This window comes from Solanum lycopersicum, chromosome 6, assembly GCF_036512215.1.
Source record: "Solanum lycopersicum chromosome 6, SLM_r2.1".
Classification (NCBI taxonomy): Eukaryota; Viridiplantae; Streptophyta; class Magnoliopsida; order Solanales; family Solanaceae; genus Solanum; species Solanum lycopersicum.
In genome coordinates, this window is record NC_090805.1 from 52,004,025 (window position 1) to 52,147,854 (window position 143,830).

The 143,830-nt window shown below is 36.1% G+C and overlaps 12 protein-coding genes across 26 annotated transcripts; 4 read left to right on the top strand and 8 right to left on the bottom strand.

Annotated features, from left to right (window-relative positions):
* The first annotated feature begins 4,046 nt into the window (after nt 1–4,046).
* Nucleotides 4,047–22,531, top strand: LOC101246936 (uncharacterized). 4 transcript variants are annotated; one of them, XR_011221551.1, is made up of 27 exons: nt 4,047–4,378; nt 4,473–4,683; nt 4,781–4,905; nt 8,728–8,850; nt 8,975–9,118; nt 9,242–9,915; nt 10,667–10,788; nt 10,884–10,975; nt 13,039–13,261; nt 13,512–13,575; nt 14,538–14,686; nt 14,800–14,870; nt 14,947–15,120; nt 15,209–15,280; nt 15,811–15,912; nt 15,993–16,082; nt 16,492–16,567; nt 16,649–16,745; nt 16,904–16,973; nt 17,068–17,247; nt 17,394–17,516; nt 17,603–17,686; nt 17,932–18,116; nt 18,251–18,389; nt 18,563–18,622; nt 19,091–19,234; nt 22,153–22,531. XR_011221551.1 is itself a non-coding variant. In XM_010324724.4 (27 exons), exons 1-26 carry the CDS (start codon nt 4,292–4,294, stop codon nt 19,250–19,252), a joined length of 3,660 nt encoding a protein of 1,219 aa, XP_010323026.1. In that variant the 5' UTR covers nt 4,047–4,291; the 3' UTR covers nt 19,253–19,263; nt 22,153–22,531. The 4 variants fall into 4 exon arrangements, 3 of the variants coding, with proteins under 3 accessions (XP_010323026.1, XP_004242314.1, XP_010323025.1); XM_010324724.4 differs by having other exon boundaries at nt 19,130–19,263; XM_004242266.5 differs by having other exon boundaries at nt 19,130–19,234.
* A 119-nt stretch (nt 22,532–22,650) lies between these two features.
* Nucleotides 22,651–23,814, top strand: LOC101246641 (universal stress protein PHOS34). Its single transcript, XM_004242265.5, has 4 exons — nt 22,651–23,079; nt 23,146–23,240; nt 23,338–23,459; nt 23,565–23,814. The coding sequence occupies exons 1-4, from the start codon at nt 22,911–22,913 to the stop codon at nt 23,650–23,652; spliced, it is 474 nt and encodes a 157-aa protein (XP_004242313.1). The 5' UTR covers nt 22,651–22,910; the 3' UTR covers nt 23,653–23,814.
* Nucleotides 23,815–24,181: 367 nt separating this feature from the next.
* Nucleotides 24,182–27,256, bottom strand: LOC101246355 (outer envelope pore protein 16-4, chloroplastic). Of its 2 annotated transcripts, none has more exons than XM_004242264.5 (6): nt 27,073–27,256; nt 26,945–26,996; nt 26,816–26,847; nt 26,703–26,736; nt 25,636–25,703; nt 24,182–24,694 (listed from the first exon to the last, which is right to left on the bottom strand). In XM_004242264.5, the coding sequence occupies exons 1-6, from the start codon at nt 27,142–27,144 to the stop codon at nt 24,566–24,568; spliced, it is 387 nt and encodes a 128-aa protein (XP_004242312.1). In that variant the 5' UTR covers nt 27,145–27,256; the 3' UTR covers nt 24,182–24,565. The 2 variants fall into 2 exon arrangements, with proteins under 2 accessions (XP_004242312.1, XP_069154981.1); XM_069298880.1 differs by having other exon boundaries at nt 24,182–24,663; nt 27,073–27,243.
* Nucleotides 27,257–32,618: 5,362 nt separating this feature from the next.
* LOC101246066 (O-methyltransferase 1, chloroplastic) lies at nt 32,619–41,609 on the top strand. Of its 6 annotated transcripts, none has more exons than XM_069298882.1 (7): nt 32,619–33,441; nt 33,558–33,709; nt 33,772–33,892; nt 39,813–39,937; nt 40,780–40,908; nt 41,002–41,175; nt 41,265–41,609. In XM_069298882.1, the coding sequence occupies exons 1-7, from the start codon at nt 33,276–33,278 to the stop codon at nt 41,334–41,336; spliced, it is 939 nt and encodes a 312-aa protein (XP_069154983.1). In that variant the 5' UTR covers nt 32,619–33,275; the 3' UTR covers nt 41,337–41,609. The 6 variants fall into 6 exon arrangements, with proteins under 6 accessions (XP_069154983.1, XP_004242311.1, XP_010323020.1 ...); XM_004242263.5 differs by having other exon boundaries at nt 33,194–33,441; nt 40,780–40,920; XM_010324718.4 differs by having other exon boundaries at nt 33,202–33,441; nt 39,771–39,937; nt 40,780–40,920.
* A 129-nt stretch (nt 41,610–41,738) lies between these two features.
* LOC101245771 (pentatricopeptide repeat-containing protein) lies at nt 41,739–44,607 on the bottom strand. The gene has a single exon (XM_004242262.5). The coding sequence runs from the start codon at nt 44,350–44,352 to the stop codon at nt 42,055–42,057; it is 2,298 nt and encodes a 765-aa protein (XP_004242310.1). The 5' UTR covers nt 44,353–44,607; the 3' UTR covers nt 41,739–42,054.
* Nucleotides 44,608–51,526: 6,919 nt separating this feature from the next.
* LOC101244387 (uncharacterized) lies at nt 51,527–60,711 on the top strand. 2 transcript variants are annotated; one of them, XM_004242257.5, is made up of 13 exons: nt 51,527–52,073; nt 52,700–52,837; nt 52,912–52,993; nt 55,689–55,765; nt 55,925–56,031; nt 56,928–57,066; nt 57,320–57,436; nt 57,540–57,631; nt 58,007–58,073; nt 58,174–58,252; nt 58,347–58,438; nt 59,309–59,452; nt 60,251–60,711. In XM_004242257.5, exons 1-13 carry the CDS (start codon nt 51,870–51,872, stop codon nt 60,389–60,391), a joined length of 1,479 nt encoding a protein of 492 aa, XP_004242305.1. In that variant the 5' UTR covers nt 51,527–51,869; the 3' UTR covers nt 60,392–60,711. The 2 variants fall into 2 exon arrangements, 1 of the variants encoding a protein (XP_004242305.1); XR_003247297.2 differs by having other exon boundaries at nt 51,567–52,073; nt 58,347–58,409.
* A 551-nt stretch (nt 60,712–61,262) lies between these two features.
* LOC101245470 (uncharacterized) lies at nt 61,263–62,325 on the bottom strand. Its single transcript, XM_010324716.4, has one exon. The coding sequence runs from the start codon at nt 62,053–62,055 to the stop codon at nt 61,459–61,461; it is 597 nt and encodes a 198-aa protein (XP_010323018.1). The 5' UTR covers nt 62,056–62,325; the 3' UTR covers nt 61,263–61,458.
* Nucleotides 62,326–62,513: 188 nt separating this feature from the next.
* LOC101245177 (uncharacterized protein) lies at nt 62,514–65,441 on the bottom strand. 3 transcript variants are annotated; one of them, NM_001346566.1, is made up of 8 exons: nt 65,242–65,441; nt 65,091–65,159; nt 64,916–65,017; nt 64,727–64,826; nt 64,556–64,647; nt 64,363–64,443; nt 63,233–63,301; nt 62,514–62,922 (listed from the first exon to the last, which is right to left on the bottom strand). In NM_001346566.1, the coding sequence occupies exons 1-8, from the start codon at nt 65,344–65,346 to the stop codon at nt 62,785–62,787; spliced, it is 756 nt and encodes a 251-aa protein (NP_001333495.1). In that variant the 5' UTR covers nt 65,347–65,441; the 3' UTR covers nt 62,514–62,784. The 3 variants fall into 3 exon arrangements, with proteins under 3 accessions (NP_001333495.1, XP_069154769.1, XP_010323017.1); XM_069298668.1 differs by having other exon boundaries at nt 62,516–62,922; nt 64,751–64,826; XM_010324715.4 differs by lacking the exon at nt 63,233–63,301 and having other exon boundaries at nt 62,516–62,922; nt 65,242–65,440.
* Nucleotides 65,442–66,145: 704 nt separating this feature from the next.
* Nucleotides 66,146–67,840, bottom strand: LOC101244677 (pectinesterase 4-like). The gene has a single exon (XM_004242258.3). It carries the CDS (start codon nt 67,838–67,840, stop codon nt 66,146–66,148), a length of 1,695 nt encoding a protein of 564 aa, XP_004242306.1.
* Nucleotides 67,841–69,138: 1,298 nt separating this feature from the next.
* LOC101244090 (uncharacterized) lies at nt 69,139–80,934 on the bottom strand. 3 transcript variants are annotated; one of them, XM_019214337.3, is made up of 3 exons: nt 80,702–80,934; nt 74,851–74,925; nt 69,139–69,522 (listed from the first exon to the last, which is right to left on the bottom strand). In XM_019214337.3, the coding sequence occupies exons 1-3, from the start codon at nt 80,852–80,854 to the stop codon at nt 69,268–69,270; spliced, it is 483 nt and encodes a 160-aa protein (XP_019069882.1). In that variant the 5' UTR covers nt 80,855–80,934; the 3' UTR covers nt 69,139–69,267. The 3 variants fall into 3 exon arrangements, with proteins under 3 accessions (XP_019069882.1, XP_004242304.1, XP_069154984.1); XM_004242256.5 differs by having other exon boundaries at nt 69,340–69,713; nt 80,702–80,923; XM_069298883.1 differs by lacking the exon at nt 69,139–69,522 and adding an exon at nt 74,247–74,473 and having other exon boundaries at nt 80,702–80,932.
* Nucleotides 80,935–121,527: 40,593 nt separating this feature from the next.
* On the bottom strand, nt 121,528–127,178 carry LOC138349420 (uncharacterized). Its single transcript, XM_069299763.1, has 6 exons — nt 126,522–127,178; nt 126,362–126,436; nt 125,765–126,260; nt 124,506–125,561; nt 122,308–124,448; nt 121,528–122,133 (listed from the first exon to the last, which is right to left on the bottom strand). Exons 1-6 carry the CDS (start codon nt 127,176–127,178, stop codon nt 121,528–121,530), a joined length of 5,031 nt encoding a protein of 1,676 aa, XP_069155864.1.
* Nucleotides 127,179–136,731: 9,553 nt separating this feature from the next.
* LOC101258077 (uncharacterized) lies at nt 136,732–141,499 on the bottom strand. The gene is made up of 2 exons (XM_004242476.1): nt 140,896–141,499; nt 136,732–140,492 (listed from the first exon to the last, which is right to left on the bottom strand). Exons 1-2 carry the CDS (start codon nt 141,497–141,499, stop codon nt 136,732–136,734), a joined length of 4,365 nt encoding a protein of 1,454 aa, XP_004242524.1.
* Between the last annotated feature and the right edge of the window lie 2,331 nt (nt 141,500–143,830).

Here is a 143,830-nt window from a genome sequence, read left to right on the forward strand (position 1 = left end):
ATAATGTAAATTTAAAACGAGATAACTTAAATGGCCTTCATAATATAAATAAAATTTATCCATAAAACCTAATTTTATATGCATGTGAATCGAACAAATTTTGAATAGTAAAAGAATGTTATAAAGCACGGTGCTATTTTACAAACAACTACAACATTAATTATTATTTTAAGATCAACTATTTTTAGTTATACATGTGATGGATCTTTTAAAACATTTTGATGAAGATGACCGGTAGCTGATTTTTTATTTTATTTTTTAATTATTTTTATTAATAATAATCATTATATTATATTATTAGAATAGTACTATATGTGATTTTTGCATCTGAGGTATATTGTGGTCGTAAGTTTTCCTTGTTAAGTCTTATTTTTGAGTAACGAATAGTGAATATAATATAGAGAATAATAGGAGAAATATGTTACTGAGCATCTCCAATGCTATCCTCTATTTTACTCTCTTACTTTCCAAATATAAAGCTCTTTATTTTTTTCAGACAACCAACTTCAAATCGATTCTCTATTTTATTCTCTAAAAAGAATTTTTTTTTCTCTCTTCAAAATTATATTATTATTTTTATTTTCTTATGTTATAATATAAATTCCTTATTTCTTTTCCCAACAATTACTTATATAATTAATTTTCATGTGATATAACATTTCATTTTTTCATCTTGAATTGGTGCATTAAGATCATGTTCACCTCAATTATTACGTTGTGCAGTATAATACATGTATTAATTATTCATGTAGCAATTCATTTCCTCAAAAACGTGACAGTCTTATAATAATTGCAAAACATAATGTTGTACGTTGTGCAGTATAATACATGTATTAATTATTCATGTAGCAATTCATTTCCTCAATTATTACGTTGTGCAGTATGATGTTGTATTTAAATTATCATATTACGTATTTTATTTTTTAATTAAAGTTTTCATCTTATCATTTTAATTGTGTTTATCCTTTATAGTGAAAATTAATAATAAAATCAAATTATATCAGGGATGATAATTAGAAAAAAATTAAAATACTATTAATTTGAAATGAAAATACTATATACTAAATAATATATTTTTAAAAATATTATATTACATTTAAAAAGAAGCATGAATATTAGATATTTAATTAGTGGATTATATATAAAATAATACGATAATTAAAAAGTAATAGAAATAATATTAAAATAGTCAAAAAATAAATTAGAGTGTCAATAGTTTCTCTAAATGTGGAAAACTAATATTCACCTCTCTATATGTCACGACCGTGGAGCACCCCCTATAAGTAACACGGCGTACTTGACCTCTTGGAGGTCTTATACAAGCCCATATTTATCATTCATGGCATCGACATAGTAAATTTAGTGGAAAATTTAAAATTTTTCATAGCACCTCATATGCTTAAAACTTTACTTCATATATATAAAAAATATAAGTCATAATACATATATAGACTCTAAGTCTCTTTGTCATCTTAGACTCAACACCATTAGAATCCGTTAGGGACACGATCCTTAAAATATAATACAAAACTATACATTACTAAATAGACTTTATAACAAGTACACATGAGGACATCCTTGGACTTAAGGATTCCTTTCCTTGAGCTTAGGAAAACACCTATCAAGCTCCTCAATCATAGACCTCCTTTAAGCATTCCATTACCTACACTTTGTTTAAAAAGTAGAGAAGAATGGGATTAGCATAAGAATGTAGTAAGTATGGCAACCATGCATTTAAAAAGGGACATTTTCTTTGAAATCATACTTCATGACATTTTGTGTAAATCATTATAAAACCTTTATCAATAGCATATATATCATTTTTATACTTCATAGAAACACAATCAAAGGCCAAACATCATAGAAAAGCACATATAGAATTTAAATCCATTTTGAGGTCGCTTTACAGTGAACTCATTCCTCTTTATAGTGAACTCTTCCTTTTAATTCATTAGTCTCCCAAGTAATCCTTTAGGGATACTTGGTGCAATGTATCACCTTAGGACCACAAAGGAAATCACACATACCATCTACACAAGACAACACATACCATGATAGAAGTGTAATACCATATAGACATAGTTAAGTCAAGACCTTAATCATATAGTCAACAAGATCAACATCATGCATAAAGACTCATATTATGCACATCTTCATAACAAGTAGACAAATACTACAATGTCATGCACAGGGAATATATACATAGTGACATGCATTAGAACACCTTCCTAAAACTTCCTAAGGAGCTACTTGTGCAATGTCTAGATGGGTTCATTACTTTCACCTATCCTAAGTAACTTTCCTTAAGTCATTCTATTTAGTGTCCTAGTCATTAACTTTCATTGTCCATTTTACTTTAGGAAAACTATAGCCTTAACCGACATAGACCATGTGATGCTAAACATGGAATCCGATGTCATAGTACTCCACACTGATAAAGGGTGGTCTATCGGCCAAAGTAGAACCCATCATAAACATAGCTTTTTAGGTGGATCTACTAGCTAGTATACTATGGTGGCAACATAATTATGGAACTTGGAGGTACATGTGAAGACCCTCTTTATGCCAAGATTAGGCATTGTAGTTATTCACTTATGGAAACCCTTTTTATGCCCATTGAGGCATTGTGGTTATCCACCTCATAAGATTTATAGTGACTTACCTTCCTACCATGGGAAGGGACACACACTCATATTCAAGTTCACTCGGTGCTAAGCTAAGTTCCCTTTATTAAAAACCTTTATTATGTTTTTACTTTATAAATCATAGAATTAGGAGAGTTCATCGTGTGTGTGTGTATACATATATGTGAGCAAACCTTTCACATAACACATTAAGTCACACAAGTTCATATATCAATGCATGAGTCTATAGGCATAACTATATGAGCAATCCTTTTATATAAACCCACTAAGACACTATGCACATTCATACTTCATCCTTTCATACACATCGTATTCATAACATGTTCATATATTCATCCTTCATATACATAGAAACCAAGCAAATGAACTATCCTATCAAGATACACATGTGCAATGTATAGACAAGGTCACATACCCTTGCTCATACTAGTACACCTATCAAGTTAACCTAGCAAAGAATACATAACATACTTCACATACATATACTCTATATGCATAGTATTAGACATCAGTGAATATGAGAACTACCTTTCATTTAGACACAATGACCTATACTGTTTGTAACATGCATGTAAGTGAATATATGTGTACATTGGTCAACATGATCACATAACGGCCATCAACAACATATTGGGGCAACCACCCTCTTAGAGCATAGTATACCTTCAAGCATAAACCACACGACACATAATTGCATAGGAGACAAGCTAACTTCATATTAAACTTAAGACTCCTAACTTGTGCTATTCATGCATTTACATAGGGGTACATAGGTAAGGGGTTAACCATTTTTACTCATCAATGACAACACCTATACTTCACCCTAACATGGATACACATGCTTACACAATAGCCATACAACCTAAATCACAACTAGAATATGAAAGTAGGCATAAGCTTCATATAGTATCATCATAAGCACATACTCACATATTCATCAATTTGCCTTCATGGCCATGGTCAACACATACATATATACAATAAAGTAAACACCGTCACCATAAGTGGACCATACCACAAAATGCCATACAAGGCTACATCCACTTCAATACTGTACGGAAAGTAGAAGAGATAAGTATTCTTACCAATTTCTCACCCTTTGATCATTATTGATCAATACACCTTGTTCATCAACAATGCATATATAGGTAAGTAGATAATAAATTTTATAGCAAAATACTTGTAAAAATAAAATTATATTCATTTTTTTAGTTTATTCACGCATTTTAAAAAAGTGCACTATACTCTTCATGCCAGATGAATAAAAAATAATATACCATTTCAAAATTATTTAAAAATAATAAAATATTTATAATAATTTAAAAGTTTTTTTAAAAATTCGAAGTATCACTTTATGTCTTTTCTCGAATAAAACCAAATCCATGAATCATCATGATTGATGATGAGGTTGAGAGTTGACGCGGCCTTTGCCCACCCGAAGCGTATAAAACCACCATTCACCCGAACTTGATGAACCCTCTTTGCCGCATCACTCCCCACCTTCTCCTATAAATAAATTCAGCATCCGGCGGAGCTTCATAACTGATACCCCGCAATCATTAACCTTCTCCCCCTTCTCTCTCATCCTCCCTTCTCTCTACACATCCATTTTCTGTAATTCTCTTTGGATCTGATTTACGGGGAACATGGTCGAAACCAGACGAGGCTCCTCTTCTTCCAAACGACCTCTCTCTTCTCCTTCCTCTCCTCTCCCTAATGGCAAGCGCTCCAAGGTTCGGATTTGATGATATCTGTTGATGCATCCATACCACATGTTTGCATGTAGCTGCAATTTTTTTTTTTTGATTTATTTGATCGGCTTTGTAGGCTGTGGAGGCGTTGTCATCAACTAATGATACCATAGGGCAGAAAACACAGGGTGCTGTGAATGAATCAGGACAGGAATCTGCTGAGCAAGAGGTACGATCGGCTGATCTGTCTGGTGCTAGTGTTTTGAAGTCATCGGATGCTTCTCTGCCACTAAAATCACCGGAAAATCAAGTGAAAGGCGAGCCTTTGGTATCACCCATCACTTTAGGTGCGCTTTTATCCTTGCATGTTCTTTGACTTTATCAAAAGTCGGATCTTTTTGCGTAATTTGTTTGGTTAATTGAGGCTTTCTGAACTTCTTCTAGGTCATTCGGTGATTAATGCTGAGAAGGTAAAGTTGAATGGATCGACATTGAATAGGGGTAAGAAGCGGCAGCTGAAATCTAATGTTGGGGCTGCATGGGGAAAGCTTATTTCCCAGTGCTCTCAAGTAGGTTTCTCTTCTTACACTTTCCATGATAATCTTTGAGCCTTTTTTCTGGGAAAAGTAGCATGAGAACAAGAAGTGAAGATAAAATTTTTGAAAATATGTAGCCTTTTTGGTCAAATTTGATACCTAAATGATCTCTGCTTGCACTGACACAGCCACTCTCCCACCATGGAACAAGGGAGGAAAATTTAAGAGAGGAAAAAGAATTTAAATACTTAATCTGTGCAGAGCTATTATAAATACAAAACATTTAAATTTGCATCCATTCCCGCTTGGATTTCATAGTTCTCAATGTTTTTTAAGTGTTTAATAGTGTGAATACAGTTACCCAGTATGTTATGTTTGTTTTTTTAAGAAAAGAACATGGAAAACTTATATCCAACATTGGTTGCATGCAACTGTAATAAGGTTTTTTGCGAACATATCTCTCTAACAAGTTCGTAACTCTTTGTTACAATGAAATTAGACCAGAATAACCGCTCAATCACAATCTGTAGTGAAAAGGGACAGTACCCAGGGGAGTATATAAAGGTTTCTTCTTGTGTGCTGTGGTCCCTGGGCCAGTTTGCACAGGTCGACTAATTCTAGGGGTACCTGCTGCCTCCTACCAGCACAAGTGTTGGGTAACTCTGTCCACAAAAGCTTGGACACATAGGAAGGACTCACCTAGGCCTCATGATTCTCAACCCACTTCATTGACCACGATGACACACCCAGGGGTGTGTCTATAGACGTCATTCTCAGACTCTGTTGACGAAATCCCAATTATACATCAAATCAGCCTCAATGGTACATCATATGCAATGGTTAATTACACCTTTGATTTAGGAGTTCGAACCAAACACAACTATAATTGAAATCAGCCACCTCACTTAATGGTGCCCTTGGAGGCAATTCATCAACTGGAAACTCCAGTCTCGGTGAATCGGTGAAGATAAACTGTTGGGATGTAGCGTCTTTCAGTTGAAAGGTAAAAAGGCAAAAATGGTCCCTGATGGTCCAAAGACAAAGCATACAGGATTGGGCACTGCTGCGCTTTTTGAGCCTCCATCTAATTTTGGTCTCAGGAGAAAGGACCTCAATCATCTAAATTATTCAGGGGCATAATAGGCTAGAGGAGGAAGAAGTGAACTATGGAAATGGAGTGACATAGTTCTTTCTTGCCTACTTATATTTTATATTTTTATTTTTTGTGTAATGTTGATGTCTTAGTTATTTAATCTGCTGGAGTTTCTACATAAAATATTTGTGGAATTAGCCTTGTCGTCTTCAAGTCCAACGAGCCAAACTGAAAAATTCAGACTTCTGTCGGGTATTCAGTCTCACCATTTCAAGTTTGACCTGTATGGAGAAAATTATGGCTTCTCGTTTCTGCTATCCACATTCTTAATGCTCAGCTAGTGCGATATTGACTTTGTATATCAACCGTCCTTCACCGTTGTTCATATTGAATTTAGATATGTATTCCAAGTCCATTTTGAGCTTTATTGGTAAGATCTCTGTGTTTACACACCTAAATCCATAAAATTTCTTTACCTAGGAGTTTGGAGAATTTAAAGGTTAAATGAAGAAGTTAAGAGTCAATTAACTTGATTTTTCTTTAAACTATACATCTTAGTTTTTGTTAGATGTCTATTCAATTGGAGATATCCTCTTACCGTGGTCTTATTCCACTGTCAAGTGTGCTTATGTTGGAGCTATAATTGGTGATCTACTGGACGCCTGGAGATGTGTTTGTACACTAGTACCTTGAGGACTTTTATTTCATCAAAAAAAAACTATTACCCTGAGAATCTTTTGAGCAATTACTATAAAATAAACTGTTCCCATGATTAAGATGAGCTAGATATTGCACTCATAAATTAGTCATCTTGCATATGCCTCCATCAAATAGTGTGCACTCTGTAAACATTGTTTACCCTGGTATTCTATGAAATTTATAGTAAAAGGAAAATCCGCCGACTTTAAACATCGTGAGGGTTCAAGTCCCTCTATCCCTCTGAGGCTGCTCAATATACCTATGCAAGAGACGGAAGACGGACTTGGGATCTCCAGGGTGTTGCTCTCATGCCTCAACTTCCATTTCCTTGGGACTACAGAAAACCTTACAAAAAGAAATGACTTTCTATAAATGACCTTGCAAATGCACAAAAAAGAAATGAGGGATCAGAAACTATATCTGAAGCACACAATCCTTCTCTATTCCATTAAAAGCTCTCCTATTTTTCTCTTTCCACACTGTACACTGAAGTGCCAAGTGCTAGTGGAGCAACTTCCCACGCCTTGTGTCTTCTCCTCTGCCTTTTAAGCGTCCAACTAAGCAATACTTCTTTGATCATGCCCTGTATCACTCATTGAAGAACAAACCAACATAGTATTTTCCACAACAATCAAGTCACTATCGACAATGTAGAAGAAGACAAATCACGTCTTCACTCGAGCTCTTAAGACATGAAGTACCTATTAACACATGTAATCCTCCTCTTTCTCAGGTTCTCAATTGTCAAAATCACCCCCTTCGTAGCTATCAGGTGAAGAAACAAACCCTTCTTGGAACCCCAGAAAAGTGTGCTCCTCCATGCCCAACAGATTGTAGAATTTCGCAGAAAACACACCAGTTTTCCATGCTCCCTTTTCCATACCTCATTGAGTATAATATTTTCTGACGAGTACGGACATTAATGCGTTGAGAATTTTTTTTGTGAATAACGAAGTTTGTAGTGATAAAAAGCATTGACCTTTTTTTGTGCGTACCTCGATTTGCAGGCTTTTACATGTTAACTTATGTCATTATATGGTGGTGTATTCCTTAGCCTGTGCTTACATCATATGGACGCTGCAAGGATCATTTTTATCTTTGCACCAAGGTCTATGTATAGAGAATTCCCTTTAATGATAAACAAAGCTCTATAGAATATATATAGTGGATTGCTTTGTTATAAATAGAAACAGACCCCTACAACAAGATGGTATTGGGAACAGGAAAGGACAGTCTGGAATCTGGAAAAGCCTTGGTACAAAAGATTATAATTTTGAAGCAATCTAATGAAATCTATCATCTTATGTATTTCATGTACAGTCTGGAAACCGAAAATGTAACAAATAAAGTCTATATTTCATCTCCTCTCCAGTGGTAGTTTTGCCTTCAATTTTTTAAGAATAAAATATTTTTTATATAGGAGGCCTATATGTTATTTTAGATAAGAAGATCTGTAACCTTCACAAAATCATAAATATGTGAAGGGCGATGTTGTCATGTGTTATGGATGTTTGGATTTAAAATAAAATAAATTATCAAGAAAATGGTTGGGTGGTATTGGATGCATGTTGAAGGATGTTGACGTTGGACTGACGATGACTTAGATTTGGTGTCCATGCTTCCTATGTCTCAATTCAACTTAATTCCTGGGCACAACCGTAAAACTGCCCCCAATTCAATTGGTTGTGGTTAAAATTAAGGTGGCACTTAGATTGGAATATTTTTCCCCAAGGGAAGTGTTTGGTTTGATGAATAATCGTATTTGTGAGAAAATAATCCAAAAAGTTATTCAGGAGATCACAAAAATATATTTTTGAGTTGCTTTTTTTAAAATTTTGGTTCAGAAGCTGTCTATTCTGTAAAACAATTCAACCATAAATTTTTCTACCACTTTTTTTGAGAAACAAACCAGAGAACTTCCCAATACCGAGATTTGCCAATAGGAAACGAACAGTCTATCAAATAAATAATAGTGCACATAAATGTGAACTGTTTATTTTTACTTGCTTAATTGTTTACCTTCTATAATTAACTCACTAGTTGACTTTCATTTGTTTTTGCAGAATCCTCACGTTGTCATGCATCATCCCACATATTCTGTTGGTCAAGGTCGTCAATGTGACTTGTGGATAGGAGACCCTTCTGTTAGCAAATCTTTATGTAATCTGAAGCACATTGAGCAAGAGGTGAACTTAACATTTCTTGATGCTCTTTTGCTGTTGTTTGAAGTAGTATAACTAAATTTCCTTTCTCTCCCACTTGTGACGTAAACCCACACTATTCATTCTGTTTATGTTTCTATATGTCTAGAAAGGAGGTTTCATTACTCTACTTGAAATTACTGGCAAGAAAGGTGATGTGCAAGTCAATGGCAAGGTCTACCCGAAAAATTCTACTGTGCCTCTCAATGATGGTGATGAGATGGTTTTTGGCTCGTCGGGTGATCATGCTTATGTATCCTTTTCTCCGATGTATTTTCTTCTGTTTGTAGAGATTTTATATACATGTAAAAAGTGTGCATTCCATATCAATGTTAGTAATGGAAGAATCAATGGTTTCCTTTACTTGCTCTTTTAGATATTTGAAAAAATCACCAACGACAACAAATCTTGTTTGCCACGGCAAGTCAGCATACTTGAGGCTCATAGTGGATCAGTCAAGGGACTACACATTGAGGCAAGGTCAGGGGACCCTTCCACAGTAGCGGTGGCATCAACCCTCGCATCTTTGTCAAATTTTCAGAAAGAGTCTTCCCTTCTCTCGCCGTCATCTCAAAATGGTAAGGATTTGCAACAAAGTTCGGAATTGCCAAGACTACCAGCTGCAGATGGAGTGTCAGACAAACATGATTTAGATGCTGAAATGAAGGATGCTTCTAACCTTAGCAATTTGCCTGGTGTTTCACTGTGTGAGAAGACTGGTGTTATATCTCCTGACAGTGGAAATGAGAAGTTGAATCTTGATAATGGTGCACTTGATTCAGTCGATGCGGAGATAGGGAAGATCTCTGGGGTAGCTCAGGAATTGCGACCTCTACTGCGAGTACTTGCCGGATCTTCTGAGTTCGATTTAAGTGGTAGCATTTCCAAAATTCTTGAAGATCGGAGGGGAATACGGGAATTACTCAGAGATCTTGACCCGCCAATTTTGACATCAACCAGGCGCCAAGCTTTTAAAGATGCATTACAACAAGGAATACTTGATTCAAAAAGTATTGAGGTCTCGTTTGAAAATTTTCCGTACTATTTGAGGTGAGCACGTTGATCTCAAGCAATAAATAATCTTCTGTCATTCTTTTTGTTGTTCTCCAAATATTTGATGCACTTTTTTGGTGCTTTTCCTTTCAATTGTTTCGGTAACTTCAAGTGTTGTTATGAGGGTGACTGGAGTTGATCTTTCACCAGTCAGAAAAAGTATGAATGGAGTTTTTCATATTGCTAATAATAAGAAAAAGTATGAATGGAGTTCTGATTTTACTAATTCTGTATTATTATTTATCAGTTGGAGTTATGTATTTATCATTTTTCTTTCCTAGTTATGATTGATATGCATATGATTGTCTCTCTTTAGATATGCAATTTCCTAGATAATATGTGCATGCTATTACTGTTTCCTCATATTGCATCATAGGTAAACAAATAAAAAGAGAATCCAAGCTTAGTTTGTTTATCTTGGGATTTTACTCTTTTTTTGAACTTCATTACACTTTAGACTAACTTCTTTTTATTCTTAATGTTCTTGTATGTTGAACTTGGTGTAGTGTTCATCGTTGCTATAGAGCACTCATATCTTCTATGAACTCCGTTACTTTGTGTTGCAGCCTGTAATTTTTCATTTTTGAGTCCTGGATTTGTCTTTTGAGTTTTTCAGTAGTACCTGTGTGTCGTTTTTCTCCTTTTTTTTTTATATGTTGCTGGTGTCTAGTGCTAGATGCAGGATGTCCCAAATGTACTGGTGGAATTTATTTTACTGAGTTCTCTCTTTTTTCATGATCCATGACAGTGAAACCACGAAGAATGTTCTGATTTCTTCCACTTACGTTCATTTGAAGTGTCACAAATTCATAAAATATGCACCTGATCTCCCCACGTTGTGCCCTAGGATTTTGTTATCAGGTCCAGCAGGTAGTATTTGTATTTTGGATGTTTTACAGTAATCACTATTCGATATGTTCAATTTAGTCAATAATATTATATTTTTGATCGGTGCTTGCTCACAGGTTCAGAAATCTATCAGGAGACATTGGCCAAGGCTCTTGCAAAATACTTTGGTGTCAGGCTACTGATAGTTGATTCTCTTTTACTGCCTGGTGTAAGCCTTATATTTACCTAACTTGTATTGCTGTTTTTGTATGCTCTTTTTCATGAAACACAATAAATTTATTGAAAGCTGTAAGGGACATCTGCGCCAAGCTAATTGATCCTCACAAGAGAAAAGATAGGAACAAATTAGTATCTATCTTGTAGGTCAAGAACATCATGAATCTTCACTCAGTTGCAATGCTATAAGCTCAGTTGATTGTGTTTATATAACATCGGCATTGCCATTGTTTCACCCCCTTGGTTCTAGCGTTCAACAGATTGTTGTGTCACCATAAATGCTTGTGGATGACTGTTACTTATATATATATATATATATATATATATTTCTACCATGTATAATTATTTTTCTCTTATTTGATCGTTGTAGAAATAACATGGTTTGTTACTGTTCCTTTTATACATCTTGGTTAAAAAAAATAGTGTTCCTTTTATACATCTTGATAAAAAAATTTAGCTTTCCTTTTATGCATATATTGTGCTGCTGATTTCAACAGTATACCCAAGTATAGTCCTACAATTGGGGTTTGCGGGGGTGATGCGTATGCAACCTTACCTATACCCTGTGAAGTTGGAGAGATTGTTTTGGATAGACCCTCAGCTCAAGGAAAGCATATAAAAAACAAGTGTCTAAAGCAAATATAGTAGCGAAGAGCCATGCTGAAAACAATGGAAGAGAGAATTGTAGCAGCAGCAAATAATATAATAACTACAAATAATACAATAACTACAAGTAATACTAAGATTGAAGAATAAGATAGTAAGAAAGTACTAATAACAACATTGGGAAGGAACCTAGACAACACCCAATTACCTATTAACCTTCAACCCAATCCTCGTCCTCCATATCTTTCTATCTAGTGTCATGTCCTTGGTAAGCAGTAAGTGTGCCATGTCATAATCTAATCACCTCTCCCCAAGACTTCTTCGGCCATCCTCTACCTCTCCTAATACCCACTATAGCCACCCTCTCTTACCTGGGAATCTCTTCATCTTCTCTTCACATGCTCGAACCATCCCAGTTTTACCTCCCTCATCTTATCCATCATGGAGGTCACTCCCACCTTATTCGGGATCCTATCTCTCATGGTATATCCACACATCAATCCTGACATTCTCATTTCCGCTACTCTCAACTTCTGAATGTGCGAGTTCTTGACCGGCCAACACTCCTCCCCATACAATATAGCTGATCTTACCACCATATTATAAATCTTGATTTTAAGACTTGGTGGTACATGCTTATCACACAAGACATCAGACGTGAGCATTCACCCCGCACCAATACGATGTTTAGCATCATAGCAATCTCCCCATTTTCTTGATTATTGATTCTTTCTTGGAGATTACTTGTGTAGCAATCCCTACTTCCACATCTGCCACATGATTTATGTCGTTGAACTTGTACTCCAAATACTCTGTTTTAGTCCTGCTCGACCTCAGCCCTTTAGACTCCCGGGTTTGTCTCCAAACCTCCAAATTTGCTGCTGATTTCAAAATACATATATTTTTACTACTGCTTAAAACTAATGGTCGTCTGCCCGTTTTCTTGTTTCTTGATCTTACTAACTGGGGAATGTGCAGGACGGCTTATAATCAGAAAATCCGCATATAACTATTTGTTATGAAAACGTTGCATGAGTTCATTGTCTCTACTATTGAAAATTTTCTCATCCCCTACTAATTGAGTTCATTGTTCAGGTTTTTCAAATGAATGAAGTTCTGATATCTTATGAATAAATTTTCAACATGTATGATATCTTATTAATAATTGATCCTCCATTTATTACTTTTTCTAGCCGTAGAAGCAGAATATTGATGTTTTATGTGAGGGAAATAACTAAAAAGTCACAGTTAGTATAACTTGAAAGTCAATTTCACTTGAAGAATGTTTACTTTTTTCACTTGTCCTGCAGTCGAACTAGTTGAGTATATATTGGGGTGTTAAGTGAAACTGAGAAGGGTGGACACTAAACTATGTATATTTTTTTCTGTTTGGGAGGCAGTTTCAATCACTGAATCCTGCAATTCATGATTTTCTCGAACATCATGCAGGGGTCAATTGCCAAAGACATTGACTCTGTGAAGGAAAGTTCAAAGCCTGAGAGAGCAAGTGTCTTTGCTAAACGTGCTGCCCAGGTGGCTGCACTACACCTTAATAAGAAGCCAGCTTCAAGTGTTGAGGCTGATATAACTGGTGGTTCTACAGTAAGTTCTCATGCTCAGCCTAAGCAGGAGGCATCTACTGCATCATCCAAAAACTACACTTTTAAGAAAGGTAATTGGGTGTGTTGGTGTTCACCGTGAGTGTATATTTCGAAGATCCCCCCCCCCCTCCCTCCCTCCCCGTGTCTGTGTCTGTATGGTAGAGTTACCACTTATGTTTGTTATGTATATGTTGGATTATGAATCTCCAACCCTTCTTTCCTTTCAAAAGAACAAGAAAATAAAAGAGAATTGGGGTTGAAGTCTTTGATTCGTAGTTGTAGTTCTGTCTATCCTGAATGTGAGATTTCTAATTTTGACAGGTGACAGAGTGAAGTATGTTGGTCCGTTACAGTCAGGCTTTTCTCCCTTGCAAGCACCTTTGAGGTACCCCATTGAAAATTTGATTCCTAACAGTGATGTCTTGTTCAAATCGTCATGGAAAAAAGAACATTCATATCTATAGTTAACTTTCTATAAGTTCTAAAATTAATACTGCTAGTATCTAATAATAAGTATTTTGTTAAAATTTATTGATTAATAATGTCATGTGTTCAAACCATACTGCAGGCAAAAGCCTGGTGTTTAAGTAGACAAGGGTAAATGGGCATGAGTTTCCAATCGTGTGCGTTCGGACCTCAGGGATTTCTTGGTTAAAAGATAATAATTTTTGGAAGTTCATTTCAAATATTTATTTATCTTAGAATGAAAGTAATTTTGCATTACATCACAATAATGTCAAATACTTCAGGAATTTTAAGTGGAATATTGTCTTAATATATGTTTTAATATATATTCATTCAAACCTCTTAAGAAATAGTAAATCATTCCAAACCTTTTATATTTCCCATCTGACTAGTTTGTTTTCTTTACAAATTTTAAAAATAAGATTGACTATAGACTTTATTCTGAATGATCGAGTAACTCCGGATATAAAGTGGTCCTTCATGGAAGAAGTTGAAATAATTCATGACTTTATTTTATTATTTAGATATGTTTAAATTTTGACTGTTATTTAACGCTATGGTCTTACTGTGTTGTCTAGATGCTATAGTTTTCAACTTCTCATGAACTCTGAGAAGATGATGCAAATTTGTATTCATTCAGATGAAGAGTCGAAAATACAAATATAATGTTCTGATTTCAAATGGTTGAAAGTTTTACTATGTTTCTCAATCAAAGCAATCATATGGTATGGAATGGCTTGTATAAGGCAGTTAGGAATTGCTTGTGTAGGTTGACTTGTTTAGTAGAAGTCTTGTTATTCTTTATCAAGTAAAAGTGGATGTGTGTATTGTAATTTGACTCTTTTCTTTATTTTGCAAATCATGGCATGTACGTGATCACAGGGGTCCAACATATGGTTACAGGGGCAAAGTGGTTCTTGCATTTGAAGATAATGAGTCCTCTAAGATTGGGATCAGGTTTGATAGATCAATTCCAGAGGGCAATGATCTTGGTGGTCGCTGCGAGGAAGATCATGGGTTTTTTTGTGCTGGTAGTTTTCTGCTACACTTGTTCATTTTAAAGAGCTTCATCTATGTGTTGACCACCATTATGAAATAAATAAGCATGTCTTCTTGCTGAAACTTGACCTTTTTTCTTGCAAAGCCGACTTTCTACGCCTTGATAGCTCAAACAGTGATGATATTGATAAACTGGCCATTGATGAACTTTTTGAGGTAATTTTCATGTCAATATTGGTTTTCTCCTTTTGGAATGAGTTTTCCTTTAATCTACTCTTTTTCATATTTGTAGGTTGCTTCAAAAGAAAGTAAAATTAGTGCATTAGTTTTATTTGTCAAAGACATTGAGAAGTCTATGGTGGGAAATCCTGAGGCCTATGCTGCTTTCAAGATTAAGCTTGAACATTTACCTGAGAATGTTATTGTCATAGCTTCCCATACCCAAACAGACAGCCGAAAGGAGAAAGTATGTAAGGGCATAGTTATCTTTTTGTTTTCTGTTGGAATCCAATTCTGACTCGTAAAACTGACAGCATTCCATATATGCTTTGCAGTCACATCCCGGGGGACTACTGTTTACAAAGTTTGGAAGTAACCAGACAGCATTGCTTGACCTTGCTTTTCCAGTATGTGAATCTGTTTATCTCTTTTATTTGTCCTTTTTGCTTTCTAATGCAAGGAGGTGTCTGGCTTATAGTAATAAAATATATGCTTTACCTTCATATTAAAGGTTCCTGCTAGGTGTGTCTGTCAACTTTTTCCCCCTTTTCTATCTTGCGTCTTCTTCTATCATGTTGATGGTGGTGGAGAGCTGGGTTGTAATTGGGGAGGCCTTAAGATGACATCTATGTACTCTGAAGACGCATTGCACTATTTTAACTTGGGTTTCCTTTGTTATGTTGTTTTCCTGTGCAACACTCTGTAAATCAAGATTATTTACACTAATGTATTTGACTTACAGTACAAAACCTGTTTTTCCATCATATGATCTATAGTTAGGATTTAGGAGTTATGGATACCAGGTCTCTTGTTTATTAGAATTGGGCATCTCCTTGAAGCTTCATGGCTATTTACTTAATTATGGATTGCATTCTAGAAACATGTTCACTTGTAAAAGAACTGATAGCCAAGCATTGTGATGTCTCTGCTTTTCCAGGATAGTTTTGGTAGGTTGCATGATAGAAGCAAAGAAACTCCTAAAACGATGAAGCAGCTCACCCGTCTTTTCCCCAACAAAGTTACCATACAACTACCTCAGGTAAAATCTTAGTTCTTGTATACTCTTGCCAAATGTTAATACTGTTATTGAAGCATTCAATATGTGTCTCATTGTGGCAGGATGAAGCATTATTATCTGACTGGAAACAACAGCTGGAACGGGATATTGGAACTTTGAAATCTCAGTCAAACATTGTCAGCATTCGCAATGTGAGAGCTCCTTTCGCCCCATCTTAAGGCACCTTTCTTTGCCGAGGGAAAATACCTTTTTGTCTTCTCCTTTCATTGCTTTGGGGCTGTATATTATCTAGGACTATTTATAGATGATTTGTCCCCTATATTCAAATTTTACGCGGTGTTCTCTGAAGTTCTAATGGACACTGTAATTAGTAGAACCATGTAACATTTCTCTAGCACGCTGCATGCCCAATTTTCATTTTCTTGCTGTTTTCTTCTTATAGGCTTATCTCCTTTCAAAAGAGTGTACGTTAGTTGTTGAATGTTTTCATCTTTCTATCTGTTGGACATTCACTTAAAAAGGAGATGTGTATTGTAGTGATTTTATAATTGCATCCTCAATTGACCGACTGATTGAATTATTCTAACTTTTGTGTCTCAGGTTTTGAACCGTATAGGAATTGATTGCCCTGACCTCGAAACTTTATGCATAAAAGATCAAGCGTTAACAAGTGAGAGTATGTATTCCTTGAAGTTGGGATGTTTATGTTTGAAAACATGATAATAATATGTTCTCATGTTCTCATTGTGTGTGATAGGTGTGGAAAAGATAATAGGCTGGGCCTTGAGCCATCACTTTATGCACAAAACTGAATCGCCAGTAGAAGAGGTCAAGCTGGTTATCTCCAGTGCAAGGTCAAATTAAATTTTACTGTCTAATTCATGATGTTGGAAGATGTGCACTATTTAGTCATCTTGTTTTCCACTTTGGGTCACTGAAGGGGTCTTCATAATTTTTTGGGGGTTGGCAGAAGGAGGCATAATACTGATGTGTCTATTACTTGATCTGACAGCATTTCTTATGGGGTCAATATTTTCCAAGGGATCCACAATGAAACTAAGAGTCTAAAAAAATCTTTAAAGGTGAAGTATCTATTTTTGGCAAACTTAATTTTGTCAAAAGGTTGCCATTTGTTCTGAACTTCTTGAAGCAAAATACTGATGTTTGAGTTTTCAGGATGTGGTTACTGAAAATGACTTTGAAAAGAGACTACTTGCGGACGTAATTCCGCCTAGCGATATTGGTGTTACTTTTTGTGACATTGGAGCACTGGAAAATGTCAAGGATACTTTGAAAGAATTGGTGATGCTGCCACTTCAAAGACCTGAATTGTTTTGTAAAGGACAGCTGACCAAGGTGAAAAGATTTTCTTGTTAAAATCTACATGGATCTATATTTTGCATTGGAATTCTTCATTCTTTGTCTTGACATAGGGTGTAGGGTTCGTTGCAACTTTTTCATCATTTATGCACTTCTATTTCTGAAGAAGCTATCATCTACAGCCTTGCAAGGGAATACTGCTTTTTGGCCCCCCTGGTACTGGTAAAACAATGCTTGCAAAAGCTGTTGCAACTGAGGCTGGTGCAAACTTTATTAATATATCAATGTCAAGCATTACTTCAAAGGTACCACCTATATATTTGCTTGTGTATTCCCATTTTGTCTTTTAAAGCCCTTGCTTTAATGGCTTACAACTTTTTGTTGATTGTAGTGGTTCGGTGAAGGAGAGAAGTATGTCAAAGCAGTCTTCTCATTAGCTAGTAAAATAGCGCCTAGTGTCGTTTTTGTTGACGAGGTTGGTAAAATATACATTATATTTATCATCTCGAACTTGTTATATTGATGTTATAGTTAAAGTATCTTACATATTTTGCCTTTTGTGTATAAGTGGGCACTCCTCTTTTAATTTGATCATGTTGTTCTTTAGCTTATATGTTATGTAAATGTAAATGCATCCTCTTTACTGCAAGTCATCTTCTGTTCAATTGAAAAGATTATTGTGTTTACCCTCCGCTTTCTTCCATTTCGCTGGTCTATTAGGTGGATAGCATGCTAGGGAGACGAGAAAATCCTGGTGAGCATGAAGCAATGCGGAAAATGAAGAATGAATTCATGGTGAATTGGGATGGCTTGCGTACAAAGGACAAGGAGCGAGTTCTTGTACTTGCTGCAACTAATAGACCATTCGACCTTGATGAAGCAGTTATTAGGAGACTTCCACGGAGGCAAGTAATAATCGTTCAGTGAATCATTTTTTCTGATTAATCCGCAAATGGAAGGGGGGCTAAAGAAAAAGAGAAAATTTATGTTTTACTAGTTTATGTGGAGTCGTAATGTTAAGTGCTCTCCATTGATGCAGGTTGATGGTAAACTTGCCAGATGCTCCGAACAGGGAGAAAATTTTGAGAGTGATATTGGCCAAGGAAGAGTTAACGCCAAATGTTGATCTGGAAGCTATAGCAAATATGACTGAAGGGTATTCCGGAAGTGATTTAAAGGTCTGGTAGATGATCCTGTTGTTCTATATTAACTGACTTTGTAATGTGTTAGAAGTTTTAACACGCCAATGACTGGTCCCCCCCCCCCCCCCCCCACACACACACACACACGCACACACCATTTTCTATGATTTCACAGTTCATGCTATCAACTCTTATATTTCCATCCACAGAATTTATGTGTCACAGCTGCTCATTGCCCAATTAGAGAAATATTGGAGAAAGAGAAAAAGGTCAGTTGACTGAGTTCACTCTAGTGGCTTTGTATAATTCTGGTAACCTTCCAATACATGGTTGAATTTGTGACTTTGATCGACATGTGAACGTGCTCTTCTAACTTCTCTCCACTAGCTATTTTCAAGAGTCCTTCGGAAATTACAAGTTACTTCCTCCATTCCATATTAAGTTAATTTTTGAGGCATTTTTCATTTTTCAAATTAACTTAATTGTTTAGTTTTAAGACTACTTTTAGAGTATTCTTCCAATTTTACCCTTCATTAGTTCGTATTGGAATTAGTGATTAATTAATATTTATTTATTTTAATCATAAATTTGACAATAATTAATAAGGGTAAAAATGGAATACTAGGTTTAATTTATGTCTTAATCTACTTTTCTTAAAGGGCGTGAAAGACCTCAAAAATTAACTTAATATGGAATGGAGGGAGTATCATCTTGTCTGACATACAGCCATTTGCTAGTCAAGTAACTGGAATGTAATTTAACTTGTATTATATCAGGAAAAAGCATTGGCAGTTTCAGATAGCAGGCCAGTCCCTGCATTGCATAGTAGTGTGGACGTTCGCCCCCTTAACAAGGATGATTTTAAATATGCACATGAACAGGTGTGTCGGCTTTTCTGATTATTAACATGGTACTTTATGCTTTCTTCCAACTGTCTTAAGCCATCTTGTTTGAATTAGTCAATGTTTTTTTCCTGAAAAGTTAATTAACTAACGAGTAAATTGTTTTCTCTCAACTTCTCCATATTTCCTATTGTAGCCTTTTGCCAATTGTCAATGTCTTATAGATATTATTAGGATTTACTAATAGCTACTATATATATACAACCTAGTGATACATTCAAAAAAATTAGTTAACATTAACTATACCTAGGGGTTTTATAGCAAATCTCTCCTCTCACGTTCCCCTTCTCTCTCTCTCTCTCTCTCTCTCTACAATTTATTGTGTGAATCTTTCTTCTTCTCCCTCTGTTGCTATATTAATACGAAATCCCATTAAAGTTCTACCTGATTTTTTTATCTATACATGTGGTTCTTGGTCTAAAATATTTTCTGGGTGGCTGCTGGCTGTTGATTCATTTTCTTATTGGATTAATGCTGGTATATCGAAATTATGATCTGTGGGTTCTTGTTTGTTGTTCAGTCTTCTCTTCTTCTTAGATTGATAAACTGATACACCTATCATTAAACTGTATGTTCTTCGATTGATACAACCAATTGTATCCATGCATAAAAAAAATTATATCTGTATGATGTGTATTAAAAAAAAAAGCTGATATCACTATCCTCAGAATAAACTGTATCTGTATATTTGTGTGTGAGATTGGAGGAGAGAGGAGAGAGGCGAGCGAGATTGGGAGAGAGAGGAGATTGTGTATCTCAGTTTCAATTAAGATATAGGTTGTATCCCTCTCTATCTCTCTCATTCTTGCTTTGCCTCTCTCCTCTCTAATATTTTTGCTATGAATTGTTACTAGGCAAACTATAGCTACTTTTCATAATTATGGTCCAAACTATAGTTATTTATGATTTTATTAAGCGCCAGATGGTTTCATAATATATATATTTGTTGGCGAACACTGGCAAAGGTTGAGGGACTTGTGATTTATGTCACAGGTTCAAGCCTTGCATCATTTGAGTGAAGTTTGGTATTTAGTGGAGTAGGGTAGAGGGGTGAGTCCATCATCCTTGATTTTCAGAGGCTGCGGTTTGTCCAAGGGTAGGCCCTTGAAGAATTTCTGGGTCATAAAAGAATTTTCTTGGTGAGGGCCTGAGGGGTGCAGATTGATAGTCATGTGTCAAATCTTGTCTATCTGTCACAATTCATTATATGCTGCCGATGAAGTAGTTTGAGAAGAACTTTTTGTGACTGAACAGAAATTTTGGAGATCACTATTTGATGAAATAGCTTGTTTCAAACTGGTGACTTGTATGTAAAAGTTGAAAAAATAAAAAAAATCAGTAGCTTCTCAAATTGATACATCTGTTGTTTCCTAGTCATCTTCTTTTCTCTTTAAACATAAGCAGAGTATGACAAATCTAGCAAATGAGGTCTAGCACACATCATCCTAAGACAACACAAGGAGATAACACTCATTTCTCAACCAACGATGTGGGACACTCTTAACATGTCCGCGCACCCAGGGCTGAACTTGCGACATGGTAGCCTAACACTAGATATGCGTCTAATGTGTCCCCATGTTAAGAAAATGGATCTAGGCCTAACTCATCTACAAAAGTTAGCTCATGAGTTGAGGATTTGTCCAAAACCTTGGAGAAAAACAAGAGCTATTCTTCCAATCAATGTTGGATCATTATCTAAAAGTATGGGACTTCGACTAAGATATATAATGCAGGTGAGTTTAAGTTGAACGTCCAATTATTTTGGCACCTTAACATCTTTGTGATAATCCAGGAGGCACTGATAATAAGAATCCACAGAGATTATATTAGTGGGTCGAGAAGTTAGGTTCATGCTGCTCATGTACCAGTTGTTAGACGATTGTTCATAGTGCAATGCCTCGTCTAGGCAAGTTGTAGACGATTGTTCATAGTGCAATGCCTCGTCTAGGGCGAGTCTAAAGCCATCACTTCTATAATGCTAAGCTCCTATGTTTTATCGTCATAGTTGCTGTGCTTGAATGGTACATTGTTGATGACCTCTCCTCCTACAGAAGATATCTTCATATCTGGATAATGATGAAATGGCATGTATTCTCTATTTTGATTTTGTTTTTAATGACTGCTATGATGTAGAAAATTCCATTTGTCTTCCTTGGCCTTAACCTATCCCTCTACTATCTTCTGCATTCTTAAAATGCATGTTCATGGAGTTTCCTTGGCTTTTATATAGGCATCTTGTTGCAAACTGGCATGTATTCTCTATTTTGATTTTGCTTTTAATGACTGCTATGATGTGGAAAATTCCATTTGTCTTCCTTGGCCTTGGCCTATCCCTCTACTATCTTCTGCATTCTTAAAATGCATGTTCTTGAAGTTTCCTCAGCTTTTATATAGGCATCTTGTTGCAAACTAGTCAATTTTGTTTAGCTCATGGGATTGTTCCTACAACCTATGTTGCTTGGACTCTTCAAAAATGTTGATGGGTGCGTGTCGGATCATCCAAAAAGTAGTGCATTTTTGGAGGATCTGATTCGGGTGCGGCAACAATTTTGGAGAGTCTGAGCAACTTAGCCTTCAACTGAGGCTCTGCCTCTGTAGTTTAAATAAAAAATCACGATTATCTGGTCATATGGCCTCCTGCACAGTGGTAAGGGTTTCTTCTTATCAAGCATAAATATCAGTATTTTTCGCTTTCCACGCTCTTCATTTCCATTAGATGCCCAGCCACATGGTTTGTTGTTACAGTTTAGCTTTGTTCGGAAGATTAATGGTTGTGTATCGAATGATGGGAATGAAAATGTTTCAAGTATTAGTAGCTCGTCTGTTTTAAGCACATTGAATAGCATGCATTCATGAAGGAGAGCTCATGCAAGCATTGTTGCATGTTAAAAATGCAGGTATGTGCTAGTGTATCTTCAGAATCGGCAAACATGAATGAGTTACTCCAGTGGAATGAATTGTATGGAGAAGGTGGATCAAGGAAGAAGAAATCTCTCAGTTACTTCATGTAGAGACATGTGAAGTGTATAGTGTTGCTTTATTTATTTACCCAAGTTGGTAGGGACGGGTCCTGCATGCATGGAAATCCATTTCAGGTTCCCTGGAGTCCAAACCCCCAACCGCGGAAAACTGTGTATCATAGTTAGTTAATAGTTATGAAATATCTATCTATCCGAAGCTTGTCTTCCAATTTTCACCTTATTGGATCTCCTCTGTATATACAATTTGATTTATTTAATAAATAAACATCCCCATGCTCTTTTTTGTTTTCCATTATTATTAAGATTCCTCTGTTGAATGTTGTGAAATTTATTCCACCGTAGCATTGCATTCCAACTTTTTTTTTTTTTAAAAAAATATATATTATTTATAAATAAATGAGCTCTAGAGTCTGAGGGCCTGCCCATTTAAGTTTGGGTCGGCTGTCACCACAAAAAGAGTTTGGTGGCACACCTCAACCCATCTATCATATGTTGTGTTTAATCATAGTCTTGATTACCTACCTAAAACAGAACAGTGTGAGTGAACAAATATAATAGGACATAAAGGTAATTGATTGATTGTTGAACAAGTAGAGACGGAAAATACAAATTTGTACAACTAGAACCTTCTGGCTGCTAATAAGACAGACTAGTAGATCCAAAGTGTAATCGTAATGGGGGAAAAACCGGTGATGGTGGTGGGGCTGGATGACAGCGAATACAGTTTTTATGCATTAGAGTGGACTTTGGAACACTTGTTTAGATCTTCACCGCCTCCTTTCAAACTCCTTATCGTTCACGCCAAACCTACTGCTACTTCTGCCATCGGCCTCGCTGGTCCTGGTATGTATGTATGTATATATTGTATGCAATCAGGTCAGCTGCTGAGAAAATGAATTGAATTTGCAGGGGGTGCCGATGTTTTGCCCTATGTGGAGGCTGATTTGAGGAAGATCTCTTCAAGGATAGCCGAAAAAGCTAAGAAGATTTGTTCTGCTAAATCGGTATTCAAATTTGTTCGATACATATATATTCTTTTCCATTCTTGAAGAAATACTAAGTGATTAGCGATCTTATCACTTGTAAGTTGTTTGTTTTCAGGTAAACGATGTTGTAGTTGAGATTGCGGAAGGTGATGCTAGGAGTGTCTTGTGTGATGCAGTGGAGAAGCATCATGCCTCTATGTTAGTTGTTGGTAGTCATGGTTATGGAGTTCTGAAGAGGTAGATCTCTATCTTGGGAATCAATATTACTGTAACCCATTCCATTTTTATTTAAAATAATATTCCAAAGGTCTTGAAATCTTGCACTCTCCTTTTTTCCTGCAGGGCTGTTTTGGGCAGTGTAAGTGACTACTGTGCTCACCACACTCACTGCAGTGTGATGATTGTGAAGCGCCCAAAGATCAAGGCTTGAGATTTGGTTGATGCTGTGTATTTATATAATTCCAATAATAAATAGAGTAGATTTGGAAATTGGAGTAGCTAGCAATTTTCACAAGTCTACGCACAAAATTTGTAACAAAACATAATAGCTTGGGGCCGTCTCAAAAGAAAATTAGTAAATCAGAAACAAAAAGCTCCTATCAGTAGTTTTATTTGTTGATTTTTTTTAGCGGATGGATGGATGGATCATATCCATCTTTGTCCTTGTCATAAGCCAAATAGAAAAACCTTTCAAAGAAACAAAATTACTTTGCGAAATTGATGATTCAATAACAATTGGAGTACTAGTATATTTCAATGTTTAAAAATGCAGATTAGTAGTGTTATTTTTAAGGGATTTCGAGAATATGTTATTGGCCTCGAAATCTAATTTGAGAGCCTCTTCATTCCAAGTTTTCTACTTTGCTTCCTTCCTTTTCACTTCTCTGTTAACTACTTTTACTCTTCATGCGCATACAACATATTTTTAAGTTTATCACAACACTAGAGAACAAAGACGATTGTTAGTCTCATGTCCAGAAATTGAGATTAGGAGTAAAAAGTTTTTAAAAGAGATTCCACAATATCTAGAATTTACTCCCAACAACGCAACTGTAGTTCAACCAACCAACCAACCTATAATCAACACCAAGCAACTGTGCACTAGAGAAAACGCTTCGTAATTCATATGTTAGGTTTATTTCCCCCAACAGATAAACTAATGGCCAACAAATCAACATCATAAATCTTGTATCAACTTCAATTTACTGAGTTATGTCTCCCATTCGGTGAAGCATACTGCTATCCCACGCTCCTTAGTCAACATGAAATTATTAGCAGTTTGGAGTGTCCAATTCCCTACTGCAGACTATTTTAGTTCCTTCTCAACAAATCAAAGCCAAAGTTTATCGGGAGTCCTCAGCAACATGACATAAGAGACACACGAGACCTGTTGCTCCAGCAACCTGCTTCCAGTTTCGGGTACCTGCACCAAAAGCAGCCCCTGCTACAACACCAGCAGTCAAAACATTAACCTGCAAAAGTCAATGGGATCTTATAACTTTTGTGGATAGTAATAAGTTAATAACCGTGGCTTACAACAACACAAACTCAAGTAGTAATAAAGTGAAAAAGGTACTAGGAGAAAAGCTTATAAACATTGTGTCATCCAAGCAAATGTAGATTTTTTATTGGATCAGTGTATGTTAATAAGTCTTTAGTTAGCACTCCCAGAAGAATATGCTATTTTCATGATTTCTGTTTATAGTAAATGTTGATTTCATGTGGCAAACAAGGTTTATGTCTGCTGTTCATACATTGGCTGGCTGCAAAACATTACCTTCAATTGGTCACGTATATAGAAAAAAGTTCAGAGATCATAATATCTTGCACACCCATATAAAGTACTAAGATATCACTTTATTGTATCAGTTGACCACAGTACTTCACAGACATCCAAATGAGCTCAGGTTGTTCCTGATGACTGTCCAATGCATTTCCTGAAATTATTGCTATTACATTTGGACACATCTACGAATTTCAGCAAATTATTACTTAACATGTTGTCATATTGGCTTCCTAACGAGAAGAAACAGTAACTAATAACTGTAGTCTCTCAAAATCTGTACTACACATTAAAAAAAGAATTAAAAGGAAATTATTCTAATTTCATATATATTGCATGAAACTATAATCTGACAATGGAGGAGAACATATATTCCTACTTACCCATCAAAATGCATAAGACCTCGTGGTGCTAATTAATTATGCCTACCAACTGTTTAGCCCCAAGCCCCCAACAAACAACTTGATATGGTAAATAACAAATATGCAAAAAGTATTGGAAGCAACGTTTGGATATACATATTCTTAGTTAAACAATAGCGTGTTTTACATGTTTAGACAAAAGCGGGTCAATAAAGGAGGGTCCAAATTAATGTTTGAGATTTGAGAGGGCACGTGTTAACAAACTGACCCAATCATTTCGTCTTCTATATCTCTGAAACCCACACCGAGTGGAAGAAAATATAGCAGCAAACAATCCTAAAAAAGAAGAATGAATGCTCATCAGATCATAATGACATATCTATACAACCATGACATTATACAAGAGAAAAATTAGTGAAAAGAGCAAAAATAAGTAAACAATAAGGGTTGGTGAAAAAACTAGGAAAAAAAAATAGTTGGAGACAACCAAGTCTGACTATGAGCATTTGATATGCCTTTGCAATAGAACAAGCTTAATTTTACATAACATCATAACAATAAGCATAAAGAAACTGAGATAGTACGTTCTAAACAGACTTTTATGAAAGTAGCCTAGTGTTGCATAGTCTTTGATTGTAATCCTGTTCATTATCTTAATTACATTTCTTATTAAGCTGTTTTGTACCATCACACAGGTACAGATAACTAGCAATTTGATTTTTAACATTGCCACTTCTTGGTTATATAAACTAGCTTATTTCTCCACGGTTTATTAGGTTATGGTTCACATTGTGTGGTGCGTTCAGATATGGATGCTATTATGATACATCATAAATACAGCTTTTAATTTTAACCACTGGTCAATGATTAAATTGACTCCAACCTAAGTTGCACAGACTCTTCACTTTCATTGCCGCACCGTGTAGGATTCTCTAAAAATACACTACTTTTGGAAAATCAACAACACCGGCTAACATTTTTGAAGAGTTCGAGCAAGATAGGCTCCAAGTAACAAATAATTGACTTAATATCACACATCGGAATGTGGTCCACCAAAAGCACAATGCTATACAGATTGGTCTATATAGCAGTGTAATAGCATGTTACTTGTATAGCATGCCATTTACCATCTTATTTTAGTAGTATGATTAATCAGTTGTAGCAGATTATTTGATAGATCATCATTCATGCTTAGTATAAACCCTACTGCAATTGACACCACTGTTCTTTACATGTATATAACTTAAATCTAGATTAATATAGAGGAGACAAGTTAAGGAATAGGGAAAATACTTGGTTAAGTCAAAATTAGATTGGGAAAGTTAATGTGATTACCCCACTGAAAGCCAAGCCGACCAACTGACTTAGCCTGCACACAAAACAATCGAATTAAAACAAAGAGAAAAGAAAAAAAAGACATTGGAAAGGGATTGCAATGAGCAACTTACAATAAAAGAAGCTCTATTAATGCCAGAAAGACCTGTTCGCATATCATCAGAATAATAAATAGATACAAAATTTTGATCTTTCTATCAACAGTTGCGAACTCTACGCAAAAAAATAAATAAAACTAGTACCTAATTTATTGGCGTCGTAAGGACCAGAACAGGAGCCCCAGATTAAGCCAGCCTACAGTAATAACAAGTTTAAGAACATTTGGGTTTCATAGAGAGAAGACTGAAGAGGAGTATGAGGAAAAGATTACGGTGCCCATTCGAATAACGGAATCGACGGCGATGGAAGAACATGGGATGTCGTCGGCGATATCCACCTCCATCTCCCTTTCAGCCTTGAGGTGACCTTCATGTAACACTAACACCAATCTGCTGGGCCTTTTAGAGGCCTCTTTACTATAAACGGAAATTTAGGAAATAAGATTGGAAAATTTCATATATATAGCAAACTTATTAGATTAAATAACATTATATGGGTATAATTTATTTAATTACTTTATATGAGTATAGTTTAGTTATTTTAGGTATCTATAATTTTATATATAATTTTTTTTAATTTATACAATTATATTTTAAAAAGTGGTTTATAACTGAAGCGTTAAATATGCTAACAATAAATTTAGATAATGCCACAATTTTAGGGAAACGTCCCTTTTTTTAAGCTAAACGTTCAAATTCAAAAAAAAAATTCTGTATATATATATATATGAACTTACCTTTTTTGTATATTTATATATGTACATGAATATATTAGTTAAACGTGACATTATATACAAGTTTCTAAATGACTTTTTATATACTCCAATAATATATAAAGTTAATATATACTAACTTCAATAATTTGTATATAACTACTACAATATACAAATTATAATCGCATATGATATTTTCCCATCTATATAATTAAATCCAATTACTTTGTGTACATATGTATATAAAAAAAATAATGAGCCTTTAATATACAATTCCCTACTACCAGCTATTAAAACAGACATGTACATATCAATTTTTGTATATGTATATAAACTTAATATATACTAACTTCAATAATTTGTATATAACTAATAAAATATACAAATTCTAATCATATATAAAAAAAATCCATCTGTATAACTAAGTCCAATTACTTTTTTGTATATATATACAAAAAACAAAAATAACATAAATATGCAATATACTATATACAATTACTAAACATGAAATTATACTATATACAATACTTAAGTAATATTTTTTGTATATTGACATCTAATTAACCAAAAAATTGTATTTAACTTTGTGTTTTAATACAGTATCTCATGAATATTATGTTCTTTAGATCCGACAACTTCAGAAGCATTTTCCTCTGATTCAATGTTTACAGCTTTCCTCTTTCTTCTTCCTTGTACTATTTTAATGCCTCTAGCTTTGGCATTGTTAATAATTTGTTGAACTGTCGTAGGGTCGTTTTTTTCCTTTGATCTAAGCTCTTCCATTGTTTGTTCTTGTATAACTTGATTTGATTTTCCCAATGACCCTACATCAAACCCAAAATCTTGAGTTAATCCCATTGAAAACGATGGTAAAATGTCAACAATATTGACATGCAAAGGAATACCTCTGGTAATCCTCAAAGATGAAGATGATTCATTCATTGTGTGACCAATTTTAGATCTATCAAGAACAAAAAATCGATTATTTCATCAAAATATATGAAAAAAATAATAAACAGAACACATATACAAATTTTGAATAAGTAAAAAAAAAAGAAGAGGTAAAAAACTAAAATTAAAGAGTACTTACGAAATTGACTTCAACTTCGGGAGGGAGTAATCTAATTTTGGACAACAATTTGAATTTCAAACCGGATAGCTGGAGTATTAAATGTAGGAGAAAAATTTGGAATGTGAAAAGGAGAGAGAAAATTGTTGTGTATAATTATATACAAAATTAGAAAATAATGTTTTTATACCATTGGTTATATAATAGGTTGTGGACCCTATTAAATATAGCAAACAAAAATAAACTATAACTATATAAGGTAAATAAATTAAACTATACCCCTATAATATAATTAGCTATGAATGTTTGCCATCCCATGTAATTTTCCCAAATAACATCAGTTTGAGGCCTAATCTGAATATTTTATACGAAAAATTATATGAATAAATATATCTTTAAAAATAATTACTGATTTTAGCGATATTTTTTATTTATTATCATTTGTAGTAATATTGTGATAAATCTGTAATATGTATTAAAAATGAATTATGTATGCAATATATTTTGAGTTATAATTGTTTTTTGAATATATTGTGTTTGTTTGGTAAAAAAATTTCACATTGTATTATAAGTGTATTAAAATGTGTGATAAATGTATTATTCATCATTAAAACTTATATTATATTTGAATAATAAATTTATCTTTGTAATATGTATTAAACTTGTATTATGAGTGAATTAAAAGTGGTCAAGTGAAAAAAAATGTTATTGCTATAAATGGTAAATATTTTTTTATTATAATATATTTATGTAAGTTTCTCAATATTAAATTGTTATAATATTTCCAATTTAGGTTGTGATTTTTATGATTGAATTATGACTTTTTTAGTAAGCTGCAATTTATTTTAAAGGTTTGTAATTTTTCCATGAGTTATAAAGTTGTGACTTCTTTTTCAATAAGTTGTGACTTTTTCAAAGGGTTATAACTTCTCGAAAAGGCTATTACATTTCAGAGAAGATACAAAAATACATTTGTTCATAATACCATTTGTTGATTATAAATAGAGAGACTTCTACTATTTTTCAATCACAATTTTTTTTAATATTCTACTTTTTTTTTCTTTCATTTTAAATTTTTTTGTGTGATTTATTAACGTTGAGTGAGTTCAAAGTTTAGCGAAATATGACTACCATTATTCTAAAAGGTAAATCGTTCTATTCTAAGATTGTATATTCCATGACCTCAAGTACTTGAGGAAAATAATTATGATGATATATAATTATTTGTTTTTACTTAATATATACATTAGTACGTAATGCTCCAATATATGAAGTTAACATGATGTAATCTAAATTCATTTCTCGTGATGCATATATATATACTTTTGAATAATTTTTTCCAAAATTATTAGACTTTTTAAGAGTTAGATAATTGTCACGATTTGTGTTTCTGATGCTCAAGACAAAGAATGTGTTTATTTATAAAAAAAAATCATATATTTATATAAAAGATAACCCTAGGCCTGCCTACGTGACACCACCACAAGCAAGAATTTCCTTTTAAATTTATTTATTTTCAAAACTAGCCATCGTCTTTCATGAAAAGATGTGACTTTTATGACAAGTTAGGACTTTTATGAAAAACTGTGACTTTAATAAAGAGTTGTGACTTTTATCAAAAGTTGTGACTTTTATGAAAAATTGTGACTTCAATTAATAGTTGTGACTTTTATGAAAAGTTGTAGCTTCTATAAAAAGTTGCGATCGAATGAAAAGTTGTGACTTTTCTAAAAGATTGTGAACTTTCTGAAGGGTCGCAACTTTTCCAAATAGTTGTAACCTTTCTGGTGAGGCACAATAAATAGTTGTTTACAGTTGCCTTTGTTTTCTATCTTCTCATTTTAAAATAACAAAAAGTCTGATGTTCTTCTTCTACTTTCGCAAAATTAAATATTTGTGTACTATGCTCCTATTGAGTGACTTACTGACACCACATATTGTTTTTGTATCAATATGTTGGTGAATAAAATTGTTCTATCATGAGAGGATGTAATTCTTTGAACTTATGATTTTTTAGGGGAATAGTTTTCTTAAATGGACATTGTGCATTCAGTTTATTTGATTTTTCCTTTCTATTTCATTATATTTTTACATATTCTGGTATATTCTTTTAAACTCATTAATTTATGCTTATGATACTAATTATTGTTTTTGAGTACATGTTTTAAACTCTGTTTTTATGTTTGTGCAAAGTTATTGTCTCTGATTATATTGAACATATATGCATATAGTATGTATATTCATTATAAAGAAAACAATTCTTGTACTCAGTTTAAAGAATTTATGTTTTGACATTTTATATCAAATTTTATGACGTAAAATTGCTATATATAAGCTTGCATATTGTCTATTTTTACATAGATATGAAATTTATCACTTATCAATTGAAGCAATTCATTATGCAAGTTCAAAAATAATAATTGCTTTCATGTTGAAGCATATTTTTTTCCTCTAAATATGTCAACGATTTTGAAATTTTCTCCTAAGACATATATCACAATTGTATAATTTATGCAACTTAAATATTTCTTTATATTGGTAAATGTCTTATATATATATATATATATATATATATATATATATATATATATATATATTCTTATTTTCTTCATTATTTTTGTTTTAATGTTGATTAAAGATTTCATAATTTATTATTTCGTGTATAATCATTCATTAGAGGTTCCCGACTTTTGGTGCTCGGCTTTAACTTATGGGCAATTTGACACTTAGACACAAACTTTGCTATGTCCCTTTTTAAACCGCTCCCCCCGTGATTATGACAAATAATCAAATTCATGTTGAATATTGCTAATATTTTTTAAGAACCTATTTTCCCATTACTTTTAATGTATGGATATTGGTAAAATAATTAATTGCAAATTAAATATAATTTTTATTTTTAATCGCACGAAGCGCGGACAAATTACCTAGTTGTATATAATGACAAACTATTAATTCAAATTAATTGTTTTAACTACAGTTTGATTTAATTGTGCCCATAGCAAACATGTTGTTAGTCGCCTCTCTCCCTTAAACTCTCGCTCGTCACTCTCCCTCTCTCGCTCGTCACTCTCCCTCTCTCGCTCGCCACTCTCCCCCTCACCTCTCTCGCTTTATACAAACAGAAATGTATAAATTGCATTTTTGTTTGTATAACGCGAGAAAAAATTGTATATATACATGCAAATATATATATCTTCGTCTTATACACTTACAATTATACAATACAAATATTTTTCTATCCCATTTTCTTTTGTCTTTCTCTCTTTGTCGCTTAATAAAAACACAAATTATACAAAATATAATGTATAATTTATGTTTGTGTAAAGCGAGGCAGAGAACGCTTTGATATTCTAAACATTGTATTTCGATTCAATTGTATATAAATTCAAATTTTATACAAATATACAAATACATAAAATTGAATTGAGAGGATGAAACGATTTATACAAATGAGTGACTGACGACAATTTATACAAATGGTCTGCTAGCGAAATTATACAAATCTAAAGAGGAGCCAACGAATTATACAATTATTTCTTCAGCCACTGCCTTTTGTATATGTGTATAGCGAAAATAGCATAGCAAAGTTTTGTTATGGAGTATAATTATGCAAACTATAGTTAAAACATACAAATGTGATTTTGTGTTTGCTATATATGAAGTTGTTCATTATTTATCAATTCTAATTATGTGATTTAGATTGTCAGGAAATTTGCTTCAAAATAGTTATTACTATATAAACATTTCCATTTTGTTTTACTTATTTAGGGGAAATGCATAAATACCCTTAATCTATGCTCGAAATCTCAAAGACAAATCTATATTATATTAAAGTCCTATCATCCCCTAAACTTAGTTTATAAATAATTTTCTACTCCTTTTCGATTTACGTAGCACTAACTTGAAAAAAATGTCAACACACGCTTGACCTACAAGATAGTGTACATGTACACACGTGCGTGTAATCCACATGGCATTATTTAGCTAATATTGCATATATATATATATATATATATATATATAAATTTATTACGGTACTTCCACTTCTCTTACAACTAAACCCCTCTTTCACTTTTCTTCCACATCTGTCCAAACCTACATTTAATCCCACATCATAAGTTATAACCCTTTGATCTCTACGGAAATCAAAAGGGTTTTAACCTAATAACGGTTCTAGTAAGGATCTACTTTTTTATTTCTTTAGTTTGTTAGGTTCAAATTTTAGTTTGAAATTTGCTAAGCTTAGTTTGCTGTCATATTTTGTTCATCTCGTTAAACATCGTCTTCAAATGTTAGTATCTTCTTCGATTTGGATATTGCCAAGTTCAATTGTGGTATTTTTTAGACGTTTAAGAAGAAAAAATAATATTTTTAATCTTATTTTATGAATCAAAATAAAATAATATGAATTATGTACAAAAAGGTATGGAACTTTTTTCTAATAAATATTCTTATATTTTTAGAATTGAAGAAGGGATAATTGACCTTAAGGTTAACATTCATTTACATTGATTATTAATAAAACTCATGAAATATTACTTTAAATTAATACAATATCTATAAAATGTTATTTATAGAGTTGTTGTTGATCTCTATTTCATTTAAACTTTATAACTTTTAGGGAATGGCTTTATAATTGGTTCAATTGAAAAACCAAAAGAAAAAAAAAACACTACGGATTCATTGTAGAATGGAAGTGTTTCGAGGCAGAGTTCATTTTTTCCCCTTTTCAACACAGAGCACATATTTCAGCATTAGAGCTCGAGCAAGCTTCAAGGTTCAACAAGAAAATGACCCTTTTTTCCAGGCCGCCATTGAACGAGCTTCACTTCGTTTCCGGGAGTCTCAATCTCCAGGCAAATCCATTCTTCAATTTTCTTAGCTTTGATGGCGGGTTGTTGAAATTGAAAAGAATCACTGCAGCAAATTCGATTGAGTTGCTAGGTTCAAGACTTAATTTTTGCTTTTGCAGATCCTCTCCTTATTGACCCTTATGTCGCCTGCCTTCTTCCTTGTAATAGTCTCGAAGACATGGATCAACAGCTGCACCCATACTGTCTTGCAACTAAGTTTATTGATGACAAGTTGCTTGAAACAATGCAGTCTACTGATGGACTGAAACAGGTATAAAACCAATATTAACAAGGATCTAATTAATTGGTTTTGACCACACACACATGCTGCAGGTTGTTTTGTTAACAGATGGACTGGATACGCGACCTTACAGGCTCAACTGGCCAAAATCAACTTTAGTATTTGACATATGCCCCGACAAAGTATTTAGAGGAGCACTTCAGAAGCTTCAAGGTTTTTTTTTTAACATCCTTCTCACAAAAACTTTTTGTGTGTGTTATTTCTTTCAACTTACACCATGCTCCTTCTGATTTTTCTCTATTTATGAGATATGATTTTACTGTTCTATATTAACTATATATGTTCATATTCGGTGCAATTGCTGATCATGCGATTATTCCAGCTACAGAATTTATTCTTCACTCTTTCTTATTGGGGCGGGGGTTGTTGTTTAGGTAGAATCTGGGAAACAATAGCTTTTAGTCAAATCAAACAGACAATGGTTTCCTCCCTTTTTCATTCAAAGCAACCATCTTTTGGTGGCCTAAGGATGTTTTCAAAGTCTTAAAATTGTGTTTGCAGTTGCAAATACCCTAATAAATGATCATGAAGCTCTAATTTATTCTGTTCTTTCCTCCAGCTGAATGCATTAAGAGATCCTTTTTTTTTAAAAAAAAAAAATGGTATTGTTATATTCCTCAATGCTGGAGACCTCCAAAAAAGAGACACAAAGGAGCAAAAGTAATTAAAAAGAGCTAAAAGATCAATTATCTGGTCTACTTCTATATATTCCTCTTTACACAAAAAATATAAGGATACAATACAGTTACCATTAACTATTCATATGAAATTAAATCTATCCTCAAAACATCTCCTATTTCTTTCATTTCCAAACTGTCCACCATATGCATGCTGGGATGACTCTGCACCAATTCTTTTGGTTCTTGTTTCCCCCCTCTTCTGATCCAGCAACTAAGTAAATCAGCAGATCCCTTTCTTTTTTCCCATTTTTGTAGAAACTATGTCCTTATGTTGGATGTGTGCTTCCATCTTTTTCCCATTCTTTCCAGCTCTTGTATCTGAACTAAACGGTTCTTTCCTGTCACTTAAACCTAATACCTTCTGTATAGGAAATAAAAGGTACCTTAAAGGAGCTTTTGTATATCTGTTACAAGGGAGAAGACTCAGGAGTTATTTTACCTTGCAAATTCAACAGTCTTGGCACTAGTCAAACCATAACACCCTGTAGTAACTTCCTTGGTTTCTCCTACAAAGTCTCAACCTAGTCTTGTAAAAATGAAATTTCAGATCTTGTAAAAGAATTTCTTTCTTTTTGATGAAAAGACTCAAATATGCCATCAAACTTTCAAAGTTTTAGCTAATACATGCTATAGGTGTTAAAGAAAAGGCCCATTCATGCCTTCTTTTCAACTTTGATTTTGCAAAACCATTGTTTACATCCCAAACAACTTTTAACACTTTCCAATTTGAGTTTTTGCATCAAATGAACTCTTTTTGCTTCTTCTTCCTTAAGAACACCAAGAACACATAAAGAATATTAACAATTCTTAAATTTCAAACTTCTTTGATTCTTCACGAAATCACCTCCAATTTCAAGAGTAGTTTTCCACCGAGGTAGATACCAAAACTCGATATTTTTTGAGCGCGAATTCAATGACTCAGCATGATTGAGACCTGATGAAAATTAAGTGAATTGTCCTTCAATATTAGAGGAAGAAAGATCACAACTACATGCCAAATTTGAGGCGCATGAAGTTTATAAATGCTTGAAGTTATGTGCCATTGGTAAAGCCCCTGGACATGATGGTTACACTATGGGTTTTTTCATCAAATGTTGGGAAATTCTTATACAGGACATCACGGATGCCTTCCATAATTTCTATGAGTAGGAAATATTTGAGAAGTGTTTCAATGCCACATATATTGCCTTGATCCCAAAGAAGAAAGGAGCAAAGGAACTTAAAGACTTAGACCAATAAGCTTGATAGGCAGTTTCTCTAAGTTGTTGTCTAAAGTCTTAACAGAATGAATCAAAAGCGTGATGTACAAGCTGGTAGACTCCCAACAGATGAATTTCATCAAAGGAGGACAAATAATAGATGCAAATAGAAAATGAAGCAATAGACTCTAGAGTGGATCAAAACAAACCAGGCATATGCAAATTGGACAATGAGAAAGCTTATGATCATGTACTGGGGTTCCTTCTCAATATACTCAGGAAAAGGGATTTGGAGAAAAGTGGATTAGATGGATATATATTGGGATTTTTGCATTTGAATAGTAAAGTTTTTTATCCTCATTAATGGTGTTCCTGAAGGTTTTTTTGTAGCTAAAGTGAACTCAGACAAGGGGATCCCCATCATTTTTATTTTTTGCCATGGAGGGACTTAATAACATGATCAAGACAGCTAAAACAAATAGGTGGATGACATGATTTTAAGTGTCTACAAACAATGAGAGGAGTTTGGAGGGAATCTCCAATATGCAGATGACACTTTGATTTTTTGTGATGCAGATGAGGAACAACTAAGGTACCTCAGGATCATTCGGGTGCTTTTGAAGGTATGTCAGGTCTTCACATCAACTAGGAAAGAACCATTTATATCCTATAAACTTGGTCTCTAATATGGAGCTTTTGGGCGCTAGAAGGCGAGGTGGGAGCACTACCTGCTATCTATCTGGGGATGCCATTGGGAGCAAAATCACAGTCCAAGAAAATCTGGTTGGTCAGAGGGAGAGCACAATATTTATCGGGGGGGGGGGGGGGGAGGCAAGCTCACTTTGATAAATGCATTTTTAGATGGCTTTTCCTACGTACATGCTAAATTTCTTCCCCATGCCTGCAGGATTAGCACAAAGATTGGATAAACTAAGAAGGAATTTTTTCGGGCAGAGAAACAAGAAAAGAAAGGGATACCATCCGATAAAATGGAAAGTTCTGATCAGGGAAAAAAACAAGGATGATTAGGCATCAACAATTTGAAGAACCAAATTAAGGCTCTAAAACTGAAAAGGTTGTGGAGATATGCTCATGAACCACACTCATTGTGGAGCAAGGTGATTAAACTGAAGTATGGAGAGATGGATTCGTGGGTCACCAAGGAAGCAACCAATCTCTATGGTGTTACTGTTTGGAGATTAATTAGGAACTGGTGGCCTTTCTTAAAAAATCATAGTACTATAACCTAAGTTGCTAGGATATGAGAGTCGGATTCGGCAAAATCCAAATTTTAAGATTCAGGGGTGCAAATCCGAGTATAGATATGAGTGCGGGGATACGGCTATAATTTTTCAATATTGTAAAAATATAGTTATAAAGATATTATAAATTTGAGAGATATGTTGTGATAAACTTATTATTTTTAGCGTACCTCTAAAAATAATTATATCAATAACAATATATCTAGTTTAATAAAATAAGTGGGATATATATATAAGTGAATTATACCATACATACCAACTACTAAACAACTACATAAGGTATCGCTAAAAATATTTGTTAGAGAAGAGAGAAAATATAATAAATATAATTTATTTATAAAAAGTGACACTTATTTCGAGAAACCCTTCATCTTCGAGAGTTCCTTTTCAAGAAAAATTGAAAAGACTCTGTATTTTCTTCAAGAAAGATAAAAAAGACTCTGTATTTCCTTGTACTTTTTCAAGAAAACTTCCTTTTTTCTCTATATTTTTATAATGAAGCTTGAGAAAGTAAAGACTCTGTATTTTGAGAAACCCTTCATCTCTGGGAGTTCTATTTTGAGAAAAATTGAGAAAACTCTGTACTTCTTCAAGAATGAAAAAGACTTTGGATTTTCTCTTTACTTTCTCAAGCTTCATCATAAAAATCGCTCCGCCTACTCTCTAAAGACGTCGCCGGAAACTGATCTTTTTTTCCAAATATTTTCTCGGCTTTGGTCAAAGTGTCCAGATCAGATTGACTGAATCCGACACGCACCCGTGCCCGCACCAGTGTCGCGTCGAGACGAGACAGGTTCGCCTGCAAATATGAAGAGTCCGTGCAACATAGACTATAAAAATAGTACACAATGGTATCAAGACACGATTATGGAAAGATAAATGGCTTGGTAATTAGAATTTGTCAGAGATCTCCCCAACATCTTCAACTTAGCACTACATAAAGATAGAATAGTGGCTGAAATGTGGTCTCCCCAAGGTTGGGATCTATCTCGCAGAAGGACTTTAAATGTCTGGGAAGTTTGTAGATTATTGAGTTCTTTAAAAGGTTGGAATCATTTCAATGTTCGAAGGAAGGAGGGGACTGTGTACGGTGGACAGAGCACAACAAAGGAAGATACAAAGTGAGCTCAGGTTACCAGGTCATAAACAGGGCTCCTCTAACCCTCAATTGGCCTTGGAGACTGTTAAGATATGATACATCGGCTTCACTCAACCCCAAAAGCTAACTCATGAGGGGAGGATTGCCAAGTACATATAAGGAGACCATCAGTCCATTTCCCAACCAATGTGGGACTTATACCCACTTTAACACCCCCCTTCACGCCCAAGCTCGACTGGAACATAGATCGAGATCCCAAACGGGGATGGACCTGGCTCTGATACCATGTTAAGATATGGCACCTGGAACTAACTCACCCCCAAAAGTTAGCTCATGAGGGGAGGATTGCCCAAGTCCATATAAGGAGACCATTGGTCCATTCCCCAACCAATGTAAGACTTTTACCCACTCTAACAGGGACAAATCTGGAAAACCAAACCTCCTCTTAAGGTGACATGTTTTACTTGGCTACTAGCAAAATAGGTAGTACTAACATATGAGAATTTAAGGAAAAGAAACAACATTCTGGTGACATGTTGTTGTTATGTGGGGAAGCAACTAAGATAGTTAGGCATTTGTTCTTACATTGCAAAATCACTGATCAACTAACATTTGATGTTCGTTTTTTTGGAATATTTTTTTAATACAGGTGAATTTTTTATATCTATAGATGATTTTAAAATTTTATTATTTTTTTAAAAAAAAAGAAATTTGAGATGTAGCTGAAATTTGAGATGATTGCGTGAAGAATTGAAGATGTTGAAAATTTGGGAGTTGTTTGTGTTCTTGGGTTTCTTAGGGAAGAAGAAACAAAAAGAGAGTACATTTGATCCAAAAACTTCAATTGAAAGTGTTAAACGTTATTTGGGGTGTAAAAAGTGGTTTTGCAAATCCAAAGTTAAAAAATTGATCTTTTGAAAGTTCGGTGACATATTTGAGCCTTTTTCCTTTTATTGTGAATCCATATAGCCATGTTATGTAGTTCATAGAAGATACTAGTACCACTATTTACTATCTTTGTCTGCCATATTATTTATATTTACGTTCTAGTTGGAAATCAATTAATAATTATTATTAAAAAAGAAATTTATCAATCAATCAATTATTTCTCATTTCCAAACTAGTTGAGGCACTGGATATGTTGTTGAAACCACGTGAGGCTTCTTCTAGTTCTTGTTACAAGTAAATGGAATATAATGAGCGGGATAGTGATAACCAAAATGTCCTTTTTTTTGGGGATAAAGAAGTGATAAGCTAAATGTCTTTTTTGGGATATACTAATAAGCAAATATTAATTTTTGGGTGAGTGGGGAGGGAATAAAGAAGTGATATTATGATAAGCAAATATTATGATGTTGAGGTAGTACTTCCTTTTTTGGTTCTTTCTACCAGACATACTATTATATTTGTTAATATATCTCGCTGAGTTGGTGATGAGTTTTTTTAATCTCAAAATTGTTTTTATGAACCATATCATCAGTTGGCATCCCTCGAATTTGCCAGCTATCTGTACAATCTTCTCTTTACACCAAAAATAGGAAGGATCATTCGATATTCTCAATGCGGACTCACTATTTTGAAAGAATCATCTATGTCTTCCATTCCTCAGGCATCAAAAGAGACATAGTTAGCTATGTTATTTCCGAGCTTAGTGAATTCTTGATTAGACTTGCATGCTTTTTTCAATGGCATCTACAACTTTTATTATGGTTGTGTTTGACGAATAATGTTTTTCTTCCTAGATTTTCCTTCTACCATTTTGTCTTTATTCCTATGTGTTGGTTTGATGAGCACATGAAGCATATCCTTATGGTACCACTGTGGATGACATAGATGCTGGGGCTAAGATTCCAAGAGGATGCATGTCTTTTCATGTCCCATCAGAGTCTTTTGACGTAGAAAATACACTGTGCAGCAAAGGATTCAGCGGTACAAGACCAAGTATTTGGGCTTTTCAGGTGAATATATGGTTTCTGATATTTCTTTTGACCTTCTATGAAGTAAGAATTCATTTATGGCACTTAGAGTGTTAGAGTTTTTATCCCTGCTGGCTCTTCATCCATACAAGCTCAAACAAAAGAGAGGATTTTTACTCAACTCTCATCCACCAGAAAAGACAATAACTAGAAAAGAAAACACAGAGCTTGGGCTGCATGTCACAGAGACTAAATTTTTGGCATGTCAGTGAGCATCTTTCTTGAGTACGGCTGTTTATGCTTCCATCTTTGTGCTCCAGATTGTAGCGAACTTCTCGTTAGTTGTGAAACTTGTGTCCGTCTTTGATTCGATTTGTCTTGGCTACTGGCTTCACTGACATATAATCACAATATGTATATTTCCCACTCATCAGCGTGGTAGTTCACATTCCTAAATTGTCGCTGCTATTGGCAGCATCATGACTGATCATCTTGCACTTCTAGAAGGTCACCTTGTGTTCGAAGTACCACTTTTATTCTCATTTGGGTTTGAACTTGCTACTCCCCATTCCCAATTTATATGACTCGGTTCGTTTTTATTCAATCCCAAAAAGAATTATAATTTTATATTGAGTAACAATTTACTTTAAACTGTTCATTTTACCCTTAGTGAAATGATTGTTTAGCCATGCAAACATCTATTACTTATTTTAGGCCACAAGTTTCAAAAGTTTGTCTTTCTTTCTTAAAACTCTGTGCCAAGTCCAACCACACCATATAAAATGGGACGGAGGAAGTATATGTATTATGGTCAATAGCGTACAATTGATGTTGGAATTCATGTGTATAGAGTATCTTATCAGTAAATAGGACCTCATTTGTAGGGATTGCCTGTTGTGAACTTGGAAAGTTTTAAAGATATCTTGTCTACTGTCAGTAATTTAGCCATGAAGGGATGTCTTTTTTTGGGAGAACTTCCTGTCTGGCTGGCTGAAATGGATGTTGGAGACCAGGTTGGTGATCTTGTAAGTTGAGCAGACAGTTTCTTTGTTCAATTAAAGCATTAGAGAATCGTCACGACAATCTAATTCTTGGTTTGTGTTCAGTCTGCCATAAAGAAGTGGCTTGACGATCTCTTCATGAGCTATGGTTTTCGGGTTAAGATGATTGAATATGATGAAGTTGCACGAAACCTCAGGCAAGATTCTGCAAAAAGAGTGTCAGAAGTCAGCACAAGCATACTTTTTGTTGCAGAGCATCTACGTTTCTCTGATGATCAGGTAGATTTACTATACCTGTATAGGTTTGTGCTAATGTATACTCATTCTCTTGAGATCCCTAGTATCTAAACATATTGGTATCCGAACAGATGGAAACCTGGAGGACAGAATTTCAGAGAATAGAGGAAGAAGGGGATGAAGAAGGCTTTGAGGAGCTTTAGGGAAGTTATAAAAGTATATGTTTCCTTCTACTAAAACTGGCTGTATTTTGAATTAACCCTGCAAACTGCAAGCAGTATATTACCTGTAGAGATTCAACTTGCTATGCCTACATAGGACTTTGGCGCATAAGATATGCAAGAGTGAGGCGCAATCTGCATAAAGGAAGTTATATATACATGCTTCATACCTTCCATGTACACCTTAGACCATTTTCAGAAATTGGTGTATGAACTATTAGCATTCGTGGCAATGTAACAGCAAATTTCTTTGTGCATTCTCCGTGTGACAACCATCGGATATGGAAGCTACATATTAGTTGACAATGACTTGGAGCCTCTTAGTTCCAGTAAGTCAATAGTTTTGTATCTTGCTAGCCCAGAAAAATGATACAAACACACAAGTAAAGAGTATCAGTAGCCAGTAGAAGAAGGAAGAATATCCAGAATTTTTATCCCTCGATTGGGAAAATGAGAAGCTACTACACACGAGAAATCTATGACCCGCCTATGACCGGAGACTAAACAGTACATTGAAATAATATCTATAAATTGGAAGGTCCTTTTGAGAAATCCGAGCTTGATCAGCTATCACAGAGCATATAAACTACCTACAAGTAGTTGAGACAGATGCAAAAATTTCCTGCCACTAACAAGCGGGGGCATCTTTCACTTTAGCTGTCTGTCAAAATTTGAAGCAGCCTGTTACTTATTCAAAACTTCACCCCCAGCTAAAGCCAGGATCCTTAGTTACCTGCCTTTCCAACATAGCAGCTCTAATTTCCTCTGTATCATCCCATCTCCCTAACGATGTATACATATTTGCTAGAAGTACATAAGGGGCGGAATTCTGAGGATTAAGACGGATTAGCTCCTCTGCTGCCCGCCTTGCTAAAGTTACATTTCCGTGGAGCCTACAAGAACTAAGCAAAACCTCCCAGACAACAGAGTCATCTTTGCATGACATCTTATCAATGAGTTCTTGTATTTCACTGAACCGGGCAGCGCGACCCAAACAATCAATCATGCAAGTGTAATGATCAGCAAGTGGCATCAACCCATATTGTTGCTGCATTGAATTGAATATCTTAAGCCCCAGATTGACAAGCCCAGAGTGACTACAAGCAGTTAGAGCGGCAATAAAAGTTATAACATCAGGAATTCCTCCTGAACAGATCATGTCTTCATACAAGAAAATAGCTTCATCTCCACAACCATTTTGTGCATAGCCATGTATCATTTCGTTCCATGTAATTATATTCTTATAGGGCATCATGTCAAAATGTACCCTGGCCTCATCTACATCGCCACATTTGGAATACATGTCAATCAGAGTACTTCCGACTACAACATCATTACCATACCCATCTTTAATTATCAGCCCATGAAGTTGTCTCCCTTGCGATAATGAGGATAGCTTTGTACAGCAACTCAGTGTAGTAGCAAATGAGAACTCATTAGGTAACATCCCCATCTGTAGCATTCGCTTAAAGAAAGTAAAAGCTTCTTTATCCAATGAATTATAGGATAAACCAGTAATTAGAGAATTCCAACACACTATATCTGCTTGAGTGAGCCCATCAAAAATACGTACAGCCGCTTCTACTCTACCACATTTTAGGTACATACCAATAAGACCACTAGCTATATATATGTCTCCAGGAAACACACACTTCAATGAAGTAGCATGGACCTGCACCCCACTTTCTAGAAACCCAATCTCAGAACATGAACTAAGTATGATAGCCAAAGTGGTCCGATCAGGTCGCAGATTTTGAAATTGCATTTCTCTGAAAAGCTTTAGTGCCTTGAGATGCTCCTCATTCTGTGAATAGCCTGAAAGAATAGCATTCCATGAAATCAAGCTAGGGCAAGCCATGCTCTCAAATATCAAGCGGCCATTTTCAACATCCCCTGATTTAACATAAGCCGCGAGCATATTTATGTAAGTAACATCATCTGGTTCAACACCCATACCCCGCATCCTTTCCATGTACTCCTTCGCTCTTTCTTTATCATGATTCTGTCCAAACCCACTTATCATAACATTCCAAGAAACAGTACTAGTTTCAGAAAGGTTTCCAAACAATACTACAGCACTTTCCATGTCACCATTTTTTGCATACATGTCAAGCAAGGAGTTACACACGTGAAGGTCTCCTTGAAATCCAAGTTTAATGGTGAAACAATGGACTTGCTTCCCATGCGTATTAGGTAGATCACTATCAGTCTCACCATTCCAACCAAAATTCAAACCCCTGCGTTTAGCACAACCTCTCAGTACACTAGACAATGTAACAGAGTCAATCCTAATTCCACTCCTCTGGATTAACCTAAACATTTCAAATGCCTCTTCCACTTGGTGATTGTCTACCAATCCACACATCATTGCCGTGAAGGAAACCTCATTAGGCTCATCCAACTCCCTAAAGGCTATCAATGCATCCCTAGGGCAGCTACATTTTACATACAAGCTCAACAAAGCATTCCCAACATACACATTCTTGTGAAGCCCATACTTGACAGCAGAAGCATGAGACACCCTGCCGTACTCCAATTCAGCTAACCCGCCACAGGCGCTTAAAACGCTGGCGAATGTGATATGGGTCGGCGAGAAACCATGTGCGTTCATTTGAGAATAAACCTTCAAGGCCTTTGTTTCATGATGGTTTCGAGCAAATGCACTGATGAGAGTGTTCCATGATACAGTGTTTCTTTCAGGCATATTCGAAAATAGCTCATGGGCATTGTCAAGCTGACCTTGCTTACAATAAGCAGTCAAGAGGGAGTGCCAAGAATATACATTTGGTTCAAGCATTTGATCGAACAGGTGTCGTGCGGTGTGAATATGGCCAGATTTGGAATACAATTCTATGAGACGGTTTAGGAGGAATGTATCAGCAGAAAGGCCAATTCGTAGTATATGGGCATGAAGAAGTTTGCCTGCACTGTAAGCTTTGGTGTCAATGGAGGTTTGTAAGAGATTCACCAAGTAGGCAGTGTTGATCCTGGCATGCATTTTTATTTTATTTTGGGTAATAAAACAAAGTAGATGAGCAGAACTTTTTTTCCCTTTTTTCTTTTCTACTACTACTTCAGAAATGACTCGTCAAAAATATATATGGTGAACAAAACCATATACTATTCCCATTTACTTGTGAATTATTTTGAAATTGTTATAAAATTAAGCTCATGACAATATAAATATAAAGAGATGAAGACAAGAGAAGTAAAATGGAAGATAAGACTTTTTTCTTATTCAATTGTATTCAAGTCTCATATGTACAATAGTGAATGAACAACCCTATTTATAGAGTGAAAAATCACTCCAAAGGTCACCATATTAAGTATCATAATAAATAGATACATTCTTATCCAAAAAGGTTCATGTAACCTAGTGATTATGAATGGTTGTTCATGTACCAACCTTATGGACTATCCACTTATTCAATGAATTTATAACGCTCCCCCTTGGATGTCCATAGATAATGTGCCTCGTTAAAACCTTACTAGGAAAAACCCTGTGGGAAAAAATTCTAGTGAAAGAAAAAGAGTACACATATCTTTTGATACGCACCATTTGTTGCCTCATTAAAAACCTTGCCAGGAAAATCCAGTGGAAAAAACCTCGATCAAGGGAAAAAGAGTGCAACGCGTATTGTACTCCCCCTGATTAAAACATCACTTAATTTCTTGTGATGATATCTCCAATCTTCGTACATTGTGGTTGGTATATTCTTTTTTTTTTAAAAAAAAAAGAAGAACCACACATTTCTTGAATATGGTGTGTCATTTATCTCAACCATACGCACTTTTGACTTGCTTCATGGAGGACTTTTATTTCTGCAGAGCAACATTTGCTTCATTGATCCCTAGAATATTATTGTGCCTCCACATGCAAACACATAGCGTGATTGAGATAGAACTTTATGCAGATCAGATAAATATTCTGCATCTGCGTAACCTATCAATTTTGTCTTGGATTCCTCGGGATAGAATAAACCCATAATTATGGTCCTTCGAGGATATTCAATCATGTGCTCAACACCATTTCAATGTCCTTTTATCGGGGAGAAACTGAATCTTGCCAGTAAATTTACTGCAAAACAAATATCTGGTCAAATATTGTTAGTAAGATGCACTAGTGCCCTGATTGCACCAAGATAGAGTTTCATCACCAAGAAACTCTTCATCCTTCTTTTGAGATCAAACTGAATCATCATTTATGTCAAGTGATCTCATAATCATTGGGGTACTCAATGAATGCGATATATCCACATAAAATTGCATCAAAATTTTTCAGTGTATGTGCACTGCTAGACAAATATTTTATTTGTCAAATTAACAATCTGTAGGTCTAGACAAAATTTTGTCTTACCAAGACCTTTTCATAAAAATACAAGGAAAATTAGGGTCATTCTTTTGTACCCTTTTTCTTCCTTGACTATTTCAATCCATATAAGGATTCTTGAAGCTTTATTGGGAAATTTTCTTTCAAACTCTTATATGCTTCAGACACCTCGATTGCATTCAAGTTTTCATATGTTGCCAGATCAAAACAAACCTCATTTCATCCACCAAAGGAGAAAACATCTCCACTAATGTCAGGATTTTTGCGATAAACCTTTATGCCCCAAGGCACAAACCGTATTTGATATCTTACGGTTATACTATCGCATAATAATTTATTTGTACCCCACTGACATTATACCTTGATTTATGGACTACCAGTCCAAAATGTCACTTTTCTAAGTGAAACAAAATATACTTGAATTGTGCATTTTACTTGGCCAACCATTTATCTATTCACACTATATGACAGATTTGAATTCAAGATCCTCATCACAATTTATATCATTGAGTGCTACCTCATATCAAAGATACCATTGACGGTTATTTGATATCGATTCCAACAAGACATAACTTATCGAGATCTCTTCATTTTTCATTATTTCAGGTACCTGAACCTTTTTCAAGATTTTATGAAGTGTTATGTCAATGTGCTCTTTTATAGCACTTGCCTCATTATCATGACCATATTGATCATTTGCTCCTTCCTTCTTCAAGGAATTTTATATTTGGAATCGATTGGTCTATTACGCTTCCAGCGTATCATAGACTCTGTCCTTCAAGGACTTCACATTGGAGCATTTGCAGCTGAATTATATCATAGGGTCAGTGCATTCATCTGGCAACTGATTTGCAACATTATGCAACTGAATTATCCCTTGAACTTTAAGTTCACATATTTATTTTAACGAGGATCTAGATAATTCATAATTAACCTCACACATAATTTTCAGCTGTCAATCATCTCTCCTCCTAATGTTAGAAAATCTAACATTCATTCCAACCTTATTTGGAAGTTCATCTTTGTGCGTGGTGGAGCAATTAAAATCATAATCGCACATTCAACATTTTAGATGAAAATTATATGGTTCCTGACCCTGAACCAATTTTAATGGGGAAACCTTGTTGGTTTGATGCATACATGTGTTGATACATGTTAAACAAAATTATCTCATACCAAATCTTATTTGGGAGTTTTGTTCTCATAACCATGATTTAGCTATAATAGGAGGCATACAATTTCTGCTAAATCAACCAGCATTATCAATATAATTTCATAATTTGGAACTATGCTATTAATTTTAACAATTCGAGCAAACAACCTTACAAAAACCAATTTGTAAGTTGACAACAAAATACATGTGACCATCGCATAGATGCATTAATCATATAGTTGCAAATGATCCACATGACAGGTGAACAGGCCCATATTCACCCTTTTATATGTTCCAAATTTTTTTTTAGGGGATTACAGTCCCGACCTTAGCTGGTACAATGATCATTTTATCAAGAGAACAAGCAACACAAGAGAATTCTTGAAGAATCTTTATTTCTTCATCATATAAATCACCTGAATTCGCAATCACGTTTGCATTACATTTAATCGGAATGGTCAACCAGTCATGCCAACTGATCTTTATTTTAGTACACTTATAATTTACTTTTACATGTGATTTCATCAGCATGTACATGTTTGTATGGAACAAACAGGAGGAAAAGTGGGGTAATCTTTTACATAAACATTATAACCCTCTTCGGTTGTAGTAATTTATAGTCTCAATATTTATTTTCATTCATCCGAAACTTAAAAAGTTTCTTTTGAGACTTACTACAACCCCAATATTATTCCTCTGATAATAGCACAACTCGTTAGAGCTTGCAATTAATTTTGTGTACTATGACATATTGCATGACACCATCCCTATGGTGAGCATCTCCTTCAAGGAGGAAATTATATTATTATTGTCATGGTCAAAATCATTACGAGCAAGACGTCTTTCTTGCTTTACTTTTGTTGTACCATAGGTACACAACCAATGACAAATTTGTATTGCCACCATATAATGACCACAACCCTTATAGGCAAGAACTATTTCTTTCTTTTGCCCTTTCGATAGTTTATATCATAGTGACGTATAAAACGTACAATACAATTAGCCATTTCTACCAAATAAAATTTATTTCCTCTCAAATCTCCCGTAGAGATGAGAAGTGACATGTATCATTTTTTTTCTCAAACCTTCTATAGAGGTGAGTTGTGACATATATCTAACCCATAATGATTTTATCACATCTGGACCCATTCTCTTATAGAATGGTCGAGCATTCACGATACTCATTACAAGTCACATTCTCTTCAAGGATTGGACTAATTATTTATATGTACTTTATAAATTTGCATTATAAGCACATTGTCATGGCTTTAAAATTCATCATATTTCCATGACACACCTCAACATCACTTTGAAAGATTAAGTGTACCATCACTTTATCTTCTTGTATCATGATAGAAGATTTATAAATTTGTCAAATTATTGGGTTGACAACATTCACAAGTCTAATGACCTTTCATACCATTTTGATAATAAAAATTGCCTTCACATTTTGAAGGACTATTTGGAGAAGCCATAGTGTTCTTCCTTTTATAATTACCATAATGATGACTATTATAATTCCGTCCCTTCATGTCCTTTTTCATATCGCTAATCATTTGTCATCTTTCAGACTAATTATTTACTGCTACCACATTCATACGATAGAATGGAGCAAGTCAGCATCGGATTTCAAAGTTATCATATGTTGCTACCACATTCTTTTCAAGGAATGGAGCAAGTTCAATATGACAAATTTCAAGGCTTTTCATAAAAACCTTAGTCATCATTGTTTCATCACTATGGTGCATTGACTCAAACTCAATGTCTTATCCATACAAGGCGTGTTAGGCCAAATTCTAAAAGACTTGAACTCAATCCTTATCATCATGGTGCATCAAAACTCAGATTTGATGTCTTATCCTCTTGGTGCGATAGATTTTAAATCTATCGTCTTATCCTCAAATATTTTTCATTATAGTGCATCCGGACTTTAACCTGATGTCTTACCCTTTTGGTGCGATGAAACTTGAATCCATCGTCTTACCCTTAACCAACGGTATAATAGACCAAAGTACAATATGACTCACCCTTTGAGTCTTTCAAAACAATCAAAATAATATTTAAACTCATGCTATTAAAATTTTATACCTTTTTCTATTTAAGAAATTTTGTATAGCATGTCATATTCAACCAATAGTAGTATATGTCTTCGGTTCCTGATAATTGTTAGTGACTGAACACTATTTTATTCTAAATCATAAAATATTTTAGAAAATACATACCTGATTTTATGCATACAATACTTTGATCTTCATAACGAGATCAACCAAAATATGAGCTAAAGAAAAACAAGAACTCACTCTCAATTAGATAGAGACTCGTGCTGATAACGTGTTATAAAATCAAGCTCATGACAATATAAATATAAAGAGATGAAGACAAGAGAAGTAAAATGGAAGATAAGACTTTCTTCTTATTCAAGTGTATTCAAGTCTCATATGTATATCTTACAATAGTGAATGAACAACCCTATTTATAGAGTGAGAAATCACTCCAAAGGTCACCATATTAAGTATCATAATAAATAGATACATTCTTATCTAAAAAGGTTCATGTAACCTAGTGAATATGAATAGTTGTTCATGTACCGACCTTATGGACTATCCACTTATTCAATGAATTTATAACAGAAATGAATTTTTATTTTTATTTGTTACTTTTTGAATTTTGAGTATCAAAAAAATATAAATTATTTTTTGAAAAAATGACAGAAATTTTAACTTCTAAGTTTTCTTATAATCATTATTTCTTATTAGTTTTATAAATTTGCAAATCTTTCATTTTTGTGCATTAAATTAATGCATCAGATTAATGTATCTCGCACATCAAATTGGTGTATCATGTATAAAATGTAATCTATCTTATTCAACTATTAATGTATGTTGCGCATTAGGCGAATTGAGTGTTTTTCAAAAAATATATTTAGTTGAGATCAATAAACATATTCTCTCCTTTGAAAAGAGATATTCCAATAACATTATATGAAGACAATGCCTTGTGTGCTCAACTAAGAGGAGGATACATTAAAGAAGACTGAGCAAAATATATTTCATCAAAGTTTTTTTTATTCATGATATTCAAAATAAGAATGTAACGATGTTTAACACTTCGTATTCACCAAGGCATTATGAACTTCAACCTTTGAGAAGTCGAGATATAAGATTGCAATGCATTATCATCAAGTTGTTAAGTGATTTTTTAATTATATGGGTTTAATGCGCGCTGCACTAGTTGATATTTTGTCCCACTGGATTATCCTGGTAAGGTTTTTAATAAGATAGCAATCAATGCGTATTACAACTTACAAAATGTGTAAACTCTTTTTCTATCACTAAAATTTTTCTCATTAAATTTTAACAAGACACATTATCTGTTTAGACATAAACATCCAAGAATTTAGTGTTGTAAATTATGTAACGACGGATGCCCATGAACCATAATTTATACGTAGTTATTATATGCAACTAATGAGGCCAACACACTATATTATATTTGTATGACCAAGTAATTTGATATTATGATGAGGCTTATAAATTGCCTATTAGTTACTCATCTTAATTATGAGAAAAACATCAAATGTAAAAGACAAAGTTACTTGTACTATTTGGTGTATCTCTCTTTCTCTCCTCTCTTTTTGTCATTTTACGATATCTCTAACTCAAACACTAAATTTTATATTAAATTTGGTGTTTTATATTAAAAGAAAATCTTTCTCTCTCTTTTCATTATTATATTATTGTTTCTTATTTCATTTATATTTTCTTATTTCATAAAACAAATTTTTATCTAAAACATTTACTATATATGATTCATATTATTTCCTTTTATAATTATTTTATATAAAATTATTTTGTACCATAATTTTTTTTAAATAATATAAATTGCTAGCAAATATTATACATTATACATAATAATTGATAATACAAATAAAAGTGAAATTATTGATGAAAGACAATTAAATAAACATTACATAATAATTCATAATACAAATAAAAGTGAAATTATTAATGAAATACAATTAAATAAACATTATGAAAAAATTATTTTAAATTATACATAAATATTCAATTTGTACATAAATATTCATTGCGGCGCTTACGTAAATGCTCTATTAATGCTTTACGTAATTCAAAACGAGCATTTTAGGTCCTTTTCCGTATAATTTGTAGTAAAATTAATATAAATTTGATTTTCTTGAAAGTCATAAATAGAAAAATTAATTTATAAAAAAACTAAATTTTATATCTAAAAGTATCACATAAATAATTAAATATATAAGAGATTTAATTAAAACATACAGTTTAATTAAAAGTTTATATAATGAAATTATATTATAATATTTAAAAGATTATTTGGTGTGATGAATAATGTGACCCTATTCACACATCAAATTTAATGTTAAAATTGATATGGGTTGGAGAGTCAAAAACACCAAATATAAAATCTAATGTAAAATTTAGTGTTGGATTGGAGACAATCTTATATTAACACGCATACTTTATTTATAACAGCGTTCAAATAAAATTTCGATTTGATTCCAATAAAATCTCTTTATGCTAAGATCGCTAAGAGAATGTAAAGAAAGATTTGAAAAGTTTGGAAAAAAAACTTTTATATTACTTGGAAGATTGTTTACAATTTTTCTTTGATGATTTATAAATGAGTAACAATGATTTACAAATGAGTAACACCTCTATTTATATTATATACTATCTAAAGACTAAAATGTAATTTATAATTAAATATTTTGATTCTTTTCTAGAGTATTATACTTTTTAGGACTACTCAAAATTTTCTTAGAAAATATCTAGTCTAAAACTCTCCAAAATTTATCTAAAGTTGTTTACAAACTTCTCCAAATTCTAGACTTTATGCAAAATCTTGTGTCACTTGACTATGCTACGTGAACATTTTTAACCACAATCTATTGATTTTGAAAGAAAAAAATAAGTAACACGTCGGAAGTTGCACTTGCACGAAAATCAGTCGACGGTGGAATAGTCAACTAACTTCGGCTGAGACAGCGTGAGGGATGTCGTCGCTTACGGTGGTCACCGATTCCGGCGAACGAGCTCCGCTTCTTTGTATTTCTTCGCCAGAATTGTCGCACTCGCACCCTAGGGATGGAGAAATAGTCTCTTCGTCCTCGGACGAGATTGCCGTATCAAAACCTACGCTCAGTGATCCCAAACAACGTTTAGTCTCTCTCGATGTCTTTAGAGGCCTTACCATCGCTGTATGCTTCCTCTGAATTTTCTCTTTCCGATGGCGATGGACTGAGCCGGCCATTTCTAAAGTTCTATTTTATTTTTCGTAGTTTAACCCTCTATGATGATTGATGAAACCCCTTATCACAGCTTTTCCTGCAAAGCACTATGTCAAAATTATTGGAAGAGAAGAAAACACACCCTTATACTGTTTTGTGATTTTGCCTGAATTGTGCTTATTTGCACAAACACCACCTAATCAACCTAATCGAATGTTAGAAATTCAATTCTGCAATTTCAATCTTTTCTTTGTAGCTGAAAATATTATACTCTAACTCTTCACCTTTCTCTTCACTAGTGCCTTTTATTTCAAAGTCAAAAGTAATACGGATGAAAGGTGCAATGCTAATGGAAAATGCATTTTTTTGTGGTTATCTTGCAGGAGGGTAGTGTTATAACTTAAAGAAAGACGGGGAATTGAAAATTTCTAACGTTTCTGTTTCTGATTCTAGCATCTATTGTAGACTTGTCCTTTCTTTTAATCCTCTTTGTTAAATGATGTGTCTTGAGCGATTTCATGTGCTTTTTTTTTTTTTTACTTAGTTTAATCTCCTTCCTTCTCACCTTAGTTTTCTTTATGTGGTTTGTTTGACAGTTAATGATTTTGGTTGATGATGCTGGAAAGGCTTTCCCGTCCATAAACCACTCTCCATGGTTCGGAGTGACCCTTGCTGACTTTGTGATGCCATTTTTCCTATTTATCGTTGGTGTTTCTGCAAGTTTAGTATTCAAGGTACCAATTCATAATGCTCTTTGTTAGGTAATCCAATTTTTTTCAATTTCAACAGTGATCTATTGTTGATGCAGAAAGTTTCCTGCAAGCCACAAGCTACAAAAAAAGTCTTACTGAGGACAGTTAAGCTCTTTATTTTGGGAGTAGTCCTTCAAGGTATGCCATTTTCTAAGCGACTCACATCCCAAGAGAGAGACTAAAAGAGGAAAAGAAAAAGAAGATCTTAGCCCTCAATTATTATTTGCCAAAATGTTTTGTGTACATAGAAGAGAAATGACTATGTTCTACTTATGCTCTGCGTTCATTTTCTACTTATCAACAACAACATACCCAGTATAATCTCTCAAGCGAGGTCAAGGGAGAGTAGCCCTACTAGAGAGTAGAGAGGTTGTTTCCACCCTCGGCTCCAGGAAAGGCAGATCAAAAAAGAAATAAAAGAAGTGAAGAATTCATTGAAAATACTATAGAAAGCATGACATGCATTCTTGAAAAAATAGCAGCTACAATAAAATAGTGTGACAATCGATGTACAAGAGATAGTAGATAGTAACAGAATTGAAGGACAAGAAACTACAAGAGAAATACTACGACCTCTAGTATGGAAGGATAAACAAGACAACACTCTATTATTTACTAACTTTCTTCCCTAATCTGTGTCTTCTACAACCTCTTATCTAAGGTCATGTCTTCGATATGCTGCAACTGCATCATGTCCTGTCTAACTACCTCTCTTCAATACATTTTTGGCCTATCGCCTACCTCTAGCTCTCCTGAAGCTATCCATAACCAACCTCTCACACCTCCGCATTGAGGCATTCATGCATATGCTCTTTTACATGCCCTGACCATCTCAGTTAAACTTCATTTGTGTGATGAAATGCCAGATCCGATGTAATCAATATGTAAGTCAACATGTAGAGCAAATCATGGACTGCTGGTATTGAAGAAGTAAAGATTAATTATGCAAGGATAAGAAAATATCTATCTATATATATATAACTGACTTAAGTGAGATCTAACTGACTTAATGACCTAACTGACTAATATCCTCATAGTTCACTGTATTTACAAGTATGCCATTGTCTTCATATATATATATATATATATATATATAAAACCGACTTAAGTGAGATCTAACTGAATGACCTAACTGACTAATATCCTCATAGTTCACTGTATTTACAAGTATGCCATTGTCTTCCACATTATCATTTCAGCATCTCTTCAAGCTAGTTGGTGGGAAAACATTCAAAACACCTAGCTTTGATAATCGATGATAATGTTGAACTCCTCCAAGTCCCTTTGTCAAGAAATCTCTTCTTGCTCAGTTGTTGGAACATACTATGGATGAACTAGATCCTGCAGCACTTCTCCCTTATCAAATGACAATCTTTATGTGTTTTGTTCTTTCATGAAACACAAGATTCTTTGCTATCTGCATTGCTGCCTTACTGTCTGTGAGCAACTGAATTGGCGTAGGAACGCTAACTCCAGATACTTGAATAATACCAATAGCCAGATAAATTCTGATACTATTAATACCATGCTTCTATAGTCGGATTCTACTGAGCTTTTTGCCACTGTGTTATGCTTCTTTGACTTCCATTATATTAAAGATCCAGCTGCCTCCAAATATGACTTCTTTGGAGTCTGCATGGACTAACTCAAGGTCTAAATACTATGGGCTATATCCAGCCTAGAACTGTACGACAACCTGTCTGCCTTGTCTTCTCAATGTGAATAAAGAATATCATATTGACTTAGAAAAAGACCAACTAATAAGGGCATTAGTGGAATTCAGATTCCATAGCCTTAATGCTTGCTTAAGACCATAACGAGATTTGAGGAGCCTACAACCCTTATTATGGCTGTCAAGTCCAGGTGGAAACAATATGTAAACCTCCTCCTCTCCTCTTGCAAAGAGAGCACTGTAAACATCCCTTTGATATAGACTCCAGATAGGCATAGTAGTGAAGGCAATGACAGCCGTAGCTGTCACCATCTTAACAACAAGAGGAAAAGTCTCCAAATAGTCCAACCCCTTTTGTTGGCTATACCCTTTCACCACAAGCCTTGCGTTGAATCTTTCCACCTCATCAATAGACTTATATTTGATCTAATATACCCATTTACAATCAATGGAAATCTTTCCTCTGGACGCATCAACCACCTCCCAAGTCTTATTCTAAACCAAAGCATCTATCTTAGACTGCATGGCAACTGGGAGAAATAAATGAGAAAAAATATTAGGATTGAAAATAATCATACGAGTTTTGAGATTTGAGATTGAAGTCATTGTTGTGAAAGACTGAAACCAAGCTTATGTTGTGGTATTGCTTGGGCAAAAGCATTGATGAGTATGATGATGTGGATGGAAAATTGTGCAAAAACTATTAAGTATAATGAACTTAACCATGAAAGAGGGTGGTGGTGGGTGCACACTGTACACCTATCAACCATGGTGGGCTTATTCGAACTAGGGTCCTCTTTTTGGATGGCATTGAGTATCCATATATTATTGACTATCAAGGCCATATATTATTGATTGTCGAAGATTTATTAGTAAATGGAACTTTTTGCTGACTTCGTCAAAATTAAGATTATGATTTAATGTGTACTGCTTTGAAAAAACATAAGGATGAAATTTGCTGAGAGGTAACACCTGGAGGAAAAAGGGATCAGTTGCTTCTGTCCTGCTTGAACTGAAAATTTGACATCATGAGCTTCTGTTATTATTAGCTTTTTAGATATTCTGGCAAAGTAAAAAGCCTCCCTTACATAAACTGTTCCATCAACTGCATGTAAACTCACATATGTTACAGTTACAAGTCACTGAATCACTCATTCGTAGGTGGGTATTTCCACGGCCGCAACAACCTGAGTTATGGAGTTGATATTGCTAAAATTAGATGGATGGGAGTGTTACAGGTACTTTGTGTGACAATGGCTTGTGTTTCTTAATTGATTATTCCTGAAGTTGTATTCCCTGGCGCTCTTCTATACTCTTAGGTAGATCAAAACCTTTAATGTTAGTTGTATTTAAGTTTCTATACATCCTACCGTTACTCTATTTGCTTTCTGTTGTAGAGGATTTCCATCGGTTATTTATTTGCTTCAATCCTGGAAATTTGGTTTGCCAATGATTATCCTGTTGATTCATCAAAGGCATTTATCAGGAGATACTTCTTCCAAGCGTAAGTATACCTTTTGAGATTCTGGATCATCTGGTGTTAGGTTCATTCATGGTTTATTTTAATCCTTCTGTTGGTGATTCACATGGTTGAAGTGTTCATTCATGGTTTATTTTAATCTTTTGTTGGCGATTCACATAGTTGAAGTGTTTGTTTTTCTTAATTTTGTCTTCCTATGTCAAGAATTTCACACATATCCGTTCAAGATTTTTGTAGTGCTTGAAATTTTGTGGTAGCAGCAGAATATTTATCCTTAAGCATGTGTATGAACTAGTACCCTTGAGAATCTGTGAATGATATTACTACTTGTCCTGCAAAAAATGATCTATGATACTCCAAAGGAGTTCATGAAGTGCAACATTACCAGTTTTTTTTAAAAAAATTTCATGAAGTGCATAACAATATTCTAGTGATTCAAATGGCTATCCATCTGTTACTGGGAATACAGCTGGTTGACATTTGTTCTCTGTCTATGCTATTTCTACTTCTTATATAGCAGTCCTTTGACCTGAACAATCAAATGAAATTTTCGTCCCTTAGCATTTTGCTTGTTGGAATTAAATGCAGCTTAAGCAAAACCTATTTAACTTTTCAGTGGATATGTTCTCCTATTGCACATTTTCCTGAGACATGGTCCAATACATGATGACCCTTTCAGCTTTTTGCTTGTCCAGAATATGGGTATGTGCAATTGTATGATGTTCGTAATTGTTATGAGGAATGATGAGATCCCAGTTATTTTTATCTGATCAGTCATTTTAACCTCAATTCTGTTACAAAAAAAATGATGAGATCCCAGATCTGATCAATTATGCCTTTATGCCAATTTGAAAATTGCAAAGTAATTCTATTTGAGAACCTTTTTTTTTTTAAATGCTAATATGCTTCTCAATATGCAGGCTGGCTGGAATGTTAATTGGTTTGTCGTACCTGATTTTGGTATATGGCCTCTATGTTCCAGACTGGTTCTTTGAAATATCTAGTCTTAACATGGAATCACGATCACCAGTTTCAGGATATCGATTGAGTACTCAAACTGTAAGAATCTTTTTGAAGAGCTTCAAGATTTTAGTGTTCTCTGATTTACTCTATCTGGTGGCTGTTAAACTCTTTCCTTTTCAGCACTATACATCTGCTAAATTGTCATTCTACATGCCTTACTTCAAGTTCCCTAGAAGTCTGACACTTCAGTAAATCAATGTGGTTTGAGAGAGAAAGTGAAGCCACATTTCAGGTTGACAGATTGAGCCACTCTTCATCTTACTTTAGGTCATGAATCTATTTTTAACAGGTTAACTGTGGAGTGAGGGGCAGTCTCGAACCTCCTTGCAATGTTGTTGGTCTGATTGATAGGCTTCTTCTTGGTGAAAAACACCTTTATCAACGTCCTGTCTACAGAAGAACCAAGGTTCTTTATGAACTTAATTGTCATGTTCAAAATCTGATTTTGTGGATTTGAACTTTCCATCTCTATTCTCTTTGTTTTTTCTCTTGTAATTTTCTGTGGATAGGAATGCAGTGTCAACTCTCCTGATTATGGACCTCCACCATCAAATGCACCTGGATGGTGCCTTGCTCCATTTGACCCTGAAGGAATCTTAAGGTAGATATCCTCCTTGCCCCATATACACTTTCTCAGCAGATTGCATCTGGTTTAGTTTTATTAGCTAAAGCCCAGTAACACACAATTGGAAACAACTTTCCTTTGTGAGTTGATTTGAATTTCTGGAGGTACTAATTCATGAAGGCTGATAATTCTATCTCTCACTTCATTATACAATGTTTAAAGTAACATATCATTTGCTGTACCATTTGTTTTACATAGGATAAGTGCTTAAATCAACCAAAGACTACACAATGGATTAAGAATGATTGGAAATTCCTGTTTCTTTTTTATGTTAAATCAAATTATGTTCCTTTGTTTTACTTTAATTGCTTCCAGCTCATATTTTTCTATTTCTTCATTGAAACTATTCAGTTCTTTGATGGCAACCGTTACGTGTCTTGTGGGCTTGCATTTCGGCCACATTTTTGTGCATGTTAAAGTAAGGAAGACATGATACCATTTTGAAATATTTGCTTACTATAGAATTGCTTCTTGTTTTTGCATGTTCTCTTTCTCATATTTATACATCTTTGCTATAGGATCACCGGCAGAGGGTAATCTTTTGGTCTGTATTTTCTGTATTTCTAACACTTGCAGGATATGTATTGGAGCTTGCAGGTATGCTGTTTTATTGATGACAGTGGGTTGAATTTTGTTTTTAAAATATGTTTGCTTTATAGCTGACACTCACAGCACATTTTTGATGTTCCAGGTGTTCCTCTTTCTAAACCGCTTTACACATTGAGCTATATGTTCATCACGGCTGGAGTATCCGGTTTGCTCTTAGTAGTTCTTTATTACATTGTGAGCCTGACTAGATTTATTGGTTATCTTCTCTTTTAATGAGATAATCCTTTGTGATATTAATTCTACGAAAAATGATATGTACCGAAACAGATGAATTTTCTTTCATTGATATTTGACAGAATGAATAATGAGCAAGATGCCCAAGAGAAGCCACCAGAAATGAGCATTGATGATATTAACATACTATATCTGATACTGCTTAATGAAAAAGTGACTGCTAGGTTAATAAATGGAATCAAACTGAAGTTCACAACATGAGAGTACTTTTAATTTCCTTTAGTGTTACAGAGTTTATAAAAGATCTGTACGTGCAAATACCAGGATTGTCAATATTATTTTCATTGTCGACTCTTTTGTTGGTAATAATTGATAAAAATATGGTAGACTCAAAATGTGCAATCATTATTTAGGGAAATGTATATTTGATCATGATGCATTACGGTCTAGTGTCTAACTGAAAGCAGATACATTTATATATTTGCTAAGCGATGTATGATCTGCAGTCTGCACTTCCAAATTTAATTAGATGGCTGTTTGGAAGATTGCAAGATATGGGACCAAATAATGAAATGCAGATTGTGCACATGACTGTTTTCCTGATACTTTTATGTATCCGTCAAGTCTAGTAATTGCTTTCCAGGCACTGACTTGTGGCTTTTGAAGAAAAACATCTTTAATTTTGAAGTAGAAATTTATACTTCTCATACAGTATCTGTATTGTGATTTTCTTGATTCTGTTACAACACGTACTTGTAAACTATCAATTAAGAAAGGTATTCCCTTAATTTTTACATCATTAGAGGAAAAGGATGATATTACTGATCTACGGCATGGAATTGATTTGCGTTCTCTATCTGGTCGATGCAGGTTGATGTCAAATGTTTTCAGAAGCCAATGATATTATTTCAGTGGATGGGAATGAATGCTCTCATCCTCTATGCTATGGCTGCTTGTGACCTCTTTTCTGGGGCAGTTCAAGGTTTCTATTGGTATTCACCTGAAAACAACTTGGTAATCATCTTCTTTCCATTAAATATTAGTTCCTCTAGTAAACTTACTCAACTTCTGAGGAGCTATTTCTGATAATTGCAATGCTCTGCTCCACAAACCTGCTTTTGGCAAACAGTGTTTGTGGAAGATCATTTGTGACAGGTGTGACAGAGAGAACCACATTAAAAGAGAGAGAGAGAGAGAGATGGACAATATCCCTGGAAATGAGATTGGGATTTAGTATTAGCCTTTTATGAAGGTTTAGTTTGACCTACTATTCTACATATGACAGGCATCAGAAAACAGTGAGCAGAGCACATCAAAGATATTTCTGCTTTTGTATCCTAATGGATAAATTAATAGTATGAATTTGGAGGATTCTTGGTAAAATTGAGTACTCTGGTGGAAAGAGGGGGGAGGAGTTGTCATTTGAAACTGGGACTTCTTTACCAGTTGAACTAGTTCTGATTACCCTTCAAGTACTCTGCACCTCTCCCCTCTCCCCATTTGTTGTGGTTTTCTTCAGCCCTCAAGTAGTGCAGTGTTATTTATGGTGTTCACGTAGTAACTTTCATACTTGTATATTCTCCTCAAGTCGCTTCATATTCAATTTTTTTCTTGTTAACAATAGTCTCTCCATGTTTTGTGTAAGAGACATAAAAATCAAATAGTATCATTTTCTAGCAAATTTACTGCTTCATTTAGGTTTCCAAGTTTGTTTAATGCATACTTATAGGTGCTTTTAGAGATTTACAGATAGTAACTATATCAAACGATGCTTCTACAAAGATCTGACATTACAAATAAAATGGAATGCAGGTTGACATTACAGAAAGGTTCATTCAAGCAGCATTTAATTCAAAGAAGTGGGGTACCTTGGTATTTGTGATGCTTGAGATATTGATTTGGGGTTTGGTTGCTGGATTCCTTCATGCAAAAAAGGTTTATATAAAGCTATGAAGTTGCTGATGTGAATGCTTTTGCGTTGTCTGGTGCCACTCTCTTGATCATGCCCAGTATTTTAAAAGAATGCATTCAGTGAGTCCTTCCTGCAGCAAATCCAGAAGATTTGAGATTCCCAAGTCATAGCATTGAACTTTACTGTCCTTACGTCATGTATATATCTGCGGATAATATTATGTAGTAGATCATGAACAGTTTCCAGCTTTCTCCTTGGGTAGTTGTGGCATTAAAATTTGCTTCAAGGATATCTACATAGTCCAGTCACAAATGACAGCAGGTTGTAAACTTGTCATATCATATTTAATTCTCTTTGTTGATCTTCCTTTCTATTACGGTATTACCCAGTTCCTAGCTGGTCTTGACAATCGTGGACACCACATTATATATATATATATATATATATATATATATATATATATACACATACATACATACATATATATATATTCTCCTTTTCTGTTCTTTTTGCGGGTGGAGTGAGATAGACCCTGTTCTTGAACTTTGCAAATTCATTTACCATGAAGAATCAAAGATTATAACTTGGACCCCGTTAATACATTCATAATCCTATAATTAGCGAGTCTGATATAGAGCATAATCACAAGTTATAATGTGAGACAAAATTAACCATGGGAATTTTATCACGACTGTCTGGGCAGCTTCTGTTTCTGCTACTTTGCAATAAGTGAACTAGATTGAGTAGACATCGAGCATCTTTTTACTTGTCTATTTTTTTCCAAGTCTAAAGATCCAATTTAATTAATTTACTAATTGTGACAGAATTGAGAGAGTCAAGTTCTCAAACGGTCACTCAGCTGCTATATAGTAAAGTGAAACTAGTACTATGTTTTAGGAATAAAAAAAGAAATTGAAGCAGAAGGCTGGCCAGAATGTTATATATATTCATGATTGTTACGTTCCCTTTGTCTTGTTATATATGATACAGTATATAGGTTGGCTTCATCATCAATGTACTTCTCATCCATCATATACTATATAATTAGCTAGACAATAATGGGCTATCTGGCCTTGGCCTTATTTATTACGTAATGTTGACCTTGCAATTAATGGAATTGGCCATTGATTGAATCAACGTTTTGACGCCTCATTTGTTGGTAAAACTGAAGGATGAAGAGCTCGGCCTTGGCATCGATCATGTCATCAGCGCCAATAGCATCGAAGACTTTGTCAGGGTCATCTTCATCTTCCTCCTGTTCGTCGAGGTCTTGGAGATTGCTTGCGGAAGCGTACTGGCTCATGGTCTCCGATGAGGCTGAGGCCGAGGCCTGGTCATCTAGTGATTTCAGATCGTTTGCTGAAGCGTATTGGCTCATGGTATCCAACTGATCTAGTGATTTGAGATCGTCAGCAGAAGCGTACTGGCTCACTGCAGAGGGTGACGTGGCACAATATAATGTATTATTATTATTAATATTATTATTATTATTGTCCTGCAGATGCAAAGGGCGCATAGAACCCACCAGCTTCTTCCAATCTCCCTGTTGGGTTATTACCTGAGCAGCTTTCTGCTTTCCTTTTGTTCGATGGCGCAATACGAACATTGCAGCTTTGAAGAAGCCGAAAACGCCTGGTGGCTTCGCCTTCTTCTTATTCTGATCGTCATTTCTGTTGTCCTTGATGGCGACCACGCCTTCCGTCATTCTTTGATATTTATTAATTAATTTGCCTTAGCCCTCCCTGCAAAATGCAGGGTGAGTTATAGGAAAAAGATTTTGGATATAACTACCGCACTTCTTATGCTCTATATAGGAGGAACATTTCTGTTTTCTTGGCAACATTTGTCACCACAATAAATCATTCATTTATTCAAATTAACACATTATTAGGACAACCAAAGGCTTCTATTTTCTACTTTACCTGAGTTTTCTCCTCATCAACCAAATGCATAATTGATTTAAAAAAAAAAAAAAAAGATATACACGGGAAAGAAATAAGTTTATATTTTGTAGAAAAAAATTCAAACACTTAAAATTTTGCAAAAGAAATAAAGCACTTGTGCTCGACATGAAGTAATTATTCGTACCATGTAAAATGACTGATATAAAATAACAAATACTATGTATATTTAAAACTTAAATTAATGAAAAGAATACAAAGATATACAATTTATCATTATCTTATTTATGATACTCATTTGGCAAAATTGTACAAGAAACCAAACAAAGTCCATAAACTGCTGAGGATTTCATGTTCATGAAAAGAATAATCTTAAGAAATGCAAATTGCATGTCCAAACAAAAATTCAACTTCATAACAATGCAATCATATCACAAGTCTTAATGGGCCCTCACGTGTGAAAGACAAACTACGGACCCCAAGATAGTATTATAATGGCAGGATCATTAAGATATTAACAGAATGAGCAGATTTCATGCTTTTGGACACTTGTGTGCATCCATGTTGTGGTTCATTTCATTTCGACGAACAGAACTGGGGCATATCTCTAAGCATGGCTCTTTAAGAGCATCGTCCACTTCTTGCTGAGGAGGAAGAATCCCAAATTTAAACTGCATTAGATTGGGACAGCGTTATGTATGTTTCCATGGTGTTTCTTGTAGGCACAAAATCAAATCAGAAGAATCACATGCGTGTGTTGCAAAAACGTCAACTTTTATGATTATGTCAACAAGAAGTGTATTATATCAGCATGACTTATTCTCTCAGGGCTTTTCAAGGGGCATTACCAAGCATTTTAATTTTAGCCTCAATTCCAATAAACCTCCAAATGGTGTGGGTGTGTTACCAATTATATGTTTAAGATGCATGAACAAATATACTTTGCAACCGCACCATCACCTGGCCAATGAAAACAGTTACCTGACAACTATAATCAATGAAGTTTGGCTCCATCAGCAATGGAACTCCCATGTGATCCTTGAAGAAAGTCTAAAAGAAAGGCAGAAATGTGATGGCCAGCTCACATAAGAAGCTCAGATAGGCCTTTTAACATAGTTGATGCATTTTTAGTAGTCATTAGTTAAGTTCAAGAAGCTAATAACACAGATGGAAACATCCTAGTTCACACAATTTAGATAATCTGCCTCTAAATTTTATAGAACTCGAGTTAAGATTTGAGTGCTCTCTAAAATTCCTTAAGTTAGCATATAAATGTACTATTAACATCTTTTGAAAAACAATGTACGAGGAAAAACACCATTATGATAAATAGCATGAGATCTCATTACAATAACTTTGAACTGAAGTAATGGATGTAAAAATTTGACAACTCATGGAAGCTACTGTATAACTCAATCAGCAGCTCCATTACACTAATACATACTCCCTCTGTTCCCGGTTTTGACTTGGCACAGAATCCAAGTAAAGAATACTTAGGAATTTTGTGGTCTTAAATTTCTATCTACCAAAATACCCTTAAATCTTATGGTCTTAAACATGCTTTGTGGAAAATTAAAATTAAAGTGTTCCCAAAAAATTAAAGGAAAGAGTTATTTTTTTTGAAACGTACTAAAAAGGGAAACAAGACAAACAAGAGGAAGTAAAAAAGGAGCATTTGAAGTGAAAGATTTTAGCCCATCAGCTTATTAGAAAGTGTTAACAAAATTATTGCTAAGCTGCTAGCTGGCAGAAAGGCTCAAGCTGGTAAAATTGATAAGTTAGTTTTGGAGTGTTGGATGATTTTGTAAAGGGTAGGCAGATATAGATGCAACTATGGTGGTTAATGGAAGTTTTGAACACTCGATGATGTTGACGAAAAGATAAGGCATACACATGCTCCGTATAATCCAGACAGATAAAAGGAAAAAAAGAAAATAAGGGGAAACATGAATGAAGTAAATACAGTCTACAAGAAATAGATTTTTCCCAAGAAATGTTTTTTTTTAATAAACAATATTAAAGCCGCAATCAAAATACTTTACCAGATAAAGAATGACAAAGGTTCAGCAAAGACCCATTAGGAACTATAGTTCTCAATCTAGAAAACTGACCTGTGTAGGGAGTTTACATGTATTAATACATACACCCACACATTTGCTCTCTTCCAAATACTTGCATTTCTCCACAAAAACCTATTGAAATAATTATTTGCAAGAAATCAAAATAAGAGTGAACACATTTTAGGAATCTCTGATGAAAAATATATATATACAGAGAGTAAGGTAAGGGAATAGAAATACTAACCCCACTCATCAATGAGGAACCATTTGGAAGATGTACGGAATTAACAGTACATGGACCCATAAGCCATTGGCAAGATAATGCAGTCACCCTTGCTTTCAGAAGTAATAACAATCAAATGTTCAGATGAGAAGTAGCTATTTAACGGGAAGAAAACAGAAGAATATCACTCACCGACCATCAAGGCTGCAAATTTACCACTATGTATAGGTGCAATAAGCATCCGGTAGAGCTCCAACAACAAAGGAGGAAATAATGATTTCAATATACGAACCTGTCTGTCACATTATCAAAAATATGATCCCGATATGAAAAGCTACTAGCTCGACAGGCTATGAATGAAAAAGAAGAGTAAGTTGTTACCGATGCGTCTCTAGTTTTGGAATTGTCTTGACTAACCGTCAGACGATGCGCCACTTCAATTAGACCCTGGTACCCCGGCTTTTCGGAGTCCCATCCTGTCTCCTACAAAAGGCACCCTATTTGAGGTGAGGAAACGAAGTGGAGTTGAGCTGGAGGGTGAAAGGGGTTTATTTACCTGGACCATTTTGTTCCGGAATAAACTAAGGAACAGATTATCAAACACCTTGGGCTTTCTTGCTTCAATCTGGGGGAATGAGCAGAAATAACTTGTAAGAAGAAATCAAATAGTAAGACAGAAAAGGGGGGAAGAGCGTTTCGTTTCACACAGGTTCTGATGTACTGTTTGAGAAACACGAAACCCGAATACCGCTTTTTCCATGGTAAACTTTGGGCCAAGCGAAGAGGGGCGAGGATAGAGGAACCATAGCCATCACCGGACTTCCAATCCCTTCTATCTTCCTTCCTTTCGCGGTTGTCCAATCATTATAATGATAATTTTTTTTTCTCACTCCATTAATTATACATTAACGTTAGAATTAAAGCAAATGTATTTATATGATTCAAATCATAGCGATTTTAAGTAGCAGTACTTATTTAGTATGATTTTCTTTTTAAAAATATGCATAATTAATATAGGTATAAATTATATATTGTATTATGTATAATATAGATTATATAATTAAAACATAGTGTGCATATCAAGGCTCTTTAAAAAAGAAAAGTTATATTTTAAACATTAACCGTGAGAAATATATTAAAAGATTTAATATGGTTTAGTCAATCGCTTATAAAGAAAACTAACAATTCACTATAAATAAAAATGAGAGTGAAAAATATAAAGAGAAATAACATCAATCAGTTCATCACTCGAAATACGAGGAGGTTCAAAAATTTTCTCTCACAATCAAAACTTTCAAACTACATTGTGAATGATGATTAAATTAGACGAAGATATATTTATAGATTTCTTAAACTTTTGAAAAAGACTATTGAAATCTTAAACATTTATTTCAACTAATTAAATGGATAAATTGTTCCAGGCAATCCTTTTCCTATATTTCCAGTTTTTAATTATTGTTTGTATTTATATTATATAGTTGTAAAGAAGATTCCATTAATTAATAATGAGTATTAATAATATTAATAATGAATGAATGATCACTATATATATATATGATAATAATGTTCCCGGTCGTCTATGACTCTAACTAAAACGATATTACATTGAAATTATCTTCCTCCAAGGCCAAGGTAAAAAGGTGCACCAGTGTGCTTCAACCAAAGATATCCATTAATCCAGCGGTCGACTGTGTATTGAACCGCTTCAAGTGGGTTAATAAGACGGAAGTTCTTGAAGCTCTTGTTCCTGTTATTGATGTTTGCACCGGGTCCGCGGTTGGCAAACTCGTAGTAATTACATGTCCGCTCGAATGATTCTCCTTGCCATATCATCCAACCTTCTGGGCGGATGAAATCACCCAATTCGCTCTCCATGAATACAGTGGTTGCATAAGGCTTCCAGGGACGCCCCAAGTATGATGCCAGCTTGAACCTATCTGCAAACAATTCCATTTCTGGAACGATTCTGCAGTTCTGGAACACCAAACCACCTGGTTTGTTTGCTATTTCTTTGCCATCAGCGGTGATGGTGTTGAACTGGCTGTCCAAAGGTCTCCTCGCTATGATCAAACTGTTTTGGATTACTGCTGACCCCCTTCCAAATATGAAATCTATCGTACCAGAGATGACACAGTTGCGGTAAAATTGGCGATGGTTTTGATAGTACAAGGTGTCTTGATAACCTTCAATGCTGCAGTCAAAAACAGCAGCCATATCACCGTTAATTCGAAGAGCCACAGCTTGGTGACCTTGTGGACCAGCAGTGTTGCGGAAGGTAATTCCCCTTGCAACGAACCCATTGCCAAGAACAGCAAAAGTAGCAGTGTCTTGGGTGGGTATTTTCATGATACCAAAGTTTCTATGTCCAGTAATAATGGTTTTCCCTGCTCCATCGCCATAGATGAAGACGTTTGGTTGCTTCTTGGAGATGATGACTTGCTCCTCATAGATACCAGCTTTAACATACACTATGTATTTGCCTCTATGGTTTTTAGGATAGGCAGCTAACGCAGCAGCGACGGTGTTGTACTGACCAGTGCCATCCTTGGCGACCACTGCATGAGGAGCTGCCCTATGTCGTCCACCTCCAGCTAAAAGCTTACGGTCGGCAACAGGGAACCAGGTAGGGTAATTAGCAAGGAGGCGACGATGACTAGATGTTGATGGAATGGTGCTTGAGATGTTGAAAGCGTCTTGGAGGACGTTTGAAATCTTTGCTACAATGTTAATTGCATTGTGTGTGAGTTGGGTTGCATTTCGCATGCCATTTTCTAAGACTTGTTTGTAATCAGGCTTATCAATTATACCATCGAGACACATGCTTTGATAGGAGTAGACCGCACCGAGCCAGTTCAATAGTTCGCTCACACGATCACCAAGGGAATGCAATGCGGTATCCCCAACCATAGAGTAGGAGTCGTGGAGTTCCTCCACAGCATATTGCAACAGCTCTTTGCAATCCTCTACTGCCATGTGATTGTACGGATCCGTTTTATTATCAATAGGATTACCCTTCTCCACAACCGCTAAAGATTTCTTTATTTCATCCCCTGTCACTTGCAACGAAGCCAACAGGTAGTCTTTCATCGTAGCACTATCGTTCTTAGACACTGCATCAAGGCTCTTAAAACAAGCTATTTCGAATTCTGCAGGTTTACAGAACTCCACAATCGATGCCTTCATTTGGACTTTAGGATTTTGTCCTGCATGATCTTTTGACCCTTTGTGCACAACGATCGCCACTCCCAATACAACACCCACCACAAGAAACAATGATACCAAAGAAACCACGATTTTCCCCACCATCTTTTATATATATATATATATATATATATATCGAATTAATTCTTATATTCGACCGGGACAAAATGCATGTATTAATAATAAAAGAAAAATAAAATAAAACAACTAATGGCGCCCGCAGTTAGAGGTTATTCCTCCAATAGGTTACACTAGTCGTTGAACATGCATATATAAAAAGAAGATGGATGGATGAATTAACCATCATGTTATGAGCAGCTTTATATAGAAGATTGTACGGACGATTGTGCTCCATTCACTTCGTCGCCATCCATCCATTGTATAGAATAATGGCGAACCACTAATTAGGAACCGTCAAATTAGTGGATTTCATTTTTTATGTTTTCTTAAAAAATAGAGCATCAATAAATTTATATATAGTTAGTTGATTATTCCTGTCTATGTTTTGGTTATAGCTATTCTCTTAAATGAACTGCATTTTTGGTTAAATAAGCTATATAAAAATGGGAAAATGTACCCAAAAAAATTACTCATTTTCCGAATTTGTCAATAAAAATTTTAAAAAAATTGTAGAATTAAAGGTTATTATATTTGTTTGTGAACTTCTGAAGTTAATTATATATTTATACTTTTCATATTTTTAATTAATGAATTACTCATTTTCGAGATTTTCTGGAAAAAAAAAATCAAATTTTAATTAAAATATTGAAGTTGTTGGATTTAAGATTACTATATTTATTTTTGAATTTTTGGCGTTAATTTTATATTATTTTTTTCATATTTTTCTTATTTTTTATTAATCAATTACCCATTTTCGAGATTTACCAAAAAAATAAAAATTAATCAAAATTGTTAAAAATGAGTTGGATAATTTATTTAAAAGGGTCATTGATTTATGGGTTGAATTAGGTGTTTGTGAGTCCGAATCTCTTTCCATTTCCATATAAATGTCATGTGTTAAGGTCAAATGACATCACAAATTCCATGTGACATTTAGATAAATGAAAAATGAATTGGAAACATATCAACTAACCACATAAGGACATATCTTGGTCACAAGTTGGACGGTAAGGGCATGAGAAACCCAAACTTTAAACGAAAGGTATATCTAAACCTTTTCGAATAGTTTAGGGGCATATTTGACCTTTTCCCCATTTTTATATAGCTTATTTTGATAAATTCGTGCAAGCTTAGAAAGGCAATCGTCTTGACTAGAAAAGAGTAGTATGTATCAATGAAAAATAAAAGGTAGTACAAATTGAGAATATGCTTGCTCAACTAATAGTTGTCACATTTTTCTTTCAGATTTTTGACGACTTTTTAAAATTATCAAAACAGATTTGTCCGTCACCACTGCCGAATTGGTCAAAGAGATAGTTTTTGACGCAGCTTAACGACTTAGTTTCATCAGTTAACGTGAGTGAAGGGTAAAAAACTACTGCAACGACTTAGTTTCAACACAACCCTGTTTTTCAGCTATCAAAATTGCATATTTTCTCAGCGTCACCAACCAACAGAAAGGAAGTAAATGAAACAAAAGAACAAAGGAGACAAATAAAGCAAATACTTATGACATCATCTATCCCATTCAGTGTCCCACAAAGTTTTGGATTCAAATAATATGTCAATATTATAGCACACAAACACAATCCCTCAAGTGCAAGGACGCCTGGAACTATTTCCATCGGGCATGCATCTATCATTCTGTTATATCCCTCGTACCAAATCTGTGATCAATGACAAATGAATCCATCACTCAACTGAGCATGCTGCATACAAATTTGCCATTGGACACCACTAGCTTCTCCCCTTTAATGACCGTATCTAGTGGTAGTGGGCTGAAACTCCGAGATGGGCCATAAAAATGAGGAAAGACATTTGAGTCACCGACAGCTTCATAAACCAACCCATTCCCAAGCTGAAAAAAAAAACCATCATAACAGGGGAACATCTCGTGACAAACTTTTCATAAAAATTGCAACTTTTCATAAAAGTCGCCACTTTTCATCAAAGTCGCAACATTTCATAAAAGTCACAACTCTTCATAAAAGTCGCAACTCTTCATTTCTATTCACACCTTTTTTTTTAAATCCAACAATCCCCCGCATGAATGGGGAATGACTCGAAGACAAAGAAACGGACAAGTATGTGTACTTTACAAGCAAGAATTAATTGCATCTGGATAAGTAGGTTTCCCCTTGGACTTTCCTTAGTGAACATATGTCGGATATACTCGGTCAATCGGTAGATGCGATATCTTTGAACCGTCGAACTTTGGTGTATACCTAGACAACCATATGTCGCACAATTAACCTTTTACCATTTATGGTTCTTACGGTTGTGTTCGTTTTAGCCATGAACACCTCCTGGTTTCATGAGTGTATAGAGAGATGGGCTTTTGACAATCATCTTCTTTGAAGCGGCTTACACTTCACACTCACATAGGTGATTTCTAACCGTGTTATCGGGTAGATACACTATTTGATTAACTCTGTCAAACTTAGAAAATCATTAAAACCATTAAGCTTTATTAACTCATTAACAAGCCTTAATGTTGTATCCTTGTCCCTGAGCATCGTCTTCATCATGAGAATGGATTGAGTTTATTGACAATGCCGAACCGTCATTCACAACTTTATTTTTCTCCTTGAATCTAGCTCTTTGGATCTCCAGTCTGCTAGATAGAGTTACCGCCATGATGACTTGTCCTAAGCCGTAAATTCATTCTCTTAGATGATCTTTTAACTTTCTCTCTAGTTATGCCTTTTTGTAAGTGGATCCGACACATTATCCTTTGACTTTACATAGTCAATTCTGATAATTCCACTAGAGAGTAGTTTTCTAACAGTATCATGTATATGTCGTATATGACGAGACTTTCCGTTATACGTCATGTTCCATGCCCTACCTATTGCATCTTGACTGTGAAAGTGTATGCATACTAATGCCAATGGTTTGGGCCAAAATAGAATATCTATCAAGAAATTCCGGAGTCTTTTAACTTATTCACCGACCTTATCTAGAGCACCTAGCTCAAAGATCATTGTAGAGCTAGCGATACATGTCTCTTTTGAAATATTTCTAAGAGACTACTCCTCTAACAATAGTAAATACATATCCACTTGTGAATTTTACTTCATTCTTCCGATGATTCAATTTGCATCACTATATCTTTCAATATTGTTGGATATTGTTATAATGCAAGACATAGTTTTAAGTATTATTTTAAATACTCCAAAACTCTATTTATTGTCATCTTATGAATTTATTTGGGATCACTTCTGAACGGACTCAGTTTAAAATAGCAAATGCTATATCTGGTCGCACACACTACATGCTTCCCAAAAATCTTGCACAATCCAATTGTGAGTCACTTTTGTTTTCACTCTTTTGAAATGCAAAGCTCACATTTATTGGACACTTGACAATATTGATATTCAAATATTTGAACTAGTTAAGTACCTTTTCAATGCAATGAGACCGTGAAAATGCTAAACATTATGGAGTTCTACGAATTCTTAAATCTAAGATCGCATTAGCAACTCCAATAATTTTCATTCCACTTGCTTTATAGCATACTTTAGTAGCATTTATGTCATTAGTGTCTCTATTGATGATCAACATATCACCAATATACAAACAAACAGTGACCTTATGATTTTAATGTGAACACATTTATCACTTCCATCATTCTTCAATCCATTTGCCAACATGGTTTGATTGAATTATGTCATTGTTTTGGTGCTTCCATAATGTGACTTAACAAGTTCACATACTTTCTTTTATTTACCAGGTACCACAAAACCCTCGGGTTGTTCCATGTAATTTCTTCCTCCAATTCTACATTTAAGAAAGTTCTTTTCACATTCATTTGATGAATTTGGAGGTCATATACTACAGTAATAATTTTGCATCCGAATGGATGTAATTCTAATTACTAACGAGTATATATATCGATAAGATCAAAATTTTATTTTTTTTAAAGCCTTTGACACAAAGTCTTGCTTTATATTTTTCAACAGTTCTATCAACTATTATTTTTCCTTCTAAAGATTCATTTTGAACCCAAAGGTTTATTTCTTTGAAGAAGATCAATTAACTTTCAATATTGTTTATTGACACCATCTTTCCAAAGGACGAGTCTACAGAAGACACAGAAAATGTTACAAAATCATATTCGAAGGAAGTAAATGTCCTTTAACATTTTACTAAGCCTCTGAATCTCTTTATTATGTACATTATCCTTTTCATTTCCTAGGCCTTTTAGACCCTTCTCTAGACTACTCAAGTCTAATTTTACAGTCCACAGTCATAGGTCCTATTTTAATTCTTTTAGGAATAGGATCTTGGACTTTGACTAGATACCCCCACACTTTGAAATATTTCAAGTTGTATTTCCTTTCTTTCCATTTCTCATATGGAAAAAATCATATTCTGATCAAACAAAATCGCTTTCTTTCTAAAAAGACAAAATTTTTATTGATCCCTTTTGCAGTAAGGATAGTTCCTCCACACAAATTTTGTGTAAAATCGAACTTATAAATTATGCATCCATAATTTCTTTCAACGTTCGGTTTTTCATTAGATTGAGGTGAATATGGCAGTAGTTTGATATTTCACTGCACAATGAGATTTATACTCTCCATTCTTATCACTTCTTATATAATTTTTTCACACTGATTTTCAACTTCGATATTACATTGTCTAGACATTTCTATTGCTTCATCCTTACCATTTAGCAAATAGACATAGTCATTTCTAATGCAATTCTCAATAAAAGTAACAAATACTTTTTCCCACCATGAGATGGTGTTAACTTCATATCATAAATTTCAGTGTAAATCAATTCTAAGAGATTAAAATTCCTTTCAACAGATTTATAAGAATGCTCAACATACTTAGATTCCACAAAAACTTGACAATTTTATTTATTGCACTCAAAGTTAAGCAAAACTTCTAAGTTGATCAGTTTTTCTTACAAGGTTTTGTAATTGACATGCCCCAAGTGTTCATGTCACAAACATTGACTCAAGCAAGTAAGAACAAATAAAAACTTTGAGTTTGAAAAGCTCTTCGCGAGGTAGCTTTTTCCTCACTAATATTTTGTTCTTATTTCTTACAATTTTGTGTGATATAAACATTGTTTAGATTGTCAAATATCCTTTTCAGAAGGACATTTTCCATAACTTTCAATGTGATTGTTAAAGAACTACCTATGAACAAAGTTTCATTGGGTTCAATAAAGACAATATAGTCCAACTGTTATTTTTACAAAAAACATAACAAATGACTATTCACCAATATTCATGTCTATGCAAATACTTTTATTATAATAGACATATCTTTTCATGAAAAATCACAACATTTTAAGTGATTTTTTTTTCCATAAAAGAACACAATTATTTTGAACAAGTATATATATAATTTGGATGTTTCATACTAGTCACACTATATACTAGTAATAGAGAAACTCAACAACCACAATATCAAATATACTCCAAGAATTTTGTGGGTATAACATAATACAAAAGTATCATTAAATTTCATATCTTTTGCTCCAAAGTTAAATTAGACACCAAGTCTAATCATAAGCAAATAACCCCCACATTTCAAATGTGATCTCAAAAATATTTTTCAAGTATTTGAAAATAGTTTTTCCACATATTTTAATGTTGGAAACATTATTCTACGAAAGAATTATAGTGCTGCAATTCTCTTTGGCAATGTTTACACAATGTCAATGTTCATTCCATAGAAATACAAAATCACAAATTCTAATTCACTGGTATTTTTTCTCTATCATAAATAGACATACCACTTAGTATTTTAAATACTAACAATAAGGACAAAAAGAAATTGTACAATTTATTTCTATATTATATTGAAGTTTATAGAAAATCAAAAGTACAACATTGACTTATTATGTGAAGTTTTTATATTCTTCAAATCAATTGCATAGTCCAATTTATCCAGAGTATAAAACTACAAAAGTTTTTAGTCTACAAAAATCAGACATATTAACATTTCTCATGGAGTACAAAACTACAAAAAAAAATTTCCCCCCAAACAGAATAACACATATTCTTTATCACATAAAAATGTTTTTCTTATCAAATAGTCTTCCAACTATAACATTTTGACATACTATTTTATCAAATAAAAAATATGTATTTTTGCAAACTAAAGAATTTTAAAAGCAACAATATTTGCGAAGTAAAATTCATACCACAACATATGGTTTGCAGATCTTTTTCCAAAGATACACATAATAAAAAAAAATTAAAAACCAAAGATGATAACTCTTAGAAACTATTTTCCTCCTTAGATAATTTAATAAGAAGGTTACCTGGTAATCTTTAAACAGAATACCATAAAAAAAAAAAAAATTGTTACATTCTCACTTCGACCTTGCTAAACAAAGCAACGAATTATGAAGAAGTAATGCATTTATCTTCTACTTCCATAATAAGATTCTCTCAATGAGTAGAATACAAAAATACTAACAGTATAATAATTTCCTTAAGATTGTTACTGTGAATTCAGTGGACTTGATCTTTTTCCTATTAAAAATTTTCAAATTCTGATACGTGTTTTACAAATTTTAGATTTGTGAATTAATTTCAGTTCTTCTATTCTTCTGTTCTTCACTGGTTCATTAAACTTGGTAACTTCGTGTTTCTGCAAAGTTTGTTGGAATCAGTAAGGTTCTTTAGACACATATTAAAAACAATTCCTCTTTAAGAAAAATATTTCGTATATTTTTTTTAAAAAATCTGTTTCTGATACTAGTTTTGCTACTAGTTTTAATTTTCTAGTTGTGAAAATGTTCTTAAACTTTGTTTTCTTACAAAGATGTTCAAAGTTTTGTTCTAAGTATGTTTGGAATACAAGATGAACAACACATCTCTCATCTGTTGATCAAACATATAATTATTTATATTAGAAAAGCCAAATAAATCTTTGATAATATCATCAAATATGATGATCAACATTCTTAAGAGGAAAGAAAAAGTGTTTCTTATAAATGGTGAAGTCAAGAAGGCAATGCGACTAACCTTTTTAGCATCGATTTGCAGCAAGTACAAATCATCCTTAACATTCAAGAAGAAGTTCAGCAAAGTTGATTGAACCTGCAAGTTCCAAATTTTCAAGTCAGAGTGACCACAAACAAACTCAGTTAAATAAAATTTCGAAATTAATTTTTTTTTATAAAAACAAATTTAATTTTTTTTGGTCGGGATGGAGGGATGATCGGGGTCGGGTGGAGGGTGAAGTGAAAATATAAAATTTTGAAATTGAAAATACTTTTAGAAATTGATGGGTTTTTTTTTAAAAAAAAATGTAATTTAAAGTAGGACGAGAGTTCTGAGAAAATGTTTTCCTTAACTTTTGAAGGGAAGTCATTTTCCTTTGAGGTAAATGAGTTAATTTGAAAAATATTTTTCAAAACTTTTATCCCAACCAAACATGAGAAAATTAATTGTTCTCTAAAATATGCTAAGTTGCAACTAAAATATTCAATTGGATTATTTTTTCCACAATACGTTAAGCATATCTAACAACAATTGAACTATTGATTCCTTACATGATTTAAGTATAAATTCCTAAAGATAAGCCCTCTTTTCTTCTTTTTCTTTTTCCCGTCAGGAGTTTTGATTTTGGGTGATTGTTGAGACCACAAATGCTAAATCATGAAAGTATTCCCTACTTCTTTAACTTGCATGTCATAATGATTTTACATACTTTTCAAGAGAAGAAAACTTGCAATTTTATTAATTAGGAGTTCAAAACATAAAGTGCTTTATAACAGGTGCTTCCCAAAGTAAAGGAAATAGATAAATGAGCAACTGAGGCAATAAGAACTTGAAAACTATATATCAAGTTCGAGGTATAGTCTCATGCAGGTGATTTATTAATCAACAAACAAGTAGCTCGAGACTAATCTAAAGTTCTCTTGCATTCACTTGGTTAAAACTAGACACTAATTCATGATTAAACATGAAAAATAGGGGAATCCAACACAATTTTCCTTGATAAGTTACTCCTCAAGTGTTGGTCGGTGTACATTTTTCTATAACTTTTGTCAACTGGATAATGACTTGCTTAAAAGTGTGTCATATTCCATTGTGATAAATGGGAAGCCTACTTCTCCCTTCCTTGCCAATAAGGGGATCCTCTATCTCCATTGTTCTTTCTTAGTCATGGAGTCTCTAACCAAATCCTTAAATGAATTGAAATTGCAGCCAGGCTTCAAGTATCAACCAAGATGTGATAGATTGAACATCATATAACTGGGTTTGCTGATGACCTCCTATCATTTTGTAGGGGTGATGTGGTACCAGTGCAGCTATTGTTTGACAAGTTTCAGAACTTTTCTATATCATCTGAATTAAATGCCAATCTTGATAAAAGTTAAGTGTTCTTTGGGAGTGTATGAAACGATAGTGCACAGCACTACATGCTTTTTCATGCAAGAAGAAGTTCAGAAAACAATAGAGAAGGATATAGAAATCTAAAGAAAAGAAGAAACAGTAATATGAGGATGAAAACCTCAAGACCAAGAAATTACTCCAGTAAGTAAAAAAATGGAACTATATTGAACTTTCTCTGATGTCTTTCTCAACCCTCGCACAAGTTAGCTTACATGCGCAATGGGAAAGAGAGCTCGAATTCCATCTCAAAAGGCTCTAACCGCTAATGAGAATGCATACAAGGGAAATAGAAGAGGACAGAAGGGTAAACAATCTTCAAAGGTAGCACTGGTAGAGACATTTTTTTTTTTTAAATATAAAAAGCACTAGTAAAGACCACTGGTAGAGACATTGAAAAAGGGATCCGATCCCAACCCCTCATATATCCAAAAACAGTAACCCCTAGATCTACTGGGGAGAAACAACTGGAGCTGATATGCTGCCACCTTTAATGACTACAGTATCCAATAAAATAGTAACCCCCACTCCTATTGCAGTGGGGCATATTGACACAGTGGAAGGAAGTTTTACTAGCTTCTGCTTGCAGTGATAAAAACACCTCTGGGAGTAGTAGGTAAAGGACACGGGCAGATGAAGTTGAGCAAGTGATGCACACACAAGAGAAGAAGAACACGATTTAGGATAATTTGGACATCAACTAGGTCTCGGGTGCTGGGTTTAAGCTCGAGTACGTTCCACCCAACACTGCATGGTGAGTCTTCTATCATTGAAATTACACTAGAGGAGATCGAATATGAAATTATTTATTGGAAATCAACTGTGGTTTGTTATCCTCCATTTGAGGTATTGAAGGGTTTTATACAAAGATTATGGGCAAAGCATGGGATTAACAAGATAGTTAAGTAGAAGAATGAAATAGTCTAGTTAGTTTTGACTCTGAGGTGGGGAAAATATGAAGTTATTCAGGGAGAGATTTACCACTTTGACAATAGCCTTTCATTGTTAAGGCTTGGAATCCTGACAAGGAGTTCACTGAGGAGATCAACACTGTCCCTATTTGGATTAAATTCCTGGTCTAAACTCCAAATATTGGAGTTCTAAGGGGTTGAGCAGGATAGATAGCCTTATTTATTGATAAAAATATAGAGAGTAAAATTGGTCTAAACTTTACCAGACTACTTCTGGAAGTAGGCATGGATATTCTCAACTTTTTGGCACCTATGTTTCTCAGACTCATCAATGTGCGAAGATGCACAAAAAGTAGTGCATTTTTTGATGATCCGACACGGTGTGGCAACATTTTTGCAGATTCTGAGCAACATAGACTGACTTTTTTATTTAGGAATGAGAAAGGAAACTTGACTGAGCAGAAGGTAACTATTGTTTGGAGACCAACTCTTCGTAAATTTTGACAAAAATATGGCCATACAGAAGATGTTTGTTGAAAGAAGAAGGCACCAAAAGCTGCACCACAGGTTGAACAGACAGGTAAGGGTCAGCAAATTCCTTCCAGTGAGAAGACTGAAGCAGAAAGGGCGCATGAGAATGTAATGTCTGACCCTTAATTTGAAAAAAGCAATGTTCATGTCGCATCACCAAAACAGATAGTACAAGCACCAATTGCTGAACCACAAAGGTTAGACCCACAAGTTACTGAGTCACAAGCACGGACTGCTAAGCTCAGCAACTACTCAGAGTCGACTGACTAGGGAAACATGTGTTACTCCGTCAAAGACTCAAAGACAAGGAAAACTCGGGCTCAAACACAGCACCAAGTGGAAAGAAGGAATCAATATCGGATATTAAACAGTCCTTTAGCTCCTACAACTGCATCAGAAAATCCAATTAAAGAGGGAGGCAAGTCTTCCCTAGATTTGACTATCGTTGAAATCTTATGTTGGAATGCTAGGGGACTTAATGCCCCTAATAAGCAAAAAGAGGTTAAACCCCTTTGCAATGATGTGAAAGTTAGTTTGATAGGGTAACTTGAAACTAAGATCAAGAGTGATAAGGTGGAGCAGATTACTAGTATTTCCAATTTAGAATCCCACGACAATGATAGAATTTTGGTGATTTTGAGACCTGATTACTACTCAATGACACCTTTAATATTACTGCACAAGTTATTACCTGTGAAGTTTGCCACATTCCCTTACAACTGATCTGTGTGACGTTGATTGTATATGCCTTCAATACAAGAGAGGAAAGAAGGTGACGATGGGACAGCTTGATGGAATATCATAGTAGGAAGTAGGAACTTTATGCCTTGGCTTGTTATTGGAGACTTCAACTAAGTACTGAGCAGTGCAGATAGAACTGGTGGGAACCCTGTTACTTGGTCAGAAGTAGTGGAATTCCAAGACTGTGTTGGTAGTTGTGGTTTATACGAATTGATGCACCAAGGGAAGAAATATACATGGCAAGGCAGACATGGTAATCTAAGAATCTATCTAAAAATAGATTGGCATTTCATTAACAAATGATTGGACAAATTCCCTTCTTGCAAGGTTGAATACCTCCCAGAAGGAACAAGTGATAACTGCCCAGTTATGGTGTGTTATGAGGAGGAAAGACGAAGGACCAAAGACCAAGAAAGCCTTCTAGTTTTGTAATGGATGGTCCAAACATCCTTTATCCCTAGAGAAAGTGAACACTAGATGGGACATTCCAATTACAGGTTATATAATGTTTTGGGTAGTTAGAGATTGGAGCTAGAGATCACTAATGAATACTCAATTCTTAAGAAATATTGTTGATGGAGCAGATGATGAAAGAGAAGTTTTATTCCGAGCCAAATAAGAAGAGACAGACTGATCCACAAAACTTGGAGTTCCAAACATGTGAAAAGGACTAGTACCAGAAGTTCAAAACTTCAGTCTATATGGCTGAAATGTATCTACAACAGAGAAGTAAAGCATAATGGATCCAATTAAGGATGACTACACCATGTATATTTATTCTGTCATCAAACAGAAAAACTGCACCAAGTCAATACATAGCTGAAGAATTAAATGGGGGTGCAACAATCCGATCCTAATGAAATAGCCAAAATATTTGTAAAACCAATACTTTCAAATAATGCTACACAAATGTAGTGCCTAAAATATCTCTTACATATTCCCCATGTCGAGAATATGTTAATATAGATCATACAAGATATTCAACTATCTGTCCATCGTGCTAATATATGATGATATATGGACAAATAGAGCTCCACCTGATTGCAGTTGGTATTAGAGAAAGTTAAATTCCTTAAAAGAGGTATATAAACGTGGCACTCCAATTGTAGGTATGACCTAACTTCTGGTAGACAGTATCCCATCACTAACGGTTATAATATGGACAACAGAGAAGATGGAGACAACAGACTTGATGTAGAGTGCCACTGCACAGCCAAAGCATAAGTTCAATTTAATATCCCAGTCGATGACACCGCTTGCTGTCTCTGTGATAAAGGCAGTGGAGACCACAACTCATTTGTTTGGGAAGTATAACTGGTTCAAACATGTGTTCTGAACTTATGGCGTGGGTAGGAATCAGATCTGATGAAGTTAAAGTGGTACTGGAGAGGATCAAACAGAAGAACTGAAAAGAATTCAAGAAAGAAATGTAGCTATATGGGGGGCTTCCATATACCACACATGGAGGGTCAGGAACTGGGTGTTGTTTAGCAGAGTCCATGTACACACTGATATAGCCATAGCTCAAATTAGAAAGACTTGATCTTATTAGATAGCACAGGAAAGCTCATAGATGCAATAGTTTCATAAAATCACTCATTTATGCTTAGATTTTGGTTGGAGGCTTGTTATCCTAAAGCACCCTTCCTAGAAGGTGGATAGGATATTTGTGTGTTGAGCAGGTGCATGGTTTTCTTGTTGGTTAGAGTTTTACAGTTTACCAACAAAAAGATACATAAGTATTTACCATCCTTAGCATTTCCCAAAACTAAGTGTAACAATAATTTAAGTCGTTCAATCGTGTAAGACATATAGCCTGATCAAGTTTTGGGACATTCCCAAAACTAAACTCTGCTATGTTCATCTTCAGAACATGTGTATTCTTAACTGGCAAGCAAAAGGACTATTCAAGTTAATGAAAATAAATTACCTCTAAAGTATTCTATTGTACTATATTAGCTACTATCCTGCCTTATTTCTTTGTCAAGCTAATTCATCCCAACCCATCGACTGTCAATCAATTTTGTAGCCTTCTAATTCTACTGACAGACGATTCTCTATATGGTTTACTAAAATATCAGCTAAATGGCATACAGTTTGCACAACAAATTGTTGAAGCTGATATTGTTAGATGGTTCAGTGTCTCTATCGGCCGTTTTGTCTCCTCTGTGCGCACTATGTCCTGTGGAATAGGAAAATAGACGAAATAGGTGGGCGGCTAGACACTCCGACTTAGTATTTATCAAAGGGTGCAATAATGAGAATAGGGAAAGATAGACAAGCGGCAAGGTAACCTGGTCGAGCTTACTGAGATGTATAAAGCCAGTGGTTCGGTCAAGGTCCCCGCCAAAAGTGCTGCCTGTTTTCTGCATCAATTCCCACTCCTCCATCGTACTAATGCGGTAGACCAATTCTTCACTTACACCTGCTCCCTCCCTCTCAGTCATCTCTACAATGTTCAAAACCGGATTTCACCAACTTCCTTTCAATCTAAGCGGTCCCTTTTTGGACTAAAGGGGTGTTTGGTAAGAAACAAACAAGTAGACTTTTTTTTTTTTTTTTTTACATATTTGAAAAAATGGGGATTTACCCGGGTTCGTTTGACCTTGAAAATGGGTCGTTTTGGCAGTGGTGATCAGTCGGCTCCATAGATAAGGTTTTAATAGACGTTCGCGTAAATTTTTAGCGAAAATAATCTCAAAATTCCGGATGACCAAAAAAGATGGTGTACTATGACACACGAAAATCGACAAAATGGGGGTTCGTCAGCTTTGGGGCTCGTTTGACCTTGGAAATGGTCTGTTTTGGCCGTGGTGATCAATCGGCTCCATAGATAAGGTCTTCACTGACGTTTGTATAAATTTTGGCGAAAATCATCTCGAAATTCCGGATCACCAAAAAAATGGTGGACTATAGCATACGAAAATCGATAAAATGGGGGGTTTTGCCTGCTCTGGAGCTAGTTTAACCTTGAAAATGGGTCGTTTTGGCTGTGGTGACCAACCGGATATATAAATAAGGTCTTAACGGACGTCCGTGTAAATTTTTTACAAAAAACATCTCAAAATTCTGGATCATCAATAAAGATGGTGGATTATAGCACACAAAAATTGGTAAAATTGGGGGTTTGCCTACTCTAGGGCTCATTTAACCTTGAAAATGGATCGTTTGGTCGTGGTGACCAACCGACTCCTTAGATAAGGTCTTAACGGACATCCATGTAAATTTTTGGAAAAAATAATCTCAGAATTTTGGATCACCAAAAAAGAGTGTGGACTATAGCACAAGAACATTGGCAAAATGGGGGGTTTGCCTGCTCTAAACTTGTTTGATCTTGAATATGGACCGTCTTGGCCATGGTGATCAATTGGCTCCATAGACAAAGTCTTGACGGATGTCCACAAAAAAAATTGGCATTATTGACGTCGGAATCCGGATAACCCAAAAAAAGGTTTGCTATAGCACACGAAAATCGTCGAAATGGAGAGTATGCGCGCTTCGAGGCTCGTTTGACCTTGAAAATTGGTAAGACTAGCTGCGAGAGACAATTGGATGAATAGCCAAGGTCTTGACGCACGTCCACAAAAAAGTTTGGCATTTTTGACGTCGAAATCCTGATCACCTAAAAATGGTTTGCTATAGCACACGAAAATCGTCTACATATGGGGTATGCGCGCTTCGGGGCTCGTTTGACCTTGAAAATGGGTCGGACTGGCCGTGATGGCCAACTGGCTGCACAGCCAAGGTCTTGACAGACGTCCACAAAATTTTTTGGCATTTTTGACGTCGGAATCCGGATCACCTAAAAAATGGTTTGCTATTGCTTACGAAATCGTCGAAATTGGGGTATGCTCGCTTCGGGGCTCGTTTGATGTTGAAAATGAGTTGGATTGGCCGTGATGGCCAACTGGATACATAGCCAGGGTATTGACGGACGTCCACAAAAATTTTTGGAATTTTTGACTCCTTAATTTTGGATCACCTAAAAAATTGTTTGCTATATCACACGAAAATCATCGAAATGAGGGGTATGCGCGCTTCGGGGCTCGTTTGGCCTTCAAAATGGGTCGGACTGGCCGTGAGGGCCAACCGTCTGCATAGACAAGGTCTTGACCGACGTCCACAAAAAAATTTGGTATTTTTGACATCGGAATCCGGATCACCCAATAAATGGTGTGCTATAGCACACGAAAATCGTCGAAATGATGGGTATGCTCACTTCAGAGCTCGTTTGACCTTCCAAATGGGTCGGACAAGCCGTGATGGACAACCATATGCATAGACAAGGACTTGACAGAGGTCCACGAAAAAATTTGGCATTTTTGACGTCGGTATCCGGATCACCCAAAAAATGGTGTGTTATAGCACACGAAAATCGTCGAAATGAGGGTTATGCTCGCTTCGGGGCTCGTTTGACCTTCCAAATGGGTAATACAAGCCGTGATGGCCAACTGTATGCATACACAAGGTCTTGACGGACGTCCACGAAAAAATTTGGCATTTTTGACGTCGGAATCCGGATCACCCAAAAAAATGGTGTGCTATAGCACATGAAAATCGTCGAAATGACGGGTATGCTCGCTCGGGGCTCGTTTGATCTTCCAAATGGGTCGGACAAGCCGTGATAGTCAACTGTATGCATAGACAAGGTCTTGACAGACGTCCACGAAAAAATTTGGCATTTTTGACATCGGAATCCAGATCACCCAAAAAATGGTATGCTATAGCACACGAAAATCATCGAAATGAGGAGTATGCTCGCTTCGGGGCTCGTTTGACCTTCCAAATGGGTCGTACAAGCCGTGATGGCCAACCGTATGCATAGACAAGGTGTTGACGGACGTCTAAGAAAAAATTTACCATTTTTGACGTCGGAATCCGGATCACCCAAAAAATGGTGTGCTATAGCACACGAAAATCGTCGAAATGACGGGTATGCTCGCTTCGGGGCTCGTTTGATCTTCCAAATGGGTCGGACAAGCCGTGATGGCCAACCGTATGCATAGACAAGGTGTTGACGGACGTCTAAGAAAAAATTTACCATTTTTGACGTCGGAATCCGGATCACCCAAAAATGGTGTGCTATAGCACACGAAAATCATCGAAATGAGGGGTATGCTCGATTCGGGTCTCGTTTGACCTTCCAAATGGGTCGTACAAGCCCTGATGGCCAACCGTATGGATAAACATGGTCTTGACGGACGTCCACAAAAAAATTTGGCATTTTTGACGTCGGAATCCGGATCACCCAAAAAATGGTGTGCTATAGCGCACGAAAATCGTCGAAATGAGGGGTATGCTCGCTTCGGGGCTCGTTTGACCTTCCAAATGGGTCGGACAAGCCGTGATGGCCAATCGTATGCGTAGACAAGGTCTTGAAGGACGTCCACGAAATAAATTGGCATTTTTGACGTTGGAATCCAGATCACCCAAAAAATGGTGTGCTATAGCACACGAAAATCATCGAAATGAGGGGTATGCTCGCTACGGGGCTCGTTTGACCATATAAATGGGTCGTACAGGCCGAGATGGCCAACCGCATGCATAGACAAGGTCTTGACGGACGTCCACGAAAAAATTTGGCATTTTTGACGTCGGAATTCAGATAACCCAAAAAATGGTGTGCTATAGCACACAAAAATCGTCGAAATGAGAGGTATGCTCGATTCGGGGCTCGTTTGACCTTTCAAATGGGTCGTAAAAGCCGTGATAGCCAACCGTATGCATAGACAAGGTCTTGACGGATGTCCACGAAATAATTTGGCATTTTTGACGTCAGAATCCGGATCACCAAAAAATGGTGTGCTATAAGCACACGAAAATCATCGAAATGAGGGGTATGCTCGCTTCGGGGCTCGTTTGATCTTCCAAATGGGTCGGACAAGCCGTAATGGCCAACCGTATGCATAGACAAGGTCTTGACGGACGTCCACGAAAAAATTTGGCATTTTTGACATCGAAATCCGAATCACCCAAAAAATGGTGTTCTATAGCACACGAAAATTATCGAAATGAGGGGTATGCTTTTTTCGGGGATCGTTTGACCTTCCAAATGGGTCGTACAACCCGTGATGGCCAACCGTATGCATAGTAAAGTTCTTGACGGACGTCCAAAAAAAAATTTGGCATTTTTGACGTCGGAATCCAGATCACCAAAAAATGATCTGCTAAAGCACACGAAAATCATCGAAATGAGGGGTATGCTCACTTCGGGGCTCGTTTGGCCTTCCAAATGGGTCGTACAAGCCGTGATGGCCAACCGTATGCATAGACAAGGTCTTGACGGACGTCCACGAAAAAATTTGGCATTTTTGACGTCGGAATCCGGATCACCCAAAAAATGATGTTCTATAGCACACGAAAATCATCGAAATGAGGGGTATGCTCGCTTCGGGGCTCGTTTGACCTTCCAAATGGGTCGTACAAGCCGTGATGGCCAACCGTATGCATAGACAATGTCTTGACGGTCGTCCACAAAAAAATTTTGCATTTTTGACGTCGAAATCCGGATCACCCAAAAAATGGTGTGCTATAGCACACGAAAATCGTCGAAATGAGGGGTATGGTCGCTTCGGGGATCGTTTGACCTTCCAAATAGGTTGGACAAGCCGTGATGGCCAACCGTATGCATAGACAATGTCTTGACGGATGTCCACGAAAAAATTTGGCATTTTTGACGTCGAAATCCGGATCACCCAAAAAATGGTGTGCTATAGCACACGAAAATCGTCGAAATGAGGGGTATACTCGCTTCGGGGCTTGTTTGACCTTCAAAATGGGTCGGACAAACCGTGATGGCCAACCATATGCATAGACAACGTCTTGACGGACGTCCACGTACAAATTTGGCATTTTTGACGTCGGAATTCCGATCACCCAAAAATGGTGTGCAATAGCACACGAAAGTCATCGAAATGAGGGGTATGCTCGCTTCGGGGCTCGTTTGACCTTCCAAATGGGTCATACAAGCCGTGATGGCCAACTGTATGCATAGAAAAGGTCTTGACGGACGTCCACGAAAAAATTTGGCATTTTTGACTTTCGAATCCGGATCACCCAAAAAATGGTGTTCTATAGAACACGAAAATCGTCGAAATAAGGGGTATGATCGCTTTGGGGCTCGTTTGACCTTCCAAATGGGTCGGAAAATCCGTGATGGCCAACCGTATTCATAGACAAGGTCTTGACGAACGTCCACGAAAAAATTTTGCATTTTTGACGTCGAAATCCGGATCACCCAAAAAATGGTGTGCTATAGCACACGAAAATCGTCGAAATGAGGGGTATGCTCGCTTCGGACTTGTTTGACCTTCAAAATGGGTCGGACAAACCGTGATGGCCAACCGTATGCATAGACAAGGTCTAAATGGACGTCTACAAAAAAATTTGGCATTTTTGACGTCAAAATCCGGGTGATCCAAAAAATGGTGTGCTATAGCACATGAAAATTGTCAAAATAAGGGGTATGCTCACTTTGGGGCTCGTTTAACCTTCCAAATATGTCGTACAAGCCGTGATGGCCAACCGTATGCATAGACAAGGTCTTGACGGACGTCCACGAAAATTTTTTGCATTTTTGACGTCGAAATCAGGATCACCCAAAAAATGGTGTGCTATAGCGCACGAAAATCGTCGAAATTAGGGGTATGCTCGCTTCGGGGCTCGTTTGACCTTCCAAATGGGTCGGACAAGTCATGATGGCCAACCGTATGCATAGAAAAGGTCTTGACGGGCGTGCACGAAAAAATTTGACATTTTTGACGTCGGAATCCGGATCACCCAAAAAATGGTGTGCTATAACACACGAAAATCATCGAAATGAGGGGTATGCTCGTTTCGGGGATCGTTTGACCTTCCAAATGGGTCGTACAAGCCGTAGTGGCCAACCGTATGCATAGACAAGGTCTTGACGGACGTCCATGAAAAAATTTGAAATTTCGTTGGAATCTGGATCACCCAAAAAATGGTGTGCTATAGCACACGAAAATCGTCTAAATGAGGGGTATGCTCGCTTCGGGGCTCATTTGACCTTCCAAATGGGTCGTACAAGCCGTGATGGCCAACCGTATGCATAGACAACGTCTTGACGGACATCCAGTAAAAAAATTGGCATTTTTGACGTCGGAATCCAAATCACCCAAAAAATGGTGTGCTGTAGCACACGAAAATTGTCGAAATGAGGGGTATGGTCGCTTCGGGGCTCGTTTGACCTTCCAAATAAGTCGGACAAGCTGTGATGGCCAAGCGTATGCAAAGACAATGTTTTGACGGACGTGCACGAAGAAATTTGGCATTTTTGACATCGGAATCCGGATCACCCAAAAAATGGTGTGCTATGTCGAAATGAGGGGTATGCTCGCTTCGGGGCTCGTTTGACCATCCAACTGGGTCGTACAAGCCGTGATGGCCAACCGTATGCATAGACAAGGTCGTGACGGACATCCACAAAAACCTTTGGCATTTTTGACGTCGGAATCCGAATCACCCAAAAAATGGTGTGTTATAGCATACGAAAATAATCGAAATGAGGGGTATGCTCGCTTCGGGGCTCGTTTGACCTTCCAAATGGGTCGTACAAGCCGTGATGCCCAACCGTATGCATAGACAAGGTCTTGACGGACATCCATGAAAAAATTTGGCATTTTTGACATCGGAATCCGGATCACCCAAAAAGGGTGTGCTATAGCACACGAAAATCGTTGAAATGAGGGGTATGCTCGCTTCGGGGCTTGTTTGACCTTCCAAATGGGTCGTACAAGTCGTGATGACAAACCGTATGCATAGACAAGGTCTTGACAGACGTCCACGAAAAAATTTGGCATTTTTTACATCGGAATCCGGATCACCTAAAAAATGGTTTGCTATAGCACACCAAAATCGTGGAAATGAGGGGTATGTTCGCTTCGAGGCTCGTTTGACCTTCCAAATGGGTCGTACAAGTCGTGATGGCCAACCGTATGCATAGACAAGGTCTTGAAGTACCTCCATGAAAGAAATTGGCATTTTTGACGTCGGAATCCGGATCACCCAAAAAATGGTGTGCCATAGCACACGAAAATCGTCGAAATGAAGGGTATGCTCAATTCGGGGCTTGTTTGACCTTCCAAATGGGTCGGACAAGCCGTGATGGCCAACCGTATGCATAGACAAGTTCTTGACAGACGTCCACGAAAAAATTTGGCATTTTTGAAGTCGGAATCCGGATCACCCAAAAAATGGTGTGCTATAACACATGAAAATCGTCGAAATGAGGGGTATGGTCTCTTCGGGGCTCGTTTGACCTTCCAAATAGGTCGGACAAGCCGTGATGGCCAACCGTATGCATAGAAAACGTCTTGACGGACGTCCACGAACAAATTTGGCAATTTTGACGTCGGAATCCCGATCACCCAAAAAATGGTGTGCTATAGCACACGAAAATCGTCGAAATGAGGCGTATGCTTGCTTCGGGGCTCATTTGACCTTCCAAATGGGTCGGAAAAGCTGTGATGGCCAACCATATGCATAGACAACGTCTTGACGGACGTCCACGTACAAATTTGGCATTTTTGACGTCGGAATTCCGATCACCCAAAAATGGTGTGCAATAGCACATGAAAATCGTCGAAATGAGGCGTATGCTCGCTTCGGGGCTCGTTTGACCTTCCAAATGGGTCAGAAAAGCCGTAAAGGCCAGCCGTATGCATAGACAACGTCTTGACGGACGTCCACGAACAAATTTGGCATTTTTGACGTCGGAATCCCGATCACCCAAAAAATGGTGTGCAATAGCACACGAAAATCGTCAAAATGAGGCGTATGCTCGCTTCGAGGCTCGTTTGACCTTCCAAATGGGTCGAAAAAGCCCTGATGGCCAACCGTATGCATAGACAACGTCTTGACGGACGTCCACGAAAAAATTTGGCATTTTTGACGTCGGAAACCGGATCACCCAAAAAATGGTGTGCTATAGCACACGAAAATCGTCGAAATGAGAGGTATTCTCGCTTCGGGGCTCATTTGACCTTCCAAATGGGTCAGACAAGCCGTGATGGCCAACCGTATGCATAGAAAAGGTCTTGACGGACGTCCATGAAAAAATTTGGCATTTTGACGTCAGAATCCGGATCACCCAAAAAATGGTATGCTATAGCACACGAAAATCGTCGAAATGAAGAGTATGCTCGCTTCGGGGCTCGTTTGACCTTCCAAATGGGTCGTAAAAGCCGTGATGGCCAATCGTATGCATAGACAAGGTGATGACGGACGTCTAAGAAAAAATTTACCATTTTTGACGTCGGAATCCGAATCACCCAAAAATGGTGTGCTATAGCACACGAAAATCATCGAAATGAGGGGTATGCTCGATTCGGGTCTCGTTTGACCTTCCAAATGGGTCGTACAAGCCCTGATGGCCAACCGTATGCATAAACATGGTCTTGGCGGACGTCCACAAAAAAATTTGGCATTTTTGACGTTGGAATCCGGATCACCCAAAAAATGGTGTGCTATAGCGCACGCAAATCGTCGAAATGAGGGGTATGCTCGCTTCGGGGCTCGTTTGACCTTCCAAATGGGTCGGACAAGCCGTGATGGCCAATCGTATGCGTAGACAAGGTCTTGAAGGACGTCCACGAAATAAATTGGCATTTTTGACGTTGGAATCCAGATCACCCAAAAAATGGTGTGCTATAGCACACGAAAATCATCGAAATGAGGGGTATGCTCGCTACGGGGCTCGTTTGACCATATAAATGGGTCGTACAGGCCGTGATGGCCAACCGCATGCATAGACAAGGTCTTGACGGACGTCCACGAAAAAATTTGGCATTTTTAACGTCGGAATCCGGATAACCCAAAAAATGGTGTGCTATAGCACACAAAAATCGTCGAAATGAGGGGTATGCTCGATTCGGGGCTCGTTTGACCTTTCAAATGGGTCGTAAAAGCCGTGATAGCCAACCGTATGCATAGACAAGGTCTTGACGGATGTCCACGAAATAATTTGGCATTTTTGACGTCAGAATCCGGATCACTAAAAAAATGGTGTGCTATAAGCACACGAAAATCATCGAAATGAGGGGTATGCTCGCTTCGGGGCTAGTTTGATCTTCCAAATGGGTCGGACAAGCTGTAATGGCCAACCGTATGCATAGATAAGGTCTTAACGGACGTCCACGAAAAAATTTGGCATTTTTGACGTCGAAATCCGGATCACCCAAAAAATGGTGTTCTATAGCACACGAAAATTGTCGAAATGAGGGGTATGCTTGCTTCGGGGATCGTTTGACCTTCCAAATGGGTCGTACAAGCCGTGATGGCCAACCGTATGCATAGTAAAGTTCTTGACGGACGTCCACAAAAAAATTTGGCATTTTTGACGTCGGAATCCAGATCACCACGAAAATCGTCGAAATGAGGGGTATGCTCACTTCGGGGCTCGTTTGGCCTTCCAAATGGGTCGTACAAGCCGTGATGGCCAACCGTATGCATAGACAAGGTCTTGACGGACGTCCATGAAAAAATTTGACATTTTTTACGTCGGAATCCGGATCACCTAAAAAATGATGTTCTATAGCACACGAAAATCATCGAAATGAGGGGTATGCTCGCTTCGGGGCTCGTTTGACCTTCCAAATGGGTCGTACAAGCCGTGATGGCCAACCGTATGCATAGACAAGGTCTTGACGGTCGTCCACAAAAAAATTTGGCATTTTTGACGTCGAAATCCGGATCACCCAAAAAATGGTGTGCTATAGCACACGAAAAGCGTCGAAATGAGGGGTATGGTCGCTTCGGGGCTCGTTTGACCTTCCAAATAGGTCGGACTAGCCGTGATGGCAAACCGTATGCATAGACAATGTCTTGACGGACGTCCACGAAAAAATTTGGCATTTTTGACGTCGAAATCCGGATCACCCAAAAAATGGTGTGCTATAGCACACGAAAATCGTCGAAATGAGGGGTATACTCGCTTCGGGGCTTGTTTGACCTTCAAAATGGGTCGGACAAACCGTGATGGCCAACCATATGCATAGACAACGTCTTGACGGACGTCCACGTACAAATTTGGCATTTTTGATGTCGGAATTCCGATCACCCAAAAATGGTGTGCAATAGCACACGAAAATCGTCGAAATGAGGCGTATGCTCGCTTCGAGGCTCGTTTGACCTTCCAAATGGGTCGGAAAAGCCCTAAAGGCCAGCCGTATGCATAGACAACGTCTTGACGGACGTCCACGAACAAATTTGGCATTTTTGACGTCGGAATCCCGATCACCCAAAAAATGGTGTGCAATAGCACACGAAAATCGTCGAAATGAGGCGTATGCTCGCTTCGAGGCTCGTTTGACCTTCCAAATGGGTCGAAAAAGCCCTGATGGCCAATCGTATGCATAGACAACGTCTTGACGGACGTCCACGAAAACATTTGGCATTTTTGACGTCGAAATCTGGATCACCCAAAAAATGGTGTGCTATAGCACACAAAAATCATCGAAATGAGGGGTATGCTCGCTTCGGGGCTAGTTTGACCTTCCAAATGGGTCGAACAAGCCGTGATGGCCAACCGTATGCATAGACAAGGTCCTGACGGATGTCCACGAAAAAATTTGGCATTTTTGACGTCGGTAACCGGATCACCCAAAAAATGGTGTGCTATAGCACACGAAAATCGTCAAAATGAGAGGTATTCTCGCTTCGGGGCTCATTTGACCTTCCAAATGGGTCGGACAAGCCGTGATGGCCAACCGTATGCATAGAAAAGGTCTTGACGGACGTCCATGAAAAAATTTTGCATTTTGACGTCGGAATCCGGATCACCCAAAAAATGGTATGCTATAGCACACGAAAATCGTCGAAATGAGGAGTATGCTCGCTTCGGGGCTCGTTTGACCTTCCAAATGGGTCGTACAAGCCGTGATGGCCAACCGTATGCATAGACAAGGTGTTGACGGACGTCTAAGAAAAAATTTACCATTTTTGACGTCGGAATCCGGATCACCCAAAAAATAGTGTGCTATAGCACACGAAAATCGTCGAAATGACGGGTATGCTCGCTTCGGGGCTCGTTTGATCTTCCAAATGGGTCGGACAAGCCGTGATGGCCAACCGTATGCATACACAAAGTCTTGACAGACGTCCATGAAAAAATTTGGCATTTTTGACGTCGGAATCCGAATCACCCAAAAAATGATTTGCTATAGCACACGAAAATCATTGAAATGAGGGGTATGCTCGCTTCGGGGCTCGTTTGACCTTCCAAATGGGTCGGATAAGCCGTGATGACCAATCGTATGCATAGACAAGGTTTTGACAGACGTCCACGAAAAATTTTGGCACTTTTGACGTCGTAATCCGGATCACCCAAAAAATGGATAGCACAAGAAAATCATCAAAATGAGGGGTATGCTCGCTTCGGAGCTCGTTTGACCTTCCAAACGGGTCGGACAAGCCGTTATGGCCAACCGTATGCATAGACAAGGTCATGACAGACGTCCACGAAAAAATTTGGCATTTTTGACATAAAATCCGGATCACCCAAAAAATGGTGTGCTATAGAGGACGAAAATCATCGAAATGAGGGGTTTACTCGCTTTGGGGCTCGTTTGACCTTCCAAATGGGTCTGACAAGCCGTGATGGCCAACCGTATCCATAGACAAGGTTTTGACGGACGTCCACGAAAATTTTTTGAATTTTTGACGTCGGAATCCGGATCACCCAAAAAATGGTGTGCTATAGCACACGAAAATCATCGAAATGAGGAGTATGCTCGCTTCGGGGCTCGTTTGAACTTCCAAATGAGTCGGACAAGCCGTGATGGCCAACCGTATGCATAGACAAGGTCTTGAAGGACGTCCACGATAAAATTTGGCATTTTTGATGTCGGACTTCGGATCACCCAAAAAATGGTGAGCTATAGCACACGAAAATCATTGAAATGAGGGGTATGCTCGCTTCGGGGCTCGTTTGACCTTCCAAATAGGTCGGACAATCCGTGATGGCCAACCGTATGCTTTTAAAAGGTCTTGACGGACGTCCACGAAAAAAATTGGCATTTTTGACGTCGGAATCCGGATCACCCAAAAAATTGTGTTCTATAGCACACAAAAATCGTCGAAATGAAGGGTATGCTCGCTTCGGGGCTCGTTTGACCTTCCAAATGGGTCAGACAAACCGTGATGGCCAACCGTATGCATATACAAGGTCTTGACGGACGTCCACGAAAACATTTGACATTTTTGATGTCGGAATTTGGATCACCCAAAAAATGGTGTTCTATAGCAAACAAAAATCATCGAAATGAGGGGTTTGCTAGCTTCGGGGCTTGTTTGACCTTCCAAATGGGTCTGACAAGCCGTGATGGCCAACCGTATCCATAGACAAGGTTTTGACAGACGTCCACGAAAAAATTTGGCATTTTTGATGTCGGAATCCGGATCACCCAAAAAATGGTGAGCTATAGCACACGAAAATCGTCGAAATGAGGGGTATGCTCGCTTAAAGGCTCGTTTGACCTTCCAAATGGGTTGGAAAAGCCAAGATGGCCAACCGTATGCATAGACAAGGTCTTGACGGACATCCATGAAGAAATTTGGAATTTTTGACGTCGGAATCCGGATCACCCAAAAAATGGTGAGCTATAGCACACGAAAATCGTCGAAATGAGGGGTATGCTCGCTTCGGGCCTCGTTTGACCTTTCAAATGGGTTGTACAATCCATGATGGCCAACCGTATGCATAGACAAGGTCTTGACGGACGTCCACAAAAAAATGTGGCATTTTTGACGTCGGAATCCGGATCACCCAAAAAATGGTGTGCTATAGCACACGAAAATTATCAAAATGAGGGGTATGCTCGCTTCGGTGCTCGTTTGACCTTCCAAATGGGTCGGATAAGCCGTGATGACCAATCATATGCAAAGACAAGGTCTTGACAGACGTCCACGAAAAAATTTGGCATTTTTGACGTTGTAATCCAGATCACCCAAAAAATGGATAGCACACGAAAATCGTCGAACTGAGGGGTATGCTCGCTTCGGGGCTCGTTTGACCTTCCAAATAGGTCGGACAAGTCGTGATGGCCAACCGTATGCTTTTACAAGGTCTTGACGGACGTCCAAGAAAAAATTTGGCATTTTTGACGTCGGAATCCGGATCACCCAAAAAATGGTGTTCTATAGCAGACGAAAATCGTCGAAATAAGGGGTATGCTCGCTCCGGGGCTCGTTTGGCCTTCCAAATGGGTCGGACAAGCCGTGATGGCCAACGGTATGCATAGAAAAGGTCTTGACGGACATCCACAAAAAAATTTGGCATTTTTGACGTCGGAATCTGGATCACCCAAAAAATGGTGTGCTAAAGCACATGAAAATCATCGAAATGAGGGGTATGCTCGCTTCGTGGCTCATTTGACCTACCAAATGGGCCGGACAAGCCATGATGGCCAACTGTATGCATAGATAAGGTCTTGACGAACGTGTACGAAAAAATTTGGCATTTTTGACATCGGAATCCGAATCACCCAAAAATTGGTGTGCTATAGCACACGAAAATCATCAAAATGAGGGGTATGCTCGCTTCGAGGCTCATTTGACCTTCCAAATGGGTCGGATAAGCCGTGATGGCCAACCGTATGCATACACAAAGTCTTGACGGACATCCATGAAAAAATTTGGCATTTTTGACGTCGGAATCCGGATCACCCAAAAAATGGTGTGCTATAGCACACGAAAATCGTTGAAATGAGGGGTATGCTCGCTTTGGGGCTCGTTTGACCTTCCAAATGGGTCGGACAAGCCGTGATGGCCAACCGTATGCATAGATAAGGTCTTGACGGACGTGCACGAAAAAATTTGGAATTTTTTACATCGGAATCTGGATCACCCAAAAAATGGTGTGCTATAGCACACGAAAATCGTTGAAATGAGGGGTATGCTCGCTTCAGGGCTCGTTTGACCTTTCAAATGGGCCGAACAAGCCGTGATGGCCAACCGTATGCATAGACAAGGTCTTGATGGACATCCACGAAAAAATTTGGCATTTTTGACGTCGGAATCCGGATCACCCAAAAAATGGTGTGCTATAGAGCACACGAAAATCATCGAAATGAGAAGTATGCTCGCTTCGGGGCTCGTTTGACCTACCAAATGGAACGGACAAGCCGTGATGGTCAACCGTATGCATAGACAAGGTCTTGACGGACGTCCATGAAAAAATTTGGCATTTTTGACGTCGAAATCCGGATCACCCAAAAAATGGTGTGCTATGTCGAAATGAGGGGTATGCTCGCTTCGGGGCTTGTTTGACCCTCCAAATGGGTCGGACAAGCCGTGATGGCCAACCGTGTTCATAGACAAGGTCTTGACGGACATCCACGAAAAAATTGTGCATTTTTGACATCAAAATTCGGATCACCCAAAAAATGGTATGCTATAGCACACGAAAATCGTCGAAATGAGGGGTATGCTCGCTTCGGGGCTCGTTTGACCTTCCAAATGGGTCGGACAAGCCGTGATGGCCAACTGTATGCATAGAAAAGGTCTTGACGGACGTCCACAAAAAATTTGGCATTTTTGACGTCGGAATCCGAATCACTTAAAAAATGGTAAGCTATAGCACACGAAAATCGTCGAAATGAGGGGTAATCTCGCTTCGGGCCTCCTTTGACCTTCCAAATGGGTCGTACTAGCCGTGATGGACAACCGTATGCATAGACAAGGTCTTGACGGATGTCCACGAAAAAATTTGGCATTTTTGACGTCGGAATCCAGATCACCCAAAAAATGGTGTGCTATAGTACACGAAAATCGTCGAAATGAGGGGTATGCTCGCTTCGGGCCTTGTTTGACCTTCCAAATAGGTCAGACAAGCTGTGATGGACAACCGTATACATAGACAAGGTCTTGACGGACGTCCACAAAAAATTTTGGCATTTTTGACGTCGGAATCTGGATCACCCAAAAAATGGTGTGCTATAGCACATGAAAATCGTCGAAATGAGGGGTATGCTCTCTTCGGGGCTCGTTTGACCTTCCAAATCCACGAAAAAAGTTGGCATTTTAGACGTCGGAATCCGGATCACCCAAAAAATGGTGTGCTATAGCACACGAAAATCGACAAATAGAGGGGTATTCTCGCTTTGGGACTCGTTTGACCTTCCAAATGGGTCGGACAAGCCGTGATGGACAACCGTATGCATAGAAAAGGTCTTGACGGACGTCCACGAAAAAATTTGGCATTTTTGACGTCTGAATCCAGATCACCCAAAAAATAGTGTGCTATAGCACACGAAAATCATCGAAATGAGGGATAATCTCGCTTCGTGGCTCGGTTGACCTTTTAAATGGGTCGGACAAGCCGTGATGGCCAACTGTATGCATAGACAAGGTCTTGACGGACATCTACAAAAAAATTTGGCATTTTTGACGTCGGAATCTGGATCACCCAAAAAAATTGTGTGCTATAGCACACGAAAATCATCGAAATGAGGGGTATGCTCGCTTCGGGGCTTGTTTGGCCTTTCAAATTGGTCGGACAAGGTGTGATGGCCAACTGTATGCATAGACAAGGTCTTGACGAACGCCCACGAAAAAATTTGGCATTTTTGACGTCGTAATCCAGATCACCCAAAAAATGGATAGCACACGAAAATCGTCGAAATAAGGGGTATGCTCGCTACGGGGCTTGATTGACCTTCCAAATTGGTCGGACAAGGCGTGATGGCCAACCGTATGCATAGATAAGGTCTTGACGGACGTCCACAATAAAATTTAGCATTTTTGACGTCGGAATCCGTATCACCCAAAAGATGGTGTGCTATAGCACACCGAAAATCGTCGAAATGAGGGGTATGCTCGATTCGGGGCTCGTTTGACCTTCCAAATGGGTCGGACAAGTCGTGATGGCCAACCGTATGCATAAACAAGGTCTTGATGGACGTCCACGAAAATTTTTTGCATTTTTGACGTCAGAATTCGGATCACCCAAAAAATGGTGTGCTATAGCGCACGAAAATCGTCGATATGAGGGGTATGCTCGCTTCGGGGCTCGTTTGACCTTCCAAATGGGTCGGACAAGCCATGATGGCCAACCTTATGCATAGACAAGGTCTTGACGGAACTCTAAGATAAAATTTGGCATTTTTGACGTTGGAATCCGTATCACCCAAGAGATGGTGTGCTATAGCACACCGAAAATCGTCGAAATGAGGGTTATGCTCGCTTCGGGGCTCGGTTGACCTTCCAAATGGGCCGGACAAGCCGTGATGGCCAACGATATGCATAGACAAGGTCTTGATGGACGTCCACAAAAAAATTTGGCACTTTTGACATCGGAATCCGGATCACTCAAAAAATGGTGTGCTATAGCACACGAAAATCGTTGAAATGAGGGAAATGAGGGCTATGCTCATTTCGGGGCTCGTTTGACCTTCCAAGTGGGTCGGACAAGCCGCGAAGGCCAACCGTATGCATAGACAAGGTCTTGACGGACATCTATGAAAATATTTGGCACTTTTGACATCGGAATCCGGATCACCTAAAAAATTGTGTGCTATAGCACACGAAAATCGTTGAAATGAGGGGTATGCTCGTTTCAGGGCTAATTTGACCTTCCAAATGGGTCGGACAATCCGTGATGGCTACCGTATGCATAGACAAGGTCTTGACGGACGTCCATGATAAAATTTGACAGTTTTGACATCGGAATCCGTATTACCCAAAAGATGGTGTGCTATAGCACACGAAAATCATTGAAATGAGGGGTATGCTCGCTTCGGTGCTTGTTTGACCTTCCAAATGGGTCGGATAAGCCGTGAAGGCCAAATGTATGCATAGATAAGGTCTTAACGGACGTCCACGAAAAAATTTGGCATTTTTGACGCCGGAATCCGGATCACCCAAAAAATGGTGTGCTATAGCACACGAAAATCGTCGAAATTAGGGGCATACTCGCTTCGGGGCTCGTTTGACCTTCCAAATGGGTCGGACAAGCTGTAATGGCAAACCGTATGCATAGACAAGGTCTTGACCGACGTCCATGAAATTTTTTTCCATTTTTGACGTCGGAATCCGGATCACCTAAAAAATGGTGTGCTATAGCACACGAAAATCGTCGAAATGAGGGGTATGCTCGCTTCGGGAATTGTTTGACCTTCCAAATGGGTCGGACAAGCCGTGATGGCCAACCTTATGCATAGACAAGATATTGATGGACTTCCAAGATAAAATTTGACATTTTTGACATCGGAATCCGTATCACCTAAAAGATGGTGTGCTATAGCATACAAAAATCGACGAAATGAGGGGTATGCTCGATTCGGGGCTCGTTTGACCTTCCAAATGGGTTGGACAAGCTGTGATGGCCTACCATATGCATAGATAAGGTCTTGATGGACGTGCACAAAAAAATTTGGCATTTTTTACATAGGAATTTGGATCACCCAAAAAATGGTGTGCTATAGAGGACGAAAATCATCGAAATGAGGGGTATGCTCGCTTAGGGGCTCGTTTGACCTTCCAAATAGGTCGGACAAGCCGTGAAGGCCAACTGTATTCATAGACAAGGTCTTGACGAACGTCCACGAAAAAATTTGGCATTTTTGATGCCAGAATCCGGATCACCCAAAAAATGGTGTGCTATAGCACACGAAAATCATCGAAATGAGGGGTATGCTCGCTTCGGGGCTCGTTTGACCTTCCAAATGGGTCGGACAAGCTGTGATGGCCAACCGTATGCATAGACAAGGTATTGAAGATTGTCCATGAAAAAATTTGGCATTTTTGATGTCGGAATCTGGATTACCCAAAAAATGGTGTGCTATAGCGCACGAAAATCGTCGAAATGAGGGGTATGCTGGCTTCAGGGCTCGTTTGACCTTCCAAATAGGTCAGACAAGCCGTGATGGAAAACCGTATGCATAGACAAGGTCTTAACGGACGTCTACAAAAAAAATTGGCATTTTTTACGTCGAAATCCGGATCACCCAAAAAATGGTGTGCTATAGCACACGAAAATCGTCGAAATGAGGGGTATGCTCGCTTTGGGCTCGTTTGACCTTCCAAATGGGTCGAAAAAGCCGTGATGGCCAACCGTATTCATAGACAAGGTCTTGACGGATGTCCACGAAAAAATTTGGCATTTTTGACGTCGGAATCCGGATCACCGAAAAAATGGTGTGCTATACACGAAAATCGTCAAAATGAGGGGTATGCTCGCTTCGGGGCTCGTTTGACCTTTCAAATGGGCCGAACAAGCCGTGATGGCTAACCGTATGCATAGACAAGGTCTTGAAGGACATCCACGAAAAAATTTAGCATTTTTGACGTCGGAATCCGGATCACCCAAAAAATGGTGTGCTATATAGCACACGAAAATCGTCGAAATGAGAAGTATGCTCGCTTCAGGGCTCGTTTGACTTTCCAAATGGGACGGACAAGTCGTGATGGCCAACCTTATGCATAGACAAGGTCTTGACGGTCGTCCACGAAAAAATTTGGCATTTTTGACGTCGGAATCCGGATCACCCAAAAAATAGTGTGCTATAGCACACCGAAAATCATCGAAATGAGGGGTATGCTCGCTTCGGGGCTTGTTTTGCCTTCCAAATGGGTCGGACAAGCCGTGATGGCCAACTGTATTCATAAACAAGGTCTTGACAAACGTCCACGAAAAATTTTGCATTTTTGAAGTCGGAATCTGGATCACCCAAAAAATGGTGTGCTATACACGAAAATCGTCGAAATGAGGGGTATGCACGTTTCGGGCTCGTTTGACCTTCCAAATGGGTCGGACAAGCCGTGATGGCCAACCGTATGCATAGACAAGGTCTTGACGGACGTCCACGATAAAATTTGGCATTTTTGACATCGGAATCCGCATCACCCAAAAGAACGTGTGCTATAGAACACCGAAAATCCTCGAAATGAGGGGTATGCTCGATTCGGGGCTAGTTTGTCCTTCCAAATGGGTCGGACAAGTCGTGATGGCCAACCGTATGCATAGACAAAGTCTTGACGGACGTCCACGAAAAATTTTCGCATTTTTGACGATGGAATCCTGATCACCCAAAAAATGGTGTGCTATAGCACACGAAAATCGTCGAAATAAAGGGTATGCTCGCTTCGGGGCTCGTTTGACCTTCCAAATGGGTCGGAAAAGCCGTGATAACCAAGCTTATGCATAGACAAGGTCTTGACGGACGTCCAAGATAAATTTGTGCATTTTTGACGTCGGAATCCGTATCACCTAAAAGATGGTGTGATATAGCACACCGAAAATCGTCGAAATGAGGGGTATGCTCGATTCGGGGATCGTTTGACCTTCTAAATGGGCCGGACAAGCCGTGATGGCCTACCATATGCATAAAAAAAGTCTTGACGGACGTCTATGAAAAAATTTGGCATTTTTGACGTCGGAATCTGGATCACCCAAAAAATGGTGTGCTATAGCACACGAAAATCGTCGAAATGAGGGGTATGCTCGCTTCGGGGCTTGTTTGACCTTCCAAATGGGTCGGACAAGACGTGATGGACAACCGTATGCATAGACAAGGTCTTGAGGGACGTCCTCGATAAAATTTGGCATTTTTGACGTCGGAATCCGTATCACCCAACAGATGGTGTGATATAGCACACCGAAAATCGTCGAAATGAGGGGTATGCTCGATTCAGGGATCGTTTGACCTTCCAAATGGGCCAGACATGCCGTGATGGCCTACCATATGCATAGAAAAGGTCTTGACGGACGTCTATGAAAAAATTTGGCATTTTTGACGTTGGAATCCGGATCACCCAAAAAATAGTGTGCTATAGCACACGAAAATCATTGAAATGAGGGGTATGCTCGCTTCGAGGCTTGTTTGACCTTCCAAATAGGTCGGACAAGACGTGATGGACAACCGTATGCATAGACAAGGTCTTGAGAGACGTCCTTGATAAAATTTGGCATTTTTGACGTCGGAATCCTTATCACCCAAAAGATGGTGTGCTATAGCACACCGAAAATCATCGAAATGAGGGGTATGCTCGATTCGGGGCTGGTTTGACCTTCCAAATGGGCCGGACAAGCCGTGATGGCCAACCGTATGCATAGAAAAGGTCTTGACGGACGTCCATGAAAAAATTTGGCATTTTTGACGTCGGAATCCGGATCACCCAAAAAATGATGTGCTATAGCACACGAAAATCATCGAAATGAGGGGTATGCTCGCTTTGGGGCTCGTTTGACCTTCCAAATGGGTCGGAAAATCCATGATGGCCAACCGTATTCATAGACAAGGTCTTGACGAACGTCCACGAAAAAATTTGGCATTTTTGACGTCGGAATCCGGATCACCCCAAAAATGGTGTGCTATACACGAAAATCGTTGAAATAAGGGGTATGCTCGCTTCGGGGCTCGTTTGACCTTCCAAATGGGTCGGACAAGCCGTGATGGCCAACCGTATGCATAGACAAGGTCTTGATGGACGTCCACGATAAAATTTGGAATTTTGGACGTCGAAATCTGTTTCACCCAAAAGATGGTGTGCTATAGCACACCGAAAATCGTCGAGATGAGGGGTATGCTCGATTCGGTGCTCGTTTGACCTTCCAAATGGGCCGGACAAGCCGTGATTGCCAACCGTATGCATAGAAAAGGTCTTGATGTACGTCTATGAAAACATTTGCCATTTTTGACGTCGGAATCCGGATCACCCAAAAAATGGTGTGCTATAGCACACGAAAATCATCGAAATGAGGGGTATGCTCGCTTCGGGGCTCGTTTGACCTTCCAAATGGGTCATACAAGCCGTGATGGCCAACTGTATGCATAAAAAAGGTCTTGACGGACGTCCACTAAAAAATTTGGCATTTTTGACTTTCGAATCCGGATCACCCAAAAAATGGTGTTCTATAGAACACGAAAATCGTCAAAATAAGGGGTATGATCGCTTCGGGCCTTGTTCGACCGATTTGACTTTCGTTTTTTCCTTATAATTTTACCCTATATATGGTTAAAACCCGATAAACATAAAACTATAAGTCCTACGGTAGTGCGCGGTACTTTTTTGCGTAGATATCAAAGAAATAATCAGGTTCGAAAGAAAAATCTGCTCGATCGGACATCGGATGCGCGTTTTATGTCCATTTGAAGTTTAAATTTTCACAAGTACCCTTTTAAAGTCACTTTTCGTGAAACTTCAAATGACCGTAGATTTTTCCTCAACCATCTTTTGGGAGCGATTATTTTTTTAAACATGCTTATTTTTTTGAGATCTATGCTGTTCATTAAATCTCTTCGACCGATTTGACTTTCGTTTTTTCCTTATAATTTTACCCTATATATGGTTAAAACCCGATAAATGTAAAACTATAAGTCCTACGGTAGTGCGCGGTACTTTTTCGCGTATATATCGAAGAAATAATCAGGTTCGAAAGAAAAATCTGCTCGATCGGACATCGGATGCGCGTTTTATATCCGTTTGAAGTTCAAATTTTCACAAGTAGCCTTTTAAAGTCACTTTTCGTAAAACTTCAAATAACCGTAGATTTTTCCTCGACCATCTTTTGGGAGCAATTATTTTTTTAAACTTTCTTATTTTTTCGATATCTATAAGGTACATGCATTCTATTCGACCGATTTGACTTTCATTTTTTCCTTATAATTTTACCCTATATATGGTTAAAACTCGATAAATGTAAAACTATAAGTCCTACGGCAGTGCGTAGTAAATTTTCGCGTAGATATCGAAAAAATAATAAGTTTCGAAAGAAAAATCGGCTCGATCGGACATCGATTGCGCGTTTTATATCCGATTGAAGTTCAAATTTTCACAAGTACCCCTTTAGAGTCACTTTTCGTGAAACTTCAAATGACCGTAGATTTTTCCTTGAGAATTTTTTGGGAGCGATTCTTTTTTTTAACTTGCTTATTTTTTTGAGATCTATGCGGTTCATCCAATCTCTTCGACTGATTTGACTTTCGTTTTTTCCTTATAATTTTACCCTATATATGGTTAAAACCCGATAAACATAAAACTATAATTCCTACAGTAGTGCGTGGTACTTTTTCGTGTAGATATCAAAAAATAATCAGGTTCGAAAGAAAAATCGGCTCGATCAGACATCGGATGCCGTTTTATATCCGTTTGAAGTTCAAATTTTCATAAGTACCCCTTTAAAGTCACTTTTCGTGAAACTTAAAATGACCGTAGATTTTTCCTCGATCATCTTTTGGGAGCTATTCTTATTTTAAACTTGCTTATTTTTTCGAGATCTATGCGATTCATCCAATCTCTTCGACCGATTTGACTTTCATTTTTTCCTTATAATTTTACCCTATATATGGTTAAAACCCGATAAACGTAAAACTATTATTCCTACGGCAGTGCGTTGTATTTTTTCGGGTAGATATTGAAAAAATAATCAGGTTCAAAAGAAAAATCGGCTCGATCGGACATCGGATGCGCGTTTTATATCCGTTTGAAGTTCAAATTTTCACAAGTACCCCTTTAAAGTCACTTTTCGTGAAACTTCAAATGACCGTATATTTTTTCTCGAGAATCTTTTGGGAGCTATTCATATTTTAAACTTTCTTATTTTTTCGAGATCTATGCGCTTCATCGAATCTCTTCGACCGATTTGACTTTCATTTTTTCCTTATAATTTTACCCTATATATGGTTAAAACCCGATAAAGGTAAAATTATAATTCCTACGGCATTGTGTGTTACTTTTTCGCGTAGATATCAAAAAAATAATCAGGTTCGAAAGAAAAATCGGCTCGATCGGACATCGGATGCGCGTATTATATCTGTTTGAAATTCAAATTTTCACAAGTACCCCTTTAAAGTCACTCTTCGTGAAACTTCAAATGACCGTAGATTTTTCCTCGAGCATCTTTTAGGAGCGATTATTTTTTTAAACTTTCTTATTTTTTCAAGATCTATGCGATTCATCCAATCTCTTCGACCGATTTTACGTTCGTTTTTTCTTATAATTTTACCCTATATATGGTAAAACCCGATAAACATAAACTATAATTCCTACGGCAGTGCGTGGTATTTTTTCACGTAGATATTGAAAAAATAATCAGGTTCGAAAGAAAAATCGACTCGATCGGACATCGGATGCGCGTTTTATATCCGTTTGAAGTTCAAATTTTCACAAGTACCCCTTTAATGTCACTTTTCGTGAAACTTCAAATGACCGTAGATTTTTCCCCGAGCATCTTTTGGGAGCGATTCTTTTTTTAAACTTGCTTTTTTTTTTCGAGATCTATGCGTTAAATCCAATCTCTTCGACCGATTTGACTTTCGTTTTTTCCTTATAATTTTACCCTATATATGGTTAAAACCCGATAAACGTAAAACTATTATTCCTACGGCAGTGCGTGGTATTTTTTCGGGTAGATATTGAAAAAATAATCAGGTTCAAAAGAAAAATCGGCTCGATCGGACATCGGATGCGCGTTTTATATCCGTTTGAAGTTCAAATTTTCACAAGTACCCCTTTAAAGTCACTTTTCGTGAAACTTCAAATGACCGTATATTTTTTCTCGAGAATCTTTTGGGAGCTATTCATATTTTAAACTTTCTTATTTTTTCGAGATCTATGCGCTTCATCGAATCTCTTCGACCGATTTGACTTTCATTTTTTCCTTATAATTTTACCCTATATATGGTTAAAACCCGATAAAGGTAAAACTATAATTCCTACGGCAGTGTGTGTTACTTTTTCGCGTAGATATCAAAAAAATAATCGGGTTCGAAAGAAAAATCGGCTCGATCGGACATTGGATGCGCGTATTATATCCGTTTGAAATTCAAATTTTCACAAGTACCCCTTTAAAGTCACTCTTCGTGAAACTTCAAATGACCGTAGATTTTTCCTCGAGCATCTTTTGGGAGCGATTCTTTTTGTAAACTTGCCTTTTTGTTTTTGAGATCTATGCGGTTCATCCAATCTCTTTGAATGATTTGACTTTCTTATTTTCCTTATAATTTGACCCTATCTATGGTTAAAACCCGATAAACGTAAAACTATAATTGCTACGGCAGTGCGTGGTATTTTTTCACGTAGATATTGAAAAAATAATCAGGTTCGAAAGAAAAATCAGCTCGATCGGACATCGGATGCGCGTTTTATATCCGTTTGAAATTCAAATTTTCACAAGTACCCCTTTAAAGTCACTCTTCGTGAAACTTCAAATGACCGTAGATTTTTCCTCGAGCATCTTTTAGGAGCGATTATTTTTTTAAACTTTCTTATTTTTTCAAGATCTATGCGATTCATCCAATCTCTTCGACCGATTTTACGTTCGTTTTTTCTTATAATTTTACCCTATATATGGTAAAACCCGATAAACATAAACTATAATTCCTACGGCAGTGCGTGGTATTTTTTCACGTAGATATTGAAAAAATAATCAGGTTCGAAAGAAAAATCGACTCGATCGGACATCGGATGCGCGTTTTATATCCGTTTGAAGTTCAAATTTTCACAAGTACCCCTTTAATGTCACTTTTCGTGAAACTTCAAATGACTGTAGATTTTTCCCCGAGCATCTTTTGGGAGCGATTCTTTTTTTAAACTTGCTTTTTTTTTCGAGATCTATGCGTTAAATCCAATCTCTTCGACCGATTTGACTTTCATTTTTTCCTTATAATTTTACCCTATATATGGTTAAAACCCGATAAACGTAAAACTATATTTCCTACGGCAGTGCGTGTTACTTTTTCGGGTAGATATTTAAAAAATAATCAGGTTCAAAAGAAAAATCGGCTCGATCGGACATCGGATGCGCGTTTTATATTCGTTTGAAGTTCAAATTTTCACAAGTACCCCTTTAAAGTCACTTTTCGTGAAACTTCAAATGACCGTATATTTTTTCTCGAGAATCTTTTCGGAGCTATTCATATTTTAAACTTGCTTATTTTTTCGAGATCTATGCGCTTCATCCAATCTCTTCGACCGATTTAAATTTCATTTTTTCCTTATAAGTTTACCCTATATATGGTTAAAACCCGATAAACGTAAAACTATAATTCCTACGGCAGTGCGTGTTACTTTTTTGCGTAGATATCAAAAAAATAATCAGGTTCGAAAGAAAAATCGGCTCGATTGGACATCGGATGCGCGTATTATATCCGTTTGAAGTTCAAATTTTCACAAGTACCCCTTTAAATTCACTCTTCGTGAAACTTCAAATGACCGTAGATTTTTCCTCGAGCATCTTTTGGGAGCGATTCTTTTTGTAAACTTGCCTTTTTGTTGTTGAGATCTATGCGGTTCATCCAATCTCTTTGAATGATTTGACTTTCGTATTTTCCTTATAATTTGACCCTATCTATGGTTAAAACCCGATAAACGTAAAACTATAATTGCTACGGCAGTGCGTGGTATTTTTTCACGTACATATTGAAGAAATAATCAGGTTAGAAAGAAAAATTGGATCGATCGGACATCGGATGCGCGTTTTATATCCGTTTGAAGTTCAAATTTTCACAAGTACCCCATTAAAATCACATTTCGTAAAACTTCATATGACCGTAGATTTTTTCTCGAGCATCTTTTGGGAGCGATTCTTTTTTTAAACTTGCTTATTTTTTTGATATCTATGCGGTACATCCATTATATTTGACTGATTTGAATTTCATTTTTTCCTTATAATTTTACCGTATATATGGTTAAAATCCGATAAACGTAAAACTATAAGTCCTACGGTAGTGAGCGATACTTTTTCGCGTATATACCGAAGAAATAATCAGGTTCGAAAGAAAAATCGGCTCGATCGGACATCAGATGCGCGTTTTATATCCGTTTGAATTTCAAATTTTCACAAGTACCCCTTTGAAGTCACTTTTCGTGAAATTTCAAATGACCGTAGATTTTTCCTCGAGCATCTTTTGCGAGCGATTCTTTTTTTAAACTTGCTTATTTTTTCGAGATCTATGCCTTAAATCCAATCTATTTTACCGATTTAACTTTTGTTTTTTCCTTATAATTTTACCCTATATATGGTTAAAACCCGATAAACGTAAAACTATAAGTCCTACGGTAGTGCGCGGCACTTTTTCGCGTAGATATCAAAGAAACAATCAGGTTTGAAAGAAAAATCGGCTCGATCGGACATCGGATGCACGTTTTATATCCGTTTGAAGTTTAAATTTTCACAAGTACCCCATTAAAGTCACTTTTCTTGAAACTTCAAATGACCGTAGATTTTTCCTCGAGCATCTTTTGGGAGCGATTCATATTTTAAACTTGCTTATTTTTTCGAGATCTATGCGCTTCATCCAATCTCTTCGACCGATTTGACTTTCATTTTTTCCTTATAATTTTACCCTATATATGGTTAAAACCCGATAAACGTAAAACTATAATTCCTATGGCAGTGCGTGTTACTTTTTCGCGTAGATATCAAAAAAGTAATCAGGATCGAAAGAAAAATCGGCTCGATTGGACATCGGATGCGCGTATTATATCCGTTTGAAGTTCAAATTTTCACAAGTACCCCTTTAAAGTCACTCTTCGTGAAACTTCAAATGACCGTAGATTTTTCCTCGAGCATCTTTTGGGAGCGATTCTTTTTTGTAAACTTGCCTTTTTGTTTTTGAGATCTATGCAGTTCATCCAATCTCTTTGAATGAATTGACTTTCGTATTTTCCTTATAATTTGACTCTATCTATGGTTAAAACCCGATAAACGTAAAACTATAATTGCTACAGCAGTGCGTGGTATTTTTTCACGTAGATATTGAAAAAATAATCAGGTTCGAAAGAAAAATCGGCTCGATCGGACATCGGATGCGCGTTTTATATCCGTTTGAAGTTCAAATTTTCACAAGTAGGGCAGCTTTTTAGAGCGGGCGCTCTGTGCGGTACATCCATTCTATTCGACCGATTTGACTTTTGTTTTTTCTTTATAATTTTACCCTATATATGGTTAAAACCCCATAAACGTAAAATTATAATTCCTACAGCAGTGCGTGGTACTTTTTCGCGTAGATATTGAAGAAATAATCAGGTTAGAGAGAAAAATCGGCTCGATCGGACATCGGATGCGCGTTTTATATCCGTTTGAAGTTCAAATTTTCACAAGTACTCCACTAAAGTCACTTTTCGTGAAACTTCATATGACCGTAGATTTTTTCTCGAGCATCTTTTGGGTGCGATTCTTTTTTTAAACTATCTTATTTTTTCGATATCTATGCCTGAAATCCATTATATTTGACTGATTTGACTTTCGTTTTTTCCTTATAATTTTACCGTATATATGGTTAAAATCCGATAAACGTAAAACTATAAGTCCTACGGTAGTGAACGATACTTTTTCGCGTAGATATCGAAGAAATAATCAGGTTCGAAAGAAAAATCGGCTCGATCGGACATCAGATGCGCGTTTTATATCCGTTTGAAGTTCAAATTTTCACAAGTACCCCTTTGATGTCACTTTTCGTGAAACTTCAAATGACCGTAGATTTTTCCTCGAGCATCTTTTGCGAGCGATTCTTTTTTTAAACTTGCTTATTTTTTCGAGATCTATGCCTTAAATCCAATCTATTTTACCGATTTCACTTTGGTTTTTTCCTTATAATTTTACCCTATATATGGTTAAAACCCGATAAACGTAAAACTATAAGTCCTACGGTAATGCGCGGTACTTTTTCGCGTAGATATCGAAGAAACAATCAGGTTTGAAAGAAAAATCGGCTCGATCGGACATCGGATGCACGTTTATATCCGTTTGAAGTTTAAATTTTCACAAGTACCCCATTAAAGTCATTTTTCTTGAAACTTCAAATGACCGTAGATTTTTCCTCGAGCATCCTTTGGGAGCGATTCTTTTTTTAAACTTGCTTATTTTTTTGATATCTATGCGGTATATCCATTATATTTGACCGATTTGACTTTCATTTTTTTCCTTATAATTTTATCGTATATATGGTTAAAATTCGATAAACATAAAACTATAAGTCCTACGGTAGTGAGCGATACTTTTTCACGTAGATATCGAAGAAATAATCAGGTTCGAAAGAAAAATCGGCTCGATCGGACATCGGATACGCGTTTTATATCCGTTAGAATTTCAAATTTTCACAAGTACCCCTTTAAAGTCACTTTTCGTGAAACTTCAAATGACTGTAGATTTTTCCTCGAGCATCTTTTGGGAGCGATTCTTTTTTTAAACGTGCTTATTTTTTTGATATCTATGCGTTACATCTAATCTATTTGACTGATTTGACTTTCATTTTTTCCTTATAATTTTACCCTATATATGGTTAAAACCCGATAAACATAAAACTATAAGTCCTACGGCAGTGCGTGGTACTTTTTCAAGTAGATTTAGAAAAAATAATCAGGTTCGAAAGAAAAATCGGCTTGATCGGACATCGGATGCGCGTTTTATATCCGTTTGAAGTTCAAATTTTCACGAGTACCCCTTTAATGTCACTTTTCCTGAAACTTCAAATGACCGTAGATTTTTCCTCGAGCATCTTTTGCGAGCGATTCTTTTTTTAAACTTTCTTATTTTTTCGAGATCTATGCATTAAATCCAATCTGTTTGACCGATTTGACTTTTGTTTTGTCCTTATAATTTTACCCTATATATGGTTAAAACCCGATAAACATAAAACTATAAGTCCAACGGTAGTGCGCGGTACTTTTTCGCGTAGATATAGAAGAAATAATCAGGTTCGAAAGAAAAATCTGCTCGATCGGACATCGGATGCGCGTTTTATATCCGTTTGAAGTTCAAATTTTTACAAGTACCCCTTTAAAGTCACTTCTCGTGAAACTTCAGATGAGCGTAGATTTTTCCTCGAGCATCTTTTGGGAGCGATTCTTTTTTTAAACTTGCTTATTTTTTTTTATATCTATACGGTACATACATTCTATTCGACCTATTTGACTTTCGGTTTTTCCTTATAATTTTACCCTATATATGGTTAAAACCCGATAAACGTAAAACTATAAGTTCTACGGCAGTGCAGGGTAAATTTTCACGTAGATATCGAAAAAATAACAAGGTTCGAAAGAAAAATCGGCTTGATTGGACATCGGATGCGCATTTTATATCTGTTTGAAGTTCAAATTTTCACAAGTACCTCTTTAAAGTCACTTTTCGTGAAACTTCAAATGACCGTAGATTTTTCCTCGAGCATCTTTTGGGAGCGATTCTTTTTTTAAACTCTCTTATTTTTTTGAGATCTATGCGGTACATCCATTCTATTTGACAGATTTGACTTTTGTTTTTTCTTTATAATTTTACCCTATATATGGTTAAAACACGATAAACGTAAAATTATAATTCCTACAGCAGTGCGTGGTACTTTTTCACGTAGATATTGAAGAAATAATCAGGTTAGAAAGAAAAACTGGCTCGATCGGACATCGGACGCGCGTTTTATATCCGTTTGAAGTTCAATTTTTCACAAGTACCCCTTTAAAGTCACTTTTCGTGAAACTTCATATGACCGTAGATTTTTTCTTGAGCATCTTTTGGGAGCGATTCTTTTTTTAAACATGCTTATTTTTTCGATATCTATGCGGTACATCCATTATATTTGACCGATTTGACTTTCGTTTTTCCTTATAATTTTACCGTATATATGGTTAAAATTCGATAAACGTAAAACTATAAGTCCTACGGTAGTGAGCTATACTTTTTCGCGTAGATATCAAAGAAATAATCAGGTTCGAAAGAAAAATCGGCTCGATCGGACATCGGATGGACGTTTTATATCCGTTTGAAGTTCAAATTTTCAAAAGTACCCCTTTAAAGTCACTTTTCGTGAAACTTCAAATGACCGTAGATTTTTCCTCGAGCATCTTTTGGGAGCAATTCTTTTTTTAAACTTGCTTATTTTTTTGAGATTTATGCGGTTCATCCAATCTCTTTGACCGATTTGAGTTTCGTTTTTTCCTTATAATTTTACCCTATATATGGTTAAAACCCAATAAACATAAAACTATAATTACTACGGCAGTGCGTGGTACTTTTTCGCGTATATATCAAAAAAATAATCAGGTTCAAAAGAAAAATCGGCTCGATCGGACATCGGATGCACGTTTTATATCCGTTTGAAGTTTAAATTTTCACAAGTACCCATTAAAGTCACTTTTCGTGAAACTTCAAATGACCGTACATTTTTCCTCGAGCATCTTTGGGAGCGATTCTTTTTTTAAAATTGCTTATTTTTTTGAGATATATGAGTTTCATCCAATCTTTCGACCGATTTGACTTTCATTTTTTCCTTATAATTTTACCCTATATATGGTTAAAACTCGATAAATGTAAAACTATAAGTCTTACGTCAGTGCGTGGTAAATTTTTGCGTAGATATCAAAAAAATAATTAGGTTCGAAAGAAAATTAGGCTCGATAGGACATCGGTTGCGCGTTTTATATCCGTTTGAAGTTAAAATTTTCACAAGTAACCCTTTAAAGTTACTTTTCGTGAAACTTCAAATGACCGTAGATTTTTCCTCGAGCATCTTTTGGGAGCGATTCGTTTTTTTAAACTTGCTTATTTTTTCGAGATCTATGCGTTTCATCCAATCTTTTGACCTATTTGACTTTCGTTTTTTCCTTATAATTTTATCCTATATATGGTTAAAACCCGATAAACGTAAAACTATAATTCCTACGGCAGTGCGTGGTACTTTTTCGCATAGATATCAAAAAAATAATCAGGTTCGATTGAAAAATCAGCTCGATCGGACATCGGATGCGCATTTTATATCCGTTTGAAGTTCAAATTTTCAAAAGTACCCCTTTAAAGTCACTTTTCGTGAAACTTTAAATGACCGTAGATTTTTCCTAGAGCATCTTTTTGAAGCGATTCTTTTTTTAAACTTTCCTATTTTTTTGAGATCTACGCGGTACATCCATTCTTTTCGACCGATTTGTCTTTCGTTTTTTCCTTATAATTTTACCTTATATATGGTTAAAACCCGATAAACGTAAAATTATAAGTCCTACGGTAGTGCGCGGTACTTTTTTGCGTAGATATCAAAGAAATAATCAGGTTCGAAAGAAAAATCTGCTCGATCGGACATCGGATGCGCGTTTTATATCCATTTGAAGTTTAAATTTTCACAAGTACCCTTTAAAGTCAATTTTCGTGAAACTTCAAATGACCGTAGATATTTCCTCAACCATCTTTTGGGAGCGATTATTTTTTTAAACTTTCTTTTTTTTTCAAGATCTATGCGGTTCATTAAATCTCTTCGACCGATTTGACTTTCGTTTTTTCCTTATAATTTTACCCTATATATGATTAAAACCCGATCAACGTAAAACTATAAGTCCTACGGTAGTGCGCGGTACTTTTTCACATGGATATCGAAGAAATAATCAGGTTCGAAAGAAAAATCGTCTCGATCGGACATCGGATGCGCGTTTTATATCCGTTTGAAGTTCAAATTTTCACAAAGTAGCCTTTTAAAGTCACTTTTCGTAAAACTTCAACTAACCGTAGATTTTTCCTCGACCATCTTTTGGGAGCGATTATTTTTTAAAACTTGCTTATTTGTTCTATATCTATAAGGTACATGCATTCTATTCGACCGATTTGACTTTCGTTTTTTCCTTATAATTTTACCCTATATATGGTTAAAACTCGATAAATGTAAAACTATAAGTCCTACAGCAGTGCGTAGTAAATTTTCGCGTAGATATCGAAAAAATAATAAGGTTCGAAAGAAAAATCGGCTCGATCGGACATCGGATGCGCGTTTTATATCCGATTGAAGTTCAAATTTTCACGAGTACCCCTTTAATGTCACTTTTCCTGAAACTTCAAATGACCGTAGATTTTTCCTCGAGCATCTTTTGCGAGCGATTCTTTTTTTAAACTTTCTTATTTTTTCGAGATCTATGCATTAAATCCAATCTGTTTGACCGATTTGACTTTCGTTTTTTCCTTATAATTTTACCCTATATATGGTTAAAACCCGATAAACATAAAACTATAAGTCCAACGGTAGTGCGCGGTACTTTTTCGTGTAGATATCAAAAAATAATCAGGTTCGAAAGAAAAATCGGCTCGATCAGACATCGGATGCGCGTTTTATATCCGTTTGAAGTTCAAATTTTCATAAGTACCCCTTTAAAGTCACTTTTCGTGAAACTTAAAATGACCGTAGATTTTTCCTCGATCATCTTTTGGGAGCTATTCTTATTTTAAACTGGCTTATTTTTTCGAGATCTATGCGATTCATCCAATCTCTTCGACCGACTTGACTTTCATTTTTTCCTTATAATTTTACCCTATATATGGTTAAAACCCGATAAACGTAAACCTATAATTCCTATGGCAGTGCGTGGTATTTTTTCGGGTAGATATTGAAAAAATAATCAGGTTCAAAAGAAAAATCGGCTCGATCGGACATCGGATGCGCGTTTTATATTCGTTTGAAGTTCAAATTTTCACAAGTACCCCTTTAAAGTCACTTTTCGTGAAACTTCAAATGACCGTATATTTTTTCTCGAGAATCTTTTGGGAGCTATTCATATTTTAAACTTTATTATTTTTTCGAGATCTATGCGCTTCATCCAATCTCTTCGACCGATTTGACTTTCATTTTTTCCTTATAATTTTACCCTATATATGGTTAAAACCCGATAAAGGTAAAACTATAATTCCTACGGCAGTGCGTGTTACTTTTTCGCGTAGATATCAAAAAAATAATCAGGTTCGAAAGAAAAATCGACTCGATCGGACATCGGATGCGCGTATTATATCCGTTTGAAATTCAAATTTTCACAAGTACCCCTTTAAAGTCACTCTTCGTGAAACTTCAAATGTTTGTAGATTTTTCCTCGAGCATCTTTTGGGAGCGATTCTTTTTGTAAACTTGCCTTTTTATTTTTGAGATCTATGCGGTTCATCCAATCTCTTTGAATGATTTGACTTTCGTATTTTCCTTATAATTTGACCCTATCTATGGTTAAAACCCGATAAACGTAAAACTATAATTGCTACGGTAAAGCGTGGTATTTTTTTCACGTAGATATTGAAAAAGTAATCAGGTTCGAAAGAAAAATCGGCTCGATCGGACATCGGATGCGCGTTTTATATCCGTTTGAAGTTCAAATTTTCACAAGTACCCCTTTAAAGTCACTTTTCGTGAAACTTCAAATGACCGTAGATTTTTCCTCGAGCATCTTTTAGGAGCGATTATTTTTTTAAACTTTCTTATTTTTTCAAGATCTATGCGATTCATCCAATCTCTTCGACCGATTTTACGTTCGTTTTTTCTTATAATTTTACCCTATATATGGTAAAACCCGATAAACATAAACTATAATTTCTACGGCAGTGCGTGGTATTTTTTCACGTAGATATTGAAAAAATAATCAGGTTCGAAAGAAAAATCGGCTCGATCGGACATCGGATGCGCGTTTTATATCCGTTTAAAGTTCAAACTTTCACAAGTACCCCTTTAAAGTCACTTTTCGTGAAACTTCAAATGACAGTAAATTTTTCCTCGAGCATCTTTTGGGAGCGATTCTTTTTTTAAACTTGCTTATTTTTTTGAGACCTATGCGGTACATTCATTCTATTCGACTGATTCGACTTTCGTTTTTTCCTTATAATTTTACCCTATATATGGTTAAAACCTGATAAACGTAAAACTATAAGTCCTACGGCAGTGCGTGATACTTTTTTGCATAGATATCGAAGAAATAATCAGGTTCGAAAGAAAAATCGGCTCGATCGGACATCGGATGCGCGTTTTATATCCGTTTGAAGTTCAAATTTTCACAAGTACCCCTTTAATGTCACTTTTCGTGAAACTTCAAATGACCGTAGATTTTTCCTCGAGCATCTTTTGGGAGCGATTCTTTTTTTAAACTTGCTTTTTTTTCGAGATCTATGCGGATCATCCAATATCTTCGACCGATTTTATTTTCATTTTTCCTTATAATTTTACTTTATATATGGTGTAAACCCGATAAACGTAAAACTATATTTCCTACGGCAGTGCGTGGTACTTTTTCGCGTAAATATAAAAAAAATAATTAGGTTTGAAAGAAAAATCGGCTCGATCACACATCGAATGCACGTTTTATATCCGTTTGAAGTTCAAATTTTCACAAGTACCCCTTTAAAGTCACTTTTCGTGAAACTTCAAATGACCGTAGATTTTTTTCCTCGAGCTTCTTTTGGGAGCTATTCTTATTTTGAACTTGCTTATTTTTTCGAGATCTATGCGCTTCATCCAATCTCTTCGACCGATTTGACTTTCATTTTTTCCTTATAATTTTACCCTATAATGGTTAAAACCCGATAAACGTAAAACTATAATTCCTACGGCAGTGCTTGGTACTTTTTCTGGTAGATATCAAAAAAATAATCTGGTTCGAAAGAAAAATCGGCTCGATCGGACATCGGATGCGCGTTTTATATCCGTTTGAAGTTCAAATTTTCACAAGTACCCCTTTAAATTCATTTTTCGTGAAACTTCAAATGACCGTAGATTTTTCCTAGAGCATCTTTTGGGAGCGATTCTTTTTGTAAACTTGTCTTTTTTTTGAGATCTATGCGGTTCATCCAATCACTTTGACTGATTTGACTTTCGTTTTTTCCTTATAATTTTACCCTATATAGGGTTAAAACCCGATAAGCGTAAAACTATATATCCTACGGCAGTGCGTGGTACTTTTTCGCGTAGATATCGAAAAAATAATATGGTTCAAAAGAAAAATCGACGCGATCGGACATCGAATGCGCGTTTTATATTCATTTGAGGTTCAAATTTTCACAAGTACCCCTTTAAAATCACTTTTCGTGAAACTTCAAATGACCGTATATTTTTTCTCGAGAATCTTTTGGGAGCTATTCATATTTTAAACTTGCTTATTTTTTCGAGATCTATGCACTTCATCCAATCTCTTCGACCGATTTGACTTACATTTTTTCCTTATAATTTTACCCTATATATGGTTAAAACCTGATAAACGTAAAACTATAATTCCTACGGCAGTGCGTGTTACTTTTTCGCGTAGATATCAAAAAAATAATCAGGTTCGAAAGAAAAATCGGCTCGATCGGACATCGGATGCGCGTATTATATCCGTTTGAAATTCAAATTTTCACAAGTACCCCTTTAAAGTCACTCTTCGTGAAACTTCAAATGACCGTAGATTTTTCCTCGAGCATCTTTTGGGAGAGATTCTTTTTGTAAACTTGCCTTTTTATTTTTGAGATCTATGCGGTTCATCCAATCTCTTTGAATGATTTGACTTTCGTATTTTCCTTATAATTTGACCCTATATATGGTTAAAACTCGATAAACATAAAACTATAATTGCTACGGCAGTGCGTGGTATTTTTTCACGTAGATATTGAAAAAATAATCAGGTTCGAAAGAAAAATCGGCTCGATCGGACATCGGATGCGCGTTTTATATCCGTTTGAAGTTCAAATTTTCACAAGTACCCCTTTAAAGTCATTTTTCGTGAAACTTCAAATGACCGTAGATTTTTCCTCGAGCATCTTTTAGGAGCGATTATTTTTTTAAACTTTCTTATTTTTTCAAGATCTATGCGGTTCATCCAATCTCTTCGACCGATTTTACGTTTGTTTTTTCTTATAATTTTACCCTATATATGGTAAAACCCGATAAACATAAACTATAATTCCTACGGCAGTGCGTGGTATTTTTTCACGTAGATATTGAAAAAATAATCTGATTCGAAAGAAAAATTGTCTCGATCGGACATCGGATGCGCGTTTTATATCTGTTTGAAGTTCAAATTTTCACAAGTACCCCTTTAATGTCACTTTTCGTGAAACTTCAAATGACCGTAGATTTTTCCTCGAGCATCTTTTGGTTGCGATTCTTTTTTTAAACTTGCTTTTTTTTCGAGATCTATGCGGATCATCCAATATCTTCGACCGATTTTACTTTCATTTTTCCTTATAATTTTACTCTATATATGGTGTAAACCCGATAAACGTAAAACTATATTTCCTACGGCAGTGCGTGGTACTTTTTTGCGTAAATATCGAAAAAATAATTAGGTTCGAAAGAAAAATCGGCTCGATCAGACATCGAATGCGCGTTATATATCCGTTTGAAGTTCAAATTTTCACAAGTACCCCTTTAAAGTTACTTTTCGTGAAACTTCAAATGACCGTAGATTTTTTTCCTCGAGCATCTTTTGGGAGCTATTCTTATTTTGAACTTGCCTATTTTTTCGAGATCTATGCGCTTCATCCAATCTCTTCGACCGATTTGACTTTCATTTTTTCCTTATAATTTTACCCTATATATGGTTAAAACCCGATAAACGTAAAACTATAATTCCTACGGCAGTGCGTGGTACTTTTTCGGGTAGATATCAAAAAAATAATCAGGTTCGTAAGAAAAATCGGCTCGATCGGACATCGGATGCGCGTTTTATATCCGTTTGAAGTTCAAATTTTCACAAGTACCCCTTTAAATTCACTTTTCGTGAAACTTTAAATGACCGTAGATTTTTCCTCGAGCATCTTTTGGGAGCGATTCTTTTTGTAAACATGTCTTTTTTTTGAGATCTATGCGGTTCATCCAATCACTTTGACTGATTTGACTTTTGTTTTTTCCTTATAATTTTACCCTATATATGGTTAAAACTCGATAAACGTAAAACTATAATTCCTACGGCAGTGCGTGGTACTTTTTCGTGTAGATATCGAAAAAATAATATGGTTCGAAAGAAAAATCGACGCGATCGGACATCGAATGCGCGTTTTATATTCATTTGAGGTTCAAATTTTCACAAGTACCCCTTTAAAGTCACTTTTCGTGAAACTTCAAATGACCGTAGATTTTTCCTCGAGCATCTTTTGGGAGAGATTCTTTTCTTAAACTTGCTTATTTTTTCGAGATCTATGGGGTTCATCCAATCTCTTCGACCGATTTGACTTTCGTTTTTTCCTTATAATTTTACCCTATATATGGTTAAAACCCAATAAACGTAAAACTATAAGTCCTACGGTAGTGCGCGGTACTTTTTCGCGTAGATATCGAAGAAATAATCAAGTTCGAAAAAAGTCAGCTTGATCGGACATCGGATGCGCGTTTTATATCCGTTTGAAGTTCAAATTTTCACAAGTACCCCATTAAAGTCACTTTTCTTGAAACTTCAAATGACTGTAGATTTTTCCTCGAGCATCTTTTGGGAGCGATTCTTTTTTTAAACTTTCTTATTTTTTCGAGATCTATGCGTTAAATCCAATCTATTTTAACGATTTACCTTTTATTTTTTCCTTATAATTTTACCCTATATATGGTCAAAACCCGATAAACGTAAAACTCTAAGTCCTAGGGTAGTGCGCGCTACTTTTTCGCGTAGATATCGAAGAAATAATCAGGTTCGAAAGAAAAATTGGCTCGATCGGACATCGGATGCGCGTTTTATATCCTTTTGAAGTTCAAATTTTCACAAGTACCCCATTAAAGTCACTTTTCTTGAAACTTCAAATGACCGTAGATTTTTCCTCGAGCATCTTTTGGGAGCGATTCTTTTTTTAAACTTTCTTATTTTTTCGAGATCTATGCGTTAAATCCAACCTATTTTAATGATTTCACTTTTATTTTTTCCTTATAATTTTACCCTATATATGGTAAAAACCCGATAAACGTAAAACTATAATTCCTACGGTAGTGCGTGGTACTTTTTCGCGTAGATATCGAAAAAATAATCAGGTTCGAAAGAAAAATCGACGCGATCGGACATCGAATGCGCGTTTTATATTCGTTTGAGGTTCAAATTTTCACAAGTACCCCTTTAAAGTCACTTTTCGTGAAACTTCAAATGAGCGTAGATTTTTCCCCGAGCATCTTTTGGGAGCGATTCTTTTATTAAACTTGCTTATTTTTTCGATATCTATGCGGTACATCCATTATATTTGACCGATTTGACTTTGGTTTTTTCCTTATAATTTTATCGTATATATGGTTAAAATTCGATAAAGGTAAAACTATAAGTCCTACGGTAGTGCATGGTAAATTTTCGCGTAGATATCAAAAAAATAATCAGGTTCGAAAGAAAAATCGGCTTGATCGGACATCGGATGCGCGTTTTATATCTGTTTGAAGTTCAAATTTTCACAAGTACCTCTTTAAAGTCACTTTTCGTGAAACTTCAAATGACCGTAGATTTTTCCTCGAGCATCTTTTGAGAGCGATTCTTTTTTTAAACTCTCTTATTTTTTTGAGATCTATGCGGTACATCCATTCTATTCGACCGATTTGACTTTTGTTTTTTCTTTATAATTTTACCCTATATATGGTTAAAACCCGATAAACTTAAAATTATAATTCCTACAGTAGTGCGTGGTACTTTTTCGCGAAGATATTGAAGAAATAATCAGGTTAGAAAGAAAAATTGGCTTGATCGGACATCGGATGCGCGTTTTATATCCGTTTGAAGTTCAAATTTTCACAAGTACCCCATTAAAGTCACTTTTCGTGAAACTTCATATGACCTTAGATTTTTTCTCGAGCATCTTTTGGGAGCGATTTTTTTTAAACTTGCTTATTTTTTTGATATCTATGCGGTACATCCATTATATTTGACCGATTTGACTTTCGTTTTTTCCTTATAATTTTACCGTATATATGGTTAAAATTCGATAAACGTAAAACTATAAGTCCTACGGTAGTGAGCGATACTTTTTCGCGTAGATATCGAAGAAATAATTAGGTTCGAAAGAAAAATCGGCTCGATCAGACATCAGATGAGCGTTTTATATCCGTTTGAAGTTCAAATTTTCACAAGTACCCCTTTGAAGTTACTTTTTGTGAAACTTCAAATGACCGTAGATTTTTCCTCGAGCATCTTTTGCGAGCGATTCTTTTTTTAAACTTGCTTATTTTTTCGAGATCTATGCCTTAAATCAAATCTATTTTACCGATTTCACTTTTGTTTTTTCCTTATAATTTTACCCTATATATGGTTAAAACCCGATAAACGTAAAACTATAAGTCCTACGGTAGTGCGCGGTACTTTTTTGCGTAGATATCGAAGAAACAATCAGGTTTGAAAGAAAAATCGGCTCGATCGGACATCGGATGCACGTTTTATATCCGTTTGAAGTTTAAATTTTCACAAGTACCCCATTAAAGTCACTTTTCTTGAAACTTCAAATGACCGTAGATTTTTCCTCGAGCATCCTTTGGGAGCGATTCTTTTTTTAAACTTGCTTATTTTTTTGATATCTATGCGGTATATCAATTATATTTGACCGATTTTACTTTCGTTTTTTCCTTATAATTTTATCGTATATATGGTTAAAATTCGATAAACGTAAAACTATAAGTCCTACGGTAGTGAGTGATACTTTTTCACGTAGATATCGAAGAAATAATCAGGTTCGAAAGAAAAATCGGCTCGATCGGACATCGGATGCTGGTTTTATATCCGTTAGAATTTCAAATTTTCACAAGTACCCCTTTAAAGTCACTTTTCGTGAAACTTCAAATGACTGTAGATTTTTCCTCGAGCATCTTTTGGGAGCGATTCTTTTTTTAAACGTGCTTATTTTTTTGATATCTATGTGTTACATCTAATCTATTTGACTGATTTGACTTTCATTTTTTCCTTATAATTTTACCCTATATATGGTTAAAACCTGATAAACGTAAAACTATAAGTCCTACGGCAATGCGTGGTACTTTTTCGCGTAGATTTAGAAAAAATAATCAGGTTCGAAAGATAAATCGGCTCGATCGGACATCGGATGCGCGTTTTATATCCGTTTGAAGTTCAAATTTTCACGAGTACCCCTTTAATGTCACTTTTCCTGAAACTTCAAATGACCGTAGATTTTTCCTCGAGCATCTTTTGCGAGCGATTCTTTTTTTAAACTTTCTTATTTTTTCGAGATCTATGCATTAAATCCAATCTGTTTGACCGATTTGACTTTTGTTTTGTCCTTATAATTTTACCCTATATATGGTTAAAACCCGATAAACATAAAACTATAAGTCCAACGGTAGTTCGCAGTACTTTTTCGCGTAGATATAGAAGAAATAATCAGGTTCGAAATAAAAATCTGCTCGATCGGACATCGGATGCGCGTTTTATATCCGTTTGAAGTTCAAATTTTCACAAGTACCCCTTTAAAGTCACTTTTCGTGAAACTTCAAATGAGCGTAGATTTTTCCTCGAGCATCTTTTGGGAGCGATTCTTTTTTTAAACTTGCTTATTTTTTTGATATCTATGCGGTACATACATTCTATTCGACCTATTTGACTTTCGGTTTTTCCTTATAATTTTACCCTATATATGGTTAAAACCCGATAAACGTAAAACTATAAGTCCTACGGCAGTGCATGATAAATTTTCGCGTAGATATCGAAAAAATATTCAGGTTCGAAAGAAAAATCGGCTTGATCGGACATCGGATGCGCATTTTATATCTGTTTGAAGTTCAAATTTTCACAAGTACCTCTTTAAAGTCACTTTTCGTGAAACTTCAAATGACCGTAGATTTTTCCTCGAGCATCTTTTGGGAGCGATTCTTTTTTTAAACTCTCTTATTTTTTCGAGATCTATGCGGTACATCCATTCTATTCGACCAATTTGACTTTTGTTTTTTCTTTATAATTTTACCCTATATATGGTTAAAACCCGATAAACGTAAAATTATAATTCCTACAGTAGTGCGTGGTACTTTTTCGCATAGATATCAAAGAAATAATCAGGTTCGAAAGAAAAATCGGCTCGATCGGACATCGGATGCGCGTTTTATATCCGTTTGAACTAGGGTTTAGGGTTTAGGGTTTTTTTTAAGCTGAACGACCCTTGTGGTGGGTCAGGGGCTTAGCAACACCCCCAGGCCTTAACATTCATAAAAGAAAATTTACATGAAGGGGGACTTAAAGCCTTACCTTCTATCATTTGGTAGGTTATGAATAGATTACTCTACTAAGAGTAATTTATTCTACCTTTATACAATAAGATGCACTTAAAAGAAAAATACCTAGAGAGGACTCCTCCCTTAATAAATTTATCTAATAATGCATAAACTAGGGAGAATCTCCCTTTACATGTTTAAGATAATGTTGAGTAAACTAATTCAACTAACTATTTCTAGTTAAAGAACAAATTTACATGCCAAATGAAATTTTTAACAATCCATATGTATATTGATTATTATGGTGGAAATTTGATTGACTTGATCTTCCTTCTTCTGAAGTTGTATATATCCATCTTCTCCAACATATAGCTTCCTCTAATTGTCCCCTTTAATTGTTGTGGAGTATAAAAATGTTGTGGAATGTCTATCGTGTGACTCCACTTTGCTAGTAAATCTGCAGTGTTATTAGCTTCTCTATAAATGTGTTTGCAATGAAAATACTGAAGTTTACTTATTGTTTGAAGTAGTTGTTGGACAGTTTGTTGACATCTCCATGGAGGTTTGATTATGTTGTTGATCCATTGACAAATCATTTCTGAATCCACCTCCAGCTCTATGTTTTTGTATCCATGTTGTTCACACCATTCTATCCCAAAAGTTGCTGCTTTTAACTCTGCAAAATTATTAGTACCTACACCAAATGGAACTGAAAATGCATATATTAATTTCCCCTGGTGATCTCTAAGAACACCACCTCCACCTATCTTACCATTATCAGCTAAGGCACTACCATCAGTGTTAAGTTTATAAATATATTGTTTTGGTTTAATCCATCTAACCATGATTACTTTATAATGGTGTTTACACTGTTCCACAATATTAATCAAACTCTCCCAATTAGACTGCCATGGTATATTAGGAAAAGTTAACTTTACTACCTGCATTGTTTCTTTAAAAATACCATACTTAACCTTTTGTATACTGGATTGCTTGCCTCCATACTTCACTGCGCACCTGTTTTTCCAAAGATTCCAACAAATAAAATTAGGTAAAATATGAATTAATAATTTATGTACCTCATTATAAGTAGGAAGATTCCTCCACTGAATAAGTTGGCTTCTTAAGGTTGTATTAGCATGGATTAAACCAACACTTGATGAATGATATTTCCAGATGTGTTTAGCAAAATTTCCTGTGACTAAAATATGATTAATATCATCCTTCCCTTTTTTATAACAACAATAACAGTCCATTTCTTCTCTTCCAAATTTCAGCATACTTTCATTTGTAGGAAGTTTACTCCTCAAAGCTCTCCAAATAAAGAAAGATACTTTGAAGGGTATTTGCTTAGTCCAGACTATTTTATTAATAGGATCTTTGTTGTGTTTCTTCCTAATAATTTCCCATGCTGAGGATATAGAAAACTTTCCAGAATCTGCAGGAATCCATATAGCTGAATCTTCACTACCTTCTTGATAATTAAAATTTGTTTGCAAAATATTGAGGACCAACTGTGCTGGAACATGTTGTCTTACCAAACTCTCATTCCAACTACCATCAGTTAGATAATCTTTTACCTTTGTATTATTCAAACTGGATATATTTTCACATTCATTGGCCATGGCTCCACTCCCTAACCAATTATCCCACCAGAAATGACAATTACCAGATTTAACATTCCATTTAATAAGTGATTCAACTTCTAGTCTGTTCCTTGTTAAATACCTCCATACTAGAGAATCTCCAGTGTCATACTTTTTAGCCACTGGATTTGCTCTTTGGCAATATTTTGCCATTAAAAATTGACTCCAAAGAGATTTCTTAGTTCTGAATTCCCACCACTGTTTATACTGAAAGGCTTTACAAACATCATCTAAAAGTCTTACTCCAATACCTCCTTCATTAGTTGGATATGCCAAAGTATCCCATGAAGCCCAATGGTATTTTTTGCCCTCATTATCCAAACCCCAAAAGAAGTCAGCAATTACTTTCTTAATATGAGATAAAGTAGTCTTTGGAGGGGACATAGTTGCTATAGTATGTATAGGTATAGATTGCAAAACATGTTTCACTAGAGTAATTTTTCCTCCAAAACTCAGAATTTTTGATTGCCAGCCTGAAATCCTTCTTATCACCTTGTCCACAACTTCTGAGTAATAACTAATTCTTTGTCCTCCAACATATAATGGGCATCCTAAATAGCTAATAGTACTATACTTAATACCAAATCCTGTCACTAATTTGATGTCCTCTAATATGTTATGATTAGTCTTAGAAGTAACCATGCAAAAGCTTTTGTCTTTGTTCACCTGCTGATCAGAAGCCCTCTCATAATCCTCAATAATCTTCATTATTAGATTCAAGGACCTTCTATCAGTTGAAGTGAATATAATAATATCATCAGCAAAGCTAAGATGGTTAATTTGAGGCCCATTCTTCTCCATGTTGAACCCTCTATATACTTTGTTATTATAAATGAGATTTAAGTTCCTTGACAGAACCTCAGCTCCAATAATAAACAAAGCTGGAGATAATGGATCACCCTGCTTGAGACCCCTTGTAGACTTAAAAAATCCATGCCTTTTACCATTAATCACTATAGAATACCAGTTGTTACACATTATTCTCCAGGCTCTATCTATAAAAATTTCACTAAAACCCATTTTTCTTAAAACTATACAGGTGTAAGCCCATGAAACTCTGTCATATGCTTTAACCATATCCAACTTGATCACTGCATTCATACCCTCTTTAGGTAATTTAATACCATGAATAACTTCTTGTGCCAACAAAATGTTTTCAGAAATGCTTCTTCCTTTAACAAAACCAGACTGATTGTCTGATATAATCTTAGGAAGAATGGATGCCAACCTGGTACTCAAAATTTTGGAAATAATTTTATTAGTAAAATTGCTAAGGCTCACAGGTCTATAGTCTTTCAATTTGTTAGGATGAGCCACTTTAGGAAGTAATACAAGGCAAGCATGAGTCATGTATCTAGGCATAATTTTACCACTAAAAAAAGAGTTTACTGCAGCCAATAGATCATCTTGAATAATGTCAAAACAAACTTGATAGAATTTTCCTCCAATACCATCAGGGCCTGGTGCAGAATTGGGATTCATACCCATTATAATACCTTTCAACTCATCAACACTAATCATTTTGTCCAAATCATAGTTTTGTTCTGCTGTAACTAACTCAGGAATACACTGTACTAAATCCTCATTAATTTTATCAGATTTTCCAGTGAAAATATTCTAATAATACTCACAAGCCTCCTTAGCAACATTATCCTCCCCCTGTATCCATACTCCACTGTCATTCATTATCTTATGAATGAACATCTTATTTCTTTTTCCTCTAATCACAGCATGAAAATATTTTGAATTTGCATCCCCCTCTTTCATCCAATGTAACTGAGATTTTTGTTGTAAAATAGCATATTCTAATTTCATATACTTAATATAGTTTGCATTAGCATTACTCCATTTTTCTCTACTAATACTACTACTATCCAGAATCATGTCTTCTTCAGCACTTTTAACAGCTTCCTCATACTGTTTTACCTTTTCAAATACATCCCCATACTCTTTTTTGGACCAATCTCTTAAAGTTTTTGTAAGTCTCTTTAGCTTAGTATGTAAAATCCACATAGGTTCCCCTTTAACATTTCTATTCCAACAATTGTTCACAGTTGATAAGAAATGGTCATTCTCAGTCCAATAATTAAGAAACTTAAAATATTTAATAACAGCTGATTGATTATTATTCATTTCCATCAATAGAGGACTATGATCTGATCCAACTGCAGGAAGGTGAGTAATACTGCTTTGAGGCATCTTCTCCAACCAATTGTCATTCACCATTCCTCTATCCAGTCTTTTCCACACTCTATCACCATTCTTCCTATGGTTACACCAGGTATAATTCTGACCACTGTAGCCCATGTCCACCAGTCCACAGGCTTCTATAACACTTATAAACTCCAGACTTTTACTAATATTATAATCTCTGCCACCTTTCTTTTCCTTGGTAGATGAGATTACATTGAAATCCCCTATAGTACACCAAGGATATCTAGTGTCAGCCCATTTAAGCATACTATTCCACAAAGGCCTCCTCAAATGATCCTTACATTTAGCATACACAAAGGTAATTATAAACTTTTCACTACACTCCACATGAATTATTTCACAAGTTACTTGTTGTTGATCACTGTCTAGAACCTTACAAATAACATCATTTGACCAGAATAACCAAATTTTGCTATTAGAATTGCTATAAGCACTATTCATCAGCATCTGCATCCTATAAGATTCTAGTTGATCTGTATTAGAGAAAGGTTCTAAAATAGTAATAATGGACAGGTTATGCATCTTTCTTAAATTGATCAGCCTTTCAAGAGCACCAAATGTCTTAATGCTCCTAGCATTCCAACATATCAACTTAATCATCAAAAGCCTCTGCTTCTAGCTCTAGTGTTAGGTTTCCTAATACTAGTATTTGGATTTTGTTTCAGTAGTTTTCTACCTCTAGGAGATAGAACTTGTTTGCCAGCTACATCTCTAATGTCTTCAACATTGGAGGTTTGTAACAAAGGGACCTTTTGAAATTGGTAAGAAGTACCTATGCCCTCCCCTGTATCCCTTCCTTCCCCTAGAGGTTGAGTATCATCTTCATACTCATCCTCTGAGTCAGGTTCCTTATATTCATCTAGTTGATGAATACTAGGATCATTACCAGGATTAGAAACAGTAGGAATATTTCTTTTATTAATAGTTTGTTGGATTTTATTAGTATTAGTTCTATCAGGGGGCACTTTATCATTTAATGAATCATGTTCACCTATTTTACCTTTTCCTTTAGATATTCTAGTTTGATTACAACTATCTTTCTCCTGACCACTTCCATCCAAACCTCCAACAGCTACTCCAGCAGTATTATCAACAACAGCATCATTAACAATATTGAGGGTTGTGGGGATGGGGAATATGGAGTCAATACCTGATTCTCTTATAGTGTCTTGCTGATAATCAGTTTGTTCACTTCTAGGCTCCTGATTATCCTTTTTTTGTTGAGTATTTCTGTGCTCTCTATTATCATTATTTCCTTTATTATGATCCTAACCTGAGACTTGCTTGTTTGGTGTATCCACATGTTGTCTCCCCTGCTCCACATGCTCCTCCAAACCTTCTCCTTGACCTGTAATTTCATGCAATTCCAAATCAATATATGTGTTTTTTGTAGGGATAGAAGCCATACCTCTATTAGTCTGAATCTATTGAACATTTGCTTTATCTGATTGAAATCTGCCTTGTTGAGTATTATTCCTCCTTTTTTGAGTGTGCCATTCTTCTTGATTCAGCTGTTGTTGAATCTCATTGTGTTGCCTTCTTTGTTGGTTGTAATCTGGCTCTAATCTACCTGTTTCCAAAGACATAGGAATCTGCATATTTGCAGTATTTTGATGAGAATTGTCTTGCTTATTATTGTTCTTTTCCATATCTTTCCTTTGTTTAGTATCAGCATCCCTTTTCTTTATAATACAATCTTCTTCCTTATGCCCTTGATGCTTGCAATAGAAACAATAGGATGGAATGCTATCATACTCAATCTTTTGCCATCTGCCATCAGTTATGTCCTCCCCTATATATCCCATCCAAATGTGTGAAGGCCTATCTTTGGTTAAGTCAACTTGTACCTTAACTCTAGCTTGGCTGCCTCTTGTTTTGTTAATTGAAGCTGAATCAAGGTAAAGTACTCTACCTATAGGTGCTAACAGACTACTAATGAATTCCTTGTTATAACAGTGCCAAGGTAATTCTGGTAAAGATATCCATATAGGGACTAGTGGTGTTTCTTCCTCAGGCTTGAATGTTGGAGTCCAGGCCTGGATTCTCATAACTTGGCCAGCAATGGTCATTCTTTGCTTTGTCCACACCATATTATAATCAAGCTCATTGTCTAAGTCAATATACACATGCCTAGAATTGAAATGTGCAATTTTAACCCCCCCTGAAAGTTGTGTTTGGAGGATAAAATTTTTCCTAATTAGCTCCACTCTTGGCATGGTATATATGAACTTTCCAATCAAAGTATACTTACAAGTTGAGGCCAATTCCTTTACAACCTCATCCTTAACAAATAATACAGTAGGAAATCCTTGCTTAGTGGTAATTGGTAATTTCAGGCTCAGTCAGATTAATACAAACTCCTTTTTTGGACTGATTAAATCTAAGTCTGTCTGCATAAGTTTGGATTACTGTATAGGGAGCAGGCTCTTGTGCTTGATCTTTCTTGGCTGATTTATCATTATTTGCTACTGGATAATCATTCTTACCCGCTACATTTCTGTTGATATTTCGATCAAAATTGGTAGAGATTTTAGGAAAGTTCAACTGATAATTCTGAGTTCCAACAGGTTCCACATTCAATCTAACATTTTCTATCACATTCCTATCAGAATTGGAAGTAATGATAGTAGTATTACCTTGATTGTTCCCCTGTTTCTTGTTTAATTCAGTTGAATGCCCAACTCCTTGATTATTCTGAATAGGGTAACCATCAATTGTTCTCGAACCAAGATTTCTTGGGTTAGTATTTGCAATTTGTTGATGTTGTTGATGTACATCCCTGTCTTTGTTCAGATTATCCATGCGATTTTGAGAATGGATGGAAGGGTTATACTGTTGATTATCCTCAAGATGACTTTGACGAATCTGTGATTCCACCATCCCCATTCCTTGTCGAGAATCAATGTATCTACCTCCCCTATCCTCCCCTCTTTGTTGAATATTTAGATTTAGACCTAGAGAAGATTCCACCATTATAGTTTCATGTCTATGATCAATATTACGACTTCCTCTGTTTGCCTTTTCTTGGTGAATCTGCGTATTAAATTCTTGTGTGGATTCACCAGTGACTAATGTTTGTCGCGATTCATCCATTCGATTAACCCCAGAACTCGATTGAGCCGCCTCCATCGAGCTCGATTTTGCTGATTCGATTTCTTGCGATTTCGCCGCCTCCATCAAACGCAATTTCTCCGCCTCAATCGCCTGTATGTTCTCCTCCCCTATCCTTTGCGACTCACCTCTTACTAATTCCTGCAAATTATCCGACCTTCGTATGTCGCCTACTTGTAAACTCAGATTTCGATCCCTTTCACGATTGTAACGAAACTCATCCATCTCCGCCTCTATAGTCGCAACTTGGATCGCTTCTTCCCTCAAGCGCGAAGAGGAAGATGATGATCCGTCCGTCATTTCCTTATTTTTCGATTGAACCTTCAATTCCTCCTCTCCTAGCGTCGGATCTGGAGGTCGAAAACGTTCATCCAAAGGATTACCCACCATTCCAAATTCGTTTTGCTATCCAAATTCTCCGATTATCAGCGATAAACACAAGAATTCGTGAGAATTTCTAGAGAGAGAAAAAATTTTAGAGAGAGAAAATTTTTAGAGAGAGAAAAAATTTGAGAAATGAAAAAGCAGGGTTTAGGGTTTAGGGTTTTGGATTTAGGGTTTAGGGTTTAGGGTTTAGGGTTTTTTTTATTATTAGAACGACCCTTGAAGTGGGTCAGGGGCTTAGCAACACCCCCAGGCCTTAACATTCATAAAAACAATTTTACATGAAGGGGGACATTAGGCCTTACCTTCTATTATTTGATGGTTAAAATTGACTTATCTTAGAGATGAGTCAATTCAACCTTTACAATAAGATGCACTCTATAAAGTAAAATACCTAAAAGAGGACTCCTCTTTTTAATACAATATTCTAAGAATGCATAAATTAGGGAGACTCTCCCTTTACATGGATAATGAAAGAGTAAATCTATTCTAATAACTAAACATAGTCAATGAATAAATTTAATGTTATTTGAATTGTTATTTATTGAACATGAAATATTATTAAGGTGGATGTTTTATTCTCTTGATTTTCCTTCTTCTAAAATTTTGTGTGCCCATCTTCTCTAGTAAATAGCTTCCTTTAATTGCTCCCTCAAGTTGTCTTGTTGTGTAGAAGTGTTGAATGATTTCCAAATTGTGACTCCATTTGGCTAGTAAGTCTGCAGTACTATTTGCTTCTCTATAAATGTGATGACACTTAAATTGTTCCATTTTCTTAGCTATTTTCTGGATTTGTAAGATAAGGTCTTCATATCTCCAAGGAATTTTTATTGTGTTTTTGATCCACTTGCACAGTAGCTCGGAATCAACCTCCAATTCAACTCTTTTGTATCCATGATCTTCACACCACTCCAGCCCATATAGAGCAGCTTTTATCTCTGCAATGTTGTTAGTACCAAAACCAAAAGGTATAGAAAAAGCATAAACAATTTGACCTTGGTGATCCCTTAAAATACCACCACCTCCAATCTTAAAAGAAGTATGTAAAGCACTACCATCAGTATTAAGTTTGTAAATGTCTAAAGCTGGTTTTTTCCAGCTTACTATCACTATCTTATATTGCTGTTTACATTGTTCTACTAAGTTAATAAGCTTATTCCAATTAGATTGCCAAGGTATACTAGGAAACACCATTTTAATAACCTGCATAACAGTCTTGAAAATACCATATTGCACTCTATGTATGCTGGATCTTTTCTTTCCATATTTGACAGCACACCTATTCTTCCATAGATTCCAACAAATTACATTAGGTAAAATATGTATTATCAATTTATGTACCTCATTATAAACTTGCTGATTCCTCCAATGTAGAAGTTGGTCTTTAAGGTTTGCATTTGCTGTCACTATTCCAAGTGTTGAAGCATAGATCTTCCAGATATATTTAGCAAAATTTCCATTAATCAATATATGATTAATGTCATATTCACCTTTACTATAGCAACAATAACACTCTGAAATAGTTCTACCAAATTTCTGCAGAAGTTCATTCGTAGGTAATTTACCTTTTAAAGCTCTCCAAATAAAGAAGGCTATTTTAAAAGGTAATTGTTTATGCCAGATAATGTTATTAATAAAATGAGTAGTTTTTTTCTTTCTAATGCACTCCCATGCAGAAGCTATAGTAAACTTGCCTGTTTCAGTTGGAATCCATATTGCAGTATCATCTTTTCTAGCATTATAAGAGAAAGATGTCTGCAAAATCTTAGGTATCAACAAAGGTGGCACATGCTGTCTAATTAAGCTTTCATTCCACTTACCATCTTTTATGAAATCTGCTACCACACTGTTATTTAAGCTAGATATTTGATCACTTTGCTTGGCAAGATTTTCAGTATCCAACCAATTATCCCACCAAAAGCTGCATGTACCAGAGTGTATTTGCCATTTAATAAAGGGTTCCACTTTGTCCCTGTTTTTTGTTAGATATCTCCAAACCAATGAATCACCAGTGTCATACTTTTTAGCCACAGGATTGGCTCTTTGACAGTATTTGGATTTTAGAAATTGACTCCATAAAGAATTTTTTGTTCTAAAATCCCACCACTGCTTATATTGAAAAGCTGTAGAAACATCTTCTAATAGTCTTACACCAATACCCCCTTCACTAGTTGGATATGCCATATTTTCCCAAGATGACCAATGATATTTCTTACCATCTTTATCAATACCCCAAAAGAAATCAGCAATAATCTTCTTGATACAATTTAAGGTAGTTTTAGGAGGTGAAATAGTTGCAAGTGTATGAATAGGAATAGATTGTAATACATGTTTTACCAAAGTAATTTTACCCCCAAAATTTAAAATCTTGGAATGCCAGCCTGCAATTCTTTTGATCACCTTTTCAACCATATCTGAATAATAAATTATCCTTTGCCCTCCAATGTATAAAGGACACCCAAGGTAGTTAATAGGACTGCTCTTCTTATCAAAACCAGTAGCCCTCTTTATTTCCTCAATAATGTCATAATCAGTCTTAGATGTCACCATAAAGAAGCTTTTATCCTTATTTACCTTCTGATCAGAAACTTGTTCATATGCTTCAATAGTTTTCATAATCTGATGTAGGGAATCACTATCAGTAGAAGCAAATATAATGATATCATCTGCAAAACTAAGGTGATTAATTTGAGGACCATTTCTTTCCATGTGAAAACCTTTATACTGATGGTTCTGATAAAGATTATTAAGCTGTCTAGACAAAACTTCAGCACCTAAAATAAATAGTGCTGGAGATAATGGATCACCTTGTTTAAGTCCCCTCTTAGATTGAAAAAATCCATGCCTCTTACCATTTATTACCATAGAGTACCAATTGTTACTCATAATCCTCCAAACTCTATCAATAAACACTTCACTAAAACCCAATTTCCTTAACACCAAACAAGTATAATTCCATGAAACTCTATCATAAGCTTTAACCATATCTAACTTGATAACTACATTACTGCCTTCTTTTGGCTTTTTAATACCATGAATTATTTCCTGAGCCAACAAAATATTCTCAGCAATACTTCTCCCTTTGACAAAACCTGATTGATTTTCAGAAATAATACCAGGTAGTATAGCAGCCAATCTTGTACTAAAGATCTTTGAAATGATCTTATTAGCAAAGTTGCTAAGGCTAATAGGTCTGAAATCTTTTAGTCTGCAGGGATGATCAGTTTTTGGAAGTAAAATAAGACAAGCATGAGTCATATATCTGGGTATAATATTACCACTATAAAAATACTTAACAGCAGCCAATAGATCATCTTTGATAATATCAAAGCATATTTGATAAAATTTTCCTCCAAATCCATCAGGTCCAGGTGCTGAATGAGGATTCATACTCATAATGATCCTTCTCAATTCATCCATATCAGGAATTCTATCTAAAACATCATTTTGTTCTGAAGTAATCATAGGATTGAGACACTGCAATATATCTTCATTAATTTTATCATTCTTGCCAGTGAAAATCTCTTGATAATAATCACAAGCCTGTTTAGCAATATCTTCTTCCCCTTTAATCCATTTTCCACTGTCATCCATTAATTTATGAATAGCCATTCTATTTCTTTTACCTCTAATCACAGCATGAAAGTATTTGGTATTTGCATCTCCCTCTTGTAACCAATGTAACTGAGTTTTCTGCTGAAGTATTTTAAATTCCAGCTTCAGATACTTAATATACTTAGCATTAATAGCATTCAGCTTCTCAATGTTTTCATTACTATGATTACATAACATATCCTTTTAAGCACTATTCACCAAATCCTCATATAACTTAACCTTTTCAAATACATCACCATACTCCTTTTTTGACCACACTCTCAAGGTCTTAGTTAACCTTTTCAACTTTGTATGAAAATTCCACATAGGATTTCCAATCACTTCCCTTGTCCAACAGTTTTCCACAATGTTTAAGAATGATTCATTCTCAGTCCAACAATTTAAAAATTTGAAGTATTTAATAGTATTAGAATGAATATCACATATTTCCATCAATAAAGGACAATGATCAGACCCTACTGAAGGCAGATGAGTAATACTAGAATGAGGCATTTTTTCAATCCATTTATCATTAGTCATACCCCTATCCAGTCTTTTCCAAATCCTTGCTCCATCTCTTCTATGATTACACCAAGTATAATCCTGACCATGATAGCCCATATCAACTAAACCACATGCTTCAATAATACTAATAAACTCCAAACTCTTATTAATGTTATACTCTCTACCTCCCAGCTTTTCATTAGTGGATGTGATAACATTGAAATCTCCTATTATACTCCAAGGGTACCTGGTTTCAGATCTCTTTAACATAACATCCCAAAGTGGTTTCCTTAACTGATCCTTACACTTAGCATATACATAGGTAATAATGAATTTCTCACTGCAATTCACATGACTCACTTCACAAGTCACCTGTTGCTGATCACTTTCCAAAATATCACAACTAATCTCATTAGACCAAAAAAGCCAGATTTTGTTATTAATATTACTAAAACTATGATTCATGATCAACTCCATTCTGCAAGAATCTATATGAGTTTGATTAGAAAAAGGTTCTAAAATAGCCAGCATAGACAGATTATGAATCTTTCTAAGGTTAATCAATCTCTCTAGAGCACCAAAAGTATTTATGTTCCTCACATTCCAACATAAGAGCTTAATCATTAAATTCCTCTACTCCTAGCTCTAGTATTAGGTTTACTTGTACTAGTATTTTTATTTTGTTTTAAAAGTTTTCTGCCTCTAGGAGAAAGCCCTTGTTTGCCAGTTACATCTCTAATTTCATCAGCATTAGAGGATTGAATCAAAGGACCCTTATGAATCTGATCAGAGGTGGTAAATTCCTCTCCTGGTTCAATACCTTCTTCTAAAGATTGAGTGTCCAAATCAAACTCATCTTCAGAATCAGGTGCCCTATACTCATCAACATTCTTATCTTGTTGGTGGTCAATAGGGTCATTACCAGTAGTAGTTTGAGTTTTATTATTATTTTTATTAATAATTTGATCAGAAATATTAACAGTCTGTTTATCAGGGGGTTCTTTCTCCACATAACTAGTGGTCCCCTGTTCAACAACTTTATTTTTTCCTTTATCATAATTAACATGCTGAGAACTAATAGCCACCTGACATCTTCCAACCTCACCTCCATCAGCTACACCAACATTATCTCTATAAGGGATTGTAGGGGAGTGGAGCATTGAGTCAATACCTGCTGTATTTTGATTGTCATGTTGATAATCAGCCTGATGATCTTTAATAACTTGAGTTTCCACTCTTGACTGCTTATTTCTTTTTTCCTTCTGTATATGAGTTCCTTCAGTGTATCCATGACTTTGATCATGCTGATAGACATTGTATTGATCCATTCCATCTCCAACAGGTGTATGATCCTGTGATTCTAGATCAATGTAAGTGTTTTTAGTAGGAATGGTAATCATACCTGTTTGAGACTGTTGTTGATGAGATACAGTCCTGTCATGGTTGAATCTAACTTGTTGATTATTGTTCCTTCTCTTTTGTGTTTGCCATTCTTCTTGAATCCCTTGTTGCTGAGCTTCAACACCTTGTTGTTGTAGTTGATGATAGTCTATCTCTGTTCTACCAGTGTCCAAATTCTGAGTAGTCTGTAAATCTGCAGAAACATGTTGAACATTGTCTTTTCTATTTTTGTTTTTTTCTAAGTCTTTTCTTTTTTTATTTTCCTCATCCCTCTGTTTAACTATACAATCAGACTCCTTATGGCCTTGATGTTTGCAGTAAAAACAATAGTTAGGAATGCTATCATATTCTATCTTTTGCCACCTTCCATCAGTAATTTCTTCACCTATGTATCCCATCCAAATGTGTGGGGGTCTGTCCTTGGTTAAGTCAACCTGCACCTTAACTCTAGCTTGACTACCTCTAGTTTTGTTAATGGAGGCTGAATCAAAATACAAAACTCTACCTATAGGTGAGAGTAAGCTAGTAATAAACTGTTTATTGTAGCAATGCCATGACAATTCAGGCAAGGAGATCCAGATTGGAACCAAAGGAGTTTCTTCCTCAGGTGTAAAATTTGGAGTCCATGCCTGCATTCTCATTACTTGCCCTGCAATTGTCATTCTTTGTTTAGTCCATACCATGTTGTAGTCTAGTTCATTATCAAGATCTATATAAACATGTCTAGAATTAAAATGGGCTATTTTAACACCCCCAGACAATTGTGTTTGGAGAATAAAATTTTTCCTTATTAGTTCAATTCTAGGCATTGTATAGATGAACTTTCCTATTAAGGTAAATTTACAAGTAGAGGCCAGATCTTTAACTACTTCCTCTTTGACATATAAAACTGCAGGTAAGCCTTGTTTAGTAGTAATTTCAGGGTCTGTTAGCTTAATGTTTTCCCCTCGTTTGGATTGATTATATCTAAGCCTGTCTGCATAAGTTTGTATAACTGTATAGGGAGCAGGTTCAGGTATATGATCTTTCTTAGGAAAATTGTTAGTTCCTGAAGGAGGATCCTGTTTCTCATTCCCAATTCTAGGTAAATTTCTATCAAAGTTACTAGTCAATTTAGGAAAGTTATGTTGATAATCTTGATTTCTAACAGAAACAATGTTAGTTCTATCAGTAACATTCACCAATTCATCATTCTTGGGATTAAAGTTGGTAGAGACGATATTACCTTGAACATTATGGCCACTAGTAGGAATTTCAGATGAGAGAATACCAGATTGACGGTTTTGAGAAGTATATGCTGCCTCCTTAGAAGCAAGAAATCGATTAGACCTTGGATTTTGTTGTTTAATCTCCTTGTCCGTGTTAGAATTGGGATTTCTTTGTTGATCAATCTCCTTTTCCTTGGTAAAATTAGGATTTCTTTGCTGATTTTGAACAGATCGATTAACTTGTGGATTTTGACCATCGCGATTTCGCCCTTGCGATAGATCTTCTCAACTTCCTGTCGCGCATCATCTTTTGTTCCATCAATCTGTTGAGAATGTGATTCGCGACCTAAAGATGATTCCCCAATTCGAGTTTCTTGTCTAGAATCAAGGTTTCGATCTCCCCCTCCTTCCAAACCTTGTTGAATCTGGGTATCAATACTTCGAGATAAATCCCCTTGAGATAGTTCCCCCGAAAGCAATTGTTGTCGAGAAACTTCCAATCGACTAATCTCAGATCTCGATTTCGCTAACTCCAACGCTTGCAATTTCGCCGCCTCTATCGCATGCAATTTCGCCGCCTCCATCACTCGCGATTTCGCTTCCTCTATCGCCAACAACTCGACCATTTCCAAATTCGACTGATCCTCCACCCTTAGTATTTCCCCCGTCGTGCCAGTAGTATTTAAACGTATTTTGACTTGGCGATGTAATTCATCCATGTCCGCCTCTACAGTTGCGACTTGGATCGCTTCTTCCCTCAAGTGCGAAGAGGAGGACGATGCTCCTTCCGTCAATTCGATATTTGTGGCCTGTACATTAAAATTTTCAACCCCTATCAATTGATCTGGGGGTCGAAATCTTCCATCAGTTGGATTTCCATCCATTTCGACACAACTTGCTAATCAATTATGACGATCAGCAACAAAGAACACGAACGATCCTTGAAAATTTTTTAGAGAGAGAAAATTTTTTAGAGAGAAAATTTTTAGAGAGAGAAAAAATCTGAAAAATAAAAAGGCGATAGGGTTTAGGGTTTAGGGTTTAGGGTTTGGGTTTAGGGTTTAGGGTTTTTTTTTTGTTTTTTTTGGGAACGACCCTTGAGGTGGGTCAGGGGCTTAGAATCACCCCCAGGCCTTAACATTTATAGAAATAAAATTTACAAGAAGGGGGACATTCACCTTACCTTCTATAATTTGGTAGGTATGTAATTGACTTATCTACTAAGATAGTCAATTCAACCTATTACAATAAGATGCACATCTATAGAAATTAATACCTAGAGAGGACTCCTCTCTTAATATAATTTCAAGAAAGCATAAATTAGGGAGACTCTCCCTTTACATGAATAATGAAATTGTAAATCTATTCTACTAACTACAAAAGTTAATGAATAAATTTAATGTCATTTGCAATGCTAGATAATCATCAAAGAGAACAATATCTAAGGAGGCTGTTTTATTCTCTTGAGCTTCCTTCTTCTAAAGTTTTGTACTCCCATTTTCTCCAATAAGTAGCTTCCTCTAATTGGTTCTTTAAGTTGTCTTGTTGTATAAAATTTTTGTAGAATTTCCAGATTGTGACTCCATTTTGATAATAAATCAGCTGTACAGTTTGCCTCTCTATATATGTGATGGCATTGAAACTGGTCCATTTTCCTAATTATTTGATGAATTTGTTGAATTAGTTCTTCATATCTCCAAGGTATATTAATGTTGCTATTGATCCAATTGCACAACAGCTTTGAATCAACTTCCAACTCAATCTTCTTGTAACCATGTTGCTCACACCAATCCAGCCCATGTAATGCAGCTTTGATTTCTGCAAAATTATTAGTTCCAAATCCAAAAGGTAAAGAAAATGCATATATTATTTTACCTTGATTGTCCCTTAGAATTCCACCTCCTCCAATCTTACCTGAGTTTTGTAAAGCACTCCCATCTGTATTGAGTTTATATTTGCCTAAGTCTGGTTTATTCCACTTAACTATGAGAATCTTGTAATGTTGTTTACATTGTTCCACTATATTAATAAGATTGTTCCAACTAGTTTGCCATGGTATACTGGGGAACACAATTGTGATCACCTGCATAATGTTCTTAAAAATGCCATATTGTACTCTGTATATACTGGAATTCTTCAAACCATACTTGACAGCACACCTATTTTTCCAAAGATTCCAACAAATAAAATTAGGTAAAATATGTATAAGTAACTTGTGTACCTCATTTGTATATTGTTGATTCCTCCACTGCAATAGTAGATCTCTCAGAGTTGTATTAATAGGCAATACTCCAACTGCTGATGAATAAATCTTCCAAATATATTTGGCAAAGTTGCCATTAATCAAAATATGATTAATGTCATCTTTGCCTTTATTGTAACAACAATAACAATCAGATAGATTCTTACCAATTCTCTGCAGATTTTCATTAGTAGGCAATTTTCCTCTTAAAGCTCTCCAAATAAAAAAAGATACTTTAAAAGGAATTTGTTTATGCCATATAATATTATTAATAGGGTCTTTATTTCTTTTCTTTCTAATGCTATCCCATGCAGAACTAATAGTAAATTGTCCAGATTCTGTAGGAGTCCATATAGAAGTGTCTATATTGCCAGCTTGGTAGTTAATTTTGGTTTGCAGAATATAAGGAACTAACTGAGGTGGTACATGCTGTCTAAGAAGCCTCTCATTCCAGTTACCATTTATAAGAAAATCAGCTACAACACTGTTATTCAGGCTAGATACATGATCACATTGCATAGCTAAAGGTTTATCCAACCAACAATCCCACCAAAAACTACAAGTACCAGATTGAATATGCCATTTTATAAGAGATTCCACTTTTTGCCTATTTCTAGTAAGATATCTCCATACAATAGAATCTCCAGTATTGTATTTTTTTGCCACTGGATTGGCTCTTTGATTATACTTGGCTTTCAAGAATTTGCTCCATAAAGAATTGTTGGTCCTAAAGGCCCACCACTGCTTATATTGAAAGGCAGTACACATATCTTCTATCAGCCTCACTCCAATGCCTCCCTCATTAGTTGGAAAAGCCATATTATTCCAAGATGACCAATGGTACTTCTTACCATCCTTCTCTATACCCCAAAAGAAATCAGCAATCACTTTTTTTATACTGTTTAAAATAGTCTTTGGAGGAGAGATTGCACTAAGAGTATGGATAGGCATAGATTGTAAGACATGTTTAACAAGAGTAACCTTTCCCCCAAAGTTTAAAATCTTTAAATGCCAGCCAGCAATTTTTTTGATCACTTTCTCTACAATCTCAGAATAGTAGATGATTCTTTGCCCTCCAACATATAAAGGACATCCCAAATAATTGATAGGACTGTTTTTTCTACTAAAACCAGTAATTCTAGAAATTTCCTCAATAATATCATGACTAGTATTAGAGGTTACCATAAAGAAGCTTTTATCTTTATTCACTTTTTGATCAGAAACTTCCTCATATTGATCAATAGTCTTCATAATAAGATTAAGAGAATTGTTATCAGTAGAAGAAAAAATAATGATATCATCTGCAAAACTAAGATGATTAATTTTAGGACCATTGCTTTCCATATGGAACCCTTTATACAACTGATTTTGATAAAGAAGGCTAAGCTGTCTAGAAAAGACTTCAGCACCTAAAACAAAAAGTGCTGGAGACAAGGGATCACCTTGTTTAAGACCTCTCTTTGAATGAAAAAATCCATGTCTCTTCCCATTTATAACAATAGAATACCAATTATTACTCATAATCCTCCAAATTCTATCAATAAAGATTTCACTGAAACCCATTCTCCTTAACACAATACAAGTATAGGTCCAGGAAACTCTATCATAAGCTTTGACCATACCTAGTTTAATAACTACATTACTGCCATCTCTTGGTTTTTTAATACCATGAATAATTTCATGAGCCAATAAAATGTTTTCAGAGATACTCCTCCCTTTGACAAAACCTGATTGATTTTCTGAAACTACACAAGGTAAAATAGATGCTAATCTAGTACTCATGATCTTAGAAATGATTTTATTAGAAAAGTTACTAAGGCTGATGGGTCTGAACTCCTTTAATTTACAGGGGTGTTCAACTTTAGGGAGTAAGATGAGGCAGGCATGAGTCATGTATTTAGGCATACTATTACCAATATAAAAGTAGTTAACAGCAGCCAATAAATCCTTCTTGATAATATCAAAACATGTTTGGTAGAATTTTCCTCCAAAACCATCCGGACCAGGTGCTGAGTTAGGATTCATACTCATAATGATCCTTCTCAATTCATCTTCATCAGGTAATCTATCTAAATCATCATTTTGTGCTTGAGTGACCATCTTATTGATACAATGGAGATTCTCTTCCTTAATTTTCTCAGCCTTACCAGTAAAGTTCTGTTCATAATAATCACAAGCTAGTTTGGCAATCTTGTCTTCCCCTTGGATCCAATTTCCATTATCATCCATCAGCTTATGAATAGCTATTCTATTCCTTTTACCTCTAATCAAAGCATGAAAATACTTGGTATTTGCATCACCCTCTTTTAACCAATGTAAATGAGTTTTTTGCTGCAGAATATTATGTTCAACCTTCAAGTACTTAATATATTTAGCATTGACAACATTCAATTTCTCAATATTTGCAGGACTATTATTGAGGAACATATCATTTTCAGCCTGTTTCACCAGCTCCTCATAATGTTTTACTCTTTCAAAAACATCACCATATTCCTGTTTTGACCACCCTCTCAAAGTCTTAGTTAACCTCCTCAACTTTGTATGTAATATCCACATAGGGTTACCAGTAACTTCTCTCTTCCAACAATTTTCCACTGTTGCTAAAAAATTATCATTCTCAGTCCAACAATTCAGAAATTTAAAATATTTAATAATATTGGATTGTATATCACCTATTTCCAGCAATAAAGGGCTATGATCAGATCCAACAGATGGTAGATGAGTAATACTGGAGTGAGGCATTGTTTCAACCCATTTGTCATTAGTCATACCTCTATCCAGTCTTTTCCATATTCTTGCACCATCCCTCCTATGATTACACCAAGTGAAATTTTGTCCATGATATCCCATATCCACTAAACCACAAGCCTCAATGATAGTAATAAATTCCAGACTCTTATTGATATTATAGTCCCTACCACCCAGTTTCTCACTAATAGAAGTTATTACATTGAAATCACCTAATACACACCAAGGATTCATAGTCTCAGACCTTTGTAACATCACATCCCAAAAAGGCTTCCTCAAATGTTCCTTACATTTGGCATATACATAAGTCATAATGAATTTCTCTCTATGATTTACAGGACTAACCTCACAAGCACCTGCTGTTGATCACTTTCCAAAATATCACAAGTAATTTCATTAGACCAAAAAATCCAAATCTTATTATTAATATTATTATAACTATGATCCATGAGTAAAGGCATTCTGTAAGACTCTATATTATCATGATTGGAGAAAGGTTCTAAAAGAGCCATCATAGACAGATTATGGAGTTTCTTAAGATTGATCAATCTCTCAAGAACACCATAAGTGTTAATGCTCCTAACATTCCAACATAAGAATTTAATCATTAATTACCTCTACTCCTAGCTCTAGTATTAGGCTTACTAGTACTAGTAAGCTTATTTTGTTTTACAATCTTTCTTCCTCTAGGTGATAAGCCCTGTTTGCCAGTAACTTCTCTAATCTCATCAATATTAGAAGACTGTAGCAAAGGTTCCTTTTGAAATTGGTCAGAGGTGTTAATTTCCTCTCCTGGTTCCATACCCTCCCCTAAAGAGTGAGTATCCACATCATCCTCATCTTCAGAGTCAGGTTCTCTATACTCATCAAAGTTAACATCTCTTTGATGGTCAATATGGGATATACCAGTGATAGATTGATTTTTGTTGTTAGTTTTAGCATTAATCTGTTGAAGCATATTGAAAATACTTTTATCAGGAGGTTCTTTCTCAACATTACTACAGGTCCCTTCTTCAAATACTTTATCTTTCCCTTTATCATATCTAACCTGCTGAGCTCTAATATCCTCCTGACCTCTTCCATCCTCACCTCCAACAGCTACACCAACAGTATCAATATAAAGGGTTGCAGGGGTGGAGAGCATTGAGTCAATACCTGATTTATTGAGAGTAGCAAATTGTTGATCAGCCTGTATAGTCCTGTTTTCATGAATTTCCATCATTTGTTGTTTGTTTCTTTTTTATTTAGGCTCATATCTCCCATCATCATGTCTTGGAGTAGGATCATGTATTTTCTCAATTGGTTGTTCCAATCCAGCTCCAGCTTCAGTAGATTCCTGCACTTCTAGATCAATGTAAGTATTTTTGGTAGGGATAGAAATTATACCTGTTTGAGATTGTTGTGGATGAACCATTGTCCTATCAGTATTGAATCTAACATGTTGATTGCTATTTTTTCTCCTTTGGGTTTGCCAGTACTCTTGTATCCTTTGTTGAGAGTTGTCCATATTTTGCTGTTTTTGCTGATCATATTCTACCTCATTTCTACCAGTATCAATATTAGGAGTTTGCACATCAGTAGTAGTCTTTTGGTTATCTTTCCTTGTCCTGTTTTTTTCCAGTTCTTTCTTATTTTTATTTTCCTCATCTCTTCTTTTCACTATACAATCTTCCTCTTTATGACCTTGATGCTTGTAGTAAAAACAATAATCAGGGATATTGTCATATTCAATCTTTTGCCACCTTCCATCTGTGATGTCTTCCCCTATATACCCCATCCAAATATGAGAGGGTCTATTTTTAGTTAAATCCACTTGAACTTTCACTCTAGCTTGGCTGCCCCTTGTCTTATTAATAGAAGCTGAATCCAGGTAAAGAACTCTCCCAATAGGTAACAACAAACTAGTTATGAATTCCTTGTTGTAACAGTGCCATGGTAATTCTGGTAATGAAATCCAAATTGGGACTAATGGTGTTTCTTCTTCTGGCTTAAAAGAAGGTGTCCAGGCTTGTATTCTCATGATTTGACCAGCAATATTCATTCTTTGTTTAGTCCAAACCATATTATAGTCCAACTCATTATCAAGATCAATATAAACATGTCTTGAGTTAAAATGAGCAATTTTCACTCCACCAGAAAGTTGTGTTTGTAGAATAAAATTTTTCCTAATTAAATCCACCCTAGGCATAGTATAATTGAATTTACCAATCAATGTAAACTTGCAGGTTTCAGCTAAGTCTTTCACTACTTCATCTTTGACATATAAAACAGCAGGTAACCCTTGTTTAGTAGTGATCTCAGGCTCACTTAATTTGACACTGACCCCCTTCTTAGATTGATTATATCTCAACCTATCTGCATAGGTTTGAATGACTGTATAAGGAGCAGGTTCTGATATTTGATCTTTCTTAGAAGAGTTGTTAGTATTGCCTATAGGATGATCATTTTTCTCAGACTCATTTCGATGAACAATACGATCAAAATTACTCGTAATCTTTGGGAAATTAGCCTGGTATCTACTAGTATCTCTATCAGTTTGTCTACCAATTCTAACAATTTCCTCAATCATTCTACCAGTTTCTTGACCATGACTAACATAAGTATTAGTAGTGATCATAGGATTACCTTGAATATTTTGAAATTCAGAAGAACTCCCTACATTTGGTCTATTCTGAGTAGAATGAACTGGTGCAGCTCTCGAAACAGGGGTTTTGGTAGTGGGATTTGTAATTTGTTGGATTTGTTGATTTGATTCAAAAACCTTGTTCGAATTATCAGATCCTTGTTGGGAATTCTTGGATTGATTATCTGTTTGATGAATCACTCGATTTCCAGATGTTTGAATATTCCTGTGCGATTCTACCATAGAAACATCTTGTCGTGATTCTACCATAGCAACTTCTTGTCGCGAATCAAGATTTCGATCTTCCCTTAACTCCAAATTTTGTTGATTTTCCATATCAAGACCTTGAGATAATTCCCTAGTAATTGATTGTTGTCTATAACGATCTAATCAAGTAGTATTCAAAGTCGCTCTCGCCGCCTCCATCGCATGCGATTTTGCGATTTCCATCGCATGCGATTTCGCTTCCAAAACCTGGACATCAAAACTTCCCATATCTTTTGGATTGTACCCAGTTGCAAGATAGTGACGCGATGCATCGATTTCAGCCTCTATAGTCGCAACGTTCACCGCTTCTTCCATCCGTTGCAAAGAGGAAGACGACGCTTCATGCGCCACCGCTTGAATCGATAATTGAACTGTAGGATTCCCACCACCTATAGATGGATCGGGAGGCCTAAAACGTTCATCCGCTGGATTCCCAGCCATGACAAAACACAAATTTCCACCACGATTAGTTAATTTGCTAAACGTAAGATGAACACCTTGAAAGAATTCTAGAAAGAGAAAATTTTTAGAGAGAGAAAATTCCGTAAAATGAAAAAGCGATGGGGTTTAGGGTTTAGGGTTTAGGGTTTTTTTTTATGCAATCGACCCTTGGAGTGGGTCAGGGGCTTAGCATCACCCCCAGGCCTTACCATTTATTTA

Bases quoted from the DNA above. Each gene is read 5' to 3' on its own strand.
- LOC101246936 (XM_004242266.5), top strand. From the start codon at position 4,292: ATGGTCGAAACCAGACGAGGCTCCTCTTCTTCCAAACGACCTCTCTCT. The intron at 4,379-4,472 runs GTTCGGATTTGA...TCGGCTTTGTAG, and splicing joins CTAATGGCAAGCGCTCCAAG to GCTGTGGAGGCGTTGTCATC. The intron at 17,248-17,393 runs GTGAAAAGATTT...TATCATCTACAG, and splicing joins GTAAAGGACAGCTGACCAAG to CCTTGCAAGGGAATACTGCT.
- LOC101246641 (XM_004242265.5), top strand. From the start codon at position 22,911: ATGGGGGAAAAACCGGTGATGGTGGTGGGGCTGGATGACAGCGAATAC. The intron at 23,241-23,337 runs GTATTCAAATTT...GTTTGTTTTCAG, and splicing joins AGATTTGTTCTGCTAAATCG to GTAAACGATGTTGTAGTTGA. The intron at 23,460-23,564 runs GTAGATCTCTAT...TTTTTCCTGCAG, and splicing joins GGTTATGGAGTTCTGAAGAG to GGCTGTTTTGGGCAGTGTAA.
- LOC101246355 (XM_004242264.5), bottom strand. From the start codon at position 27,144: ATGGAGGTGGATATCGCCGACGACATCCCATGTTCTTCCATCGCCGTC. The intron at 26,997-27,072 runs GTAATCTTTTCC...TTATTACTGTAG, and splicing joins CCGTTATTCGAATGGGCACC to GCTGGCTTAATCTGGGGCTC. The intron at 26,737-26,815 runs GTAAGTTGCTCA...TTTTGTGTGCAG, and splicing joins TTAATAGAGCTTCTTTTATT to GCTAAGTCAGTTGGTCGGCT.
- LOC101246066 (XM_010324718.4), top strand. From the start codon at position 33,276: ATGGAAGTGTTTCGAGGCAGAGTTCATTTTTTCCCCTTTTCAACACAG. The intron at 33,442-33,557 runs GCAAATCCATTC...TTGCTTTTGCAG, and splicing joins CCGGGAGTCTCAATCTCCAG to ATCCTCTCCTTATTGACCCT. The intron at 33,893-39,770 runs GTTTTTTTTTTA...TGGTTTGATGAG, and splicing joins AGCACTTCAGAAGCTTCAAG to CACATGAAGCATATCCTTAT.
- LOC101245771 (XM_004242262.5), bottom strand. From the start codon at position 44,352: ATGCATGCCAGGATCAACACTGCCTACTTGGTGAATCTCTTACAAACC.
- LOC101244387 (XM_004242257.5), top strand. From the start codon at position 51,870: ATGTCGTCGCTTACGGTGGTCACCGATTCCGGCGAACGAGCTCCGCTT. The intron at 56,032-56,927 runs GTAAGTATACCT...CTCAATATGCAG, and splicing joins AGGAGATACTTCTTCCAAGC to GCTGGCTGGAATGTTAATTG. The intron at 58,253-58,346 runs GTATGCTGTTTT...TTGATGTTCCAG, and splicing joins ATATGTATTGGAGCTTGCAG to GTGTTCCTCTTTCTAAACCG.
- LOC101245470 (XM_010324716.4), bottom strand. From the start codon at position 62,055: ATGACGGAAGGCGTGGTCGCCATCAAGGACAACAGAAATGACGATCAG.
- LOC101245177 (NM_001346566.1), bottom strand. From the start codon at position 65,346: ATGGCTATGGTTCCTCTATCCTCGCCCCTCTTCGCTTGGCCCAAAGTT. The intron at 64,444-64,555 runs GTTAGTATTTCT...TTATTTCAATAG, and splicing joins GTTCCTCATTGATGAGTGGG to GTTTTTGTGGAGAAATGCAA. The intron at 63,302-64,362 runs GTCAGTTTTCTA...CCTTTCTTTTAG, and splicing joins CATGTAAACTCCCTACACAG to ACTTTCTTCAAGGATCACAT.
- LOC101244677 (XM_004242258.3), bottom strand. From the start codon at position 67,840: ATGGTGGGGAAAATCGTGGTTTCTTTGGTATCATTGTTTCTTGTGGTG.
- LOC101244090 (XM_019214337.3), bottom strand. From the start codon at position 80,854: ATGACTGAGAGGGAGGGAGCAGGTGTAAGTGAAGAATTGGTCTACCGC. The intron at 74,926-80,701 runs GTTACCTTGCCG...TGGAACTTGCAG, and splicing joins ATCTCAGTAAGCTCGACCAG to GTTCAATCAACTTTGCTGAA. The intron at 69,523-74,850 runs GTTAGTCGCATT...CATTGATCACAG, and splicing joins TGCAAATCGATGCTAAAAAG to ATTTGGTACGAGGGATATAA.
- LOC138349420 (XM_069299763.1), bottom strand. From the start codon at position 127,178: ATGGTGTGGACAAAGCAAAGAATGACCATTGCTGGCCAAGTTATGAGA. The intron at 126,261-126,361 runs GTTAGGATCATA...ACTGATTATCAG, and splicing joins ACCAAACAAGCAAGTCTCAG to CAAGACACTATAAGAGAATC. The intron at 125,562-125,764 runs GTAGAAAACTAC...TCTCTAATACAG, and splicing joins ACAAGTTCTATCTCCTAGAG to ATCAACTAGAATCTTATAGG.
- LOC101258077 (XM_004242476.1), bottom strand. From the start codon at position 141,499: ATGGAAATTCATGAAAACAGGACTATACAGGCTGATCAACAATTTGCT. The intron at 140,493-140,895 runs GTAATTAATGAT...GGTGTGTATTAG, and splicing joins TACTAGAGCTAGGAGTAGAG to GTGATTTCAATGTAATAACT.